Raw genomic sequence first — 128,132 nt, 5'->3', positions numbered from 1 at the left:
ATCATTCAATTTCTTCAACATATCATCTTTGCATTGTAATTGAAGAATCATATCATCCTGCTTCTTTATTCTCTCCCCTCCCCCCCCCCCCCCCCCCCCGGATCAGTTACTAGAGCTTTCAACTGATCATTTTCCCTATTAAAGTACTGTAACCCTCTCATCATCTTCAGCTGATCAATTCTCATATCTTCCTGGAATAACCGATCAGCCTTAATCTGAGTAGCTTGTAAATGTACTAGGTTCATAAGATGAAGCATTTGATGTTGAGCCAGCAAGTTGTCAAATCCAGGAGGAAAAGGAGTCAAAGGACCCTGTGTAAGTATAGTTTTTAAACTCATTTTCGCGACTCACATTCTGGTTGGATTTGTAAAATGCAACTTTAAAGAAACGCAGATTCCCGGAGATTTGCGAGTTGAATCTATCTTAAATTTTAGTTGAACCTTCATAACACATAGGTATCTATTTCCACCAATCAAAATCTCTATCAAGGGTCGAGAAGGTAGGTTTTTAACCTGATCAGTTTATGTAGAATCTTAGTGAGGAAAATCGGTTATCTAAACGGGTTGCATGTAGGTCTTGAGGTGTTGCATGGACGATCCAAGACTGGAGTAATGCTCGTGAAGCAAAAATGAACACGGTATATCTGGAGTAATGCGGGTTAGGAGCAGCTAGATTTCTAGACGCGAACAGCAAGGGTGAGGGTATAACTTTTACCTTTTAAAGTATTGATAAAGTTAGATTTTGATAGATTGGTTTAAATAGTGTTATTGAGTATATTTTAGATTATTAAAATATGGTTAATGATTATTTTAACTATAATTAGTTTATGAATGGGCGCTAAACACAAAAGTATAAAAGTGAATAACTAATATAAATTCACGACAACAGCGTGTTAAAAACTTATAATCAAGACTTGGACGATTTCGTATGCATATATGTTATAAAAATATATAAATCCATATGATGACCACCATTAATATTAAAAATAAATATATTTTTAGAGATTGTTAACTTTTATTTATAATATGGAAACAAAATTATTATATTAAGTATATTAATATAATATATTTCGGTATAAATAATAACAACTGTTATATTTTATTTTGTTTAAAATGGGTATATATTTCTATCAGATGTCAAACACATGTTTAAATGGCGGCCAATGAGCTAGTGGTGGAGCAGTAAGGAAGAGACTTGGTGTTTCATGTGACTCAGGTTTGATTCTTACCCCCGGCATTTAGTTCCAGAGGCACCAGGATGATGATGAGAGACTAGACGAGTTGGTGGCCTTCACTAATTGGATCCTTGAAGTAAACGGGTTTTATCTCACCGTCCTATCATGCATTCGAGCGAGCATTCACGGGCGTTGGCCTCGGGTAAGGGTTTTTCACGGATCGAAAGACAAGTGTATCCACATGAAACACCAAGTCTTTTCCTTACCACGGCCAATGATTTTTAGTTATGTGCATTCTTTGATACCTTATGAGTGCCATAACTCATAGATTGACCTTTCGCAGATCTTCTACTACGGGTATTTATGCATATACGTAGCAGATATGCGACCATCAGGGTAATAAAATAGTCTATTGTAATTTCATTAGCTTACAAAACCTTGAGATTGACCTTTGCTGTTATACGAGATATGTTGTTAGCTTAGAATCTTAAGAGTTTGCCGTACATATTCTTATTGTAGATATTCTGACCATAAAGTTGTCTTCCTTGTTGTTTGACACCTTTTGGTCAAACATATATTATTGTGTCTGCATACTTCAGATTGTGATATGATAAATAAAACCTTTCTATCCATTTCCTTGTTAATCTTATAGGCAACAAGACAATATGCAAATGCTAGTTGCATTTGGAGGCTAAGCCATAAAGCAAAGATATACAACATATTAACATATTATCCAAAAACATACAACAGTTTTGCAATGATGTAACATGTACACATCAAGTCAAACACTTCTCTCATTTCCTACATTCAAATCTATGAATTCAAAATGTTAAAACACCCAAATAAAAAAATAAGAAGAAAAGAAAATATCCTATTAACAAAAGATAATGTTTCTGTATTTTTAAAGAAAAATGAAGCAATCCAAAGCAATGTGAGGATTATCAAGATCTCTGTAGTAGCAGACCCTGAATAACTCAATGTAGACAACACCTCACCAACTTCATACCCAAATCTCTCTTTCTTCTTCAAATAAACCGGTCTTTCTTTACTAATCACATTACGGTTTGGACTCGGTGGCCTCACATTCGCCTTTCCAATACGATCACTCTCGTTGTGTGTGTTCATTGAGAACACCATTGGCTGCCTTTGATAGTTACTTGTATTCCCACTGAATCTTCTACTAGGAGACGGTGATCTCATGGTGTTAATTCTCCCATTCACAACGCCATACGGCAATCTTTCTTTTTCTTTCTCACTCTAAAGCTTTTCTGCCGTGTAAGCATTGGAGAGCTTGCACGTGCCCGTTTATGTGTGCTTCCGGGACTCAATTGCTTCACCGCCACTCGGTTTTCTTAACGGGATCTAAACCAATTATTTGAGGATTCTCCATAGCACATGATTGTAAAAAATCATTAGAAAATGTTCTGTCCACTTTGGAAAATGCTATTGAGGAGGAACAAGAAGACACTGATGACAATGAAGAAGAGCCACAACTACTGCTTTGGGTAGAACCTAAGGAAGCCGATGTTGTTGTTGTTGTTGAAGGCGGAGATTGTACGGTTTTCCGTTTTCTTGGTGGCGATGGTGCCGGATACGACGGGGTAGATAATGGTGATTGGGAGATTACAAGCTTGTCTTGGACATTAGGGTTAGATTTGGGTGGTGGTCTTGGTTTGCATGTGCTAATGCAACAACCCATTTGGGGAAAAATTATGAGTGTAGCAAATTGGATACTCAAGTTATGAGGGTTTGGGTTTATAGACAAAGGGATTGAGAAAAGGTTAAGGTAGCTTTTGCTTTTGTTAGTTGTTGGTCGGGTATTTGAATTTCGTTGCCGCGAGAGCGGTTGTGTCATGTATAACGTTGTCCAACGGTTACGTTTGTAAAGGGGAAATTAATGATGGAATGGTTACTTTTTTCTTCCATTATCGTTTACATGGTGGGCTGGTGGAACACATGTAAAGTTATAACCTTTAATAAGTTATATATCAATTGGTTTATTAAAGCATGTACAATAAATGTCTAATATAATTCAGTATGGATTAATATATACACAAAACGCCCTACTTGCGTTGCGCGCATATAATGTATATATGTGTGAATCCTCGGGTGGGTAAAAATGAAATTGCACTAATTTTGACGTTATTTTACTAATCTCGTGAAAATAATGTTAAAAGTGGTGGAATGTTAATCAGGCATCATGTGGTGGCGTTGATAGCTGAAAGACAAGGGTACATGCACCAATTGACCGGTGTGCCGATGGTTTAAGTGTTATGTGCCTTATGTCCAAGACTTGATGCAAAACTACTATCGAGCCGGGGGTCTCACCGGAAGCAGCCTCTCTATTCCTACGGGGTAGAGGTAAGACTGTCTTTATTTTTACCCTCCTCAGACCCTACCATAGCTTTGCTATTGGTGAGATATACTGAGTATGATGATGATAATGATGATGATTAATATATACACAAAGGCTGAAAATAAAAAGTACAATAATTATGCATATAAATAATTGCTAAAAATAAAACACACGGTAGGAAGAATTAGGGTGAGCATGCAAACCAAATTATCAGATCAGGTGTGTACGGAAAAATAATTTGAGGTGTATGTAAATCCTGGTGAACCCTAGCGTAAATGGTCCTAATCTTTAATTTAAAAATCTAAGTTTTTACTTTCAGTAAAAGTCTCTGTAACCTATTCAACAACTAGTTAGTATCTTTAAATCTGTTCAACGGCTGATAGACGCGACTAACCGATTGAAGACGACTACGGACACACGGGGCTATCATTAATGAAAATAATCATGTAAACTCTACTCCTTTAAGTGTTTTAGTGAACTTAAGACCCTCGTATTTTGACCTATACATGATCGGGGTGTGATATTATCTGGCTACATGCTTGTGTTTCCTAGGAATAATCGGCTTGTCAGCAAAGTAGTTGTACCTTGGGAGTTTCGGTAGCTTTTATAAATATAATGAAACAAAGCAATTTTTCTAATAAATAAATTAAGTAAGTTATTTTTAAAATAAAACTAATTAAAAATTATAAAAAAAACAAATATAAGTAGAATTAGTTATATTAATATAACATTAAAAGAAACAAACAAGAAGCTAGCACGCCATTGACTATGTGTTTTAGATGCTAACACGTCGTTGACTATGTGTTTGGATACCTAACTCATCTTTGACCATGTGTTAGGAAGTCTAACGCATCTTTCACCGGCGTGTTTGTAAAACACGCCGTAAAAAATGTGTTATACTTCCTAACGCATAGTTAAAGATGAGTTAGAATGAGGCATTTTTGAAATTCTAAAATCTGAGGGACAAAAGTGAAATCTCTTTTCAAAGTAGGTCTATCTTAAGAATTTTCCCTTTAATATTTCCCTTGAGTAAAAAGCAAATTACGTTCTTTAGGTTTAAGGTCACTTGCAGATGTTGTCCTTTAATTTCAACTAGTGTATTACCTATGCGGGTTGCATGGAACCCGTATATTTTAAACACGGGTGTACAAATACATCATAACAACAATCACTTTGACACAACAAAAAAAATAGTTTATCTAAATATCAAAAGAACCTGGTCGGTATCAGTTCGGCTCATTACGGTATCGATGTGGAACTGACACTTGGTATATAGCTTACCATATAAAAAACACTCTATTATAGTATTACGAACAATGGGGGTGAGCATTTGACAAAACCCGACCTGATCCGCCTATTACCCGACCCGAGACCGATGACCGAATATACTAGACCTGAAAACCGATTACTGGCCCTCAAATAACACATCGATTAACCGATGAAGTCGGTTCGGTTGCCGGGTATGCAGAGATGAACCGATTAACCGATTCACCAACACACATCACTGTGATTCAACATCCAATCTTCATATTCTCAATCCCTTTTATAGTACTTCACTATTTTTGCAGGTAATTTCTTTATTACTTTACATGTTTGTGTATAAATGAATTGATTGAAGCCAATTAACTTTGACGGAACCCATGACGAATCAGAAGTATTGATATGGTTGATTGTATTGTAGAACAAACGCAACATTTATTGATCGATTTGATTATGCTTATCGTCTGATCTGATATTAGGTAATGTGAATTATGGAACAGATGCTTCATATATATCTACTTCTTTATTATATATCGGGTTTCGGTTATTACTTGTTTTTCAAAGGAGATAACCCGAGACCGACCCGATAACCGAATTTGGAGAAATCCAGGACCGATCATATCTGCTGTACATTAGGGTCGGGTCAGTTTAGTCCTTTTTCGGTCCGGTTATACAGTTAATTTCGAGTTGGACCGAAATCTGCACGCCCCTAATGAACACAACTCCGTTGTCAACCAAACTTATATACTTTATTGCCACTACACCTCCGTTTTAATAGCATGACATAGATTAAAAGAAACATATCGTAACGGCATACTAAAAAATTTAAATACTTACTATGTTAACCTTTAAAAATGAATCAATAAATAAAATCTATAAATATTAACAAAAATGAAAACAAATGTTACAAGGCAACTTAAAATTTTGAAATCTTTGAGGGACTGAACTATAAAGTGAACAAAGTTTAAAAAAAAATAGACAGAATTACAGAAATTGTCCTTTATCTTTCACCCAAATTTCACTTGTTGTCCCTAATCTTCAAAATTGATCTTTTTTGTCCTTTACGTTTCAAAATCCTTCAGTGTTTGTCCTTTTCGCCTAACTCAGTTAAAAATTTTCGTTAAGTCAGGTCATGTGCCTTGCACATGAGGGCAAATTGATCATTTTACCTATTAAATTAAAAAATATTTTAATAAATAAAAAAACAATAAAAAAAATATATATATATATTTAATTCTTTCTCTCTCCGTCTTCTTCTTCTTCCTCCTTCTCCTCCTCCTCCACTACCAATCTTCGGCAGCCACCACAGCCACCGTCTTCTCCGATAAAGATCAAACCTCTCTCTCTCGCTCACCCAGACACACACACATCCCCCACGACCATCACCATGAATCAACCACCACAAACAAGCACCTCCGGAAATGCAACTACCACAACCACCGCCGGACCTACCACCACCAACCCTAACATCGCCACCACCTGACCCGTCGCCACCACCTGATCCATCGCCACCGACCCGTCGGGTCACCACCACCTGACCCGTTGCCACCTGACCCGTGGTGGAGGTTTTCAGGTTTTTAGCGGGACTGGCGGCGGCGAAGCTAGTGGAGCACGCAGCGGGACTGGCGACAGTGTCAAAAAAGATCCTGAGGGTTTCTCATGTGGCAAGTGATAGGGCAGAGAGGATTTTGTGTTTGGTTTGTAGGTTTTCAGGAAGTTATGGTGTGCTCCAAGAGATGGAGGTGGGTGTTGTTTCAAAGCTTTGTTTGATGATTCAGATTGATTATAGTGATAGAACAAAGGAGAGAGTGAAGCAGATGGTGATGGGTCAGGTGGTGACGGGTCGGTGGCGACGGGTCAGGTGGTGGCGATGTTAGTGTTGGTGGTGGCAGGTCTGGCAGTGGTTGTGGTAGTTGCAGTTCCGGTGTGTGTCTGTGTGTCTGTGTGAGAGAGAGAGAGAGGGGCTTGATCTTTTTCGGAGAAGACGGTGGTGGTGGTGGCTGCCGGAGATTGGTAGTGAAGGAGGAGGAGGAGAATGAGGAGAGAGAAAGAATTAAATATATATTTTTTGTTTTTTTTAGGCTTAGCACCAAGGAGGTTATTCAAACACCAGGAGGGCCTATACGAGTCGTATAGGGTCTATACGACTCGTATAGGTGTAGTGTGAAGTCATTTTCGGTAAGGAGTGTCAGCTTTCATTTATTTGTATCGTATAGCCCCTATACGAGCCGTATAGGTCTATGCGGCTCGTATAGGGTCTCTATGAGTCGTATAGTTTTTTTTAGATTTTTTTAATATTCCAAAATATTAAAAATAACATCTGAGTTGTTTACAAAATAGAACACGTAATTTAAAAGTAAATATTTTTCTATATACATAAAAACATACAAACAACATGAGCCAAACAAGTTTTGGTATTATCTTACAAAGTAACACACAAATCTTACATGGTTTGAGCAAGAAAAACTGATACCTGGCATGTACGAGTCGTATACCATCTATACGGCTCGTATAAACCATAAAATAATTATAAATATCTGGTAAAAGTACAGGTGACATGCTGCCTATATGAGTCGTATAGACCCTATACAGCTCGTATAGGTCTATACGAACAAGAATATCTATACGACTCGTATAGGGTCTATACGGCTCGTATAGACTGCAAAAAACTGCCACACTGTCACCTCCATACGCATGTTAATAAGTTATGCCTATATGACTCGTATAGGCCCTATACGAGCCGTATAGCCTTATTCACACACCATGGGGATGGTGTTTGTATATAACAACCCTTTTTTATTGTTTTCTTTATTATTTAAAACTTTTTTTTAATTTAATAGGTAAAATGACCAATTTGCCCTTATGTGCAAGGCACATGACTGGACTTAACAAAGATTTTTAACTGAGTTAGACGAAAAGGACATACGCTGAAGGATTTTGAAACGTAAAGGGCAAAAAAAGATCAATTTTGAAAATTATGGACAACGAGTGAAATTTGGGTGAAAGATAAAGGACAATTTCTATAATTTTGTCAAAAAATATTAGGGATCAATCTAAAATAGTTTAAAACTTTAGGGGTTAACTTAAAACAATTCAAAACTAAAAAGGCTAAAATTGCCAAATTCTTTATTTTACTGTAGCAAGGCTTCTTGCTTTAATATATAGTATAATAAGTAGGCTAGATGTTCTAGAAGTATATATTTTGTCATACTTTACGTCATTTTCTAGGTTAACTTTTTTATGAATTAAGAAAATAAAATTAAAACCAGACGATTTAAAATTGAAATAAAATGACTAAATCCCTTAGTGTAACGTGACAATTTATATCTCTAAGGACGTGTAATAAACTTTTTGAAGTTAAAAGACATGATCTGTAAGTGACCCTAAATATGATGGACGTAATATGTAATTCGACATGTAAACCACATAAAGAAGTGCATAAGATTGTAAATTTGACATGTGACTGAAGAAACACTAACCGGACCCCGGGCAGATTACGGGTAACCTGGGGGTTAGATAGCTGTTTCCCACGAGGGGTTAGACCCAGAAAAGATGGTTCTTCTGATAACCTGCAAAACAGACACCGTGAGCTTGTCACTGAGAAGGGGGGGGGTTCCTCCTTGTGACCACCCTCCGGCGTGAGAATCAGACTAGATAGCTCTTTAAATATAAATGTATATTAAGAGATTGCTAGAGCAGATATCAGGTATAATATGATAAGATATGATGAGATAATGTGATAAGATGATCATACCATTTGTGGTATTTATAGCCGGATGTAGGTTTCCAAGGAGGTGTGGCCTGCTGAATAGTATTCCTGTTCCACCAACAGTGGCCTACGCACGTGCCATGCTGGTAGTTGGTGAGTAGGCAGCGGCTGATAGTGACCAGGCCTGCTGTGTACTATTCCTTTTTCACCAACTACAGGCTAGGCACGTGGTATGTCAGGAGTTGGGGAGTAGGTAGCGGCTAATAGTGACATATAGTACAAGAGCATGCTGCTCGCCATACTGTTGTCAATGAGCTGTCGTATCTTTGGACAGATCTTTTGCCCATACCTCGTCAGGTACAGTAAAAGATCCTCAGTATCGTACGTACTGGCTCATTTGGGCGGGAGTATTCCCCCTCCCGCCTTTGTGCGGGAATGTTCCCGGCTTGCTCATTCCTTCTTCAGGTGACTGCTGAATTATTATGAGAGTTAAGCCTTGTGCGTGTAGCCATGCTGCGCGGGTGGCCTTCCCTGATGGCCGGTATCCGTAACTGCGGGAACAGGCGGAGTACCTGGAAACCATTGGGAGGCGTTTCCTGCGGGGACAGCTTGCGTACCGCACGTGAGGACGTCACGTCTCTGAGCGTGGTGGGTCCTGCTGATCCAGTTGGTTTCTACGCAGACGTTCCTTTAGTTTAGTCTTGCGGGTTCAACCGCGCAGACGTCCGTTTAAGGAGTCTTGCGGGTTGAACTGCGCAGACGTCCTTTTTCAAGGTGAGTGTGGGTCCAACTGGGCTCTGCTGGGACCTACCTCTTCAAGTCCCCCCAGTCCAATGTTCTTCTCATGAATGTTTAATAAAGTGAGGTGAACTTTTGGACTTAAGCAAAGGGTTTTTGAAAAGGGTTTAGTTTTAAGGTTTTCCATGGGGATTCTTCCCACGGAAGTCCTAATGTCACGCAGAATTTCCCACTGTTCTGCTTGATCTTTGGGTATGATGCGGGTAGGTCTGTAACCTCCTCGCAAGTCAGGAGCGTTGAGTACCTCTTGTGTAGATTCTCCATGAGGTTTTGGTAGTTTTGAACATAGTGATCAATTATGTTAAAACCACCAATTCCAACTTGAAGTTTCAAACAATCTAGTTCTCGACGTTCCCGCTATGCGGGGATGTTATTCCCGTGTGCGCAAGCATGGCCCAGAAGATCCTTCTTGGTTTCATTTCCCTGCGGAGTGCTAGGTATGTGAAGGGTTTCGCCTTGACACTGTACCCGCAACCGTCTTATAGTTACTTTACTCACAAGGTATTCCTGGCGTCAATTCCCTGCAGGTGCTAGGTATGTGAAGGGTTTTGCCTTAACACTGTACCCGCACCCGTCTTATAGTTACTTGGTTGCCGAGGTATTCCTGGCGTCAATTCCCTGCAGGTGCTAGGTATGTGAAGGGTTTTGCCTTAACACTGTACCCGCACCCGTCTTATAGTTACTTGGTTGCCGAGGTATTTTTGGCTTCAATTCCCTGCGGGTGCTAAGTATGTGAAGGGTTTTGCCTTGACACTGTACCCGCACCCGTCTTATAGTTACTTGGTTGCCGAGGTATTTTTGGCTTCAATTCCCTGCGGGTGCTAAGTATGTGAAGGGTTTTGCCTTGACACTGTACCCGCACCCGTCTTATAGTTACTTGGTTGCCAAGGTAAGGGGTATATTCCCGCTTACTTTTGAATCTTTTTGAATTTTTTTTTTTTTGAAATTTGAAGAGTTGGTGAAAGGATAAGAACAGTCCAAACCTCTGAAACGTCGTGCGACGGTTTCTTCTGACTGTGTCAGGACGTGCAGGAAGTTATGGTGACGTGACAGTACATGGTCATTCCAGGCGCTTTTTCAGGCGCGTGGGCACGATTTTTCGGGCGCGTGGCCGCGAAATTAATGGTACGCGTCCTTTCAACAGCTGTTGCCAGCTTGCTTTTCGCCACGTGTCATAGTTTCATTGCACCTTTGATTTCTCTCTCTTCCGCATTAAATTCATCGCATTAATTGCGATTAGTATATAAAGGGGGAGAGGGTTCTTTGTAATCCACACTTTCACTCTTCTTCATCTTCAAAACGATTTCCGGCGAATACTCATCTTTTTAGTCGAGCATTCCCTTGAAATCGTTTTCTTCTTTCTGCAAGATGTCTTCTCGTGATCTCGAGTCTACAGCCGATGACAAGAGTACTGCTGGCGAGTGCCAGTGTGCTCTGCCTGTCGATCTGTATCAGTACGTCGTCAGGAAGTTCATGCTCGAGTCTCTCGAGCCTGAGTTTCCTGAACCCCACCAGACGGTGTACGATGCCCCCAGAGGCAAGATCGGGGTATATGCTGCATTCTTTGTTTATGGGAATCTTAGGTTCCCATTGACAAAGTTTTTTTACCGTGTCCTTGAGAGGCACGGTGTGCACCTGACCGAGGTGCATCCGATGGCGATTGCCAAGGTTCGCCACTTCGAGTGGGTGTGCCGGATTCTGGGCATTGAGCCCTATGTTGACCGCCTGATGACCTTCTACTCCTGGAGGTGCATCCAGGGGTGGTACACGTTGATAACCCGGATTAAGGGTTTGAAGATTTGCGCAACCGAGCGCAGTCTTCGCTCGTGGAAGCGGGAGTTCTTCTACATCTCCGCTCGCGCCATCCCCCTTGCCATGAAATTCAAGAATGGGCAAGCACTTCCCAGCCTTCACGCCTCCAACTACCAGGAGGCGGAATGGTTTGCGAAGATATCCCGAGTCCAATCTCCGGTTTACCGGTTTGCGGAGTCCGGGATGGTGATGCTGGGGATGAGCCGGGTGTGGAAGGCTGCGGATGCGTAAAAGATCCCAATCGTCCTTGAATACGGTTCGAACTCTGTTCCTTACGGTATGCTCTGTTTCCCTTTGTTAATTTAGAATTTCTTCTAATCTTCTTTCCTGTTTATTTCAGAGGGGAACGACTTGCAGTCGCTCATGTACCCGCGGGAGGCTGACGGTCCCGCTCGGATGGGTACTCGCGCTCTAGACGAGAACGAGTTGCCCATCCTAGAACAAACGGCGGATCGGTTCGTGGAGGTCTACCCGTTAGGCCACGAGATCCTTAGCGCCAGGCGGCCAGGTAAGGCGCTATTCGACCCTCGACCCCTCAATGTTGAAACCTCTGCTGGAATTCCTCTAATCGTATGTTCTGATGAGGAATCCGCAGATGGTCCTCCGTTGGTGCGGAAGAAGAAGGCTGCCGGCGGGAAGGGGAAGGAGAAGGTGGCCTCCACTGCCGATCCGGCGCCTCGGTCTGATTCGGAGACCAAGAGCGAAGAGGTGGCGGGGAATCCCGGTGGTGATAAGACCACCGCTCCGGAGGCTGCGACTGTCACCTCCGGAGAGCCCAAGAAGACGACGGTGAGCGGCGCAAAGAGGCCGGCTCCATCGGGTTCGTCCCCGCCTCTCCGTACCTTTAGGCTCAAGAAAACCCGTAAGTACAAACTTCCTTTATCTTTAACTTCATAGCTTTATCATTAACACTTTTCTTCTTTGTGCAGGCGTGGATGTTGACGCATTCCAGGGTGGAGCGCAGAGCACCCCGCCCATGACGGTAAGCTTGGTCAGCCTACCTGAGGCGACGACCCAGGCGCCTACGCCTGTTTCCGCTGGTTCAGTTGCTCACTCCTTTGAGCCGACTGTTCCAGCTGTGATGACGTCACCGCCGGCTGTGAGTGCTATTTTTACCGCATCTTTCACCGAGCCGGCGGTTACTTTTGCTGCGGATTCCGCGGCGGCGACCGCGGCGGCTTCTACCATGCCTCCGTCATCGGCAACGACGTCCGAACCTTCAGGTATGCATGGGGCTTATCGCCAACCTCTGCCTCCTTCCCATCTGCCTGACCTCTTGGATGGATTTCCGTTGGGTTCAGGTGATGGGTTTGGCGGCTATCGGCCTGTTATTGACCATACAGGTGCGTAGGGTTCTTTTGGCCCATTTTATATATATTTTTTCTTTATCATCTTTTCCTAACTGCTTTATGTTTTTTGCAGTGTCGGATTCCAATGAAGTGTATGTTCCACGATGGAACATTCGCCGAGGAACAACCCTTCGCACCCCTGTGGAGTGCGTGGAATGGGCTCGTCACGCTGCTCCCAGTGGTGCGTTGGGGGAAGCCATGGCTAGCTACCAGGAGGGTAGGCTAACCATTGAGCTTCGGGTTCTCCTGGCCCGGATGCAGCCGCGCGTCGAGCTGCTTTGTCGTGAAAACGACAAGTTAAAAGCAGCTCGCCTTAAAGAAGTGGCTCAGGCGCGGGCTGTCCGGGAGGAGAACCAAAGGCTTTCCGCAGTAGCTGCGGAAAAGGAGAAGGCCTTCAAGGCCCTCGAGGTTGAAGTTCAGGCTCGACGCGAGGCCCGTTCCAAGGCTGCCCAAGCTGTTAATGAACAGCTTCGGCTGGCTAAGGAAACTGCAAGGAACGCAACCGAGAGGGCCACCAAGGCTGAAGCTGTTGCTGAGCCTCTACGCGTGGAGAATGAAGAGCTTAAAGCCAAATTAGAGGCTCTCCAGCAGGCTCATGATGCTTTGGCGATGGAAGACGCCAAAAAGCTCCAGGAGATCTTGGACCAGAGGGGGGTGCTTGACCATACTGAGCGGAAGCTAAAGGGCGTCGAAGAGGCTGCGGCTAAAGAAGTGTTGCTTGCCAACCTCAACAAGAGTGAAGCCGAACGCGCCCGTAACGAAGCTCAAGCTGCCCTCCAAGAAGCTCTGGTTGCCAAGGAATGGCTTCTTCGAGAAGCGTTGTCTCAGGTATGTTTTTCATGTCTTTACGCTTTTCTTTGTAAATAGAAAAGGTTTTGACACTTGTATATTTCCTTGTAGGTTGTGCATCGGGTCTTCTCAGAGACCTCTTATGACGATGCTATGAGCGCAGCCCTCAACGCTTCTCACGAGGATGGGGAAAAGGCCGGCTTCCTGCTTGGTCTAGGGTTCGTTGAGAAAGGCATCCCGCCTTCCAACTTCCCTTTGTACAATGTTGATACTGAAGCTGTTTACGACCAAGCAGTGAATCAGTACGCCGCCTTCCCGCATCCGGTGGTGGAGAAGGTGAACCAAGTTGCTGCTGCTGATGATGGGCTAGCTATCCTTAAAGCTTTCCTTGAACTGCCACGCTCTTCTGACGGTGCTGGTCCAAGTGGAAGTGGCCCTGAAGCCTGATCCTGAAGATCCCTTCTCACTGCTAGGATAGATTTAGCTTGTATAGATTTATTTTCTTGTAGGCGGGTAGTTACCCGGCCATTCTTGTAATGAATAATTGTGAAATATAAATCTTTGTGCGGGTAAGACCGCTACTTTCTCTGGATTCCTTGCTTTATAAACGTTATATGACTTGCATACTTTAGTTTAAATTAGCAATTTTCCAAGTGTAGAATAAGTTAACCTTTGAACGTGGTAGATAATAGGTGTGAAGTTTTGCTTCCTCTTTCGTGATTGTGCGGGTAGGACCGTCACTTGCACTTAGTAGGATGGCTAAACTTTACCTACATCTGACCTGCGTGTAGGTTTTCCTCATCTTTTTTGAGGATAAGTTAACCTTTGAACGTGGTAGATAATAGGTGTGAAGTTTTGCTTCCTCTTTCGTGATTGTGCGGGTAGGACCGTCACTTGCACTTAGTAGGATGGCTAAACTTTACCTACATCTGACCTGCGTGTAGGTTTTCCTCATCTTTTTTGAGGATAAGTTAACCTTTGAACGTGGTAGATAATAGGTGTGAAGTTTTGCTTCCTCTTTCGTGATTGTGCGGGTAGGACCGTCACTTGCACTTAGTAGGATGGCTAAACTTTACCTACATCTGACCTGCGTGTAGGTTTTCCTCATCTTTTTTGAGGATAAGTTAACCTTTGAACGTGGTAGATAATAGGTGTGAAGTTTTGCTTCCTCTTTCGTGATTGTGCGGGTAGGACCGTCACTTGCACTTAGTAGGATGGCTAAACTTTACCTATATCTGACCTGCGTGTAGGTTTTCCTCATCCTTTTGTTTGAAATTCTGTTTTGAATAACCGTTCGACGCGCGGTTGTCAATAGGTTAGTGTTCAGTTTCCTCTCATGATTCATGCGGATAGACCGGCACTTTCATTTAGTAGGATGACTGAACTTTTCCCCTTCAACTGACATGCGTGAAGGTTTGCCGTTTTTTGGGTTTATGCGGGTTTTGCCGCCTTCCCCACGCAACGACTCACACTTATGTATGCGGTGAAAACCGGCATCAGCGTTAAAAGTATAAATGTAAAATCATCAGCGTCGATGTTCTAAGGAGAATCATTTCCATTAGAAGTGGCTCTGGGCCTTTTCTTTACAAATTTGGAATTGATTTACATGCAAACTGTGTAATTGAGCTCCCTTCCATGTTGTTGGGATGGGAGTGCCATCGAGCCGATACGCACCTGGTTCGGGATCTCGTTCTTTACGCAGCATGTAGTCCACATTGAAGCTGGAATTTTATTCGTGTTTTCCCCAGCTGGGGTTCTACACGCATCAGCCTGCTCAGCGTTCATTGCGCCACGAGGTGCGCGAGCGTCCCATCTTTGACAAATGCTTCGACCATGTCCTTTACGTCTATGCATTCTTCGGTGTTGTGGCCTTTTGTCCTGTGAAAGTCACAGTATTTGCTCCGATCAGCATTGTGACGATGTCGGATTATTTGAGGCTTTGGCCATGGGAGCTCCTCAGTAGCGAATATCTCGGTGACGCTTTTGGTGAGCGGCGTCCATCTGGAGTTCTTGTTTGACTGTACGTTATCCCTTCCGCCTAACCGATGCTGCAAGCCGGATGAGGTGTCAAAGTTTACCCTTGACTGCCAAATGCCTAGCTTCCGCTTTTTGTTTAATCGGGCGGTAAGGACGTTGTCTTCTCTTGTTTTCTGGGTGTAGAGGTTTGTGCTCTGTGGGAGATCTCTACCCAGTTGCTTCTCCGTTTCCGCAAAGCGTTTAGCTGCTGTCATGATGGCATCCCATGTGGATGGCATGCCATCTTTACCCGTTAAGGTGCGGATGAGCTCTGGGTCGTTCGCGCCCTGAATAAAGGCAGCGCGAACAAGATCTTCGCTAATGTTACCCAGACTTAGCTTCTTCGAATTGAAGCGAGTTATGAAGTCTAGCAAAGATTCATCTTTTTCTCGAATGCACTTGAGGATTGTCCATTGCTCCTAGGTATACTTTCGTTGTTGGCTGAAGTGTTGGCTAAACTTCTGTTGGAAGTCAGCCCAGTCGTAGATGTGGTTGACCGGTAGACGATCGAACCACGCTCTAGCAGCCCCGACAAGCGTCATTTGGAACATGTAACACCACGTGGGTTCCGTCCAACTACTGACGGTTGCCCCCGCTATGAATCTGTTCAAATGATCATCTGGGTCGGATATACCATCATATGTGCCTATGCTGGACATTTGTTTGGCACTTTTTGGGGCAATTGCTTCTGCAATGTCCCTTGCAAATTTGGACGTTCCTGCATTTGCAACATCTGGTCTGAATGTTTTGGAGAAGTCACGTGGACTTCCACCTGTGTTTTTTGGTTTGAAGGCTTCTCCAAAATGCCTTCTCGGTTGGGAGTCCGTTTCCTTACGCTTCCCTTTTGCCCTATGGCGAGGGTTCGCGTCGGAGTCGGACTCCTCCGAGTCATTGTCCAAGTATTCTTCGAATTCGTCAGCCTGTTGGACGGAACGCAAGCGTTCGTCCAACTCAGCTTGGAATTCCTTCTGACGTGCCTCCGCCCATGCCTTGACTTCATCGAGTGTTTGGCGGGGGAGTCTTGTTCGTTTTTTTAACTGGGTATCGGTGATTCCCAGTGAGCGATTATTTACTGCACTTGCCCCAGCTTGGGTAACTGGGGTAGTGTTCGTAAAATTTACTTCACTTGCCCCGGCTTGGGTAACCGGGGTAGTGTTTGTAAAAACTGTGTAGCCGGTATTCCCCCCAGTAGCTGGGGTTGTGGTTACCGGAGTTTCTTTAACCATCTTTCCAGAAGTTTGAAAAAACTGGAGAAAAATGAAGTTCTAGCTTTTATGCACGGATGGCGCCAATGAAGAAACACTAACCGGACCCCGGGCAGATTACGGGTAACCTGGGGGTTAGATAGCTGTTTCCCACGAGGGGTTAGACCCAGAAAAGATGGTTCTTCTGATAACCTTCAAAACAGACACCGTGAGCTTGTCACTGAGAAGGGGGGGTTCCTCCTTGTGACCACCCTCCGGCGTGAGAATCAGACTAGATTGCTCTTTAAATATAAATGTATATTAAGAGATTGCTAGAGCAGATATCAGGTATAATATGATAAGATATGATGAGATAATGTGATAAGATGATCATACCATTTGTGGTATTTATAGCCGGAGGTAGGTTTCCAAGGAGGTGTGGCCTGCTGAATAGTATTCCTGTTCCACCAACAGTGGCCTACGCACGTGCCATGCTGGTAGTTGGTGAGTAGGCAGCGGCTGATAGTGACCAGGCCTGCTGTGTACTATTCCTTTTTCACCAACTACAGGCTAGGCACGTGGTATGTCAGGAGTTGGGGAGTAGGTAGCGGCTAATAGTGACATATAGTACAAGAGCATGCTGCTCGCCATACTGTTGTCAATGAGCTGTCGTATCTTTGGACAGATCTTTTGCCCATACCTCGTCAGGTACAGTAAAAGATCCTCAGTATCGTACGGACTGGCTCATTTGGGCGGGAGTATTCCCCCTCCCGCCTTTGTGCGGGAATGTTCCCGGCTTGCTCATTCCTTCTTCAGGTGACTGCTGAATTATTATGAGAGTTAAGCCTTGTGCGTGTAGCCATGCTGCGCGGGTGGCCTTCCCTGATGGCCGGTATCCGTAACTGCGGGAACAGGCGGAGTACCTGGAAACCATTGGGAGGCGTTTCCTGCGGGGACAGCTTGCGTACCGCACATGAGGACGTCACGTCTCTGAGCGTGGTGGGTCCTGCTGATCCAGTTGGTTTCTACGCAGACGTTCCTTTAGTTTAGTCTTGCGGGTTCAACCGCGCAGACGTCCGTTTAAGGAGTCTTGCGGGTTGAACTGCGCAGACGTCCCTTTTCAAGGTGAGTGTGGGTCCAACTGGGCTCTGCTGGGACCTACCTCTTCAGTGACATTTATACTTTTGTAAATTAAGGGGTCATCACAAGTTGCTAGGAGTCTAGGACCGATCCAAGATACAAATTTAATGAAAAGGAAGTTGGGATATGTGTGATAGTTAAGGAAGTGTTGTTTTAATTTTTGTATGCTCAAGTTTAATGTAATATATAAACACATTAAAGCCACAAAGGTTTCCCGGCATGTGCAACATGCATGCTGTCAACATGTATGTTAGTGAATGAACATGCCCGCATAGATATTGTTTCAAGTATGGCTAATGTGATGAGTAATTTTTTATACTAGTAAGAGACAGATGTAGTAATTGGACAGAATCTTACACCTAAATGGGATCATATATCACTGATTCTGTGTATTATAAAACTATATTTAAAGGTCTATAATTCTCTTGATTTTAGCTACTAAAACCGCTGGGACCAGGATTGAATTCAACCTCTTGAAGAAATAATGGGTATGAAGCAACCGTTCATACATACAAAGTTAGAGAGACCGCAATTCATAAAGCAGGGTTCCATACTTAGGAATGATCCATGAGTGCAGGTGACACCACACCCCACGGTTTCTTGACCACATACAGTGAAGCATTGCATTACTTGTCGAGTCCTTTCACCACCTCCAGTTCTATCGTCTGCTGGTGATGCTGGTATATGTTGTTGCCTCACAGCTGGTGGTGGTGGTTGTTGTTGTGCCACCACGTATAAAATACCACCACAGTTGGTATGGTTCATTTTGCACATGATCACTAGTGACATTATCCTAAGTAGCATCAGCAGGCAATATTTTATTAATGAAAAGGATCTGCTTGGGGACATTGGTAATGAAAAGGTATATTGTAATGTTTAACCTTAGCCAAAGTGAAGTGAAAATGTTACTTAATGTTAAATGTCTGGCTAAAGTGATGATTTGTATATAATTAACAAGTAGCTAGGAGGATTCCATGGAAGCATGCATAAGGAATGAAACAGTAGGTGGTGTTCTTGATTAGTTATCATTCTGATGGTGTGAACAAGGAAACTGAACAAACAAGCTAACTTTGGATACAAATAAAACGATGTATTTGCTGTTAATATAAATAGTTTCGATTGGGTTTGTGTTCTAAAAAGTGATGGTTTCATTACTTTCATAATGAACCAAACAATATTTAAAACAGAATTGAGATTAACGAGATACGGTCGTGCATTTGAAACTATGATTCGTGCGAAAATTTTGGAAGGAGTTGGATAGAATTAGTCCAACATAAAAGGTTGGACAAATCGTGAAATTGTTTATAAGGAGAACCACGCTTTAGTTATTGTTTTACTATAGAACAGTACTAGTAGTGATCCTATATATGGGACTCGAATTCGTGCATGTGTTTGGCGTGGGTGATGGGCAATAGGGGTGTTCATCATTCAGTTAGAAACCGATTAGACTGAATACTGAACTGAAATCGTATAACCAATTCAGTTTTAATTTTGTTTTCGTTTCAACAAAGTGTCAACTCGGTTTTAGTGGTTACACAATTACACTCTGGTTTGAACATTGTGTCTTTTGTTTTGGTTTTAAACACCTAGTTTCACCCTTTTGGTGCATGCATATAATTCACAGGCCATAGCAAGTTGCATATAAGATTATAAGCATATACAAAATGTAGCTAACATGAATGAGATAATGATGCTCAAGGTTTTCTGTTTAAAACTATGAATGCTGCAAAAATTAGAAGTTGGATAGAACTATCCCAAAATAGGAGGTGTGATAAACATTAAAGTAGTTTATAAGGATGACCGCTTCTTACTAATTGTTATCCTAGAAAGAGACACTAGTGGCGATTGTAAGGGTGCAAAGTACCCTAACTCAGTAGTCACACACCCTAATTCGTACTCACAATCATTTGCGTGTGGGAGTTGGGCAATGGTATAATGTGACATTTTGATTGCTCGCTTTGCTCATCACCGCAAGCCTTTTGAGAGTCATCTTTAGAAGGTCAGCTAGGATTACTAGCGATGATGTCATGGTTTATGTTGACGACATCATCAGCAACAACTGGTTACCTCTTCCCACTATTCAGTTATGCCTAAGGATGTACTACTGATGATGTTATGGTTGCTACTGATGACGTCATCGATAGCTACTATATATGAACCTATTTTCACCGCTCAGTTGCAACTAAGCAATCCCTATCGCTCCAGGTTGCACAGCTCCATTCCCACTACTACTCGGTAACCACCACTCGGTTGCAATAGAGGCGTTACCTAAAGAGTTTCCACCAATTAGCTAATATAGAAACATGGCAACTAGGTATTTAAGATATTCACAACAATTACCGTAAGCTCATTATTTTGCAATGGTGTATTTCAAGATGTTTTGGTTAATGACTTTAAAATGTCATAACTTGTTGGGGGCAGCCATGTGTAGCTAGAGCTAGGGCTGTTCAAAACGTAAGACCCGACTCTTTTATCTAATACCCTATCCGGACCCGTTACCCTTTTAGGAAGATATGTGGACCCGAGACCCTACTCTCTAAACAATAAAAGAGTCGGGTATAAATAAGGGTTTCAAGGGTGCAACCCTTTACCCTTGTAATGCAGTAATCACATCTCCTTTTCTGCATTTACCAAGTTGCATATCTTATATATGACTTTAATATACGAATCCTAGAACAATTATACTTTCAGTTAATAACATAGTAAAGTCTAACTTCGAAAGGTTATCAACCATTTAAACCGATGCAAATAATATTCACATTCACAAATTACATGTAAAGAACATTTAAGTGAATTCTCATATAGAATGACTATCATTACAGAACTCTCAAATTATTTAAGAACTTGAAATAACCGTTAATAACTAATGTTTTTATAAAAGTTATTGTATGTTAATGTTATTTGAGTATAGTTTTATCATTTTTTATATCTACATTTACGATTATAATTATGAAAGTTAGTTTTTACACATATTTAAATTTTTATTTACATATATGTAATTTTTTTATTACATAAATTTTACACATATATAAACTTGTGATTATATATGTCGAACCGAGCAATTTGATTGAGAGTTTCAAAAGACATCTCCACTGCCGTTCCACCCACGGTACCAATCAACTTCAGGTCTGAGCCTCTCTTAAACGGTGGGCACCGCAGGGTAGATACCCACTCCTCAATCTCCCTATCATATAATACCGTGCTCTCTCCATCGTAACACTGGAGAGCAGCTTCCCAACCTAATGCTTCAAACTTGTCGAACACACCAAATGCTTCAAGACCTGAGTCGGTCACTTCCTTCTTACACATAAAACCTTCCAACCTGTCTCTTATACTGCTCATTTTATCCTTAAATAACTCCGGCTGCCATTCTAAAGCATAACTTGATAATACCCCACCCCTCCAGTCGGGTTTTGGGATTTCTACTTGCACATGCTCTTGCTCTTCTCGCAACCGTTGTCTTTTGGCTTGGGCGGCCCGACCACTTGTAGATGCCGCCTTTCCCTTTCCCTTGTCCGAACTTCTTCCCATCTATACACACAAACCACCAAAACAAACCAAGTCAATTCAATATCCCCTCCCCACACTTGCTTGTTACCATAGTCGTTGATAAACAATTCATTATATAATTAACCAATATCACTTCATTTCAAAAACACTTAATTTTTTAACTTTTCCATAAAAAATCACCAATTTCAAGCATTTATCTCTTATCCACGACTACAACATATAACCATTACATCTTACAAGCAAGTGGGTTTACACAAATCAACACTACCTTCACAATTATTGCAATGTCTATAACAAATTGACAAATACATACCTTGGTTGATGTTTTAGGATGATAAACAAGTAATCTTTCACAAGCAAACAAAAAACCCCCAAAAATCTTTGAAATTTTCGGGATCCAAATCCTCATAAACGGGATAAGACTTGAGAATGAGATGGAATAAAGTTTGTATTGTTAAATCTCACAAAAATTCACTCACAATCGGGTTAAGAAACTTGGATTTTGGTTGCTAATTGGAATAAAGAGATGGTGAAATTAGGGTTTTAGAGAGGAGTGTGTGAAGAAGGAGAGGGTGGTTGGTAAGTTTTGTGGCTAGGAATTGTTGTAAATAATTTAAACTCACCTTTTCTTTACCTAAAAACCCGTCAAACAGCTGCAGTGGAAGGTGCACCGTGGGCCACGGTGTGAACCATGGTCCACGGTTGACTGAAGTCAACTAAAAAAAACCGCTGGACCGTGGGCCACGGTTGGAACCGTGGTCCACGGTGATGTTGAACCAAAACGAACAGAGTGTACCGTACCGTGGCCAAAACCTTGACCGTGACCTACGGTGACTAGACTGTGGGCCACGGTGCGTACCGTGGTCCACGGTGGACCCTAATTTTTTTTTTACTAAACAAAACGAAACTAAATATTATATAATGTTTAAACAAAATGAAAACTAAAAATTACCGTACCCCCCATGGAAAACCCGAATTGTCCTCAACACGGTAGAGAAATTCCTAAGAACTTCCCCACACTTGATTTGAACACACTCACACGAGAAAGGTAATTTTAAAAATAAATTTTTAACAAAAGCTATTTACACTATACAACATACCTGGGCCTTTCTTTTACGAAATGGGGTTATCCGGTGAGCTTAGAAGGAAACTCACCTTATCTTTATCAATCATCTTCAAATCTTTACCTTCCAAATAAGGTTTGAGGCGATGTCCGTTCACAACTTGCTTAACTTGACTTTGCATGTCTTCAATCTCCACATCACCAAACCTCCTGACTCTTATGATCACATACGGGCCCATCCATTTGCTTTTAAGCTTCCCGGGAAACAGTTTGAGTCTTGAATTATAAAGCCACACTTTTTTCCCAACCTTAAATGTTCGTTTCCGTATCTTGGCATCATGCACCCTCTTCAATTTCTCCTTGTAATTCGATGCACACTCATATGCCTCATCCCGGATTTCTTCCAATTCGTTCAATTTCAACTTCCTTAACTCACCAGCTTCCTTGTAATCCAAATTAACGTTTTTAATTGCCCATAATGCTCGGTGAGCCAACTTCATTGGCAAATGACAACCCTTCCCATACACCAACCGATAAGGAGTGGTACCAATCGGTGTCTTGTAAGCCGTGCGATAGGCCCACATGCATCCTCCAACTTTATCGACCAATCTTTTCTATCCACCCGCACCGTCTTCATTAAAATTTCTTTGATTTGTCGATTCGAAACTTCAACTTGGCCACTTGTTTGAGGATGGTAAGGCGTTGCAATTTGGTGATTCACACCATAACGCTTCAACAATTTACCAAATGCAAAATTCTTGAAGTGTGATCCACCATCGCTTATGATAACCCGGGGAATCCCAAGTCTTAAGAAGATGTTGGATTGAACAAACTTGCACACCACGGAATGATCATTAGTTCTTGTTGCAACCGCTTCTACCCACTTTGACACATAATCAACCGCAACAAGAATATAGAGATACCCACACGAGTTTGGAAATGGGCCCATAAAGTCTATGCCCCATACATCAAAAATGTCAACAACCAAGATAGGTTGTAGAGGCATTTCATTTCTCTTTGATATACCCCCCATTCTTTGACAATTTAAACAATGCCTAGCATATTCATTGGCATCTTTAAAAATTGTTGGCCAATAAAACCCACACATAAGTACCTTGTACCCCGTTTTAGAACCACTAAAATGGCCACCACATGTCGATGAATGGGCATGTTTCAAAATCTCTTGTACTTCATTCTCGGGTACACATCTTCTCACTGCTTGGTCTGCTCCAATCTTGAAGAGATCTGGTTCATCCCAAATGTATTGCTTAACTTGGGCTGCGAATTGTTGCCTTCTCTTCTTTGACCAAAATTCCGGAATCGCCCCCGTGGCCAAATAGTTAACGTAATGAGCATACCACGGTGCGGTTGAAACAATAATCAACTGTTCATCCGGAAATTTCTCGTTTATCTCATTCGGATCATCAACACCCTCAAGGGTAATTCATGACAAATGATCCGCAACTACATTCTCACAACCCTTCTTGTCACGAATTTCGAGATCGAACTCTTGTAATAATAACACCCATCAAATCAAATGTGGCTTCGCATCTTTCTTTTCCATCAAATAACGCACCGCACTATGATCCGAGTACACCACAACTTTACTTCCCAAAATATACGAGCAAAACTTATCTAAGGCATACACCACCGCAAGCAATTCCTTTTCGGTGGTGGTGTAATTCAATTGTACCTCGAATAAAGTTTTGCTAGCATAATAGATCACCACCGGATTTTTGTCCACTCTTTGACCCAAAACCGCTCCCACCGTGCTATCACTAGCATCACACATAATCTCGAACGGCTTTGACCAATCCGGTGATTGTAAGATTGGTGCTTGTACTAACTTTTCCTTCAAACTGTCAAACGCTTGCAAACACTCATTAGTAAACTCAAAGGGGACATCCTTCAATAAAAGATTACATAAAGGTTTTGAAATTGCACTAAAACCTTTAATAAATTTCCTATAGAACCCGGCAGGTCCCAAAAACGATCTCACCCCTTTGACATTTTTCGGGGGTGGCAACGATGAAATTACTCTTATTTTTGCTTGATCAACTTCCATCCCCTTACTTGAAACCACATGACCCAACACAATACCTTCTTGTACCATGAAATGACTTTTCTCCCAACTTAATACCAATTTTGTCTCAACACAACGTTTTAAAACTTTTTCTAAATAATTGAGACAAGACTCAAAAGTTGAACCAAAAATAGAAAAGTCATCCATGAAAACCTCAAGTGAATCCCCGACCATGTCTGAAAATATGCTCATCATACATCTTTGAAAAGTAGCCGGGGCATTACACAATCCAAATGGCATCCGTCTAAAAGCAAAGGTGCCATATGGACAAGTAAAAGTGGTTTTGTGTTGGTCATCAGGATGAATTGCAATTTGATTATAACCCAAATACCCATCCAAAAAACAATAATATTTTTGACCCGAAAGTTTTTCAATTATTTGATCAATGAATGGTAATGGAAAATGGTCTTTTGAGGTGGCAGTATTTAATTTTCTATAATCAATGCACACTCGCCACCCGGTTACCGGTCGGGTGGCGATTTGGTCACCTTTATCATCTTTTATTACCTGGATGCCGGCTTTCTTGGGCACTACGTGTGTCGGGCTCACCCATGAGCTGTCTGAAATTGGATAAATAATCTCTGCATCCAACCACTTGATTACCTCTTTTTTCACCATTTTCCGCAAATTCGGGTTCAATTTCCTTTGAGTCTCCCTTGTTGGTTTAGCCTCCTCATCTGTAATTATTTTATGCATAACAATAGAATGACTAATACCTTTTAAATCTGCTAGCGTCCATCCAATAGCTGTTTTATGTGCTTCCAACACCTTCACTAATGCCCTCTCTTGCTCTTGCTCCAAATTCGAAGCAATGATAGCCGGGAGGGTTTCATTCTCCCCTAAAAACACATATTTCAAGTGACTCTGGAGCTCCTTCAATTCCACTTTTGGTGGACACTCCAAAGATGGTTTGATATCTGAATTGATTTCCTTTGGCAAACTCTCCCATTGTTGTGTCCATGGTGGTCTTCCCTCTTGTAGAGCTAGCGCATTCTGTTTTTGTTCCGCCATCCGCAAGGCACAAACGTTTACCTGTTCAGAATCATCACAAAGACAAGCCTCTACACAATCCTCATCATATTCATGAGGATTGCAATGATCCACCACATCTGCCAAAAAAACATTCTTCACCACTCAAAGAATTAGCAACATTAGTAAAAACATTTAAACGCATTTTCCGGTTGCCAAAAGCCATGTCAACGGTACCATATCTACAATCAATGATTGCATGGACCGTGTTCAAAAATGGTCGACCCAAGATAACATTTTGTTGTTGACTTGAGTCACCCGATGAATAATCCAACACCAAAAAATCCACAGGATAATAAAAATCCTCTACTTTCACAATTACATCCCTTACGATTCCACGGGGAAGTTTATGAGATAAATCGGCCAATACAACCGTGGTCTCCACACGTTTCAAAGGACCAAAGTCGTATTGGTCATATAAACCCCTCGGGAGAATACTCACTCCGGCCCCAAGATCCAATAATGCCCTAGACATTTGGAAATCACCCACTTGAATGTTAATTAAGGGTGTTCCCGGATCTTGAAGCTTAGAAGGGAGGTCTCATTTTAAAACCACACTTACCCGCTCGGTTAAGTCTACCCGCTTAGGCACTTTTTGTTGCCTCTTTTAAGTGCATAATTCTTTTAAAAAATTTGCATAAACGGGTACTTGTTTTATTGCTTCAAGTAAAGGAAGATTGACTTTAACCTGTTTGAATACCTCCCACATCTCCTCCTTTTGAGGACCCCGTTTTAAAATCACGTTTTTCTTACCCGGATCGATCAAAGTTGAAGGATATGGAATTGGAACCTCTCCCACTTCCTTGCTTTTATCGTTTAAAAATTCATTTTGACCCGAATCTTTGTTTGAAAACGTGGATAGTTTAGGGGGTTGAATGGGTGAAGCTTGTTCATCTTCACTTTCTACCCCTGTCACATCCTCTACCACACCTTCAACTAATTCTGGTGTGGTATTGATTTTAAATTCCTTACCACTTCTTAAAACACTTACCTGGTTAATCAGCACATTGTGAGAAGTAGTGTGAGTAGGGTTCACCTTGGTGTCACTTGGGAGTTGACCTTTGTTCTTCTTCAAGTTAGATACCTCGGTTGCAAGTTGGCCCATTTGAGTTGTCAATGATTGGATGGCTTTGTCACGAATTTCATCCTTTTGTATAGTAGCTTCATCCAACTGATTCCTCTTTTGCATCTCTTGTTGCATCATCTTTAGCAAGTCCATCACTTCATTCCCACTCGATGAACTTTGGCCCGAAGACCCACCTTGATTACCACCCGTTCCTTGGAATTGACTTTGATTTCCTTGGTTGAAGTATTGTTGATGAGGGATAAAGGTGGTTTGAGAAATCCCTTGGAAATTCGGATTGAGATGAGTTGCTTGATTTTCAGAACGGAAATTTGGATGATTTCTCAACCCGGGGTGGTAAGTGTTTGAGTTCATGTTGAAATTCTGATTACCACCCCCTTGACCTTGAAGTGCATTCACCTCTTCAACTTGTACTTGCCCTACCGTACACACATCAGCCACATGACCCAACTCATTACAATTGGTACAAACATCAATTCTTTGATTAGTAGTTTGTACCCTCACATCTTCCACGGCATGAACTTGCGGTCTTCCAATTGCCGGTCTTGCTCTTCTTGCAGTTTGAGCCTTTCTCTTCAATGTGACCGAAATTTGTTCCAAAAATGCCCAATCGTCTTGTTCATAATTGGTACCGAACGTACCGTTTGTGATTGACATCAAATCCCTTTCATCTTCCGCATTCAACCCTTCATGAAAAGAATTCAGCAACTCCCAAAGAGCTATACCATGATGAGGACAATTCTTGATCATCATGTTGAAGCTCTCGAATGCTTCATGAAACATTTCACCCAATGGTTGTTGGAAAGACCTCAAACTTCGTCTCGCATCATTAGTCTTTTGGGCCGTGTAAAACTCTTCTAAGAACCTTTGTTGCATCTCGGCCCTAGTATAAATTGATGCGGATGGCAATGTGTAAAACCATCTCTTCGCCTTATCCTCCAACGAAAATTGAAATAAAACCAATTTCACCTCATCCGGTGTAAAACCTTGACCCACAATCGTGTTGCAAATAGAGTCATATGCCTCCAAATGAAAATAAGGTTCTTCCGTTGCAAGACCCTTGTACTTTGGTAAACTTTGGAGTGCATTAGTTCTCACCTCAAACGTTCTTCCATTATGGTTTTGAGGAATAACCACCGGAGATGGGTTGTTGATGATGACCGGTCAAAAATGAGCTTCAATTCCCCTAACCATTTCCCTTGAATGCCTTCTTGATACCCCTAATGGTACTCTTAGTTGACCCATTTGTCGGTAAACGGGCCTTTGTTGCATATTTTGTTGAACTTGCGGTTGGGGATTTGATTGTTGAAATTGAGGTTGTTGATAATGCGGTTTTTGTGGAACTTGTTGCAATAGTTGTGGTTGTTGTATTTGATTGACATTCGGACCACCCCATTGTTGCACTTTTTGCGGTTGAAATTCAGATCCATACCCAAACTGCCTTTGAATCCTTAACTGATTCCCATCAACCCCACTTGCATATCCTTCTTCATACTCTTCATACCCTTCATTGCCATCACCATACCATGGCCCACCAAAAAATGCGGGCCCGATCTTTGACCCGGTGAAGTATGAATTATAGGTGGGTCTTGGGTAAATGTGTATGGTTGTTGATAACGTGGATTTTGTTGAGATTGGAAAGATGATTGTTGTGGTGAGTTTGATTATTGTCCTTGAATAGGCATGAAATTTGTCAAAGGTGGGAGGTTAGCTGGTGGCTGAAAGCTAAACGCAACTGAAGTAGGTTCACTTGTGGAATTGGTGGTGGTAATGGGTACAGTAGATGGTGGGTTTGGTGAATTAATGGGTGGTGACATCGGCGGTACGGTTTGCTCCAAAGCCATGATTGTGGTGTCAGTTGTTCGACTTTTTGTACTTGGCGACCCAATAACCTTGTTTTCCCTTTGCAGAATCCTGTTCTGACGAAAGGTTCTCTCGATTTCAGGAACACACGCTAACGGTGATGAAGACCGAGAGCATCTTGTATGCATATACCTGTAAGTACCTGCACACTAGCACAACCCGCGTAAAACTGACAATAACAATTTAAATAAAAACTACAAAAAAATTTGACGTGAGGTCGAAGGCTCGCGCAAAAATTTAAATAAAAACTACAAAAAAATTTAAATAAAAACTACAATAACGCACGTTGCGCACTACTACCCGGCAACTGCGCCAAAATTTGACGTGAAGTCGAAGGCTCGCGCAAAAATAAATCAAATACAACTAATTAGATAGTGGTAAATGGGTGTCGTACACGAAGAGTTTGTGAAATATGTGTTACCAAGTAGTTTTATAGATTAACTAAATTTAAACTAAATGAATGAAATAAACTATCAAAGTTTTGGTTGTTTTGTTTGATTAACGAAAATTAACTAAAACACTTAACACTGTTTTTCAATCAAAGATGAGAGGATATGCTCTCCCTCGGTTTCAAGTTTCAATGAATGTTAATGTAAACGTTTAATCTGAGACGAACTATAAAAACATAATTCATGAATATGCAAATGATTGTGGTAATTGAGGACTAAGTACTTGGATTAACAAATTCAAGGTTATCACTCAATAACCAATTAGATTATCCAACCCCGAATTCCACCTGATTAATCCCGATTGTCTATAGCACCGAGAACTGACGGTTTAGAACACGAATTAAACAAACTAACAACTTATCAATCAATACATAAACATCATAATTATGAAATCAATAATATTAAACTACCATCTCAGCAATTGCATAAACATTCAATCAACAAACAATATGAAACCTTACAATCCGAGGGAAAACACAAAGGAGATTAGCCAAGCAATGTTTGAGAAATCATCATCACATTAGTTATCATCCACATACGAATGCAAAGCATAAAATAATGTTTTCCAATCACCAACAATAATTCTCCAGCCTCCCCAATTGTATTTCAATGTTTCTTGATGAAAAGATAATGAAAAGATTAGCCAAAACAGCCAATTAAACCCAAAAGACACCTGCTGTTACGACATGGACCGTGGTCCACGGTTTGGACCTTGGGCCACGGTCTCCTCCACGGTTCCCATACAACCCACGGTACAGTGGGTTCTGCCAGATTTGTGTCAGGTGGACCATGGTCCACGGTCTGCACCGTGAGCCACGGTGGAGCTGCTTCAAATTTTCTTGTTTTCTTTATAATTTTCTTATTCTAGCTCTATTTTCTTCACCGTCTTCACCTATGATCTTGTTGTTTCGTCCCTTAGCTTTTCAAACCTGCAATCACACAATATAATGTAGTATTCCAAATCCTTGAAATTAAACATAAACGCACGCAATTTAATAAGAATTACTACACTTAAGGGTGGCTCTATAATCCACCCGTCAATCCGCCCTGAAACCACAGGGACACAAACAATAATTTTCTCTTTTTATTTTTCTTAATAGTTGGGAAATTTCTTATGAATCATATATGAAATACAAACATCTCCTAAACATTAGATTAATCGCGAATCTGATCTATATATATATATATATATATATCTAAAAACTAGTAAACGGGTCAAAAGTTTGAAAAAGGGTCGAACCCTTGAAACCCTTTTACCCTTTAAGGTGAAATTTAAATACCTTTTACTCGACCCATATTTTCTATTCGGGTCTAATTAAGGGTTTTATGAGTCAGGTAACTAGGTTTCAAGGGTTCGACCCTTATCTTGCTCACCCCTAGCTAGAGCATCGTTGGGTGTCAGCGTTGAGGAACTTAACCAAAAATCGTCCAAGTAGGGGACTGTTGAATATTGTGGACCTGTTCGGTTAAGTCAGCGTGTCTGACCGAGTTGTGACCCGTGAGAGTTACACCTTGGGTAACGAAAATAAAACCCGCTTAAACTAGTTAACCGGTATTGATAATTATTAACGAGTTTATGATGTTCGTTTATTGATAAAGAACATGGGGTGGGCTAAAAGGATGAGACGGGCTTTTATGGACTTGGGGCCCGGTTAAACTAACTAGTATATTATTAACTAGTTAGTTAGGGTAAACAAATAAAGAGATTAAGCAAAACCCTAGCCACTAAGTCTCTCCCTCTTGCCTCACACCCACCGCCGACTAACCACTCCACCGGAGAGCCACCGCCGCTGCCCGTTGTTCGTCGTGCCGCCGCCACTGACCACCGTCATTGTCACTACCTTTGTGCACCGCCACCGTCGGGTCTCGTTTAATACAGTCACCTAGCGAAGTTTGTTATCCCTTGGTGTCTCAACCGGTTATTTATAACCCGAGGTAAAATTAAATATCGTCAGTGTTGATTTATGTTTAATTTGGTCGTTTCGATTTATACTCGTATTGTTTGTAACAGAATCTTATGAGATTCCACTAAAGTGATGATTACTCGTTTTATTAATTCCATTGCGTTGATAATAATTAATGTGATTAATAATTACGTAACTTTTATTAAAATCCGGGTTTAATTGTTAAACCGTTGACTGATCACCACTGAAACCCAACAAATATGTGGCAAATTTTATAGTTGTTTTTTATGATAGCAAAATTCATAGCAAATAACTATTTTTGTAGTAGTGTTGTTAAATACGGTTTAATGTTGAATTCTTTTTATAAATTAGAATTCATGTTCCTAAAAGTTGGTTGAATTTCGGAATGTCTTACAAAATAGTAAACAACTTTCAAAAGTGTTTCAATTAAGTTACTTATGAATATTTTTCCCAAATCGGATCACTAAATCTTCAAATCGAGTATCGCCGATTTTCTTGTGCGTCAAGAAAGAAATAGAGGATAAGATGTGGGGTCGGAATGTGCAATATATGTGGTTAAATTTAAAATTTTGAAAAAAAATGTTAATTATATTAAAATTTAAAAATTAATTATATTAAAATTTAAAAATAAAAAATAAAATCCACGTCGTCACTCAGTGTCAACTTAAAAAAAAGATAAAAAGATTTTCTATGTGAAACAAAAAAGAAAAGGGCTAAAAAAACAAGTTAAAACCTTTAATTTAATAAAATATAAAAGTTGAGTGACTTAATTCGAACATTTTTTAAAAATTGAAACACTTTTTAAACTTGGTTCCCCGTTAAATTTGTAGGTTAAATATTATGGATGTATGGACGAATGATGTTAACGCAAATTATTAGGTATCCTGGGTTCGTTAACCAATGATTGATGGTACGCGGAGATGGTTTGATGATACTAACAAACTTTCATAACACTAAATTGTAATGATCTTGACTAGCTAGTATTATAAATGTAAGTCCCACCATAAAAGTACATTGCCTTGGTTATTATCCTATCATATTTGCATCACCTAAAAATTGATAACTTCGAACAAACGGCTAATATTGAAAGCTTCTTTGGTCCTTTCTCTCCATAAGTATCCAAGTTACATGAACTTCTTCTACTCGCAAGCAACTCACCGTAAGTATCCACGGTATCAAACTGCTTCATGCACACCCCTACTTTGTCCCATAACACCTTCATGACTACTACTAAAAAAAATGATGACGGTGTCCACTGCTCCATAAAGCAATCCAATCAAAAACACCACCAAGATGAATACTTTGATTACTCGCCGAGGGGACAATGGCTTCGTGCGGCTGTTTTAGGAGCCACTGACGGGTTGGTTTTTCTTGCATGTTTAATGATGGGCATTGGAGGTGCGAAAGATGTTAAAGCCAAGTTTCTTCTGGGCTTGTGTAATCTAGTTGCGGGTACAATTAGCATAACAATACGAGAATATGTTTCGGTGTACTCTCAACTAGATATAGAGTTGGCTCAATCGAAGAGGGATAAGACAATGGCAAGAAACCGAGAGAAACAACAGCTCCCAAATCCAATGCGCGCAGCTATAGCAGCATCTGTTGCTTTTTCATTAGGAGCAATTGCTCCTTTACTTGTTGGTTCATTCGTATCGGAGCAGAAGGTGAAGTTGGGCACACTGGTTGGGACGGTGGCCATTGCGCTAGTTGTTTTCGGATGGATTTGGTCTGTTATTGGTGGCTCTCCTGTGTGGAAGTCCTGTTTAAGGGTTTTGTTTGGAGGATTGGTAGCTTTGGCTATCACTTATGGACAATCAATATTAATTGGCTCAGGTGGAGTTTAACGTATTAATTGTAACGGGATACTTATTTACTCATCACAATGTATGCCGTATCTTTATACTTGTAATAATATAGTATTGTTGGTCGTTTTGGCATCCACAAGTGTGTGAAACTTGACTACAGGCTGCGACTAAATTCGTAAGTCCCATTAATCTAAATAAAACGATTTTAATATTCGAAGGTCGTTTGTAGAAGCATAATAACTTTACAAATACCATAAACTCATGAAACAAGTTAAGAATTAAACTATAAAACGAGTCGCTATATGTATGTTGAAGACTTAGACAACAACCATATATTTTAGATTTATATGTACCTTGAAGAAAACAATACTTTGGACAAGAAGTATATATGCATCTTGTATATAATAGTTTTATGTCGTATAACTTGATTATTAAGATTGTTAATTACTCCACTTATACTTACTCCGGAGATTACCTTCAAAAAAGCCCAACACATAAAATGACATCCCAGTCAGGGGAAGGCTTATTAGGGCTCCACTCTTCACCACCTATAAATAGAAAACGATGCTCTCCGTTTCCACCATGTTGTTGCCCCATCTCTCTGGCGAAACTTGGGTTTAATCAAAGGGGTGGCTGAAGTCGCGAAAAAATAATTTAAGGGTGTCCGGACTCAATATCTATAAAAATTTTCGGACAAAGCGTCAAAATGTACACTACTAAGCGAAAAAGCGTGGGTGCCCGGGGACACCCTAGATCCTACATAACCTTCGCCACTACCGGAGAGACCACCAAGATGGGGGTGTATGACGGATGTTCTGAGCTGAAATTGTCTCTCCCGCTAACCCACATCAAGCATATATTTTCCATGCTTCTTATCATTCACAGATCGACGGAGAAGACAAGCGTGGCTTCGCTCGTGTTCAAAACCGAAGAACATTTATCTCGGCCCGACCCGGGATGAATTCATGTCTCTTCACTTACTTAGAAACGTGACACATATGTTAGGTGAATTCTTGTTTGTATTGAGGTATTAACCTTGCAGATCGATAACTTGTATAAAGAATCGAATTTTGTTACTGTTTAGAAATAATTATAAGCATTTTTATATTTGTGAACTTTTTTTTTTCAAACGACACCTTTCATTACTGTTTAGAAAAACGTAGAAAAAAAATTACACCAATCATGCCAAGAAATATTAATTAAAGTAGAGCGGTTCTTGATCAAAAGATAACCCAAAGGCGTTCAAAGTTTTACTTAAGTTCACTGATTTGTTTTCAAAGATAACTTCATCTCTTGATTTCCAAATACACTAACAAGTCATGAGTATAACCCGTGAAACGTCTTTTAAGGTGAACAGTTATTTTCGTTCAGGGTGTCCTTGAGTATTTTTAAAAGTAATTTAGAAAAAAACCCGGGCATACCGGGTGATTGGGGTTGTCCCTGAATTTTTTGAAATTGCAATAAAGTAGGGTTCAAACCCAAGTCGTCATCTTTCACATACGCAGTTCCCTCATCAAGAGGTGGTCGTGATGATGCCTTAAGAAGCTTTGAACTATCAACTATTGGCAAGAGGAATATAAACCGGTTTTTTTTTGTTATCATTTACAATAAGATTTATCCTTAATCTTGTGGCCTTGAAGGAAGAGTATATCTCGCTTCAAAGTTATTGTTAATATGCTCTTGTCAAAATGTTTGTGTTGAAGAATCATAGAAACTGGATTTGGCTTCTTATTTTCTTGTGTTTACGTCCAATTAACCGTACAATAATGTAGCTGTTACCTTTCTCCTGTATTTGTGTTTCTGTGCACCAGACGGGTAAAACACTAGTTTAAGTTTACTATTGTTTATATACCTACTTTATTTCTTCCGGTTAACGCATTATGTATATATTAAATTTTCTTTTTTTGAAAAGAATTTTGGAAATGGAGAATATAATTTTGTAATACACCCAATCATTAAAGCAATAATCTCTCTTGCGGCTCTTGCCAACAACTTTCTTATAGAATTATAATTTATAAATGAATAAAGAACGGGTTTCAATAATTTTAAAATTTTAAATAAACAAAAGTTGTTTGTGAGAATCTAAGGCCCAATTAGTCATGTGGGAGTTGAATTATTATTATTATTATTATTATTATTATTTGAAATATAATATATTACTAACTATTATTATTAAAACTTACTTTCTAATAATATTAAGTGTTTTCTGTACATAATTTCCTTTTCATGGTATCGACTATAATCATTCCATATTTGTGCTAAAAATTATAATGGAAGTAATCTTTTCATATTTACTTGTAACCGGTGTTCAAAGAAATCCAAATCCATATCCAGATTATCCAAAACTCTGAATCCAAACTATTTGAAGATTAGGATAAACAAAATTTTGGATATCTGGATCTCGGATATTCAAATTTTCATATTCGAATAGTGATTTTAAAAATTTTCGGATATTCGGATATCCGAATTATTTTTTTATTATTAAATAATAAATTTTATTTATAGATTTCAGGTACCTTTTTTATATTTTAGATAATCTTTTGAATATTTCAGATAATTTTCGGATATTTTGAATAATTTTTGAACATTTTTGATAATTTTTCAAATATTTTGGTTATTTTTTCAGAAATCCAAAATATTTTTATAAAAAAATAATTCTTTAATTTTTTATAGTTAATTTTTTTCGGATGCTAGATATATGTTTGGATATCAAAATCCGAATTTAAAACTTTGGATATCCGAAAAAGATATCCTAAATTTCAGAAACGGATTCGTATAGTGATCAACTATCATAATTTCGGATATCCGAAATTTAGGTATCCGAATTTTCAGATATTCGAATTTAAACACCACCAGGTCCAGTTATACCACCTGTTCTCATTACCGTAACTGATTTAAAATGGGTGCAACTAATAGTTTTTTAATATTATTTAATCTAGTTCTAATTATCCTTTAATTTACTTCGTTCAATAAATCGACTGGGAATTTGAACACAAGTATAAATGTGACACGTTTTTTGTTGACTATATTAAGGCCTACTCGAATTGCCATCAAGCAATAGCTGAACGATTCAATTCCATGTTAACTATATTAACAATAGACAAAATAGCAAAAGACGTCCTTTATGTTTGATCATTTTTTCAATAGTCGTTCTTTACTGAAAGAAATGGTAGAAAACATACTCGATGTTTCAAATCCCTTTCACGTTAAGTCCTTTAACACTAACCCAGTTAAATATTTCCGTCAAATTTGGTCAAGGCACATGAGGGTATTTTTGTAAATTCATACATTTTTTAATAATTAAAATAAAAGAATAAAGATCTTTTAAAATAAAAATAAGTTCTCTCTCTCTCTTTTCATCTCCTCTCTCTCTCTCTCTCTCTCTCTCTCTCTCCATAAAACCTGCACCACAGACCACACCACCACCGGACCACCGCAATCCAATTAAAATGAAACCACCACCGCAGAAAAAAAAACCTTTCGAACCAAACCACCGCAGCAAAACCCTGACACCACCACCGTTCTCGTATTTCCCCTGTCAATTTTCAGGCGATTTTGGCTAAAAAATAATCAGACCTTCCTGTTTGCGACTTTCATTAGCTTCGATTAGGGTAAATATAAAAGGTTGAACCTTCCACCGCCACACCAACCATACACCGGCAATCACCACCACCGTATCTAGTGGTCACAACCGTTGAATCATCTTTACTCTCTCTCTCTCTCTACATTCCGACCAAAAACCTCTTCAGATTCAGCCATCTGAATATCATGATTAAAATCAATCGGATCTAAGGTAATGAACCGTCGATCTCGAAATATGATATAACTCAAATATAATTTGATTTCGTTGATGAAACTCTAATTAAGCTTGTACAAACACCCGTAATTTACTGAGATTTGAATGGATTGGATTTTTCAAATCTGAGATTATCCCTAATCAATTGAATTGGTCTTTAAGCGGTGGTTTGCGGTGGTCCGGTGGTGGTGTGGTCTGTTGTAACACCCCGGCTTAAGCGGAAACGCCCGAGTGTGACGTACAGATTGCTCAAACACACGTGGCACTATTAAGTGACCATAATAACATTAATTCATTTAATAAGCCAAGTAACACAAGTTCGAAAGTAACAATACAAGTTCAAACCAAAACATAATCATTTCAATAGTTCTTTTATTGAAATACCCTAAGTAATCTAAGTGTCTTCAATACTTCAACATCTAATCACGGTACCTGTAACATATGTATAAAATATGGTCAGCTATAAATATAGCTGGTGAGTTTCCACAGTTTAAATACGTACATAAAAACCATACAATTCATAGACATGTGATAAACGAGCAAGTAAGTCCTTTCTAGTTGGTACAACCAACGTACTTGGATAATCGCGCAAGTAAGGTCCTTTCCAATTGGTAACAACCAACATACTTGGATAATGAGGCCATTTTCCACTCGATACAAACGGACCAGAGTGCAAAGGGGGGCGTATGATCATACTTAATGAGGCTTCCCAATCATGCAAGTAATATTCGTGCAAGTAATACAGGTAACATACAAGTCCATATACAAATTGTAGTTTTGTAATAAAAGAACAATGCTTGAATTTTTATAAGGATACATATGCTACCCCAAAACATTAAAACATTAAAAAAGGGTGGTGAAAAACTCACCTTAGTAGTTGTGGTGAAAAAGGAATAAGAATAACTTGAAGGCGTCAAAGGAAACCGAAGCGGTCAATCCGTACGAACTATAAATAAGAATAAACACGAATTTTAACGGCTATTCTAACGGGATTCTAAAGTTGATTAATTGCACGAGTAATTTTTAGAATTTAGTTATTATTTTATAATTTTATTACGAATCTTATGGCTCTTACATTATTATATTATTATTTATGTTTTAACGACGACTTGGTTATTAGTATAATTTAAGCACTTTAATGGCGAGAAAACAAAGTTTATATGTTCGAAAAGCTTGAACTATTGTTTACAAGTCGAAAATATAATTGTTGCTTTAACAAAACGATTTTTAGAGAATTAAAGTTTACTTTGTGATTATTACACGATTTTTAATATCGACTTATGAAAACAAGAAACTTGATTTTTATATGTAAAATGGTGAGATATATTTTATAGTTAATTTACATAATTTTTATTTAATTTAAAAAGGTTTTTATAAATTTATTATGATTTTTAAATGATTAAAATCGTTAATTGATTAAACTGAATTAATTAATAATAATAAAAAGAAAAAGCATATGTCTGACCCGGGTTTCGAACCCGGGTCTCGGTGATACGGGTTTATAGCGTTAACCAACTGGTCTGTGTCTTCTATTCGTTAAGGTTATGGTTTCTATTCTTTAAATATAGTAACAGTTTAAATGATTTTGATAATAATGTTGATAATAGTTATTGGATCAAAACAAAAACGCATGACCCGGGTTTCGAACCCGGGTCTCATGGTTATGATGTACAGGTTTAACCAGTTGGACTACAAGATCAATTCATCTTGGGTATAAGAAAAAAAATATATATATATATATATAGTATTTCAGATTCATCTTCTTCATCATAAGAACATGAACCCTAATATTTCAATTGAGGAATCTGTTTCATGTTCGTTTCAATTAGTTTAGGGGTTTTGTTTATTGGTGTAACGATATTAAAAAGCATATATCAATTACCTTTAGATCTTAAGATTTGGCCGAAACCCAGTTGCCGGAAAAGAATTTTATAAGAATTCCCAATTAGAGATTACTCAGTGTATTAGAGGGGGATTGAGAGGAATGAGCGAGTTGTAATGAAGCTTGGGCATCTATTTATACTCCGGGGTGGAGCGTATACGCGATATTTGCATTAATGGTGAATCCGTGATTTCCGGCGACGATTACGGGGTGTTTTACGGCAAGGAATCACAATTAATTAGTTGGTTATTGCTTAATATTTACGGAGAATCATTTTTATAAAAACAAATTCGAGTTAAAAACGCGTTTAAGGGTGTAACGGCTTCCTCCGGCGCCGGATTCCGGCCACCGGAGGTTCGCCGGAAAATCGGGACAGGGGGGACGGGAGGGGCTGGGTAAGGTTTATTATTTTAATATAATTTGAATTAAAAATATTACACTATTAGTCCCTGAAGTTTAAAGAACCTTTAAATGATAATATAAATATCTTTTAAGTTAAATAAAGTTTTCAAGTTTACATTTTAACCCAAACTTTATAATTAAATTATAAAGTTTTCGGTTTTGGATTATTTACGCGTTTTACTCGCGCGGTTCGATTAACGTTAAGGTTCGGAAATTTATAAACAACGAACAACGAATAATGGACATTAAATGTCGGGAATCACTTTATTAAAATACATTTAATACATCGAAACGACCCAACGGGTCGGGTTTACAAATACAAATCCGAATCGAAAATTGATGAATGTCACATCTGTGGTACAGGTGCGATGGTGAGAGAGAGAGAGAGAGAGAGTGTGTGTGTGTGTGGAAAGAGAGAGGAGATGAAAGTGAGAGAACTTATTTTTATTTTAAAATATCTTTATTCTTTTATTTTAATTATTAAAAAATATATGAATTTATAAAAATACCCTCATGTGTCTTGCACATGACAAAATTTGACGGAAATATTTAACTGGGTTAGTGTTAAAGGATTTAACGTGAAAGAGATTTGAAACATCGAACATGTTTTCTGCCATTTCTTTCGCTAAAGGACGACTATTGAAAAACGATCAAACATAAAGGATGTCTTTTGCTATTTTGTCTTAATAATATAACCGGGTAGTAAGAGACAAGACATGATGCGATAAAATTACAAACTGACTGAAAAAACGATCGTAAATTCAAATACAAGGCTACAAAAGAACATAGAAATAACCGCGTGAAACAAAACAAAAAGAAACTTCAGAAAGAGTAAGACCGACGGAAGATGAACAGTACTTTCACAAATATTTTTAAAGCTTTACAACTACGTCACAACCACAACTAATGGCTGCACCTCAAAAGTCAGACCCATAATAAAATAGAAAATTAAGTTTGGTGTCAAGTAGTGTCGGAAGGCGAACATTATTTTGGTTGAGGGGTCTTTTGGTTTATGAAGAAAGTGCCAAGGATTTAACTCAAGTAGTAGTAGTAGTATTAGGGGCACCACCTTTATCTATTTGAAACACTTCATTTTGAGTTAAAAACTTTATGATTGAAATCGCATGTGGATTTTTTTTTTTTTTGTTAAGGGGCTGTTTGGTAGTCTTTTAATGTTCATTAAGAAGCTACCAAAACAAAAGGAGGTTACCTCTTAATGGTTCATAACCTCTTAATGGTTAAGAGGTAGCCTTCAGACTTAAGGCTACCTCTTAACCATTAAGAGGTTATGAACCATTAAGAGGTAACCTCCTTTTGTTTTGGTAGCTTCTTAATGGTTCAGACTTAAGGCTACCTCCATTCAGACTTAAGGCTACCTCTTAACCATTAAGAGGTTATGAACCATTAAGAGGCTACCAAACAGCCCCTAAGAACTATCCCAATAGGCCAACCCTTAAGTGAACCTTCCTAAGACGGGATGTCAACCGTTCATATTGATTTTTGCGTTACAAGTATGACTCACCCAATAACACCATCAAGGAGGAAACTCACCACTGTGAGAAAATCTCTTGAGTCAAATTTCAAACCTGTTATCTTAAGGATCCCAAGCCTTAACCATTACCCACATATAGTTTAATCCTGATCGAGAACAAAACATGGCGCTATTTATTGTTTTCGGTACCAAAACAACCAACATCGATTTCATGAACATCATTATGTTTGTCGGAAAAAATAGAAAGGAGACAAAAATGAGAAATGTGAGAAGAATTTATGCCTTAAAAACCCCTAAAAAATCAAGAAAAAAAATCATAACTCAAAATAAAAATAAAATTAAAAAAAAGGAATATCTAAAAATGTCCCACCCCCTGTCTTTCTCGGTAAAAAAAGCACGCACACACCAATGATGAAAATAAAATAAAAACAAAATGATGAATAAAAAAACACAAAATATAACACAATGCTGAACAAAATATTACATAATCTTACTATACTATTAAATCAATACAGAGTTTTCACATGGCATTCAACTAGCATGTCCACATAGGCTTCCAACTCATTAATTTTCCATTTATATAATTTCCACATGTTAATTTGAACATTAATTTTAAACATTAACTCCTAAGTTGAAAAAAGTTTCAAAATAAATTATTATAATCATCATTTATTGAGTTATAAAGACAATTAATTGTTTTATTGTTATTTTTTAAATTTTGAGACTTTGTTATTTTTAATTTTTTTTTTTGGATTTTGAAAAATTATTTATGAACGTTTGGACGGGATGTATAAATGTTTAGATTGAAATGGTGGTTTAAGTAACGAGTTTGGATTATATTGTTGCTTTATTAAACGCATGGTTTAATAAAATAATAATTATATCTTGTTGTATATTCATATTTTTAGCATTTTTTTATGTTGTGTTCTTAAATGTTTTATACTTTTAATAAAAATAGTTTTTATAACACACAACTTATTTTACAACATCTGTATGTTTACACTTCATAGTTTACAACATATGACTTCAGTAGATGATGAAGTTTTAATTAATACTAGGATAAAACACGTGTGATACACGGATGGTTAAAAAAATAAAACAAAAAAGTTAACTTTAATAATATACATAATAACATATCTTGTGAGTCTATATCAATTAAGAAAAAGATAAGGTTAATATCAATTCATCATAGTTGAGTTGATAAGATACAAACATTTTAAAAGCAAGGTAGTGAGTTCAATTCCCACCAATAAAATATTTTCATTTTATCATTTTGAAGTGGAAATTGTAAAAATATAAACTTTTGTAAATTATAATTTTAGAAATTGTTGATGTGGCATCATATGTGAATAGCTTAGTTAAAGGCCATATGGATATGTATTGCTTTAATATAGTAGTTAGATGCATTTTTTTGTTTCATGATATAAATTAGAAATGTGTGGCATAACTTATAATTATGTTTTAAATTGTTACTTTTCTCTATTTGTCTTTGTATATAGGATTCTTTTAATTAAAACAACAATATGATACCTTATAATAATAATAATAGATTATTTGACGTCTACAATTCATTAAAATGCATATAACACACAAACACACACACACATATATGTGTGTGTGTGTGAAGTTTTATATATTTTCCATTCGTGTGTAACACGGGATCTAACATAGTGTTGGTAATATAACACAATATTGAGAAAAAAATGTATAATGTCACAGGAAAAAAACAAAATCAATGAGATAAATAAACAAAAAACACATAATAAATAAATATGCACCGTGTTTTTCCCTCAACATTGTTTTTATTATTATTATTATTAAATTTTTTGAATGAGGAAGATAGTAGAAGCGTTTTAGTTTTTTTTATTTATATTTTAAGTTAGTGATTTTTTTTTATTTTTTAAATATTTTTAAGGTATTTTTTAAGTCACAAATCATTCTTAATTTTATTCTCTTTTATAGAATAATTTAACCATATGTTTATCAACTATTCAAGTGAAAGCACTTAGAGCATCCATAATAAGGGATTTTTGAGAAAAAAGTGGTGATGTGGATGAGTAAGGGTATGATGTGAAGTACAAATGGTAATGCAAGATTCTTGGTGAAGAATGCACCAAGAATGCATATGTGAGTTGAGTGGGAGAAAGTGAGAATAGATGAGAGAGAAGATATTTTGTAGGTCCTAGTGTCATTTTTACACCCAAAAATAGCTAAAAAAATACCGTCAATTAGAGAAGGTCTTAATGTCATCATGTAAATCATTTAAGACAACCTTTAAAATATAGAAATATAATTGTCAACAAACATATTTACTTTGTGAATACGTAGCAAAATTTGTAAGATAACTTAATCTTCAAATGTAGAGCTAATTTAAAGGCTCAGATGATTTTGGTTGAAAGGAAAAAATTATACACATGTATACATTACTATGATAATCATTTAAAACATCGGGCTATTTTTACATACACATACTCTCACACATAGATTTCTTTATAACATTATCAATCGTAATTCATATGTAATTTTAAAGTTTGTATGTGTCGAAGCACGAAATGAATCTGACCTGATCCATGACGATGTTTCCACGGTTTTTCGAGATGAACGAACCACATCTTGATCTTCTTCATCGGCTGCTTGAGACCTGCAATGGTTTCCGGGGGTGTGGAGGTGACTGCTAAGAAATCTGAAAGATCTCTTGTTTACAGACACAAAAAAGTGGTGGTGGCTCTTATTGAGCATGACCCCTTAATAAGGAGGTGGAGACCTCCTTATATAGAGAGTCTCATGGCCACCATCATGGTACCTTAATGGGCCTAGCCCAGTTAGGGTTACCTCCACAAAACCCCCTCAGCCCAATAACATTGTATTAGTCCATATAATAAAATAAGCCAAACATAATAAATTTAGGGTCGTAAAACCGGGTTTAGTACCATACCCCTACAAGCCCCCCCAAGTCCAGCGTTGCTCCTGGGCGCACAAGCGTCTAGGTGGAGCGCTGGACTTTATGAGGTGTGTTAGGTCATAGGGCGGTTTTTTTTTCCCTTTTCTTTGGCCTTGTCTTTATTGTCTTTGAGTTTTGGGAGGTTTTCCTCATGATGGTGACATGTTGCGGTCCTTATGATAATGATGGAGACCTGTCATAAATAAGATATAGCACGCATCATAGTGGCGCGAGGCCTGATAAAAGATGGAGCGCGCATCTCGATAATAATGTAACATAACTTGCGCGCGAGGCAGCTTACGAGTTATGAGAATAATAAAGCCTGCGTGTGAGGCGACTTACGAGCTATAAGAATAATGAAGCCTGCGCGCATGGCGGCATACGAGCTATAATAATAACAAAGCTGGCGCGCGAGGCGACTCATGAGCTATAATAATAGTGGAGCCTGCGCGAGTTGCGGCTTACGAGCTATAATAATAATGAAGTTTGCGCTTGAGGCGACTTACGAGCTATAAGAATAATGAAGCCTGCGCGCATGGCGGCTTACGAGCTATAAAAATAATAAAGCTGGCGCGCGAGGCGACTTATGAGCTATAATAATAGTGGAGCCTGCGCGAGTTGCGGCTTACGAGCTATAATAATAATGAAGCTTGCGCGTGAGGCGACTTACGAGCTATAAGAATAATGAAGCCTGCGCGCATGGCGGCTTACGAGCTATAAGAATAATAAAGCTGGCGCGCGAGGCGACTTATGAGCTATAATAATAATGAAGCCTGCGCGAGTTGCGGCTTACGAGCTATAATAATAATGAAGCTTGCGCGTGAGGCGACTTACGAGCTATAAGAATAATGAAGCCTGCGCGCATGGCGGCTTACGAGCTGTATGAATAATAAAGCTTGCGCGCGAGGCGTCTTACGAGCTATAAGAATAATAACAGCCTGCGCGCGAGGCGTCTTATGAGCTGTATGAATAATAGAAGCTTGCGCGCGGGGCGTCTTATGAGCTACTTTATGTCCCGCGCCACGCGCAGATGTTGCATGCGCGTGCGCGTAGACTTTGGTTTTGTGTTATGCGCCACGCGCAGATGTTGCATGTGCGTGCGCGTAGGCTTTATGTCCCGCGCCGCGCGCAGATGTTGCATGCGCGTGCGCGTAGACTGTGATATGTGTGAGCATGTGATGCGTAAGCATGTGTAATATGCGTGAGCATATGTGATGCGTGAGCATATGTGGTGCATGAGCATGTGGTATGAGGATTCCCAACCTTTAAGTATGGCGCGTGTCCATATGGGATATTATGAGGATTCCCAACCTTTAAGTTTGGCGCGTAGCCATATGGGATATTATGAGGATTCCCAACCTTGAAGTTTGGCGCGTAGCCATATGGGATATTATGAGGATTCCCGACCTTGAAGTTTGGCGCGTAGCCATATGGGATATTATGAGGATTCCCGACCTTGAAGTTTGGCGCGTGGCCATATGGGATATTATGAGGATTCCCAACCTTGAAGTTTGGCGCGTTGCCATATGGGATATTATGAGGATTCCCAACCTTGAAGTTTGGCGCGTAGCCATATGGGGTATTATGAGGATTCCCAACCTTGAAGTTTGGTGCGTAGCCATATGGGGTATTATGAGGATTCCCAACCTTGAAGTTTGGCGCGTAGCCATATGGGGTATTATGAGGATTCCCAACCTTGAAGTTTGGCGCGTAGCCATATGGGGTATTATGAGGATTCCCAACCTTGAAGTTTGGCGCGTAGCCATATGGGATATTATGAGGATTCCCAACCTTGAAATTTGGTGCGTAGCCCTATGGGATATTATGCGCGTAGCCCTATGGGATATTATGAGGATTCCCAACCTTGAAGTTTGGCGCGTAGCCATATGGGATATTATGAGGATTCCCAACCTTGAAGTTTGGCGCGTAGCCATATGGGGTATTATGAGGATTCCCAACCTTGAAGTTTGGCGCGTAGTCATATGGGATATTATGAGGATTCCCAACCTTGAAGTTTGGCGCGTAGCCCTATGGGATATTATGAGGATTCCCAACCTTGAAGTTTGGCGCGTAGCCCTATGGGATATTATGAGGATTCCCAACCTTGAAGTTTGGCGCGTAGCCATATGGGATATTATGAGGATTCCCAACCTTGAAGTTTGGCGCGTAGCCATATGGGGTATTATGAGGATTCCCAACCTTGAAGTTTGGCGCGTAGCCATATGGGATATTATGAGGATTCCCAACCTTGAAGTTTGGTGCGTAGCCCTATGGGATATTATGAGGATTCCCAACCTTGAAGTTTGGCGCGTAGCCATATGGGATATTATGAGGATTCCCAACCTTGAAGTTTTGCGTGAGGCCTGATGCGCGCATGCACGGCGATGGAGTGGTGACTCGCGAGTGCGCGTGCATGGCGGAGGTCTCTTGCGCAAAACCCACATGGTGGTTTCCGCGGCGGCATATGCACGGCTGCGGAATGAGAGTCCGCGGGCGCGCGTACATGGCGGCGGAAGTCTGGTAATTTTTGGATCTGCAATTTAAGAGTTAGACCTGCAATTTTAAACCTAAAATACAGGTCTGTAATCTAGATCTAGATCTGTAAATCAGATCTGGATAGATCTGAAGCTCGGAGCAGATTTAAAACCATCACAGATCCGGAGACTTGATCATTCGAGTCCGGCAGTTTCTTTTCGCACAGATCTGGAAGCCTCTTTTAGATCTATGGATCTTTTTGAGCTTTAATAGAACAAGCCTTGAAGCCTTTTTCTGTAAACTTCCAGATCTGGGTTTTTCCTGGGAGAGATCTGACAGCCGAGATGAAGATCGAAGGGTAGTTCGTTGCCGTCCCACGGATGGCGCCAATGTCGAAGCACGAAATGAATCTGACCTGATCCATGACGATGTTTCCACGGTTTTTCGAGATGAACGAACCACATATTGATCTTCTTCATTGGCTGCTTGAGACCTGCAATGGTTTCCGGGGGTGTGGAGGTGACTGCTAAGAAATCTGAAAGATCTCTTGTTTACAGACACAAAAAAGTGGTGGTGGCTCTTATTGAGTATGACCCCTTAATAAGGAGGTGGAGACCTCCTTATATAGAGAGTCTCATGGCCACCATCATGGTACCTTAATGGGCCTAGCCCAGTTAGGGTTACCTCCACAAAACCCCCTCAGCCCAATAACATTGTATTAGTCCATATAATAAAATAAGCCAAACATAATAAATTTAGGGTCGTAAAACCGGGTTTAGTACCATACCCCTACAGTATGAAAGAACAATAAATAGATAGATAGAGAACAAAACCTGGTAGATATAAACAGGGTCGGCTTTGGGTCTGTGCAAGCTAGGCAGTCGTACAATACCTATAGCCAAAAAGGGCCCATTTTTTTTAAACATTAGACTAGTTCATTAGTTCAAATATGAGATGACCCAAATAGTTTTAAACAAATAAGACAGCAAGGGTTACCATAAAAGTTTATTTGAATATTTCTTTAATTAAGCAATTTTGATCATTTCTTTAATTAAGCAACTTTGATTAAGCAACTTCGATTATTTTATAATTCAACACAAGGAAATATATAAACAGTAAAGGGAATTAAAAAAAAGTTATTACAAAAATATATGTATAAATATATGTTGATGAAAAGTATATATCACTGAAAAAACTAATAGAGAAAGATATATAAACCAACACAAGGTAATAAGAATGGTGTATTAGTAAAGAAAGAATTGACATCCATTCTAAATTGTTGGATGGCACAATGTCCCAAGAAAGCCTTAAACGATTGGCATCGGCCACTGTTGAGAACAAGATGTTAGAGAGTACGGATTATAGCTACTTGATGGAGACCTTTGCTCACAAAAATGTTAGACAAGCCTTAAGATTCGTATAAGCAAGTAACTGTCTAAAATATATCATTTTGCTACAAAATCATCGCTTATTATGATTTTTATATATATTTAAGTTAACTTCTTTTAGGCCCGTTTTTATAACTCGAAACATACGTGCAAAAGTGCAAACGATGGGGGCTAAAATGACAAGAGATTGAAAGGTGGAGGAATGAGTTAATAAATAATAAATAATATTAATATTTAATAACATAAAGACGAAAATAGGAGTTTAATAAATAAGAATAAAATACAAAATAATAATAAGCAAAAGAAAAGAGTGGATTGTTGATGACAGCGGGCAGAGGGTAGAAGAGAATCATAAAGCCTGGATCACATTCACGATTGCTAATCACTAATCAAACCACACAATGAGCTTCCGATTGCCCACTTGTAAGTCTCTCTGATTGCTTAATTCTATTTCACTTTCACCTTCTGCTGCTATTTGATTATTCAGTCTTTAACCCACAATTGAATTGGGTTCAGCATTTGACTAGATCTAAATCAATTACGCAGATTTAATCTTAATCTTGTTATTTCCTCATCTGGGGTTTATTCTTTTGTGGGTTAATTTTGTTGGTACTCAATGTATGTGATATAATGATTGTTTTCTTATGGCTTTAGGCATGTGAAGTATACCCAATGTCAAGAACTCTTGCAGCCATAGTGGGAGGTGCTGCAGGAGCCATGGGCTTAATCGTGTTTGTCGTTTTCGTTACCTGGTGCTTCCTTTGTAATCACAGAAGCGTTGCTAGAACGTCGGAAACCGACTCCTCTGATCCGTCTCAAGGTAAGTTTTAACATCGTATATCGATTAACTTCAAGCTACTTTAAAAGCTGCTTCAGGCAACGTGACTAAACATGAGAAGGAGTTACTTACCCGAGTTTAACGGGTCATGCATAGTAATGTTATGACTTCAAGATCAGCGAATGTGGTATTTAAAAGATTGATCTTTGCAATTCAAAACGGTGTAGCGGTGCAGCTTGTTGCGCGCTAGCCTTCTGTTTCAATGTAAAAAAAAAGATAATAAATGATGAAATCGATACCTGAAATAGATGAAATGGAGATATGATATCATTAACTGATTGTAATATGATTATTTTGATCATCGTATCTAGTTGGAAGACCGCAGGCGGTTCAACTAGTTATTCAAGAAACCAGGCAGTTTGAGATTGATGAATTATCTTTAGCTACAAAGAACTTTAGTGACAAAAGTTTGATCGGTGAAGGAAAGTTCGGAGAGGTGTACAAGGGTTTGCTTCATGATGGTATGCTTGTAGCAATAAAACGACGGTTCGCTCCACCTACCGAAGAGTTTGTAAATGAGGTAATTATATATTATATTAATGTTTTAATATGAGTTTTAAAGTTAAAGCGTTACTGTTACATTGAAATGTATAACTCATAAAACAGGTGAGGTATCTGGCGTCTATTCAGCACAGGAATATTGTGACTCTGTTAGGTTACTGTCAAGCAAGTGGTCAACAGATTCTTGTATACGAGTATGTACCAAACGGAAGTGTTTCGATCCACTTGTATGGTAATTATCTGTCGGCTAACCGTTTATGTTAACTACTTTATTAATGTTCTTGCGTTTTAATGTATGATATTTCATGATTTGAACATTTAGGGGCTGGTCATGTTACTAAAGAAAAACTTGAATTCAAGCATAGACTTTCGATAGCTCTTGGTGCAGCTAAAGGTGATCCTCTGCAAAATCAGTGAGCATTTTTGGCTTTCCTGGTATTAGTTCGTCTTTTTAAGATAAACATAAAAATGCAACTTTTTGTGAGTTGCTTGTGAAAAATCTGAGCTGCTTTATTATTATTATTATTAAACAGATTTAGAAAGAAAATGCTTTTTTCGCATGTAACTCCCCTTCGCATTCTCTAATGTTCAGGTTTGGCTCACCTTCACTCATTAAGCCCGCGTTTGGCTCACAAGGATTTCAAGACCGCAAACGTTCTTGTAGATGAGAACTTTATAGCAAAAGTTGCTGATGCAGGCTTGCGAAATTTCTTGAACCGAGTTGACTCAGCGGGCCCGTCTTCTCAAGCCAGGATTGATGAGATATTCCTTGCTCCAGAGTTGTACTCTTTTCATTAGGCTTGTAAACGAACATGAACGGAGAATGTTCGTGTCCGTTTGTTAAACTTTAAGCGGAACAAACAATCGAACATGAACAGTTAAATGAATGGTGTTTTCTTGTTCATGTTTGTTTGTTAAGAAATGAACATTTTTGTGTTCGTTTGTTAACAATATAAACGAACGGTTCGCAAGTAAACGAACAAACATAACTGAGCTAAAACTAGTTGAAAGTAATGTGAAGAACAATGTGTTGGGTCTAAAAAGTTATTAAAGCCAAAAAAGATAACTGTAAAATAACATAAATGAACATAACTTAAACGAACAAATGTAAGTGAATGTTCACGAACATAACTGAACTAACGAGACATGTGTTCATGCTCATTCGTTTAACTAAATGAAAAAAAAATTTTGTACATGTCTGATCGTTTATTAAGTAAACGAACTTCCCGCCGAACTGTTCACTGAACGCTCTGTTCGTTTACAGGCCCACTTTTCTTGCTTTTCCTTATTCTTTTTCACACTTTTTTTGGGAATATTATTCTGAACGTTTATTGGTTACAGGGTACGAGAGTTTAAACGCTTCTCTGAAAAAAGTGACATTTACAGCTTCGGTGTGTTCCTGCTCGAGCTGGTAAGCGGGCAAGAAGCAGTGGAATTACTATCTCCAAACTCCACCCAAAATCTTGTTGAATGGGTATATATCTTTTTGTTCTAGATTGTTCTAGATCTTTCAAGATTGTTCTATAAACCTATTTTTTTTTATTGAAGGTTCAAAACCATCAAGAAGCAGGAACTATTTCTAGCATCATTGATGCACGAATCGGCAACAGCTTCACAACCGAAGGTATGGAAGAATACATCCACTTGATAATTCGGTGTGTGGAAGTGTCTAGTGAGAGAAGGCCCGCGATGAGTTATGTGGTAACCGAGCTAGACCGAATACTCGCAAAGGAAATGAGTTTGACAACAATTATGGGCGAAGGAACCCCGGTTGTGACCCTTGGAAGCCAACTCTTTCGGGCTGGAAAATAAATATAATTGGGATTTATTTATTTATTTCTATCTCCAATTTGGTGTGTGTGCTTTGTGAAATAATTCTTTTTTTGAAGGAGATTCAGCTGTTTGATAAGTGTATAAAGAACAGCTGGTTGTTTTTATTTGTTTTCTTTCTCAATTGTCATTGATTTTTGTTTATTGATTGTGAATATATGAAGAAGGTTGAGATTGGTGTGTGATCATTGTAAATAATATTATCATTGTTTATTATTAACTCCTTATTATTTAACTGCTGGTGGCTGGATAATGTCCAAATAAAGTTAGTATCATCATTGAATCTCTATTTGATATTCATCAGTAGCTTGATTGGTAACAACTTATGTCAGCAGTAAGTTGATCATCTGGTCATCAGTAGCCGTAACTTTGTCGGTGTCCGTCACTTGATATCAACATTAAGGGTTTGAAGTTGTTTTCCATAGGTACAAACTCATTAACACAATAAATAACCTAGTTTTGTATTATAAGTTCTTTGTTATTTCCAACAAATGTATATATATTCTTTCACTTGGTGTTTTGGATTGTTCATGTGGTGAGTTCAATATTTAATGCAAATCTACATGTGAGTTCATTGTTTAATGCAAATCTACATGTGATTTCATTGTTTAATTCCAACAACGATATATTTTATTGGGTGAGTTCATTGTTTAATGCAAATCAGGTCAACAGTAAGGACACCAGAAATAAAGTAACAAAGAAAATGGATTGCAGGTTAATAATAACATAACATGAAAGGAAAACTGGACATTCTTCTCCTGCTAATTAATGTAAGTTTCTGTTTGGTTGCTATAAAATTTTGTATCCTTTACAAACACAGGTGTTTACTGAAATGTGCAAATTATGTGACTGATATAAAAATTTGAAAGAAAAACACACACTTAAAGTTTGTGTTGGTGTACGTGTACGCGTACGAGAGTCTGGTACTTTTTATGAAATAATATTAAATGATAGTTTTTCTAAAGAAGGTTTCGAAGCAAACTTTTAGTTTAGTACGGTGCACCTAATGCTATTTAGATTCAACACTTTAACTCTCGTGCATATTGCTCGACTAGTCTTCACAAAACCGATTAGGTATTCTTCAACACTCTGCAATTTCACTGATCCTTGGTATAGGTTTCATGTTTTGTGACTAGGTTTTGGTTCTTGAAATATTTGGTTGTATTTACCTAGTGAGTGATTTAAACGGTTTCTTTGTGTATAAGTACTAGGACTGGCAATTTAGATACAATACATGAATACACGACACGAACCTACATGACTTTAACAAGTATCAGGTATGGTCTTAATAGGTTTCGTGTACTAAACAAGTAGACACGAATCAACCTTTTAATTTTCGTGTCTAAACAGGTAAAATACATGTTTACCTGTTAATTACCCATTAATACCTGATTAGATTTATATTATAAATAAAAATGTATAATAATATGATATGTTATATACCCTATAGTTAACCGTAAATTTTCATACCAAACAATTGAACACGACACACATCATTTCGATCCAACATTAACCAGACGACGCACAAACCCTTCTCCAATCCTCCCTCTTCGGTAGTTTCCCTCCACATCTCCGGTAATCACAACCTTCGAATCTCCCGTCTATCTCTCCACATCCTTGATTCTCTGGAAGTCCGACCTCCTCGCTGTTGCAATGGCGCCATCGGCCACCAAACAGCCGAACCCGTCTCAGATTCTCCGGCAGGTTCGTGTTTTATCGTGTATGCCTGGTATTAACAGGTTCGTGTTCCGGTTGGGATACAGGTACACGATAATTTTTCGTGTCGTGTAAAGGTATACACGATTGCCAGCCCTATTTAATAAGTACTTACTTTTATAACTACATGTCAATTTAGTTAAACCCTTACTAAATTCGGTTCAGTTCGGTTTTCGGTTACAAATTACAGCCAACCAAAATCTCAAACCGAATTTTGTAATAGCATCCATCCACCCTAGAGGTGCACACAGAAACCGGTTAACCGGTTTCTAACCGAAATGCTAACCGGTTAGCAACCGGTCCAATGCAAGCCGGTTACTAACCGATCCTAACCGCCGGTTAGTAACCGGTTTATATTATTGATTTCAAAACCGGTTAACCGATTTTTTTATTATTATTTTATTAAAAACCGGTTTTTAACCGGTTATTACCCGACCGGTTAACCGATTTTTTTTTAATTAATTTATCAAAATCGGTTAGTACCCGACCTGACTAACCGGTCTAACTGGTTATTTCCTGCCAAGAAAAACGGTTAGGAATTAACAGGTTATAGGTTAACCGATATGTGCACCTCTAATCCACCCGTACAAAATGATTTAAGGCCCGAGCCCATAAACTTTTTTAGCCCCGTCCGGATGATTAAATATCAGCATTTTTATATTTCACCCACCAGTAACCTATTGAAGCGGGCTCTGATTTTCTGACCGGCCTCTGACCCAAGCCCGAGCTTCGACCGGTTAGTCTCACCGATTCTCTGTTTCAACCTCTAAGTTTGATCATAATTTTCTTAACCCTAGTTTTGTTTGCTGCTGCCTATAATATAACCTTATGAATTTGGGATTTGTGAGTTCATCAATTTTACAGATGATCAATTAGCATCAATTCAATATTTTTAGGCTTTTAAGTGTTTGATTTTTAGGTCTAAACCATTATGTCACTTCCTTCTAGGGCTGTGTGGTTTCGAGCTCGAGCTCAAAATTAAACAAGGCAACTTAGCTAGGCTCGAGCTCGATTTTGAAGTTAAGCCAGCTTAAGATCAAGCCAACGAGCCGAGCCATGTCTCGAGCCAAGCCAAAGTCGATTTTGGCTCGGTTACAAAAATGAGCTAACTCAGCTTAGGTTGTTTCAAATCAAGTTCTTTTAGTTAGTTTTATTCGAGCTTTAATCTAGCAAGCCACAAGCTTTTTGAACAGCCCCACTTCCTTCCATATCATAACAATTGGCATAAGAACGATGCTGTCAGAACCTGACCCGGCAGCAAACAGCGTTTCTTACTGGTGCACCGATCGACTGGATTTAAGAATTAGATGACATCATGAATAATTTGTTAATTGTTAATTTATTTACAAGTTTGGCGTAGATTTGCAATTTACTTATGTTTGGGTGTAATGTATAAATATATTTAAGTGAAATATGGAGCCTCAAGTAGTAAATGAACCCGTGAATGAGATTTTGAGGAGACATAAAGGAATTTGAAAAACTAGTTTACCCCTAACTTGATGCCCTGTCTCGGTCCGACATGCTGGTTGAGATAGCATTGATACATTGGCAATTCGTGTCTTAACGGGTTTAACAGGTTAGAGATGGTGCGCTTAACATAAGTATCAAACATTAATACGACTTGTTTAACTACTTTATATGCCATGACTATAAGACAATTTTAAGTTTCATGTACCAATAAGGGAAAATGATAGAGTAGAGCCTACTAATTTCAGTTATTTAAGAAAATAAAAAATTCACATATCGCTATTTTAGGATTAACAGGTCTTATCGTGTCTTAAGCAGGTACCCAATTGCCAGCCCTAGATACAAAACCGATATTGTTATATATTGAAATTGCGAAATCGTTTCGAATTGTACCATATTTTGTATTTTTGTTACCGACGCACAAAGAAAATATTTTGTTGCGGATGAACAAGATATTGAGGAATTGTCCATACGTAAAATCATAATTATTGATACGGGCGTTTTCCACATAAAAGGGGAATCTTTTGTTTGGTTTCAGGAAATATGTTTTTCCACATTGTCCTGGAACGAAACATGCAGCTTCACCCTCGCCATTTTGGTCGGGATCTTCGCGAAAAGCTTGTTGCAAAGCTCATGAAAGACGTAGAGGGTACTTGCAGGTTTCAGTTTCTATACTCCACAACTGTTTTGGTGGTAAATTTAACCTAACGTATGTCTAATTTCATTTTATTTTTATTCACAGTGGGCGACACGGGTTTGTTGTTGCCATAACAGGCATAGAGAATGTAGGAAAAGGGCTTATTCGCGATGGCACGGGTTTCGTCACTTTTCCCGTCAAGTATCAGTGTGTTGTCTTTCGGCCTTTTAAAGGAGAGATATTAGAAGCTGTGGTCTCCATGGTTAATAAGGTTGTTATATACTTTATGCAGAATGTTTTCTTTCTATAAAAATACATTTTTGGCTCAATAAAGTAATTATTTGCTAAATTTTGCAGATGGGTTTCTTTGCTGAAGCCGGGCCTGTTCAAATTTTTGTGTCAAACCATGTGAGTTAATCCTTTATTTATTTAGTAATTACATAAAGAAGATGTGTATTGATCATGAGACTTTTATGACATCATAATTCTTTTTTTTCCTTTCAGTTGATACCCGATGACATGGAGTTTCAGTCGGGTGATATGCCTAATTACACAACTTCAGATGGATCTGTATGAATCAATATTGCAAATGTTATAACTTCTGGTTGTAATCGGCGTATCGGTGATGCATATTTGAATTTGATTTTGTCGTGTTTTTGTGTTTTTTTTTTCAGGTGAAAATCCAAAAGGATAGTGAGGTTCGGTTGAAAATCATTGGGACTCGAGTCGACGCCACTGAAATTGTATGGCATAAGTTATTTCAAAAATACAATTATTAAAATATATGTAACTGTGGAGGTTGAATTGTGTAAACTAGTCAAGCCGCTTGTTAGCTACTCGAGATTGGCTCGCTAAAAGGTCGAATTGAGCCGAGCTTAAATGGGCTTGAGCCTAAATATAAGCTCGCTTAATAAACAAACCTGAGTCAAAGCTTACTTATCGAGCTCGAGTAGGCTTAAACGAGCTCGAGTACAAAACACGTTTTCTTTGTATTTTTAATATTTATATGCGTTCATTGTTTTACAAATGATATATATATTTTGTCCCATTTTAAACATATTGAATTTATATAATGTGGTTGTTGCTTTGCAGTTTTGCATTGGTACCATTAAAGATGATTTCTTGGGTGTGATTAGTGATCCGGGTACAACTTCTTGATGCGCGGGACTTCTCAAGCGTGGTAGACTTGGTACAACTTCATAATGCATGTGATGCTTGTTATTTCAATAGGCATTCAGAAAATGAAATCATGCATGTACTGCTATTTAAACCTTGTTGCACTAACATTTGTGGGTTTTATCTATTGTAGTAGTATAAGATGCACTTTTGAATTGTGGACTCTTAACCTGTTTTGGAATGTAGCCCAAAAGTTTGTTTGATTTATTTATTATGAGGCAACTCGTAAAACTGGGTTTTCATGAAACTATCCATAAACCGATCCATGCAGCCCAAGTTTCACAGAAAAGAATGAAAATGTGTTAGTTTTTGTGAAAATGTGTTACCGACTAAACGTAACAGCACCACCCCTCATGCACAATACACTTATTAAGCACGAGGTACCACACGACACCATCAAGCATAAACCGGGAGGTTTTAACAATAGCGGGGTCCATAGTCCTCAATGCTCAGGTTGTCACGCACAACACATATAACATGAAGCACAAACAACTGATGGCGCTCCCAAACATCAATTAAAGGCAAAGAAATCAGGGTTTTATATTTAAAACCCCTAAATAGAAAACGCCAAAGCTCAACCAGGAAAAATAAAATACATAAAATCCGTTTTGTAACTCTATATTATTACCATCTTAAAAATCAGGGATTTAAAAACCCAAGTCAAAGATAGAGATCATATGACACCTAACAACACAAAATCAAACAAAAACCAGCAATAACACGAACTAAATGGAACCCGGTTCACCGCCACCTAAAGTTCCGTTCATAGAAAACTTTGTATCAGCTTCTACTTTTTATAACCAACTATAAGATTCTGAATAACAGTAAAAGCATTTCATTTTCTTTTACAAAAGTAGCAAAATTTACATTAGTATTACTATGAGCAATCATATTTAAATAATTTTGTCTTTTTCTAACGTGTCGTTCAATAGGACATTGCTTGTGCCACATATTGCTTGTGCGTTGAAGTCTAGTATTTCAGAAAATGTCACTTATGTTGGGTCAAGTTAGCGTTTCTCATCCTCAGAATTCAAGATCGTGTTCGAGGATTTAAATACCTCAATCGAGCCGAAATAAAAAGGCCCATAACCTTAATGAGTAATTAAATATATAAACTAATTTTTTTAAACAACGCTTAATGTTATAACAATAGACATACTAGAGTATATTATTAAAATCAAACGCTGTAATAATTAACGATTAACAGATGATTCGTGAAGCTCTTCTAGCATTGGAAAAAAAACACATAGCTTGGTCATTGGTGATTGGCTTGGTCAACTGCGGAGTAACCATGTGGTCAGCGACGAACCAACAACGATGGTCGACCGAGTTGGTCGTTGTTCAGGTTTTGTTCACCATTCGCAAAGAAGGAAGGAACCAAGGAGGAATTTCAATCGGTCGATACTTCTTTCATTTTGCGTTGGGTTTTTATTTTATTTTGTAGTTTTTAGTTTTAGTTTGGGTCCAATAATTTAAACATGATTAAATGAATTATGAGTAAAAATATTTTTTGATCCAATAACTATAACATGGTAAAGATCAAATCATATTTTATAAGTTTTATATTTTTAAATATATATATAAAAAATATTAAAAAAATTGACCCTCAAAAATTACATACCCCAAACGACTGTCCAACCGGCACTACCTTCCAACCAATCCGGTCTAAAATTTTGGTTAATATGTTTGCATCACTATCACTATAAAATAATAATAATAATAATAATAATAATAATAATAATAATAATATATCATTATTCCAAAGTTAAATAAATCCAAATATAAACTAAAAAATCCATAACATTACATTTTCCTCATTTGTTGACTCTCTACTTGTTTAGATCTTCGGATAAACTACACGTACACTTAACCTTATCCACACTTATACTTATTCAAAGTAGGTGGCAAAACAAAACAAGATTAAATTAAAAAGAGACTTGACATTAATTTACACCATGCGTATCGTCAGCTTTACTCCACTATCATTAACTCATTTCCTTATTGGAACTAATCAACTTCCACAACAATCGTCTTCAGCTTGCAGCTGATAGCCACCGGAGCCGATGAATCTCTTGCTCAGTACACTCATCCTCCTGTGGATTTGTGCCGCGGAGTGCAAGTACATGGTGTATGACACAGCTCAAACAATCAAAGCTCACAAGCTCAATGTGCATCTGGTACCTCACTCTCATGATGACGTAGGCTGGCTCAAGACCGTCGATCAGTACTACGCCGGTGCTAATAACTCAATTCGAGTATGATTTTACTTCTCTATGCGCACATGCATTTATTTGATTATTATTATTATTAGTTCATTATCAACTGTTGTTTGATTTAATTGAAATTAAACAGGGAGCGTGTGTTCAGAACGTGCTGGATTCGGTGATTTCAGCTTTGCTTGATGATAAGAATCGCAAATTCATATATGTTGAAATTGTAATAATAAGTTTCTAATTTTGTGTATTCCTTGTAATTAGGTTTATTAGTTATTTAGTTTGATTAGATAAATTGGATTTTAATAATCTCGTCTTTTTTAGTTCGCCGATGATAATCACATCTAAGAAATAGATGCCACACTAATTGTTTTTATTGGACCTTCGTTAAGACAAACTTAACTACGTTAAGTCTTTTCCGAATTTCAGACTGTGGTTTTAGGGCTTTTGATTGGAAGGAGATACAAGTCGATTGACGTAAAACTTATCTCAAAACGATGCTCCAGACGGCTTGGTTTTTGTTAATTGGAAGTTTAAACACCTGAATTGGAGCACTGTTTCGAGGCAGGTTTTACGTCAATCAACTTGTATCATCCTTACGATCAAAAGACCTAAAGCGTCAGTTTGGAATTCGGGGAAAAAAAACTTAACGGAATTACGTTTGTTTAACGGGGTCCAGTGAGAAAAAATAAGGCCAAATGTGGGACTGGTGGCAAGAATTTTTTTGAGGTGGGATTATTATCAGTCAACTGTAAAAGGATAAGGATTATCAAAATCCAATTTGTCGTTTGATAATTGATTAATTTCCCCCTTTTTCGTTCAATTTAGGCGTTTTTCCAGCGATGGTGGAATCAGCAGAGTGAAGTACTTAAAACTAAGGTCAAGGAGCTTGTTAATAACGGTCAACTTGAGTTCATGTGTGTTGATTGATTTTGATCTTTTTATTTTGTTAGATTAAACACTGTATAAATGTACTTGTTCTTAACCCTAATTTGTCGCACTATTAAGAAATGGGGGAATGTGCATGCACGATGAGGCAACACCGCATTATATAGATTTGATCGACCAGACGACTTTGGGACACATGTTTATCGACCGGGAGTTTGGTCAAAAACCTAGAGTTGGTTGGCAGATTGATCCTTTTGGTCACTCTGCTGTCCAGGCTTACTTGTTAGGTGCTGAGGTAGACAGTTTATTATCTTTCTGAGATATAACATAATGAACAGTTTAAGCGATGTTTGGTTCATGTACTATACCTGCAATATGCTGCAGGTGGGATTTGATTCTCTGTACTTTGCTCGAATGGATTATCAAGACAGGGAAAAGAGGAAAAATGAAAAGACTCTTGAGTTTGTATGGCGGGGTTCTAAGTCTCTCGGTTCATCTTCACAGGTGATGTTTTGTTTTATAGCTTCTTGTTAATGTTTAAGTGGTTAGTTAATGTTTTTATCTGGTGACTTGCAGTTATTTACTGGTATATTTCCCAGACATTATGATCCCCCTGATGGCTTCACATTTGAGATAAATGATGTATCTGAACCTATTCAGGTAATTGACATAGAACACAATTACCTTGTCTGATCTTTGATTCCTTTGTGGCTATGTTTGATTGTTTTTTTCTTGGTTTGATTATTTGTTCTGTTTTGAAGGATGATCATCTCCTTTTTGACTACAATGTTCAAGAACGGGTCAATGATTTTGTAGCTGCTGCTGTTGCTCAAGTATGCAACTGTATCTCTGTTACATGCATGGGAATGTTTTTGTAGTTTTAAGTAGTTATATTCTTAATTAAGTTTCATATTTGGTGAAGGCTAATGTAACAAGGACAAACCATATAATGTGGGCAATGGGAACCGATTTTCGGTATCAATATGCAGTTTCATGGTTCAGGCAGATAGACAAATTTATACATTATGTTAACCTGGTATTGCTCTTTATATTTGTATGTGGTTTATTTATTTACATAGAAACTAATAAGTTAGTTGTTATTGTGAAGGATGGGCGTGTGAATGCACTATATTCTACGCCGTCCATTTACACAGATGCAAAATATGCAGCTGATGAAACATGGCCTCTGAAAACTGACGACTTCTTTCCGTGAGTACAATGCTAACCTTCCATGCCAAACAAATTGACACACTGTACTTCATCTTATGTTCTAAAATAACAAAATGGAAACTTATAGATATGCAGATAAAGTAAACACCTATTGGACTGGATACTTTACTAGCAGGCCAACTTTTAAAGGTTATGTCAGGACAATGAGTGCTTACTATGTGGTAAGTTGTACTTATTATACAAACTATTTTTATAATAAAAGCATGTTCTGGACTTCTGTTAAGATCTCACACTATGCTGCAAATTCAGGCTGCAAGACAGTTAGAATTTTACAAGGGCAGGAATGGTTCTGGACCAAATACAAATGCCCTAGGGGATGCTCTTGCAATTGCTCAACATCATGATGCAGTTAGTGGTACCCAAAGGCAGCATGTGGCTGCTGACTATGCACTGCGTATCGCAAAGGGCTATGCTGAGGTGGAGCTGATTGATATTGTTAAATTTTAGTTTAAATAATCAAGAGACACGTGTGTTGATTATTCTAGTACTACATACATGCAGGCTGAGAAAGTTGTTGCTTCTTCTTTGGCGTTCTTAACATCATTAAAATCAAGTGGAAACCATGAAAATGAAAAATCAGTTGGCACGTTTCAGCAGGTTGAATCTGGATAATATTTATGTGATTTTGACTACATATTTGGTCAGTGGCTAATTGGTATAGTTTGATATATCAGTGTCCTCTACTTAACATAAGTTATTGTCCTCCATCAGAAGCTGTTTTGAGTGATGGAAAGAGTTTGGTAAGCATAATCTTCATCTCTTTTTTATTAATTTCTTTTTTTTTTTCTGATGTCTAGATGACTATCATAGTAAACTCTCTTATCTTTATAGGTGATAGCTGTCTACAACCCTTTAGGATGGAAGAGAGAAGAAGTGGTCCGAATTCCAGTGCGTGCTGAACTTGACCTTGACTTTGACTTTAATTTCTATTGTCTCTGTTTGATGTAATGCGAGTTGCTGCAGGTTTCTTCTCATGATTTAATCGTTTCGGATTCAAGTGGAAAAGAAATTGAATCACAGCTTCTTCCAATTTTCAATGCATCATTAAAAACAAGGGATTATCATGTTAAAGCATATCTTGGTAAATCTCCAACTACTACACCCCAATATTGGCTTGGATTTACAGCATCTGTACCGCCTCTCGGTTTCAACACCTACATTATCTCAAGTGCCAAACACACAGGTCAACTCACTGACCCTGTTGTTACAATTGTGTCAATGTTACAAATAAAGGTTCACAACAGTTGAGATGATATTAATATGACATGTGTAATAATGATTAGCAGATACAAGTTCAGCAATGTCAACAGTGTGGACTTCAGATAGTACTAATGATAAAACTGTAATTGTTGGTGGAGGAAACTTGAAGCTGCATTATGCTACAGATGAGGGAAAGCTTACACATTATATCAATAACAGAAACTTGGTAGTTAGCTTATGTTAAGTTGTAGCAGCTGTGTGATATATGATTTTATCAAACATAATATTAATATTTCTTTCTCGGCACATGATTCAAGGTTGAAGAATCCATTGTACACTCATATAGCTACTATTCTGGGCATAATAGCACAAATCAGGTACATTGATTCTGTTCTTTTTTTTTTCTTTCCATTCTTGTATGATAAATTACATGAATGGTCCTTGTGGTATATCCGGATTTTACTTTTGGTCCACAATTATGAGAAAGTGCACTATCAGTCCCAACTTAGACATAAACGTAACACAAATGGTCCCTGACATGTATGGGCAATTAACTTATTCTGTTAGGTGGTCTAAAATTACCAAAATACCCTTTACTATGTTAATTTGTGCATAAGTTGAGTTCTGTGATGTGGCGTGCTTTCCCATACTTGAGGACCAAAAGTGATATCTGAACATACCACAGGGACCATTCGTGTAGTTTTTTCTCTTTTATTCATCCTCTGAAGTTGATTCTGATTTTTGAAGGCCTCTGGAGCTTATATCTTCCGTCCTAGTGGCACATTTCCAATAAAATCTGAAGGGCAGGTAAGCAATTATCCTTTTCTAGTCCTATATTTGATTTTGAGGTAATTAGCATAAGGACCCATTACATGTTCTATTACAGAAAGCTTTTGCTGTGCTAAAAGGTCCATTAATGGATGAGGTGCATCAACAGCTCAACTCCTGGATATATCAGGTCACTCGTGTATACAAAGAGAAGGAACATGCTGAAGTTGAGTTTACTGTAAGTTTTCAGTGGCTTGATTATATTGTCACGGTGATAGTTTTCTGGTAACACGCGCATACTATCTAATTTCATATTCTATAATTTGGTAACTAGATTGGACCTATACCTATAGATGATGGTGTCGGGAAAGAAATAACAACTCAGATCACAACTTCCTTAAAGACAAACAAAACATTCTATACTGATTCCAATGGGAGAGACTTCATCAAAAGGGTATATAGATAGATAGATATATAGCTATATTTGTATCTTAATATTCCTCTCTATGTTTGCAGCCTGATATTAGTCACTGTTTTGTAGGTTCTTAATTACAGAACCGACTGGGACCTGCAAGTTAACGAACCAGTTGCTGGAAATTATTACCCAGTATGTGCTCATATAGTAACTTAAAAGTTTGACTTCCTTCTAATGGTTTGACTTCTTGTTTTCTTCATGGTTGCTTAGATAAACCTTGGAGCTTATGTTAAGGATGAAAATTTGGAACTTTCGGTGTTAGTGGATCGTGCGGTAGGTGGCTCGAGTTTAGTAGATGGTCAGATAGAACTAATGCTTCATAGGTACGATTTTCAGTCACTGATGTGGCACCTCCAAATATAATAAACATTTATAATAAGCACATACTTTTAATTTGTTTTTATAGGAGGCTGTTATTCGATGATGTAAAAGGCGTTGGCGAGGTGCTAAATGAGACGATATGTGTCCTTGATGATTGCAAGGGATTGGTGGTAAGCACGCTGCTTCATTGTAATATTTGTTAACTTAGCAAAGTAAAAAAGAAAAAAGAAAAAAAGAACGATCTATTATTCATGTTTGGTGTTATGTTAGGTCCAAGGCAAGTATTATATTAGAATTGATCCCGTGGGAGATGGTGCCAAGTGGCGTCGCACGTTTGGTCAAGAAATTTATTCTCCACTCCTTTTAGCATTTGCAGAACAGGTAATATGATCTATTATTTTATATCTCTATATGTGTATTCATGTGTCCTTTTTATATATTTATATGTTGCAGGATGGAAATGATTGGAAAAACTCTCATGTATCATCCTTCTCAATGATTGATGCATCATATAACTTACCGAACAACACAGCAATTATAACTCTACATGTATACATTGATCATATTGTAAACCTGTGTTGTTAGTTGAGGCCATTCATTGATCATATTGTTTTTTAATATTTGATCACTGCAGGAGCTTGAAAGTGGAACCGTACTCCTTCGATTGGCTCATCTTTACGAGGTTTTTGTTCAACTTCAACATGTTTATAATAATTTGTCATGTGACATTTAGTATGATACTTAAAAGGGTTTTTGTTGTATGGTTTGAAAGGTAGGGGAGGACAAAGATTATTCTGTAATGACGAGTGTGGAGCTGAAGAAGCTGTTTCCAAATCGAAAGGTATTTTATTTAACTGCTCGTTATGGGATTGTCCGATTATATACTGAGATTGTTATATTGATTTGTGTTAAATTTTTGTTCCAGACAAGGAAGGTGAGAGAAATGAATCTATCTGGTAATCAAGAAAGAGGTGAGATGGATAAGAAGAGGTTAAAGTGGAAAGTGAAAGATTCATCAGAAGGGAAGATTGCGAGGGGAGGTGGTGTTGATCCTGAAAAGCTAGTGGTGGAACTTGGACCCATGGAAATCCGGACGTTCTTCATTGACATTGATAATCTCATAATGTTTGGTTCTGAATGATGTATATTTGACCATGTTATGGTCATGTAGGGTGAACTTTACCACGCTATGGTCATGGAGGATGCATTTGACGATGTGTTTTTAATCGTTCATCCTTTTGGTTTACTTTGTGGTGTTGTGATGGAAAATGAGCCCGGGTTTGGTGACACTAAGGAGTTAATGAAATGAGTCACGTTGCGATAACCGAAAGGGTAACCGATTTCCTTTCTTTTTAAGGCCAGATGTGTGTTGGATATGATGCTTGTTAAGCTTTTAGACCGCCTTCCTTTTAGTTTTACCTCAACTGCCTGCATATGACCAAAGGGAAAATAAAGGAGCGGTTGGGGTCAAGCTCCAAAGAACAAGAGTTCCTTCGAGACAAAAGACATCTTACGCTTGATTCTTGCTAATCTAAAAAAACAACTATAAATGAAAAGGCAAACTTGATCATGGAATAAAACTGAGTTAATTGTGCTTCCCATTTGAATTGGCTTCAGTCTTGTAGCGGGATAGGTATCCGTTTGACGTGGATGAGTTGGTTATGGTCAAGGGTACGAGTAGTCAGACTGCATCAATTACCATTTTCACAAGTGGACGCTACTGCAGTAAAAAATGCACATGATGCTGCAACCGTCAGCCCAATGGCCAAGTGCATCAACTGTTTTAACCAAATGCCTTGCACGAGCATGTTCACTATTTGAAATCGATTTTTTTAACTACAAAATACACCCTTTAATTCTACTTCTAAAATCCACCTGGTGTCTGCTTTGTGGGAGTTAAAATCCACACCAATTTGGTGGGATGAACACCAGGCACCAGTAGGCCATCAGCAAATTGATTCTATATCTTTGGGGTTCAAAATGTAGCCAACAGAAAGGTCTTTCTAACTTCAAATTTATGCCTCAAGATACAGAATTGCGTCCAAGATTGATCTTTTACGCAGATGTGGACAGTTTGGTAAAACACAGAAAACAATGAATGAAATGCCAAATTATGTTTTCTTCAGTCCTGAGATCTTGTAGAGGCAGATGGAAGAAGGGTACAAACCAGACCAAGTGCAGTTCTTCAAATTGTAAATGCGAAAGTTTTACAGTCTCTTAAATATCAAGTGAGCGGAGTTGGGACATATATGATAGTCAGGAATTCAAGCAGATAACCAAGAAACAAAAATGCCTGAATTAGCATCAAAGAAAATTCTTGCTTTTATTCTTGTTTTTATCATTTACATCTCAAGGTTTAGAACCAACATGCACTCAGTGCAATGTATAAATAATTTTGCATATTCAAACATTACATGCCCAATTCAAGTGTCAAACCAATAATATAAACACCACTTACACATACCCAGGCACTCTCACAAGAAGCACACAAACAAACCCCAATAATTAACCGATCGCAAAAATCCCTAGCCAAAGCACTCTTCCAACACACAACAGCAGCAAAGGGCAGCCAGACTGCAAAACAAACAGTTCAAAGGGGTGTCAATTCGGATCTTATCGTGTATAACAGGTTAGAAACGACGCACTTAACACACATAATATGTATATGTCATGGCTATAAGACAATTTTGAAGCTTCATATACCAATAAGAAGAAATGGACTCTAGCTACTGATATCAACTATTTAATAAAATAAAAGAATCCCATAGCGCACTTTTTTTATTTTTTGATTAGCAGGTCCTATCGTGTTGCCCAATTTAAATAATAGAGTAAACTGCGTTTTCGTCCCTATGGTTTGTCCAAATTTGCGTTTTTAGTCCAATAGTTTCAAATTTGCGATCTCCGTCCATGTGGTTTCATTCACTTGCAATTAAACCCGAATTCACTAATCCCGTCAAGTCTGGTCGTTAAACCCATCAGCGTGCCCTTCACGTGAGGGGCAGTTTTGTCCTTTTTTCCCCGATTCTAATTCGCAAGCCCCCTCGCGTGAGGGGGCATGGGTTTTATTTTGGGAAAAGAAAAGGACAAAACTGCCCTCACGTGAAGGGCATGCTGATGGGTTTAACAATAAGTCTTAACAGGATTAGTGAATTCGAGTTTAATTACAACGAAAATCGCAAATTTGAAACTATTGGACTAAAAACGCAGATTTAGACAAACCAAACCACATGGCGAAAACCGCAGTTCAGTTCACTCTGAATAATGTTTTGCAAATTGTGTAGAGTGGAGTACATACCAGCCCTTAAGGAAAGAAGAGCAGCCATCCTGATCATGATGATGATCATGATCACAGTGGTACACTTGGTAAGGTGGCTGGGGCGGTGGTGGCGGATAATTTGGAGCAAAATATCCTTGATAAGGAGGCGGGTGTGGCGGATACGAATATCCGCCTTGTCCTGATGGATCTGGGTATTGGTAACCCGATGGAGGGTACTGATGACCAGGAGGTGGTGGTGCAGATGGGTAGCCTGATGGCGGAGGGTATGCAGACCCGTATCCTTTGTTTAAGAAGCCAAATTAATAATAATAATAATGAAAGCGTAATAAGGTTGTAAGGAAGTGAGGAATGAATTAATTAATTAATAATACCTGGTGGTGGGTAGTCCTGGTAGCTCATTTCTTTCTCGATCAGAGTCGATGACGATGACGATGACGATGACGATGACGATGGATGTTTGTTTTCCTCGGAAATAAATATAATAATATATTTTACTCGCCATAAACCTAGGAACCGTCTACAGTCTACTTGGATAAAAATAGCATTCCGGTCGGGTGAAATTATTTTAAGATAAGCTATAGCTTTAAACAACCGTCTAGGGGTGTTCTTCAGGTTAGTTTTTCGGATTTTGAGTTTTTCGGATCAGGTTTTTCAGGTTTCAAAATTTTAAATCCAGACCCGAAAACCCAAATCTCTCACGGTTTTTTCGGGTTCGGATTTTTTCGGATTGGGTTAATCGGGTTTTGAGTATCCTAGGAAAAAAAACTACAGTACATTACTAAATTTAAATGTTACACGTTCTTCTTTACAGGTAATGTAAATAAACCAATAACAAAACAAAAAAAAAACCAATAAAACATCCTAAAAAGAGTAAAATTTAACAAAGTTCAACCAAACAAACAAGACCGAAATAATCATCTTCAGTATGCCGTGACTAGGGTGTTGGATTATAGTTGTCTTTTGTAATAAATTTAAACATTAATAAACAATAAACAATCGATTCATAATTGGTGGAATGACAACAATCTATTCAGACTAAATTCTGATAACATAAGCGGCTAATGCTTAGCCTGTAATACCTAAAAATATATATGGTTTTAAAACTAAGAGTTTATTCGGGTTTTTCGGGTTGACCCAAAACCTAGAACTCGGACCCAAGAATCAACCCGAATTACCTTGGTTCGGGTTCGGGTTAGCCTCTTCTTGGGTTTGGGTTTCTCGGGTCGGGTTAGTTCGGGTTCGGGTATGGATTTTCTCGGGTTGGATTTCGGGTTTCAGATAAAAGTGACAACCCTACGCGCATTGCGTGGCAAAATCGATTGGTTGGTGTATGGGTCGGCAAAACCCAAGCGCTAAAACCCAGACATTGGTAAAATCTGCTCGTTGGTAAAAACCCAAACGTTGCGACGGTAAAACCCATACGTTGTCATTCCCAAACATTGAGATGGTGAATCGAAGTGAATTATATTGGTTTTGGTTACGTTCATTACAGTTCCGGAACTAAAACAAAATAAAACAAAAAAAATAGATAAAAATTGAGGTGGACAATGGAGTAGCCTTAGTTGGTGAAACTCAGATGTTGGTAAGCTCGAGCTTTGTCGGTCCCGAGCAGTGGCAGCCTAACCATTTTGGTGGCCTAAAGCAGAAGAAAATTTTGAGGCCTTTAACAAGAATTAAAGAGATTAAATAATAGAATTTATAATTTATATTTTAAAATTTACGGAGGGATTATCGTGTTTCACGTATGAAGCTATAATACTTTGTATTTTCAATTAGAAAAATAATGAAACTAAGTATATAATACAGATTCAAGTTTAGGAAAAAATGGAAACAAAATAAATTAGACATGGCATAAAGAATCTACAAAATAAAAATATCACTTAGGTGAGTGAAGTGGGAGTAGAACCTGAGTGGGAAAGCTTAATTTTGGTAGTTAAAAACATGTAGCTAACCACTAGAGCAGCATGTAATTAGGATTGTTCAAAAAGCTCGAGGCTCGAAACTCGGACTCGTGGCTCGCTCGATAAAAGCTCGAATAAAACTAGCTATAAAAAGTTGATTTGAAACATCCGGAGCTGATTTAGATCTTTTTTGTAATCGAGCCAAAATCGACCTAGGCTCGGCTCGAGGCATGGTTCAGCTCGTTGGCTCTATCTTAAGCTCGTTTAACTTCAAAATCGAGCTAGAGCCTAGCTAAGTTGCCTCGTTTAATTTTGAGCCCGAGTTCAAAACCACTCTGGCTCGACTCGGGCTCGGCTCGTGAACAGCCCTACATGTAATGGTATGTCATTTATCGTATTACACATTATTAATAGTTGTTTCTCTCTACAGAAAAATAGTTAGTTTTAAATGGAGGCCTTATGTTTTTAGGGGTCTCAAGCCCTAACTTGGCCTAACAATACTGTTGGGCCGACCCTGGTCCCGAGCATCGAGGTGGGCGACTTCGATGGTCTTCGTTACGAAAAAAATATAAAAAGTAAGGTGGTCCAATGGGTGGCCTCGGTCGGTAAAACTCAGACATTGGTAAACCTAAGCGTTGTTGGTCCCAAACGGTGAGTCTACGCCAGTTCGGACGGTCTCCGTTAAATTGGTTACAATACCATAACTAAAGATAAAAAATTAGCGTGGCCCAATAATAGGCTGTCACTTGGCCCAATAGAAGGCATGCGACGAAGAATCAACCATGGCTTTTACTATATACAGATAATTATGCTTCACTTTTATGAATTTCATGTTCAATTTGACAACAGATTTAACTTTTTCATAGAACTTTTAATTTTTTAAATATATAAAACTCTTTTTTTAACGATTAGCCAATAAAAAACGACGAAATAACAAGAAGCTATCTCGCCTAAATACATCACCAAAGTTTACGTATAAAACACCTTACAAATAAATGAAGCCCATGCCCACCTATACAATGTTTGCATATTTTCAATATCAAATCTCCGCCACTTCTCCCATGAAATACATGTATTCTTCGACCTATTACATCGGTTCACTGGTTTTCGCTCGAACATCACCGCATTTCTAGCATTCCAAATACACCATACCGTCACCATACCGTCATTAGACAAACAAGATGAAAAATCTTCGCTTTTCGTTTAGAGAAATGGCAATATTTATATAATTCTAATACATCACGAGCGGAAAAGGCATATATCGTCGCACCTTGCACCAATTGACTATTCTATTCCAAATGGCCTGGGCAAAGCTACATGAAAATAGAGATGTTATGCGACATATGTAAAACTCTAATTGGTTTCTCTCATGAATAGTAAAACATGTAAAACAACCATTTGATTTTTAATATATATATATATATATAGCTTATGCATTTTCATGAATACTTACATAACAACCAATCTATAACCACACAAAATCACATACCTCCATCAAACAAGAACACATATAATAAGACGAAACAAAATCTCTCTATATATATCTTATAAGTTTAATCCAGACTGAAAGACAACATATGGATCATTACCATCATATTACATACCACCTTCTACGAAAACTAACCAAGACGAATAATCATTCGACCAATAAAAATTCAATATGCTCAACGACTCGGATATCATCTTTCAATTTTACCTGCAATCCTGCATCCACACAACCTCTAATAATTAAATTAAAAATTGTATCTTAAATCTTAAAAAACAATATTGTAGCTAAACTAGATGATAAAATATACCTTAGATATGAGCCATGTGGGCATTTGCTAGTGAACCGGGGGTGAGAGGCGGGGAGGGTGCTTGCATGGTGTGAGGCGGCTCGGGAACATGTAACGAACTTATGGCTCTTTGATGGGCGGAAGGTATGGAGAAGCTTCGAGAAACAAGCAATGGAGGAGTTGGAAGAGGAGATGCAGCACTTGATGTCAAAATAGGTCTTTTATTTGGTGGTTGTGAAGAGCTTTCTTGATTTTTAAAAAACAAAGGCGGCGGCGTAGGTCCGATCAAACCGCCAGGTTTCGATAAGGTTGATGAGGTACCGCCAGTGGAACCCGGAGGGCGCGGAAGTTCATGAAGCTCGCTTATCTTAGGTGAAGTTAAAGTAGGTGGCGACACACTACGCGCAGCTACATTTTGACCTGTGGAAGATGACATCATCTTACCTGAAAACGACTTGCTTGGTGTTAATGGGCCAGAGTAAGCTTGTCTTTTTGCTGCTTTTTGATGTTGGGCGAATGGGAAGCGTTCGGTCAATGGGGCGGGTAGCTGAATAGAAGAACCGGTGGCCTTTTCAGTTGGCCGGGCGGGTTTTGAAGCAGATGTTGATGTGTTGTCAGTACCGGTATCTTTGTCATGTTTTTCAGCTGGTAATGGGTGTTGCAAGGCGGGCGTTGGAGGTGTTTTTGAATTTGACGTTTTCATGTCAACAGGAGGAGGCAGGACATAAGAGTAATATTTCCGGGCAGGTTGTAAATCTTTAGGCGGTTTTCCGGATGAGTCGGTCTTCTCTGGGTATAACGGAGCGGAATAGCTGCTCACTCGCCCTTGATACTTATTAACATTTACCTGCATAATTAAGAAAAATATTTAATTTGAAAAAAAAATAAATTGTAATTGTGATTTTTGAACGGTGAAATCGGTGTTGCTTACCTCAGATTCTGCTAAATTTGGAACTTGAGGATATGTAGCGTCCACTCGGTCCAACTGTCAAACAGAAGGCATTAGAAGCAAGTTTAGTGTGCGGTAACAGAAACAAAACTGTATCTTAGCGGCTGACAATTTATCAGACGCTGTTAACATCTCTATATTGGTTCTGATATAATGAGGGATTATTATTATTGCATTTTAACTTTCAGTTAATGTAAGTTAGAAGATGACATAAGGCAAACTGCACAGAAAGGTACTAAACTTCTTGCAATTTTCCGTTGATTTAGTCTAAGCAAAAAAGACAAAAATGAGAATTTCATGAATAACAAAAGAGAGAATTGTTCATAAACAATAAGTTAAAAGCATAATCATAAGGTGTCAGACAGAATAGAAAGACCTGGATCAATTTGCTAATCAAACCAGAGAGCGAGCTTTTGTAAGTATTAATTTCTCTTTATCTACAAGTGCCTAATTCTTATTTACTTTCTAGTTGAGGGATAATTTAGGTTTTTAATCCAAAAGAATTGTAAATTTAGAAGAGTTACGGATTTCTATCCTCTTGGATATTCACATATTACTTGCAATATTGAAGATTGAGATTTTTATTACTTGCATAATGATGTTCTGTGATTGACAAAGTATCAAACTGTTGATTAGAATCTGAAACCTGTAATCGCTTGATTGTTCTAATGTGCAACTAAGGCCAGACATGTTTCAGAGACAGATAACGCCTGCAACTAAACTATTCTTGAAACAAAAAATAATAACAATTAAAGAAACGAAAAATTACCTCCATTTGATCTGATGACGTGGCAGGGCCCTGTTTCTTCTGTCTGTAGTCAAAAGTCAGTTCTCCATCATCAGTGCTTTCATAACTACCTACACCATCACCCTCCTCCCCAGCCGCCCCATCGCTGAGCTGGCAATCAATCCGATGCTTCTCTGCAACACTTCTTACATGAGGGTCAACTTCTTCAAGAACTTTGACTCCCTTGCGAAAGAAATTTAACTGCTTCCAATGAATAGAAAACAAAACAAAACCATGATCAAGTTCTGGTAGGGTCACAGATACGGAGATATAAACTGATAATAATAATAACAATAAGAAGAAAAAGAAGAAATGGACACCTGTGCAGCATGATGACGAGCAGCCTGTGCTAAAAGACTACGACATTGTCCCTCTTTGAGTGATTTTACACGAAACACACATAATCTAGCCACATCGTTATATTCATCTTGAGCTTCTTGTAGCTTCTGCATAACAGAACTTTCAACTTTTCCACTTTTCAACTTTCCTTTATCTTTTTGTTGTGCCATCATGTATTCATATGCTTCCCTGGAAATTATATAAAATTTCAGCAAATCTTAACTTCAAAGTCAAAGTTTGGAATGGGAGTATGAGACAGAAGAAAATTCTACCTTTTCTCATCACATTGAAGTTTCATCTCCTGCACCAGTAATAGAGCAATAAGTTAAAAGCATGTTCCTCAAAATCGAAATTGTGTGAAAGCAAATACCATTTCCATATAGAGTTCGGTTCAAATAGGAAAATTGATTTTACTAAGAAGGCTAGAAAGGGGGCATTTTTGACCCTAAATCTTAAAAGTCCACTTTAAAATTTACAATCATATTCCTTTCAACCCACCAAATCGACCTTCATCCCCAAACCAGAAACCCTCAGTATTCCAATCACTGTAGACGAAATCCACCGCCACCACTGTCGTTCGTTCTACTTATACGGCATCTCACGCGCTACAGATCTGCCGTATTCACCGCCACCACCGTCCTACAAACTCGTCGGAAAAACGCGAAAACACCGCTCCATTGCCGCCTCTCCCCACCGGCGTCGCCGTAGTCACGCAACCACTGCTCACCGCTGTGCTTGATCGTCCAAGTTAAACCACCGCCATCGCTTTCTGTTCTCGCCACAGACAACCATTTAAAATGAAAGATGCCAGATCATTTTTTTTTCTCATTGTTGTAAAAACACTATGGTTGTGGTGGTAAAACATAATTGTGCAAAAGAAATTATTTGGTAAAACACAGTTTGTAAAGCACAATGAAGAAAAAACACTGCATCAAAAGCACTATGGACCATCATACCCACAGCACCCTTTTGTTTTAAGGAATTCCCCTCATTTAATATTGGTCATCGGCCATCCATTGCAGAATTGAGTGGCTAGATTATTTCCTAGCCTTCCTATCGAAAATCAACTTACTATTTTTACCCCACCCATCATGACTATAACTAATTAACTAATAATCACTCACTGATCAATAACAATAAAAATTATTTCCATATGAATACAATAATATCTAACTTGGGGTACAATAGATAATAATTCATGCTCATATAATATTATGCAAATTTGAAGAAAAAGCTAAAGATATTAAAAATACGTGAAGTAATTAACATTTATAGTTGATGAGAATTGATGGATTAATACAGTTGACTAACCTCCACCTTCCGCAGCTCACTTAGAAGAGACTCGGTTGGGTTTGTAACCGTGACAACTACATAAGAACGCTGTCATACCAAGAGACTGAGTCACTACTCATTAAAACAATAATTAATGCATCAACAACATGAAAAAAAACAAAAAATAAAAAACAAAAACCTTACATATGTATCAGCAATTTTCTGAAGTTCTGATTGCATATTTCCCAAAGCTGATAAAACCTTTACTGCATAGACAATAGATGTCAAAAGTGATGCAAATCACGTGCATTTAGTGAGTTAAACTATTGAACACAAATAACTTTCTCTGGATTTGTCGTTATAATGATATATTCAAATCCTTATTCTAAAAATTTCATATGTTCATATTTAAACTAGCTAAATAAATCAGGTGGTCACGTGATATACAATACAAAATGCAATTTTTATTTACCACTTTCATCGTCAGCATCCACTGTAGTTTTATCCAGCAAACACGTCCCCATCTCATTCAGTGACTCCGCAAATTCTAACACGTAAATGTTATATAAGAATTATTGATTTGCATATTAATGGGGGAAAAAAAAGAACACAAGCTAACCAATAGTTAAGACATTCACATGCAAAAACTTAGCGGTTAAAGAATCTGTTAACATGATATAAAATTATGTAGCAAACAGAATTCAAAGGTCAGAAACATAAAAGCGCGAGCTGAACCAGAAGTTGATGTTAGCGATAAGGTATTAGAATTTCTTTAAATGTTTTACATTCAAGTATTTCACCAAAATAGGGATTATAATCAATAACTATCACCAAAAGCTTATAAAAATAAAAAATAAAAAAAATGCAGATGGTCGTTATTTCTCGGTATTTCACGCTATTTGGTCACTGCAGACCACTTAGTGCTAACCTGCCACTACGCTACGCTATTCGCTAAACGTAACAACCCGTTCAATGACCCTTAAACTGGCTGTACTTAAAATTAACACAACTTAGACACTTACCATATATGCTATTTGCCGTAGCCGCAGCTGCAGATAATAACGCATCGTAGCAGTTTCTCATATCTTGCATATCCTGCCAAAAAAAAAATCACTACCACTACGCGTTTATGACGATGAAATGAGATGATATGAAACACTAGTTAAAGCAAATGTCAAATCCATAATCTGATTCTCTTAGCAACATTGCTTCAATTACTAATTAATTAAACCAATTCACCTTTTCCGGTCAACATAAAGTAACATTACAGAAGTCAGAATTAGGGTTTGCTAATCCATATACAATCATTAATTAGTATTAATTGACACCCAAAGTAATATAATAAAACGAAACAATTCGAAACCCTAATCAATTAAAAAAAAAAGAACAACCTTAGTAGCGTGAGCAAGTTCTTCTAAATGAGTTGCAGAGGGTTGAAGATGATCTCTCTTGTTGTCCTTGACATCGCTTCTGGAGATGCTTAATTTGCGGCCAAGTTTGCCCAGTGAAGACTTCATGGTTAATTAGAAGATAGATAGAGAAATAAACAGAGGCTAATTCATGTGATTAATAATTAATAATAGCAGCAAAATCATTCATTCGATAAGACGAATTGGATCGGAAGATAGATAGCGTTGAAGTTGAAGGTTGCCGTGGTGGACAGTTTTGTAACCTCACACTCGCATACTTTGACCATCTTTTTCACTTTTTTCTAATCACTTTATTCTTCTTTTTTCTATTATTGTAACAAAATCAAAATATTACTTTACTTCTATTTCTATTACACACGAAACTAGGGATGTGTCACGGTTCAGAACCGCAAGAATTGAATAATTGTAAAATAGAGCCGGAACCTGTAAAGTCGGTTCTGGGTAGAATCGTTTCGGTTATTTATTTATCAAATGGGTTGTGCAAGCTTTGTAAATTGTAAAACAAGTTTATATAAGTTTATGTCTTCTTTCATGGTAAAGCTAATTTAGATTGCAACATGAATATCGGTTTTATTTTTTATTAAAGCCTAATTGTTGAAGTTGAATAAATTGTTAGAGGTGATAGGTTAAAGAAAGGTCATATAATTTTATATTAAATTACCTTGAAAGCTTAAGTCAAAATTTATCTTGGATGTTAGGTATTGAACGCAAAGAAAAAAGATTTGAGTTAAAAAATGATTGAATGGATTCTGTTAATAAGTTACCATATAAAAATGGGGATTGGTAAATTTAGTTAAGATGTTTTTAATATCCCGGTTCTTTGGTTCCACGTCTAGAATCGTCGGTTTTGCTAGGAACCGTTTAATGCAAATTCTGAGAGCCGAGAACCGTTAGGTAACACACGTTAGCGCATCTGAGGCACCGGTTCGGTTCCAATTTCTCGGTTCTGGTGGTTCCTAACCGTTTTTCTCACCCGTGCACGAAACTGTTTTTCGTTTGTGTTATTATGTTGTTGCCGTGTATCATCAATTAAATGTATGTTTTTACGATGAAATACATTCATAAAGCAATGCTGCGTATTTGAGGCATTTGTTGCGTATATGATTGCTAAATTTTTGTAACAGACAATTTACTTCCATCTAAAATTCTTTTAACCTTGAAGTTGCAATGATTTGAAACCACCACCTTCATTTTAAAAAGGTGGACACCAACCTCACCAATGTATAGAATTTTGTTTAAGCATATTTGTTAGTTATCATAAATAGAATATAGAATGGTTAAACATTGGATGTATTTGAGAAAAATCATGAGACGATAATAGGAAAAATTGTAAGTCTCGGAAGTAATTTTGATGAAGTATATGATATGATTGCTATACGCACTTAGCAGAATTTGGTATCTGAATTAGGTATGTGAGATTAGTGTGAAGATGAAGTGGAAGAAGTTGGACCGAAACATTCGAAAGTTTTTGAAGTACTTAAATCTTAACAATTTGTAAAATTCCATTATGAATAATATTTGGCACGCGAGTCGACAACTATGAATAAAATATTAACATAGTTATATCATGTCCTCATGCTATTACGATTTCATTTATTGACTAGCTACACGTGGTTACCATTCAGTCGTTTGCCCTAAACCACTTGCCATATAATTATACTATTTAATATGGTCTCTAGATTTAGTATGTGAGTTTTTCGGGTATAAAAGTGTGTGTGCGCCCGCGTGTTTGTTTGTGTATGAAAGGTCTCTGTATTGTGCTTCACATTTGTGTTGTAATATTTTGGTTGTGATTATTGGTGTGTTTGATATAGTAAAGGCTCTTTTGTCATACATTTGATTGTCTCGTATCTCTAGTTTTGCATAGTTGCCATTTATTGTTGTTGAGATTGATTAATCGCACATTGTTTTGAGTTTCGGGACCAACAAGTATTATAGATATGTTGTTGATTCATGTTTTGGAAAAGGTTTATTACTCTTTTAATGAAATTTGTGCAGGTACGTTTCTAACTAGAACGATTCTTTCGTGTTTTAGATATGTATTTGATTAAGCATTTCTTTATGTGTAAAATCTGTTTTAAATAAAAATTAAATCATAATTATCAGATGCTGTAGTTGAATATGTCATTTTTAATTTTTCAAATTTCTTATTAACAACTTTCATATTATTCATGGAAATAACTTCTGATTTGAAAATAGGAAAGTGCATAAAAGAGATTAGGAAAGAGATAATTGTGGGTGTAGAGTAGTTCAATATAATCATCTCTCTAAGTTATTAAGTAGTTTGCCATACGCCCATTTCTTGATCTTTAACCGAGAGTTCGTATTCACTATAATTTTCTTTTTAAGTTAGTAGAGATTATTGTTCCAACAGCTCATTAAAAAAGTAGTGGTCTAATCTTCTCATCTCACTAATCATGTTATTTAACTCTTCCGATTCCTGTGAATTTTTTTCCTGAACCCGTCACCAATAACTAATGCTACTGATATCACAGGGTTTTTTTTCATCTTCATAACAAGTTGTATGATGCATTATTATTATGAACCATGTATATGCAATGAGGTCTCCCCTTTTATATGATGACAAAAATTAACATGTAGCAAAATGTTAAGAATAATGGTCGTGTGAACATGTTACATAATCTATAATTCTTCATTTGTCAAACAATGTGAGCATTCTTGGGATAGCTCCTCATGATTCGTGAATCATGCTCAGAGTCGGCCCCAAGCATGGTGAGCCAGACTTCCGGGCTAGGCATTGTTTTTCCGGGACACTAAATTTATATGTGTGTATATGTCACACCCCGTTAAGCGATTTGCGGAAGCGTAAAACGAAAATGTAACAGACACCTCTGATATCAACCACATTGTTTATAAATAACAATACAAACTAGTTTACAATATTTTACATCGATCTAACTTTGTTTACAACTAGGTGATACAAACTAAATCCAGCCTTTTAAGCGGCTTTACTTCCTATCAGCACACTTGTATCAATTCACCCAGCATTGATTGCAAGTCAAACATGTAGCACATTGACTTTCTAACCCAATCCAGTACCTGAAAAACATGTTAAAACGGGTCAACTATAAATAGTTGGTGAGTTTCACGGGTTTCAAGAATTCAGTTGTGCGTACAACAATCAAAGTTTGTAAATACGCAAGTATGTATGTATGTACGTTCACAAGTACGTTTGTTTGTATGTTTATGAAGTAATTATGCTAAGCTACAGTGAAGCCTTGACTGTATATGCTGCGTGCATCCATTTTCCACTCTCAATCAACCACTGTGGCTCCCCTTCCGCCCACAACATGCCCCGGTAGCTATGTCTAACACTACATAGCATGTTTGTATAAGTATGGTCAGGTGTAAACGGCGCTATGTGACATGGCAACCAGGCCGATTCCGTTTGGGTTTGTCAAACCAATAGTACTATTCACAAGCCACCGGCTCGAAGTTAATCACTGTGTTCGTGGGGACTTTCGTGTGTTAGCACTTAGATAATTCCCATCATCAAACAATTCATAATATATAGATATGTATCAACATGTTTTTCACCCCAAAAGTTCGTAAAAACAGTTTAAAGTGGGGTCATGAAACTCATGGTTTAATAGGGATTCAGTACAGCGTCAGCCTGTAGTTCGTTTGACTCGTATCACTAACCCCTATAATCAATAGTATAATAATATTAATATTTTAATATTATTATAATCATTATACTAAACTGGGCTGTATAACTAATCTGGGTATAGCTGGTACGCCCAGAAAGTGTTAGTAGGCTTAGATTGTGATGTTGTTCGATGTCTAATAGTTAAAAACGAACTTGGCTCAGTTTCCCCGTTTTCCCAACTGGGCCACGTTGTTCGTTTATGTGTTCAGAAAATAGTTATGGGGATGTAAGCTTGGGTAAATGTGTTGGTCGATAAAATGATTAAGTTACAAAGAAATATCACACATTGAGGTTCTGAATTCACTACGGGGCTCGTTTCCGTTTATTCAGTTTGATTTGGAGAAAACGCGCGCAATTTATCCAAATTGCCCGGCTTTCTCATAAAAAGTTCGTTTTTACTTAACCAATCCAAAAATATGATTTTTTATCACTCTTGGTGTTCTGATATTCCAACAGGTTCGTTAATCACGAACGTGTCGGTTTTTATCAGAATTGAATTTGTTTAATCTTTAAATTAGCATAATTAATTATTCGTTAATACTTAAATTATGAAAATTTAGCCACTTATTAATTAAAATATTTAGATTTTTATAAAAATATTTCTGGATTTATTACTGAATTATTAATTTATAAAAATTCATTTTATCTGCTATATTTAGCTTGAAAATCGTCCGTTTATACCAAACGATTTCCAAAAATTCCACCAAAATTTCTGAGTGATCAGATTATGTCCTAAAACAACCTGGAAAAATCCCAAACTCTAACAATCTTGCCAAATATCATTTCCGAGCCAAAATCGACTATGAAAATTCAAACAACCGCAAATGCACCAAACCTACTTAGGATTTTCCAAATGCTGCCAAATTTCATATGTGATCAAAATATACCAATTTGAGTTCCCCAAAAAAATTTATAATTTTTGAAGCATTTTAACTATTTTTCCCAAATAAACGCCCCAATTCGGTAATAAATTCGCCAAATAGTCTCGGATGGTTGAAAAATTACCAAATTTGAACAGGGACTCAATGATATGGTCCCTGATGTCCCTACAAAATTTAATGACCTAAAAATATGCACATCACAATCGAATCCTAAACATCCCGTAAACGAGTGATTCGGTATTACCTTAGCGGTTTTAGTACGTTTTCGCCTTTCTAATCAAGTTTTCAGGCTCTTGTGCTTCTATGAAAGCTAGATACAGGTCCTATACCAGAAACCAAGCAAGTTTTATCAACACAACAGCCCCTTAACTTAAGGTTTCGGCTAGGGTATAAAAATGAACTTTTGAACCGTAAAAACGCCGTTTAAACCCTCTAATCCGTGTTTATGGCAAAAAAAAACTATCAAACCAGGTTTCTAACCATGTGTATGATCAAAACATGTTTATGGACCATTTTTAGGATTTTTACATGGTTAGGAATGATTTTTGGCAATTAAACAATGTTTATATGATATTAAACATAATTAAATTAAGTTAAAAATGATATATTGATTAAAATACCTAGGTTTTTTTGAAGGAATATGGTAGAATTATTTTCAGCTGCTATGGGGTTGGAACTTATGTTAAAATGACGTTCAACAAGTCTTGATCAAGAAGATATACAAAATTTGGGGTGGACTCCCCCCTAGCGACCGGAAATAATACTTGGACCCATTTTGGGCCCATTCGGCCCAATAATCTGGATCTACAAGCTCAAACGCGAAAACCCAAGTCCAAATTTATTTGGGGTTCGGTTTTTGGTGTGAAAAATATATCGGATGCGTCAAATAGTGCGAAAACGAGTGTTTTTCGGCTATTTTTGTGTAAATTTATAAAAGCATACTACACGTTTGTAAAAATCAAAAATATTTTCCCGGATCGCTTAAAACATTTCAAATAAGTGTTTGGTAACTCTTTTTCGGCTTAACGGATGATACAATGCTTGGTTTGTAACTATCTTTCGCGTTTAAATCTATAGCGGGTAGTTAAACGAGCATGTTTTCGTTTAACTGATTTGCTATCTTACTAAGGCCATAATACTGATATATTAACTTATAATAATCGTATTTCACTTATAGATGCCCCCCCGAGGTATCTGGGTCATAACCAGACCCGTTTGATTATCCGTTAGTTCGATACGCAATAAGCGGTTAATCGCTTATTCGGTTTGTTAATATTGAGGTGTATCCGGTTTTATCACGAATGTCACAATATATGTAGGGAGATTTCAAATGCGAACCCCTTTGAGTTTTAAGAACTCGAACGAACTCAATGTAACGATTTTTTTTTACACATGCATAATATATGTAGGTTACATACACGTAAAAAAATTACATAATTTTTTACGCACCGAGTCGACTTTTTACACATGCGTAATGGACGTAAAAGTTAGTGTAACCACTTATATCTTTATTCTCTCTCCTACTTTGACTGAACTTTTTATTGGTTGGACCCAAATAAAAATGATTGATCCATTAACCTAAATAATAATAATAATAATAATAATTTAGAAAAAAAGAAACAAACAACGAGTCATAAACCTCCGTCGATCACCACCACCACCACTGACCATTGTACCTTTTGAAGTATTAGCTACCAATTGAAACAAACAACTAGTTTTTTTTGTACCAAAACGTCCAATTGTTTATGTACCCTTGTATTCGCCACCGTGATCACACTTGAGGAAAACTGATGTGATCTAAAATATATATATATAAATATATAAATATTCCCTACGTTTTGGATGCTTTTGAGCCAAGTTTTTATTGAATATTATTAATATTTGGTTCACATGCAAGTTTAATGGTTTCTAGAGACTATGAGCTAAAATGAAACATTTTTTTAATAAACTTGAAACCAACGAATGAATAAGTCATGCATAATTTTTGTATTTAGCTCTTTTAGTTTACTAGTAAGAAAGTGGGTACTTAAATCATGATTTTGAATTTCAGGTTATGGTGCATTAAAGATACATAATGGAAGCTTTATGTTGGACGCCCCACATTCTCGTAAACGTCGTTTTGTGCGCCTATTAAAGTGGTCATACGAAACTATTAATGAAAATTACTTTGAGAATTAAATAAATATGAAAGTAAACATGAGGGGGCTATTGTGAAAAATTGATATTAATTCACTTTTTGAAGAATATGACCTTGTGACTATGGAGGCCCATGGAGTCACGTGAATAGCCTAAAAAAAGATTGTTGAAGTCGGCTTGGAAGACCCTACAGTGGGTAATATAAAAAGACGAAAGGCAGCCGCCATCTGAAAAGGTTAATATAATTTTCTAGGAATTTCGGAACCTCCAAGGTGGGAATTGAGGTCTACAGTGGCAGAAATATTCATTACATTATTATTTGTTTTTGAAGGCCATTGCAAAGTTGGAAGGAACCAGAAGTTTGTTACTTAAAGACAGTCAGCGAAATATCATATTTCTGGTTTGATTTAATACCAGTTATTATGAACTTAGTTATTGAACTTATATATTTTATTTTCTTGAGCATGATTATTGGCTAAAACTCTTTTAGTTGCCTAGGCTTTGAATGAATATTTGTTGAGTTTGGTTTGCTTGTCGGTTTTATTGGTTATTGGTGTTGGACTAATATTATTCTAATAGACTTTTTGATGTTTTTAAGATGAATATGCATACTTATTATTAAATTAATTTTATTTAATAGTTCCATATGTGTCTTTGTGAAAGTCTTTCATGTGTAGACGCATATTAGGTTACCTACTGTGTGTTCGTAACTAGTTTATGGTTTATAGTCGACATAATCCATAGGAACTATTATTTGAGGGTTTAGAGATTTTAAGTGTTCTACCTATCTTGAGACTGAGAGGTAATAGATAGTTGGGGTTGTCTTATTCATTAGGCGGTTTGGGTATAGATTACACGAGAGTGGATTTCCCCCTTATTGTCTTTTGATTTTTGCTATCCTAAGGTGGTGTTTGTTTTTTGTCAGAAGATCTTCCTGACCTCTTATGTCTGCGCCGCGCAGACCACGCGCAGACCTTTAGGCTTGAAGACTGTTTGATTTTTAGAAGACAATTCATTAAAAAAGGTCTGCGTGCCCTCTTTTTCACGCAGACATGGACCACCCACTTCTCAAATCTTGTAACATCTTCTCCATTCTTTCATCCCCTTCATTCCATCAGGTCTTTCAAACCCTAGCCCTCTTTCATTCCATCCCATCACCCACTGCCTCCCCACCTCCGGTGAGCCGCCGCCACCTGCCCCCTCCACCTTTGGTGCGCCGCCGTCACCTGCCCCTCCACCTCCGGTGCGTCGCCGCCACCTGCCCCCTCCATCTCCGGCCATCTCCAGCCGCTGCCGCCGCTCACCTCCGCCCCCTGCCTCCGTTAGCCTCTCTCTTTCCAGCAAACCGTCGTCGGACTCTCTCTTTCCAGCAAACCGTCGTCGGACTCTCTCTTCTCCTCTTTGGTTTGTTAAGGTTTTATATTTTGTTACAATCTTGATTAAAGTGATCTTCTTTAGATTACAATCTTGATTCTTGATTTTCTCTTGATTAATTTTCAATTACTTGGTTAATAATGGCTCGAGTCATAAGTGACATTAGTGTATTAAAGTGAAACCCATGACGATTGATTCTTGATTCTTGATTTTTGATCCGTTTCATTTTAGTTTTACTTTTTGATCCATTTTGTTTATGTTTAGGTTTGATTTGTGCATTGGAAATATGTTTGTGTTTATGCTTGAGTTATGCCTTGAAAATTGTTTGTGTTTAGGTTTTGTTTGTACCTTGAAAAATTGTTTATGTTTAGGTTTGATTGTTGTTAATTGGTTTGTTCAATTAGGTTATTAGGCTTTTGTTAATTGAATTCTTGTTAATTGATTTGTTCAATTAGGTTCTTATTAGGTTTTTAGTTGAAAACAATTTGTAAATATTGATTTGTTGAATTCTTGTTAGTTTTTAGTTCAATTATAATTTTGCATAATTGTTCGATTATAATTAGTTTTTAGTTAAAAACACTTTGTAGAAAGTTCAGGTCTAACGAAGATCTTGTTGCTTGTAACTTGGAATTGATTTATATGTTTTAATAGAAATGTTGTTGAATGCTTTTTGTCTATGAAGATCTTTAGATATTGAATGTTTTGGGTTTCTTTTTGTCATATACATTAACGTGTTTATTGTTTGTTAGTTTGTTATATTAATGTAATATTACGCTTTGTTAGGCGGTTACTAAAGTTCGGGTTGCAAGAATAAAGATCGATTCGGGCTTCAAAAATAAAGACGTCGGTTTGGGTTGCAAGTATGACTACGTCAGTTCGGGTTGCAAGTACGAAGACGTCGGTTTGGGTTGTAATAGTGAAGACATCGGTTCGGGAAGTTATTGCATATTACTTGAAACGTATGTTATTTTTAAACATATATACATTTGTTGTTGTACTTTGAAACTTCTTTTGTATACTTGAAACATGTTTTGTATATTATTTGTATTGGAGTTTCTGGAAATTATTTGGTTCTATAACACTGGAATATTGGTTCTTGGAAAAAATTGTTTAGTTAAATTTCTGTTTATTTTAGAAGTTTGCAGACGTTAAAAAACAAACAGTCTTTTTCTTGCAGACTGCAGAGGTTTGGTCCACCTCTTCTGCTACAGATGTCTGCAGATGTGGTCCGCAGACTGCAGACATTTTACCTCTTAAAAAACAAACAGCACCTAAGTCTTTTTAAGCATCTTTAGGTTACTCCTTACGTCCCTTACACTCCCAGATGTATTGTGATTAGTGAGACTGAGAGGTGATCTAGTCGTTAGAGTACTTTAATATTGTTGGAGAGACTGAGAGGTAATCCAACCAATCGGTTTGCGTCATACGGCCCTTAGGTATTCCTTGTAGGTGACACCCAGAGAATGATTAGGGATCCACTAGGATGTCTAGGGCGTCGTATCTTTAGATCCCGGTTCCATCACAGTTTCCATAGCCGATAAGCATCCAAGATTCACAAATAGGATTTCAAGCCTAGGTAATGTCTTTCTCATTAGTGGTTTTCATCCAAGTCTTAGAATTTTAAGTTTAATTTATTAGTTCACTTTAGCTTAAATAATTAGTTTAATTAATTATTAGTTTAAAAATAAAATAAATAAAAAAATCCAAAAATAATCATTTTATTAATTATTAATATTAGCTTATAGAATCTAGTTTCGTTAATTTAATTAGTGTCTCTAGGGTTCGATATTCCCGGACTTTCCATAGCTATTCTACACCCGATAGGTTCACTTGCCTGTTGCTAGTGGTTTGGTTTATGGTATTCTAGGTTTTTATTACTCGTTGTACTAGGTTGATTTATTGCAATATTTTTATACCACTTTTAGGCACATCAAAAACTTTGATCACATGACCTACGATGTTTTTCTCAGTTCGTTGGGTGAGCTCGACACCAATCTCATGGCCTCTGATTTGCACCTAATTCATCAGGACCTTAAGAGACACAAACAACTGATGAAAAAATATGTTTTTATTAACAATGGTAAAGTTAAATAATAAAGCATAGTGACAAAATACTTTACCCAGTTTGATGGAAAGGTTAATATGTTGCTAGAGGATTTATTACCTAATTCTATATAGCCATTTGGAAATTTGCCATCGCTAACTAGTTTTTTTTATTACAACTGATGATATGAATGATAAAATGAATAAGAGAAAACGAGATTATGATGAATAAAATAAAAAAACTTATTGTTCTATATATACTAGTTTCAGTGGAATCTTGTTTTGTAATAATCTGTATCATGTCAAATTATTGGTGGAATCCTGTATCATGTCAAATCATTAACGTAATCTCATATCATGTAGAATAATTGTTTGAATCTTGTATGGTGTCAAATAATATTTTGGCAAGTATATCGATGAGAATCCTGAATGACATGCGACATGTGCGCCTATATGACTCATCAAATAATATGGTGTCAACTTCATGTCTGATAACTCTCTAGACTCATTACGTACAAGAAAACTATACGAGTTATATAAGAGCATTCAGAACTCATTCGTTATCCCTTTCCCCATCTTTAAAATATATAAATAAACATCTAAAAGTTCACTACATCCCATTCACTATTGTTTTTACCCAACCAAAAAAAAAGGAAAAAGAACGCTACACTAACTTTCTATATATGAAAAATTGCTAATCGTTCTTTATCAAATTATTGTGAGAATATAAAAAAGAGAAAACAAAAAAAATGCGCATGCGTAAGTAGGATAAATATAAAAATATGAAATGAGATGTTGAGTTTTTAGAGAATGATATATATATATATATATATATATATATATATATATATATATATATATATATATATATTTGGAGAAATACGAGTTAAATTAAAGAGTTAAAAATAGTGGACGTGGATGAAATGTTAATGCCCTAACATTATAGAGTTAGTCATCTTGTTAAGTTGGAACTTGGAAGTGGTGTTCCTCTAAACCCCATATGTATTATTGCACATTTGCAATTCTATTCTTAGGGTGAGAGGAGCTATCCTTAAGTACCCTAATTCCCATTAATAATTGACTATTATGTAATTACATTATAAACTACCATAAAATCCCAAAATCAAAGACAACAACACTCCTCTTAAGTACCTCAAAATTTTTTTTATTTTAATTTAAAAAAATAAGGAAAAATAGGAAAACATGAATAAAAAAAATACATTGATTGCCAGGTTTTTACACGAAAGACTAAACATCAAAAATATGAAAATAAATCATCTATTCATATATACTAAATAAAGAATGAAACAAATTGGGCTTTGGCTTAAATAAAAACTACACAGCTATTGGGCTTTACACAACTTTGGTTTTTAAATGACTATTCAGCTTTTACACAACTTTGGTTTTTATATAAAAAAGCGCTCTAGAATTGTTTGTGAGTATTTTTATTTATTCTTTTACATCTTTTTAACCTCTTCAAACCATTTTGACCAACCCAACGGCTATAAGCCGTTGAGTAGTATGACGTAATTTGGCTACTCGATTTCGGTAAAAAAGGCAGGTGACAATGTTGACGAATTCGGGTAACTACCCAATGTTAGTACCCGAAGACGCTCCTCTCACCGGTTGGGCGAAAGGAGAAAAGTGAAAAAAGGAATTGGAAAGGGTGAGGCCCAACTCAAGACTGTAGCCTAGATTCGTCTGTGACTGTGTGAGATACCTCTGCCTTTCCTCATTGGGTGCTGACATGCCTCAGGTTGACCACTATTTTTAAGAAACCTGTTATCTTAGTCAAACTCAAGCATGTGCTTCCTAAATACTGCTTTTTCCTTTTCCCTAAACCACTATTAGTTTAATGCATTATTTTAAGGCTGAGGGGTGTGGGGGGCGCGAGAGGGGGCGCGAGTGGGGGCGCCAGCCAATAATATTGTGACGTGTGGCAGAGAGAGAAAGTTGATAAGATGGGTGTTGGTAGTGGTGCTCGCGCCCGGGACATAGTGTGGAGGGGCGCGAGAGGGGGCGCGAGCGGTTTTTTTTATTATTTTTTAAATGTAGTAAAAAAACGTATTATTAAAAAAACGCAAAAATTATTTAAAAAAACACACATTTTTTTGAAAATTCATATAATAAAAAAAACATACTAAAAATTAAACAAACAATAATATTTAATAATAAAACTAATCTAATACAAGATCCTCTGGTCGCCTCGCCCACAAATGTTCAACCAACTCATGTCGAAGATCCCCGTGTATCTCACGGCTCAAGTATGAGGGTCGCCCAGCAACACCAAAAAAAGCATGCCAAAACCAAAGATCCTGTGACACCGCCGCCTCAAGTATGAGGGTCGGCCCTTCATGATCACCACGGTGGAACTGACCTCGCCAGGCCGTTGGACACATAGCCCATCCAACATGCGTACAATCGATGCTACCTAGCATCCCAGGAAAACCATGTTTTTCTGCGTGCACCTCATATATGCGTTGGATGTCATACGTTGTAGGTTTACGCAGATATCTCCGAGCGTAAGTCGATATGACTCCTACGTACAATATATATTAAAAAATGTAATAAATATTTAATAAAAAGTAAAAATAATGTTTTTTACCTTGGCAGAAAAAATGAAGGGATTCACGTGCAACCCTTTTCGACATCTGTAAATACTCATCCAAAGCGTCCGACGAGATGCCGTACGCTAGTTGACGGATAGCAGCCGTGCATTTTTGAAGAGGGGTAAAACCGGGAAGACCCCTAGCATCCTCCCTTTGTTGGAAAAAGGGATACCGTGCCTCTAAATCACTCGCTATACGCGTGAACAATTGCCTGCTCATTCGAAAACGAGTTCGAAAATCCGACTCCGCGTATACCGGTTGAGGGCTAAAATAATGCCTCATCAAAGTATCGTTAGCACCCGATCGATCACGATCACGAGGTGGTGCTCTAACCCTCGGGAGTCGGGGTTGATGGGCTTGATTTTGCAAGAGATTTACCACGGCTGCGGTCAAAACTCCCCCTACATGAAGAAGCAAATCATCCTCTTCGGAGGAGTCGGAATCAGACGAGTACGACGACATTATTTTTTAAAAAAAAATGGGACGTTGGGTTGTTTGGAGATTGAAGTTGTGTTTGATATGGTAAAAATGGGTTGATTTAGGGGTATTATATAGGATTTTGTAAAGGTTTTTTTAAAAAAGTTTGAAAGAAATGGGTAATATATAGGAAGTGTTGTATAAAGAAATGGGTAAGTTTGGTGTTTTTTGAAGTTGTGTTAAAGTGTTGTATAAAATGGGTAATATATTGGAGTAGAAAATTTTTTTTTTTTTTTAAATTAAGAGCCAACGGCTCATTTAAGCTTTCAAACGGCTCTTTTCACCATTCCCCATGCCCCTCACGCTCAACCTGTCCCGCGAACCACCTGGCGCCTGCCTCTTTTTCCGCGCTCGCGCCCCTCTCGCGCCCCTCTCGCGCCTCGGTGGTGTGGTGCTCGCGCCCCGAGGCGCGAGCGGCTGTCCTCTTGCGCCCTTTCTCACGCTCCACACCCCTCAGCCTAAATAAAGGTACTATTGAGTCCATTGCTAGACATTGATATATATATATATATAACGTTATATAGAATTAATTAATTTTCCTGTTTTTAATTTCAACATGTAGAAACTGTATTGATAGAATTACATAAATTGTTATTTATATTTGCACCAAAATTTAATGGTTGTTCTTTATTTTTAGTATTTGATCAAATTTGTACTTTATGTTTTCAAATGCTACATAATTTGTTTTTTAGGCCTAACCCAGTTAGGTTTTTTCGTTAATTTGGTCATAAACCTTGAGATGAGGACAAATTGGTTACAAAACAATATAACTATATATATATATATATATATAGCGGATGGTTCATGCGAGATGTACGAGAAATAAATAATAACCATTGAGTATGTTTGATCTATGGTATAGAATCAACATAACAATATTTTAATTTTTAGCTTCTACGTTTTGAGATAAGTTTTACATCAATCGACTCGTATTTTCATTCCGATCAAAAGCTCTAAAATATCAGTTTGAAATTTGGAAAAAACTTAACGTCGTTAAGTTTTTTTAATGGGGGTCCAATGAAAACAAATTGTGTGAAAGTTGGGACAGTTGACAGCTATTTTCTAAGTTGAGATTATTATCGGCCAACTACATTAATTGGGATTATTAAAATCCAATTTGGCATATTATTTATGTAATTAACCTTGTTGAAATTGATAAATTTGACGGTTAACTGGCAGTCAACTGATGAAAGGACACAAAAAAGCCCGATAGAAAAGCACAAGGGCATATGTAACTCAATTTAAGAATTGGACCTGCATTGCGACCCCAACCTATATAGTAGAAGAGCACAAATCATAATTTTCTCATACAAAAATAATCTAAAAAAGGTCCATGTCTATTTGTTTATTTAATGCAAATATAACTTATACAAAAAGATTGTACTTGCTTCCTTTTAAAATAGATTTTTTTTAGAACGACGACTTTGTTTTAGTGTTCAGGTTATCGTACTCTTAAGCTCGAAGAGCTTTATTGTCCCACTCTAGCCAAACTATGTTGTTTTAACTGTTTCCACGCTGGCTCCAGAGTTTGGCTTGGGCGTTCCCTCGGGAAATCATACATTCGGCTGCGACTTGACAATCGTTGTGCGTAACACACGGTGGAACAAAAACCCGGAAGAGCCAAGGATCCAAACTGGCAACCTCACAATGCCTAGCTCAAATCCTTCATTACCAATATCTGCCTAAAATAACACGAGTAAAAATCAAACTTTGGTATTCACTGAAGAACCCGAGTCTTCTTTTATCATCAGACCACAAGCAGGGGAATCCTTTGAAAATAGATAATCAAGTAATAAGATTTTTATTTTGTAAAGAAATAATAATACGGAGTATATAATAAAAAATGGACAAGAGTGTGATCAGATACATAGGATATAGGAAGAGAGGTAGGGGGCATGAAGAATCTTATTCTGGACTTGTAAATTATTATTTTAAATAAAAAATAAAACAAGAATGCTTAGCAACACCCCCATCAATGCCAATGGTATCGTTTGTTTTTAACAACGTTGGAATTAGCACTAACCACATCAAGACAAAGCACAACACTTGTATTTTTAAGTTTTGTTTTTGGTAGTTTCAATAGAACATGCAACTTTCTTGGACTTACTATATCCTCAGTTTCTAGAATTTACAACGCACATTGTTAGATGCTCGAAAGTCCATAACTCGAATGACCGATTCAAATCATAAAAAAAACATAGAATACAACACATTAAAAAATATTGCTTATTTTAAATTGACGGCAATTGCTTACTGTTTTATTTTAATTGAAGTGTGTTAATTACTTTCACCGAGTTATAAACTCTCAACATTTAAGTTTATTATCTAAACAATCTTCAAAAGCGTTGTGAACACCAGGGCCGTCTTAAAGCATGTGCGGCTAGGCAATCGTGCAAGGCCCATCGAGGTTTTAGGCCCACAAGTTTTTAATTTCTTTGAATATATCATATATTAGTTTTTAATCTCTTTTAATATATTTCGAGACCCATTTTTATAGCTCGTGCAAGGCCCACGATGGCCATCGTGCTCTTAGAGGCGGCCCTAGTGAACACATCATCACCATTTCTACGCCAAACCATCACAGCAAAGCTTATCAACCATTTGGACGCCAGTGCAATGGTGAGATGAGGGGAATGAGGCGGCGGGGTCGTATTGTTTTCAACCAATCCCATTGACCCATCTAATTTTGAGTATTAAGATAAATATTAAATAATAACTGCGTTATCAGTTAATGGTTTGGTTAGTGGAGATGACTTGCCCTTTCATTTAATATGGCTACTAGGTAGAGATGGGCAAAAAAACCGGTTGGTGAACCGGTTCAACGGTTTAAACCGAAAACCGGTTTTTACAAAAACCGGTTATTTAAAAACCGGTTTGACCGGTTTAGTAACCGCCGGTTCGTATATCGGTTACAAGTTCTAGAGAAAAAACCGGTTACTGAACCGGTTATGGAAAAAACCGGTTAATTTTAAAACCGGTTATTATGAAAAAAAACCGGTTTTTAACCGGTTATTTAAAAAAAAAACCGGTTTCTAAACCGGTCCTAACCGGTTAGACCGGTCCGAGTTTTGCACCAAAAAAACCGGTTAATAAACCGGTCCGGTTATTTAAAAACCGGTTTTTTTCCAGGCCAAGAAAAACCGGTCCGGTTATTAACCGAACCGGTTTTTTTAAAAAAACCGATTTGTGCACCTCTACTACTAGGGTTTAAAAGCTAAAAAGCTATATATGTTAAAAGAAACAAAGGCATGTCTTCTTTAAACAGCATCCTTAGCTCAATTCAATTCATGGCCTTCAAATTGTCAAAAGTTAAAAATACAAAGAATTTAAGGTGAGCAGTAAAAGTTAGGTGGCAATCCAACAACTTCCTAATTAACTCTTGATTCCTCTTCGTCTTCGTCTTCATCTTTCCGGCTACTCAGATCCTCATTAAAAGTGATCTCACTCAATGAATCATCGTCGATAACGACCGGACTAATACATTCTTCATCTATCTGAATATTGTCAGCTTTAAAATGAGATTTCTTGAGTCTTTTAGCCGGACCCTTATGTTGGTTTTTGACGTGTTTGGACTTCATGTGAATGCTGCAAACCACCCATTCTTCAATCTTCAAAAATACGAGAACAAAATTATTAAAAAAAAAAAAGAAAACAACACATAAAATATTAACTATAAATATGTTAAATTGCCACTAAGCTAGTGGTGAAGTGGCAAAAAAGAAACTTCGTGTTTCATATGATCCAGATTCGATTCATGCCTACAGCATTTAGTTTGATGAGAGACTAGATGATTAAGTGGCTTTCCCTAAGTGTTCACGGGCGTGAGGGTTTTTCCTGGATCGAAAAACAAGCGTATCCAGTGCGGTGAATTTAGCCACTAGTCCATTTGAAAGATTTGTTTGCCGTTCAAATATATATATATATATATATATTAGTTAGAATTTACAGTAATTATCTTTTATATATAGATTAAATATATTAGTTAAAACTTATCATAATTATTATATATTTTTATTTAATATAGGAGATAAATGTTATAGTAAACCCTAGCTAATATATTATTATTACGTTTATCAAAATAGAAGTAATTAATTGAAAAAAGTGTACCTTGATTGGTAATGGATATAGAAGGCTGAACTGGTGCAAGATCCATGGAGTTTTAGAAGCAGATCGACGGTGGTCATTAAACTGGTGGAACACAAATGATTTCTTGAAACCAATAGGATGGTTGCATCCAGTAGCCAAAATGAGCTTGTGGGTGTTACCATTTTTAATAATGGGCTTCCAATAACCAGCCAGATTTGAACCATGAGTATTATTATTATTACTACTTGGTTTATAAAAAAAGTATCGTTTCTCCTTAGGGTCACCTGAAAACATACAAAAAAACGTTAACCGGAGCATATTATTTAAAGAAAGTTATGGGCTGTTTGGTAGCCTCTTAATGACCATTAAGAGGTTATTTCTTAATGGTTCATAGTTTTTTAATGGTTAAGAGATGGCATTTAAGTCTGAAATCTGAATGGTTAATATTTTAACCATTCAGCCTTAAGGTTTGGTAAGAGGCTACCTCTCAATGGTCATTAAGAGACTACCTTACGAGATAGCCTTAAGTCTGAACGGTTAAAATAACTCTTAACCATTCAGATTTAAAGCTATCTCTTAACCGTTAAAGATTATAAACCATTAAGAGATAGTCTCTTAAGAAGCTACAAAACAGCCCCGGAAAAGTTACCAGGGAGACGTGAAGGATGGTGGAGGAAGAAATGATCGGAGTGGAGGATGGCAGTGGCCGGCAACGGGAGGGAGAAGACCTTAGGACGGAGGTAATGGATGATGATCTCTTCGTCGGTTGGACAAAACCGGTAGCCGATGGGCATGTTATGGGTTTTGGCCGGCGGTGACGGTGAGTGTGTGGTCAGGGTCTGCATAGTTGACTTGGGTTGTAAGGAGAGTACAAGTGTTGGATGGGATTTGTATTTATTAGAAAGTTATGTTGAGTGTTTGAATTATTATTACTTTATTTATTTATTTATTTACTACCAATTTGACTAAAAGTCTTGTCTTGTTACTTGTTTCCTGGACAAGGAAGTAATGTGCAAAAGTACAAAACTGAAAATGGGAAAGTTTGGGTTTATTTTATATTATTTTAAAATCAATATTTGTTTATGGAACTGTAGAAGTATATCTTTGCTCTCATCTTTTTATAAAAGACTTTTCATGCATAATAATATGATTTCACTATCGCACATTCAAAAACACAAACATAAACTACTAATTGCAAGTTAATAGTGATTTTTTTTTTCTCCGTGTATTTTTGAAGTTGTGAATGGATTGTGATGTTTTTAGGGGTGTTTGGGCGAGCTTTTAAAACTTTTTTATTTGTTTGTTGAAAAGTAAAAGGTATTTGGCAAAGCTTTTTTAAAAGTTTCAAATTAGAACCTTTCAAAGTAACTTTTGCTTTTCAAAAAACAAATTAGCAATTTTAAAAACTCAGCCAAATGGGTCGGGTTTTGGTTGGGTTTAGCTATTCCCAAACCCATACCCGGTTATAAAAGTCCATCCCAAACTCGTCCCAAACCCGTCAGGTTTTAATCGGGTAATTACCCATCGGGTTTCAGTTTCCTATCGGGTTTTGAAAAAATACCCGTCGGGTATACCCGGCTCAAAACCTATCGGGTTTCTTTCGGGGTTTTGATAAAATATAACTAATCGATTACAAAGATGGTTACCATAAAGGTAAAATATCAAAATAATTGACATAAACAAGTTATATATTTAGAATATAGTATATATATATATAATATAATAAGCTATATCGGGTACATCGGGTATGTAATCGGGTAAATGGGTCTATGTTATCGGGTAATCGGGTCGGGTAATCGGGTGTATTAGAAATCCCAAACCCGCGAAAAATTTCAAAAGTAATTCCCAAACCCGTCCGAAACCCTAACGGGTCAGGTATTACCCGTCCCATTTATGTTGGATTTTCCCATCGGGTTTGGGTTTAATTGCCATCCCTAATCCAAACACCCCTTAGTACGTGTTCATGATACAATTAGGTTGTTCACTATGGAGGGGGCTTTAAAGCCCCTCCACAGTGCCACATCACCGTCACATAGGCACTGAGGGCTTTGAAGCCATTCTTCATAACACCCTGTTGTGATTTAAAGCTCATTTACCATCCATTATATATATATATACACATACATATATGTATGTGCGTGTATAAGAGGGAGAGAGAGAAAAACACATGGCCCCACCATAATTCCCTGTACCGTCGGTTTTCACCACACCGCCCCACTCTTACCGACCCTCTGCAGTGTTCCCCCCTTTACCGCCCCTAAATCGCCCTGGAACACACCCATAACTTGTCGTCTTAGAGCATCTTTAATGCCCCTATCTGATATATGTTTGGATTTACAAACACTTCTTACAAATCACTCCTATTGGAGTGGTACAAGTTTCTTTCAAAAGTTTGCTACATTAATTTTATATTAAATTAAATAAAGTAAACATTAAATTGTTAATTTATTTTTTTGGAAATTCACAAAATAGTCTTTTTTAGAGAGAGAAGTTCCAAAATAGCCCTTTTTTCATGAGAATTTTCTAAAATTTGAACTTGAGCGACAGATTGGGAAAAGATAATTATTATGAGGGAGTAGGCCAGAGATTTAAAGAAAGGTGGGGAGCAGACCAAATTAGGGAAAATATTGAAGGTAAACTCCAAATTATTTTGAAATATTGAAAGAAAAGTTCAAATTTTTTCTAACTTTTCTTCTCAAAATACAGTCTCACAAGACTGTCTTTTTATGTTTCTACCTGACCCGTACATATTTTCAAATTTTAGGAAAAAGAGATTTTTAAAATTCGTCTTGAGAGACGCATTTTGGAGTCATTTGTTATTATGAGATGAGATTCTTGTGTTTCCTGTAAGGCCCCCCGACCCGGGAACCCTACTTTCTCATTGGTTGGATTTACTCATTCACATAATTCGTAAAATCAGAGTTAATTAAAACATTTTGCGGAAATAAAAGTCATTCATTCATTCATAACATAACCATCCTGTCTTAAAATAACACAACGTAAGTCTTAAACATAACACATAAAACATAAAACGACACGGGTGCCTTTTTCATGGCGATGCTAGTCTTCATCTTATTGCCACGTGTCCTCATCAAGCAACTTGTCCCATTCTACTTGCCTGCGTGCATACTAAAAGTCAGCTACGCTGAGTGAGTTATAGTTAATTAACGTACATTACATTCACTTACTTACCAATACCGTCCGAAGTTACGTATTAATACTTACTCGTTCGTCTATCATTCAATCATACATACGCACATACATACATACATTCATACTTTCATACTTTTTACTAACAACATACCTCGAATACTATAAAGATCCGGTCCTCACATACCTTGGATATTATAAGGGTCCAGTGCCCTACATACCTCGGAATTATAAGGATCCGGTGTCCTTCGTACCTTTGGTCTCCTCAGAGTCCAGTCCCTACTTACCTTGGATATTATAAGGGTCCAGTGCCCTACATACCTCGGTTATTATTAGGGCCCGGTGCCCTCTAACATACCATACCATTCTAACTTCATTTCATTTCCTTTTAATTCCTTCAATCATAACTAATATAACATTACGTGCATACTAATTAATCAATCCATAACGTTCACATTCATACACAAACATATATCTAATATACACTTACCATTTAAGTTAAGTGTATAAATCTAAACACATCGTAGTATGCACACAGCCCCGAAAACATAACACATAAAAGGGGCTAGAACTCACCTGGATCCTGTTACGTTCACCGTTTATAGTAATGCCCTTCCTGAGTTGTGCGCGGCTAACTGCTTAACATATATATTCATTAATTAACCACGTACTAACATAATTAATTAGATTTGTATTTATTAATCAAGCGTACTTGATAGGCTAGGCTCGTTTGTTTGGGCTAACAAATCTAACGAAATAACTTTATTTAACGACGGTCTTTATTTTGCGTTCATTTCCTCCCATTATTATATATATATATATATATATATATATATATATATATTTCTCTTCTTAATTAATACATGTTCCTTTCCTTTAATGTATTATTGTGTATGTGTATATATATACGTACATTTCTTTTAATTATATATATATACAAATATATTCCTTTTCTTTAATTGATTATTTATCTTAAAATATAGCGGGTTATACGGAGATAACGAAGTTGGTTGGTTTGGTTTATTTTGGGGTTATACGGAGATAACGAAGTTGGTTGGTTTGGTTTATTTTGTTGGATTCGAGACTCGAACCCGGGACCTCCCAGTCCCCATCCCACATCTCTACCACTAAGCTACCATAACCAGGTGTTATAGGATTCTTTCACTTTATTTATATAGTCATTTAGCTGTATTCGTCCCTTTCCTTTTCCCCTTTTCTTTTCTTTCTCTCTTTCTTTTTCTTTGTCTTTCTTCTTTCTTCTTTACGAGAATTATTATTATTATGATTATTATTATTATTGTATTATTATTATTAAACTACCACTATTGACGTTATTATTATTATTATCCTGTTATTAATATTTCTATCGTTATTATTATCATCCTCGACCAAGATCTAGCTCGTTTTGAATAAAGTTCCTTAACGATTTTTAGTGCCCGGTTTAGCTAGATCTTGAATCCCTTATACAAACCGAACCTAAATGAACAAGCTTTTCGTTATAAAACGTACCTTAGACAAACCGGTTTGAATCGGTTTCTCGTATACGGTCGGATCTTGGTGTATTTCTTGCTTACTACGATGCTCTAACACCAACGACTTCTTTCTTTCTCGGATTTGAATCCGAAATGAAGAGAGTATTTGTGTGTGCTTTAGAGTGTGTTGGTAAAAATGGAAAGATATGGAACTGTGAGATCTAGGGTTTTAGGAAAGGTTTAATGGTACTTATACTTACCTCATGGACCTTAGGCCAATTATTCACTAAGTCCAAGTTTTATTTTTAAGTCCATATCCATTAAGCCTACCATTTTTCATTTTAATTTATTAATTATTATTATACGTCGATTGAATAACAAACTTTATTTAAATATTTCTTTATCTATTATTTCAAAAAGTCGGACGTTACATTTCCCTTCCTTATGCGTCCAGGTTGTATAATTCTTCATATATATATATATATATATATCAAATCATCCGATCATCTTTTTAAATATGCCTGATCAAATCATCAAATCATTCGATCAATTTATGAATGTCCCTCGAAAACAATTTATACCAGATTTGAAATCGGGCACCGACACATGAAGCAAACAAGCCAACGATTCCCACGGATTCAGACTCAGTGAGTCACCACAAACATAACCTTTTTCCCTCTCCATTTGTTTAACAAATCCACCCCATTAAACCCACATCCATCATCATCCAATTAAAATTATAAAAAAAGAAAACTTACTATGTTTAAAGTATTTCAAGAAGAGACGTTAAATTTAAAATTAGTTGGGCCGAATGATTAAAAAATTAACTTCTTGTTAACTTTGTTATCTTGGCTAGGTTTTTTTTAGCCGAGGCTTGTGGCTATATATTCTATCTTTGGCTGATAAAAAAAATATAAAAGAAATAATCAATTATGAAAATATCATATTTTTTATGCACCTATGTTTTCTTTCACACACTCATATATTTTTTACTGGTGTCATGCTTGAAAGTATTTAATGAATCAATATTACTCAAATAGCAAATATTGTATAAATCATTTTCGAGGGACATTCATAAATTAATCGGATGATTTGATATATATATCTATACTATATTAAAACAGATATAGGATGGACAAAAAAGTCATTTTACTAAAAACTCTTAAAATTTACAACTCCTCAAGCTTAATGTACAACCTATTGTAACATAAAGTAAACACAAACCCTAAGGCTGAGGGGTGTGGGGCTTCAACGGGGGCGCTAGAGCCCCTCCGCTCGCGCCCCCAGGCGCGACCACCACACCACCAGGCGCTATCGGGGGCGCTAGCGGGGCGCGAGCACGAAAAACAAAGCAGGCGTGATGGGGTTAGCGGCTGCGGAGGGCATAAAGTGGCCTTGGGAAGGGACAAAGAGCCGTTGGTAGTGTTTCAAAGAGCCGTTGGCTCTTATTTAATTAAAAAAAAAACGTTTTTCCCTATATAATACCCTATTTCATCCCATTTTTATACCACAACTTCAAACCTTCACCCAAAATCAATTCATCTTCTCAACTTTTTTTAAAAAAAATGTCGTGGTACTAGTCTGATTCCGACTCCTCCAAAGAGGATGATTTGCTTCTTCATGTAGGGGGAGTTTTGACCGCAACCGTGGTCGATCTCTTGCAAAATCAAGCCCATCAACCTTGAGTCCCGAGGGTTAGAGCACCACCTCGTGATCGTGATCGATCGGGTGCTAACGATACTTTGATTAGGCATTATTTTAGCCCTCAACCGGTATACGAGGAGTCGGATTTTCGAACTCGTTTCCGAATGAGCAGACAATTGTTCATGCGTATAGCAAGTGATTTAGAGGCACGGTATCCCTTTTTTCAACAAAGGGAGGATGCTAGGGGTCTCCCCGGTTTTACCCCTCTTCAAAAATGCACGGCTGCTATCCGTCAATTAGCGTACGGCATCTCGTCGGACGCTTTGGATGAGTATTTACAGATGTCGAAAAGGGTTGCACGTGAATCCCTTCATTTTTTCTGCCAATGTAAAAAACATTAATTTTACTTTTTATTAAATATTTATTACATTTTGTAATATATATTATATGTTTATAGATTATTTTATATACGTAGGAGTCATATCGATTTACGCTCGGAGATATCTGCGTAAACCTACAATGTATGACATCCAACGCATATATGAGGTGCACGCAGAAAAACATGGTTTTCCTGAGATGCTAGGTAGCATCGATTGTATGCATGTTGGATGGGCTATGTGTCCAACGGCCTGGCGAGGTCAGTTCCACCGTGGTGATCATGAAGGGCCGACCCTTATACTTGAGGCGGCAGTGTCACAGGATCTTTGGTTTTGGCATGCTTTTTTTGGTGTTGCTGGGTCAAATAACAACCTTAATGTTATCGATCAGTCACATTTGATCTACGACCTTATCGACGGGGTTGAACCACCTCAATCTTTTGTTGCAAATGGAGAACTCTTCAAGTACGGGTACTATCTGGTCGATGGTATTTACAACGAATGGGCTTCGTTAGTTCAAGCTTTTACAGATCCAATCGCCGACAAACGGAAGTATTTTACGAAGAAGCAAGAGTCTGCTAGAAAAGATATTGAAAGAGCTTTTGGAGCTCTGAAAAAACAATATTATGTCCTGGCGAACCCGATACGTTATTGGACTCGGGAGAGGATAACGGACGTCGTCTACACGTGTCTGATCCTACACAACATGACGTTAGAAGACGAGGGCAAAGCTATCTGCCAAAACTACCAAGGTGACATTCCGCCACAACCGTCCACAATCAGTGATCAACAAAGACTTCATAACATAGCAAATATCAAGAGCCGTGAGATACACGGGGATCTTCGACATGAGTTGGTTGAACATTTGTGGGCGAGTCGACCCGATGATCTTGTATTAGATTAGTGTTATTATTAAGTATTATTGTTTGTTTAATTTTTAGTATGTTTTTTTTTGTAATTTGAATTTTAAAAAAATGTGTGTTTTTTTAATAATTTATAAGTTTTTTTAATAATACGTTGTTTGAATATATTTATAAAAAAATAAAAAAAAAATTCGTTGGAGCCCCTCCACACCAGGGCCAGGGGCTCCAACGGGGGCTCCAACACCCCCCTTTTCCAGTTTCTCTCTCTGCCACACGTTATAATATTATTGGCTGGAGCCCTCACTAAAGCCCCCATTAGAGCCCCCACACCCCTCAGCCTAAATATGGCTGGGGCGCGGGTATCTGACATTACATCCGGGGGAGAGATTCAAAATTGGAAATTGCTATTACGCGCCCACCAGTCCCCACAAAACCAAACGAGAGGGAGAGAGAGAGAGATCTGTAACACAAATGAATTCAAATTCAAAACCATCTCTGAAACATCCACGATTTCTCTTTCAAGTGCCTATCTACCCCCTTCCTGATTTTAATGAAAACCCTAAGTTATTGATCTTCAGAAGCTGATCCTCCAAGGTGGAGATTACTCCGTTCAGAAGCCCTTTGTCACCATGGACCGTGATGAGCCCTGCCGGAAAAGAATACTCCCTTCATAAACCTAATCACCTTTGCTACCCAGGTTCAGTTAGATCTTTTCTCTTTAAGGTTGTTGTTGGCTAGCACCGTTATTGATTTTGTGTTCCTGCTAGCGATTTTAGTTTCTTGGGGTTTGATTATAGATTTTGTTAAATTCCATTCCAGGTATGAAAATGGAATAACGAGGTTGGGGTTGTGGCTCACTCACAGGTACGATCTATTACGTTGTTTTCTGGAATTTTAGATTCGGTGTGCTCTCTGTTCATTGATAGATGTAAACGGTTGTGTGACTTCTTCTGTTTCATCCTTCACGTATCTCTTTTGCTTGAATCATCGTCTTCATCTTCTTTCAATCTGGATTAAGTCTACAAACATCAAGTCATCGTCTTCCATTTATTGTTATTGTTATTATTATTATTATTATTATTATTCACTTTTTAATGACAATTCTTCTGATGAAGGGCCTTTTTTTTATAGCCAAAAATGTAAAAAAAAAAAAAAAATCCTACTCTCAATTAAAAATGGCAATCTATATGCTCCAGCTGGGTTTGTTTAAACATGATTTTGGTGGTGCTATCATTGAACTTGTGTTCACATGAACTATCCACCCTGATTCAGTATTATTTAAAAGTATAATCATGATTCATATTTATAAGAAGGATATTATTTTGGTTTAAGTTGTAAAATGTTTTATTTTTTTGGTTTAGCTTGGATGAGTTTAATAGCAGCCGAGATGAAATTGAAGACGTGGGTTCCAACTCAGAACTAGGATCGGAAACCGGAGATTCACATAGTTCGGATCAAGATTTAAATTTGGAGGTTCAGGAAACGTGCTTGTCAAGAGAGTTAGTAGGGGTTCAAATGGCTGGATTTGAAAATCAGTGAAGAGATATTATTGTTGGAGTTTATGTGTTGGCAAATCAAAGTTTATGTTTGGCTGTTGAGTGTTTGATTTGTTGACCAACATAGACTGTAAAAGTACACCCATTTTGGTGAAATAGAAGAGTTACTAGGATTCTGGGAAGTTCATAGTGGATGTTTGAAAAAAAAGGCAATAAAATAGGTTAGTTAATTTTAGAGCACTGTACAAAAAGTTAACTTTATCAAAAAGCTACCAGAGTTCTAGGATTTGACTAGGTATCTGATTATGTTCACAATTTTGTTAAGTTTTCAATTTGAATCATGATAACAATGTTGTTAACTATCTAAAATAAATCACAATGACTTGTAACCATGATTAAAATATGTGTTTCCCTGCTACGTTAGTTATAAACTTATAATTCAGCAAGTTTCATGTATTCTTTTTGTTGGTTAATTTTTCGTAGGATTCCCTAGACAAACGAAGGATTCTCTGTGACAATAAATTCCGTTCCATATAAATTAAAAGATCTGTTTGAAGCCAACTTTTTTGATGGTTCATTTCATTCTATGTTCTTGATGTTCATATACATCATTATTGAGTAGTTGATGCTATTTGAAGTTATATAGTTTCTATGGATTGATATTCATATTCAATTAAATACTATGTTTAAAAGGACTCCAAAACTGAGAAATATTGTATAATTGTGAATATTGTATGAACTTGAAAGAGGGGTGTTGGAAATTAACTAACATATTGAGAACATATTTTAAACATATTTCTATTTGAGATATAGAATATTTAACAAATTTTTGACAAGTTTGGGAAGTGACCATGCTAGAGGTGTGTTATTTATCTTAGAAAGAGATTGCGCGTAAAAAGGAAATTACTATCTGTACAAAAATTTGATTTATAGTTGTTAGATGTAACAATATCTTATTTCATTCGTTGTTGGGCTTATGATATATTACATGGTACAACTACTCTCGGTTTGTAAAACAAGTAGGGGTAATCAGTTCACGGTTCTGAACCACCAGAAGTGGAACCGAAACCAAACTGCTATGTCCGAGCCGCATTAATGTATTTTCGGTCCGGTTCGGTTCTTAGATTTGGGTGAAGACAGTTCCTGGTTCGGTTTCAGTTAAAACTGATGGTGCTAGTTAAAAAAACAAAACTGTAAATTGTATATAAAACCCTATTTATATAGTGGGTTTTCCAACTACCTAATTATATACAATCCTCTGACAATATCATAAGCGATAGTCATCTTCCACTGCACTAAATTTGTTTTAAGATATAGTTGTATTCTGTAATATTTTGAGGCATTCTAATTTGTTCTATTTTTTGAATTGTCTATAATATGCTGATATGAAATGTTTTATTTTATGAATCGTCCATTCTTTGCTGCACCTTCTAATAGTTCATATTTAGGATTTAATTGAAAACTGTTTTCGGGCTAGAACTGTTTAATCCGGTTCCGAAAGGAACCGGAAACATTAAAATACGGTTCGGTTTTCGGGCTAGAACCGTTTAATCCGGTTCCGGTACATTAAAATACGGTTCGGTTCCGGTTCGTATATTTAACATTTAATAGTTCCGGTTCCGATCTGGTTTAGTTTGGTTAGTTTCGTAAATCTAAACATTTGCATAGCCCTAAAAACCATATCATATTAGGAGATAAACTAATAGAACATGAGTACCGCACTATCAATTCTCACTGAATTGTCACCCGCCGCCGCATCGCGCGGGTTTTTACTAGTATATATATATATATATATAGGATTAGGTTCATTTCAGAAGTGTTTCTTATTGCGAGAAGAGATTCTAATCAATCACATAATTTTTTTTTATTTTATGATTATTTATATGCAAGGGTATATTAGTGAAATATAAAATATTTTATTTTGTAACTCATGCTCATTAATGGTTTAATAATTAATGATAAGTTACTAGTAAATGGTAAGTTACAAACTATTATTATCATTTTTTATTTCATATAAAATTTGAACCATTGGAATCTATTTGATCTAAAATCATTTTATTCTATAAATGGCTAATTATTATTGTTACTATTATTATTATAATCATCATTTGAGCTAATGTAATATGGATGTAGCTACGTAATTTTATGTAAACACACTTTAAAATGTTATGTAGTTATAATTAGTGTAGCGTAGATATATCTAATGTAATGTAGGCACACTTTTAATATTGTGTAGTCATAATTAATGTAGTGTAGACATATCTAATGTAGTGTAGACAAAACTAATTTTGTATAAGTAAAACTAACATAGTGTAGGCAAAACTAATGTTGGGTTGACATATCTAATTTATTGTAGACAAAGCAAATGTTATGTAGGTACATTTTCAAATGGTTATGTAGTCATAATAACTAGTGTAGTGTAGGCATATCTAATGTAGTGTAGGTAAAAAAAATGTAGTGTATGAACACTTTCGAATGTTGTGTAGTTATAACTAATGTAGTATCTAATATAGCGTAGGTAAAACTAATGCTGTGTAGGAATTAGTTTGTTTATATGATAATGTGTTGGCAAAACAAATAAAAATAGGCTTACTTCAATACATTGTATGTACTATATAAACAAATCCGTAATATACAATGTAATGTTGCAAAATTTATATGTTTTATGAGCAAACCCTAAAAACAAATAAACAACTTACACAACCATAAAAAAAGATCATAATTTTAATAAAAAAAATAAAATAGTATTAACCTGTAATAAGCATTAAACAGACATAAAAAAGTAACTACTTAAAGCATTAAAATCTTGTTTAATGAGTCATACATCACAAAAGACGTATCTAACATTTTTATTAAATTATATGTAATAAATATATGTTTTTAATTACGAATTTGCCATTTATAATATAGACCATTGATTAAACATAATAAATGGTTCAGATTCATTTCTCGCACTTCTCGTTATAATATCACTTCTCGTATGATCCTTCCCCTATATATATATATATGAAGAAGATGAAGAATTATACAATCTGGACGCACAAGGAAGGAAACACAAGAATCTCGACTCCTATGACTTCAAAATGCGTCTCTCAAGACGAATTTTAAAAATTTCTTTTTTCTAGAATTTGAAAATATGTACAGGGCAGGTAGGAAACATAAAAAAACAGTCTCGAGAGACTGTATTTTAAGAAGAAAAGTTTAGAAAAAATTTGAACTTTTCCTTCAATATTTCAAAATAATTTGAACTTTACCTTCAATATTTTCCCTAATTTGGCCTGCTCCCTACCTTTCTTTAAATCTTTGGCCTGCTCCCTCATAATAATTATCTTTTTCCAATGTGTCTCTCAAGTTCAAATTCTAGAAATTTTTCAGGAAAAAATGACTATTTTGGGACTTCTCTCTCTAAAAAAGTATTTAAAAAAAAAAATCGTTAGAGAAAAAAGAAAGAAACAAGGGGCGTTTTTCTAGTCAAACCTGAAATCTATTAGATTTGTTTTTTAAAGAATGTGTCATGTTTTATACATCAAATGGCCAAAAATTGTAATAAGATAGTGGTATTTTGGAAGAGTGGAATTTTTTGATATCTTTTACATTAATTACATTAGAAATGATCTAATATAAATATTAATTAGTTTAATATATTTGTTTGTTTTTTATGCTTAACTAATCCTACATTTATTTTCTTTATCTTTTCATTCAAACCAACTTTTTTGTTTAATTTAAAAAGTAGGGTTTTGATCAAATACAAATAAAATTATTATGCTAAATGTGAGAATCAAGTAGAGTAATTATATACACAAGTAGAGTAATTATGTAATTACTCTATGATGTAATTACATAATTACTCTACTTGATTCTCGTATTTAGCATGTTAATTTCATTTGTATATTAATTTTCTCTTTAAAAAGTATATAATTCAATAAAGTTATTAATCAAACTAATTACACTATCAACTTCTTATTGATTTTAGCATGTTTTTAAATTTTATTTTAGTTACTATTTTGGCTTCTTTCTGTTTTTTTATTAAAGTATGTTTTTATTTTTTATTTTATTTCAGGTGTGTTTTTTTAAAATGTTGTACGTTTTAAGTTTAATTTTAAATTAAATATGCTATTTTCTAACTATTTTATGTGTTTTTTTATTATCTAATTTATTTAATATATACAAAATATAAAATAATGAATTATAAATGATATGAATTGATATGGATTAAATAAAGGGAAAAGTAGGTGATGTAATGACAGTTTGAAAGAACTAACAACTATCGGAGGAGAAACAAATGTTTTTCTAAGTTTGTTTAAAACCTGACGTGACATGCTAAGTTAACGGTTTAAATTAGAGCAGGTGTTTTGCATTGGTGATGCTCTTAGATGACTAACATAGATTACAGAAGTGTTGCATATAATTCATACACAATGGCTAAGTTGGATGGTAAGCCCTGAACATGAATCAAGGCATAGCATAATGCATCCGTGTTGAAGTAAGATCAGAGAAAATCAGTTATACGAACTCAGAAAATTCAAAGAGAATAAATGAAACAAGAGATCGAAGTGAGCAACAGAAGTTTGCCAGGAATTTATTAAGACCATTGAGTAAAGAATATCATAACTCCAGTATGAGTATCCGAAATGTCAACCAAGATAAATGGTTAAACAAATTCGATAGACTTAATCCAAGGAACAATCTAGTTAACATTAATAAATGCTTAGAAGTTAGAACACATAAAGTAAGGAAAATAGTTAAACACAACTGGTCACTGTGTTTAGTAATTAATAATTGCTTATGATATTCTAACTATTGATTGACTGCATTATTTAAAGATGTAAAGTTAACAACAAATCAAGAATTTCAATCTTTAAACTGACAGAGTCAAACGCCAATAAGATAAGACTAAAAGTCAAATGTTTAGTCATAAATCTGAAAATAGAAATACTCACACCTAGAAAGCAAATCTCGAGGATGAGATTTTTCTAAATGTGGGGAGGATGTAACAACCCGAAATTTTGTGCCAAATTTGACAACTTTTAAAAGTTAAAGGAGCCAAGGATATAATCCCGAACAAAGAAAAGGCATAAAAATGCGTAAAGATAAAGTTCAGACCTTCGTTTTGATGTTTTATAAGTTGAGGGACCAAACTGTTATTCTGCCAACTTAAGTCCAGGGCCTCGTCTGTAATTTTTCAAACTTTAGATAAGACGAACCATCTCATTATTATAGGTCTGCCTAATCCATAACTTAGACATTAGGTTTCCTTTTGAGACGGGGTGTCTCATCCGCCTACAATTTGTGACGGCCCTATTATACGGACCGTCTCATTATTAGACGGTCCGTCTCGTCAGCTGAGTCAGCAAAAACGTGTCAAACCCGACCCTAACGTGTCATATCGTGTCTTTTGACTCATCACATGAACTTGTTCTATGAATGCAACCTCTATTTCGTTCTTAACACTCACACTTCAATAAGAACCAATATCAAACACTTTTAAGCGAGAGGTTTTTAAGCAAGAGCAAGTGAAGTAAGGCGATTCTGATCCTAATGTATTAAAATACTACAATTATTTTTATTTTTTTAAGTTTGGGCGAAAAATATTGTGAAATTCTCGCTGACATGGCGAGGTAAGTGAGAAATTATAACTTTTTCTCGCTAAGCAGGAGAGAAATGGACCTTTGAAAGCCTAGCATTGGTTTAATAAATTTGTAAAACCGAGTTTTCAATGTTCATATTTGTAAATCCAGATGTTCTGATCCGTAATGCCCCGTAAATTTGCTGGATTTTAGAAACTATGGGCAATTGGGCAGTACACTTAATTAACAAATTTAGGTGCAGATGCTGGTCAAGCTATGTTCATAGCAAAGCATTTAGATTTTAGAGTAGTATACTAATATATTTTTTTTTAATTTTTGAAATCATGTATTCTCTGGAGTGGGCTCATAGTCTGGACTCAGGTCTAGGTAGGTTGGGCCAATTTCATATGCAGTACAGAACTAGTTTATATAGGGTTAGGGACCGTAACTTTTATTTATATATGTAAAGATATATTTTGATTTTTCGACTGGCCTTTGAGATTTTTAAACTTACTAAGAAAAGATGAAAAGATCAATGCATATATGATGCATTTTAAAAACGTAGTGAAAACTAAAGGGTTAATTAAATTGTGTATTTTCTTTTATGTGACACAACTTGACCCGAACCAAAAATTCTGACGTCAATTTAAGAGTTGTACGAGTAATAGAAAAACGACCCCCGTGTCACTCGAAATCAGATGCAATTTGCGCACTGCTAGACACTTAACAATGACAGCTAGATTAATAAAACCTTTGTGGTTTTAAAAGGCATTTGAATGCTATTAATTAGATATCCACGTGGCTCGCTTCGACACAAAGATATTGTTAAGCAGAATTGGCAAGAACGGGTTTAGGGAAGTTTATATAAAACTTCTTTCTCTATCGTTTATCAGTTCAACAATATGTCGAAACTAAGTAAGTAGAAATTGGAATACTAGTATTACATAAACCTTTGATAAGAATTAAGAAACTAAGTATATATTATTTTCCACAAACAGCAGGATCTTTCTTAGATGCTCCAAAACTCAAGGCAAACATGTTGTAAACGCACACGCTGTCATGTTTGGATTCAAGAGAAAACTCATTAGTAGTGGCCGTTAAACCAGGTATGTTGCACGACGGTGAAGTGCCTTTAATCAGTGCGGCCCTGCACTTATTCAAAGCCGCAGCATCTCTAGCACAAAAAATCCCATCCACAGAAGGCACACGCATATCCAATCTATAAACTCCATACCGGTTTGTGGTCCTGTTAACCGAAAACGATATTTGCTCGTCTGTTTTTGGTGAAACCGCATCGAATTTGCAGTCTATCTTAACTTCAGCTCCTGCAATCAAACAGTACTAGTATACATATTTAGTATTTTTTTTAATTTGTTAAAGAATAAAAAGTTACAAAAAGAAGATGTATATATAAAGATGAACCTGATAATAAGAATGTGTGGTTGGAACAAGTATTACAATTCACCTTACCCATCACACTAATATGAGGAACAATGGGCCTTGAAGCTTCAAGTTGCATAAACATGGAAAACGATGAAAATAAGACGAAAATAGTCGCAGGTGCCATTGCGGAATGCAAGCAAAGAGATCAGAGATGATGGATATTAATGTTATCTGTATGGGTTTTGTATAAATAGTGAGGGTGGATAAAAAGGAGGGAAGGATGTGAAGTCAAGAATGAGATTGGGAATTCAAGTAGAAACAAAAAAACATGTGATGTGTTTTGGTTGGATTTGTCTGGTTTTTAGTTATTAAAATCCTTAATTAAGGTTAGTTAATAGAACCCTTAATCATGCTTAGTGCAAACAAAAACATGTGTCGGCGAATAATGTTCCAAGGACGTTTAATTATTTTTTTTTATATTGGTTTTATCAATCCCAACTATTTTCTTTTGAACACTGCCGGTCCCAACTAATTAATCGGCTACTGATGGTCTCAAATTTTAACGTATTTGCTACTAATGGTCCGTGAGGAATCCTAACGCCATTAGTTTCAGGTCGTCGGAAAAACGTTTTTGGCTGGAAAAGTCAAATTTGTTGCCGGAAAACACCACCTGAACACCGCAACCACCACCAATTGACTCACCGTCAACAAACTACCACCACTTGAACATCATCAACCGATCCCGACGATGGTTCTAGAGTTTCTGGCGACCTCAATAATTGGGGCTTTCAATAGAAAAAGGTTCTAAAAGGTCCGATACAGAGTTACCAAGATGTTTGGGATGAAAATGTTGAGTTTTCGGGGGAAAAATTGGGTTTTTCGGCCAAATCGTTTTTCCGGCGACCTGAAACTAACGACGTTAGGATTCTGTTAGTCGCGGACAGTTTGGAACAAATACATTAAAAGTTAGGACCGCCAACAGCCAATTCGTTAGTAGGGACCGTAATGACCAAAAGACGATAATTAGGATTAATAAAAACCAATATACCTATATTCTTTTTTAACAATGTTGGGACCATCCAAAATACCCTTCTGGGCCTTTCTTAGACGAGATGTCAATCGCCCATACTAATTTTAATTTAACGTTTTAGGTCTGGTTTACTCAAGAACATCATCACCCCTACACCATTGGACTAGAAGCTAACCGCTTAAGAACATTTAATAACTATAGAGTTATCATGGGAATCCAGTGAAACTGGAAATGAAGATACTGTGTATTTAATGATAGGTTTGAATGTCATCACGAGGAACTTGGGAGAAAGTGGCTCAAAGGCTCTTGGGCCTCACTAACCGGCCCATTTTCATATATTGTTTAAAAAAACAGTTTGGTTACCTTTCAATTGATAACGCCCATGTGTAAGACTGATTGCTTTATAATATTTAAGTTAAACATGTATACTTGTAACCCCTAATTGAACCGATACCGACCAAGTTACCATTGTGTTACCACTGCAAAGCCCTGGTTTAAAGCAGCTACAGAGAGAGGGATTGGATCCTTTTGGGTTTCCGGTGAGATTACCGGCTTATACGTCAGGGCACCTTCGCGAATCAAGTTTGAGCCCCCGCAATGCGCGGGTTCTCCAACTTGTTTATTGAATAACGCAAACCACCTATTTTAGCTCTAAAGTTATATATAATAAACTAATTATTAATAGACAAAAAAAAATCTAAGCTCAAATTCATTATTTTACGCCTTTTTTTTATTTCCAATCTAAAATTTTAAAGCCCAGATAGAAAACCGAAAAAACGAAAAATTAGAAAAACCAACATCAAACAGTTTTTGAAAAGCTCAAGCACCAATTTTTTTGTTTTGTTATATAATAGTGCACACTATAAAATGTTCTAATTACATAACATATGGTGGTGATAATCAGGCACGGATAGGGGCAAGGCTTCCCTATGTTCAGGGTGGCCCCGCCCACTTCCGTTCATTTGCTCAATAGTGTAAATTTACTCGATTTCATCTGAAAATTTAAACATCCCACCCTAAGTTTTTATTCAAGGTTCGCCGCTGTGCATAGATAAAACACATGTTAGAGAAATAACCTGTAACATCCTAAAAATTTTAATAATGAATAAAGGAAGTTATGTTTAGTGATTTCGCGTAATTAATTAATATCGGGTAGGGAGCGGGTCTTGGACGTGGATTAATTGAGATGGGTTAAATGAGAATGGGATTTCAGGGATATAAATACCCCCAAAATCCCAAAATATCTTCATTTTCACCAAACTCCCTAACACCCCAAAACACACACACACCACACGCATACCGCCGCCGGCCGGCCGAGCCAAGGGAAGAGTCGGGCAGGTCCGAGAGAGAGCGATTAGTGTACTAGCAAGTAAACGAGATCCAAACAAGCCCAAAAAGGTATGATTCTTGATCTTTGAAGTTTAAAGATCCAAGCTTTTTTAGTGTATAAGCGACCGAAAATGGTCGGGAAGCGTAGTGGGTGATATTGAACCATAGCAAGGGTGTTAAAATCGCTCAAAATGCTGGAAAGAAACCGAACAGCGGCTGTCTGGGCAACTTCGCCTGCATCTGGGCAACTTCGCCTTCAAAGCGATGAACTTCGCCTGCAAGCTAAGTTCGCCTGATGAACTTCGCCTGCAAGCTAAGTTCGCCTGATGACAACTTCGCCTGAGGCCAAGTTCGCCTGATGACAACTTCGCCTAAAGCCAAGTTCGCCTGATGACAACTTCGCCTAAAGCTAAGTTCGCCTAAGGTTTAACTTCGCCTAAAGCTAAGTTCGCCTAAGGTTTAACTTCGCCTAAAGCTAAGTTCGCCTAAGGTTTAACTTCGCCTAAAGCCAAGTTCGATTAGGAAGTAAACTAAAAATCTAATGAAAAATGTGTTAAGACAGTTAATGGAAATAAAATTTTTCCAAGCTGACCTGGCAGCTCGACCCCAGCCAGAGGCTCTGCCCCTTGGACCCTGCTAGGGGCTGCCGCCCCTAGACCCCGCTGCCAGGGGCGCTGCCCCCGGACCCCCGTTCGTTGTGGGTCATATAAAGATAGACATACATTATGAGAAGTGATAGTTAATTGATACGTATACTTGTTATACAGTCAGCCGTGCACAACTGAAGAAAGGAATTACGATTAACGGTGAACGTAACCGTGTTCAGGTGAGTTTCTAGCCCCATTCCTTGTTATGTTTTCGGGGCTGTGTGCATACTTGATGTGTTGTTAATACATTTATCCTAAGTGATAAGTGTATGCCCTATGTGATATATGTGTTATGTAAGAATGATTGCTTGATGGTACGTGAACGATCTTCGGATATTGCACGTACTGTCAGGTTGTAATGCTATGTATAAGGTAAGTATAATATGAATGCTTATGCGTATGAACGTGATAGAGATAATAAAAGAAGGAAATAATGATGTATGGTCGTATGGTTACGAAAAGGGGTACCGAGCCCTAATAATACTCGAGGTATGATGTATGGTTGTATGGTTACGAAAAGGGTACCGAGCCCTAATAATACTCGAGGTATGATGTATGGTTGTATGGTTACGAAAAGGGTACCGAGCCCTAAAAATACTCGGGGTATAATGTATGGAACGAAGAGGGAATCGAACCCTACTAATATTCGAAAACTAGGGACCAGACCCTTATAATATCTGTGATGTTAGGGACCAGACCCTTATAATATCTGTGATGTTAGGGAATCGAACCCTTCTAATATTCGAAACTAGGGACCAGACCCTTATAATATCTGTGATGGTAGGGACCAAACCCTTATAATATCTGTGATGTTAGGGAATCGAACCCTTCTAATATTCAAAAACTAGGGACCAGACCCTTATAATATCTGTGATGGTAGGGACCAAACCCTTATAATATCTGTGATGTTAGGGAATCGAACCCTTCTAATATTCAAAAACTAGGGACCAGACCCTTATAATATCTGTGAGGTTATAGGGCGAAAGGCTCTTTAAAACGTATGATTATGTATGTAAAGAAAGTATGAAGGTAAAAATGAAAGTAAAAGCACTTAAGTGTGTATGAAAGGAAGTTAAGAGGTTAAGTATGAAGTGTAAAGAATGTATTGTATGATTATGTGATTAACTAGAACACACTCAGCGTAGCTGACTTTTAGTATGCACGCAGGTGAGTAGGATGAGACAGCTGGCTTGAGCGGGGACACATGGCAGAAGAATAAGAGCCTGGCATCTGAAGACTTACGATGTTTTAATTTTAATGTTTTAATGTGAAAGACAAAGGACGTTTTGAGACAAGTTATGAAATATTGTAATGTTTTATGAAAGTTTTATATTCCGCGTAAATGTTTTAATTAACTCTGATATTTAGAACTGTGTTTATGAGTAAATCCAACACGAAAGTAGGGTTACCGGTAACGGGGCCTTACATAACCAGGAAACCTAGACATGACGACATTACCCTTCCTTCCCATTTTAAAAACAGGAGATGCGTCGTTATATTATTGTGCATAATCATTTTTGTACATTTTATAAATCAATATATGTGTGTGTTTTCTTAGGGCATTCACATTCTATACACCATCTTTAACCGCATAATTTAACTAAAATTCACATAACTTATCTTTCATTCTATAAAAACCTCCCACTTTATTATGTTTATCATTTTTATACACTAATAGTAATTCGATGGATGATGAATAATAGCTTTTCATATATAAAAAGTTAACTTTAACATTTTTATTTTTTAAATTTAGGGTTTATGATAGAGAAATGATGGATGAAATTTAGTGTGATTTATGAATACACTTAACCATACTTTATTATTAGTGGGTTTTCTAGCATTTTAAGAAACAAATAATGTATTGTTCCATCTTCTAATACTTTTATAAGTGTGTGTAGTTAAAAGAATTATTAGAAATATAATATTAATATTATTAGCTAGTTGTTGAGGAAAATACAAGGAGAAGGTCGGAGAAGACAACCACTTCCTTCCTTGGGGAAATCCAATACATGGGCGGGCTTCATATATTCTCCCTTTTGTCGTCCTGTTTAAAACATATATTTTTTTAATACTATAACATTTTATAATAATTATCTTTTTTCAAAAAAAAAAAAGCTTTTATTTAGACCATTTAAATTTCTAGAATAGAAAGTAAGAGTTTAACCATGTGACACTAACATTTAGCTGGTAAAAAAAAATATTCAAAACATTAGGGATAGTGCTCAATTACTTTTTATGAGTAGCATTTGAGCGTTAAATCACCACCCTTTCACTCTCCAGTCTCCACTCCTTCACTCAGCCAACGATGCACCCTTTGTTGACCTGTTCTACGCTTAACCTTTTTCTTTTAATACAAACCAGGCAACAAAACCCATCGCGTTGTGTCGGTGTAGTGAATTCGGCCGTTATCTATTAGTTTCGTAACAGTAGCGACAATAAACCCAAAGAATAAACGCCCAAAATAGTATGTGTACTCGTATAACTTATGATAAAAAAACATATTTAAAACGATGTGTAGACTGTTGGTAAAACCCGCACGGCGCAACTACGAGTCGACACAAATTCGATTGATATCGGGTTACGGGGCTGGAACTCAACCAAAAAAATATGTGTTGAAGAAACACTAAGTGACCCAGGGCAGATTACGGATAATCTGGGGGTTAAGTAATGTTTCCCACGAGGATGAGGTCCAGTAAAGAAGGTTGTTCTTCAGGTGACCTGCAAAACAGACACCGTAAGCTCGTCACTGAGAAGGGGGGGGGGGGTTCCTCCTTGTGACCACCCTCCGGCGTGAAAATCAGACTAGATTGCTCTGAATATAAGTGTAAATTAAGAGATTGCTATATAAGATAAGATAATGAGATATCAGATGATATCCTTACCATTCCAAGGTGTTGGAGTATTTATAGCCGAAGGTAGGTTTCCTAGAAGGTACAGCCGGCTGAATAGTATTCCTGTTCTACCAACAGTGGGCTACGCACAAGCCATGCTGGTTGGTGGATAGGCTGCGGCCGACAGTGACAAGGTCGGCTGTATACTGTTCCTTTACTGCCGGCTATGCACTGTTCCACCAACTGTAGACTGCGCACGTCCCATAGTAAGGGTTGGTGAGTAGGCAGCGGCTAATAGTGACAAACAGTACTAGAGGGTGCTCCTCCTCGTACTGTTGTCGGTGAGCTGTCACCCTGTGATTGGTTCATGGGCTGCTCTGGTCAGATCGTCTGTTTTGCCCATACCTTGGTAGGTATAGTACAAAAGATCTTCCAGAAGCATACGGACTGGCTCATTTGGGCGGGAGTATTCCCGCCTTGCTCATTCATTCAGGTGACTACTGAAGTAGCAATAGTGCCTTGTGCGTGTAGCCTTGTTATCAATGCGGGTAGCCTTCCCTGATGGCTTGTATCCGCAACTTGCGGGAACAAGCGGGGTACTTCATTGGGAGGCTTTCCCTGCGGGTACAGCTGGCGTGCTGCGCGTAAGGTCTTCTCTGAGCATGGCGGGTCCTGCGGAAGCAGTTGGTCGTTGCGCAGACGTCCCTGTTCAAGGTGAGTCTTGCGGGTCCAACTGAGCTCTGCTGGGACCTACCTCTTCAAGTCCCCCAGTCCAATGTTCTTCTCATGAATTATTAATAAGTGAGGTGAACTTTTGGACTAGCAAGGGGTTTTGAAAAGGGTTTTTAGTTTTAAGGTTTTCCGTGGGGATTCTTCCCGCGGTTTTCCTAATGTCACGTAGAAATTCCCGACTTTTCTGCTTGATCTTTGGGTATGAAGCGGGTAGGTCTGTAACCTCCTCGCAAGTCAGGAGCGTTGAGTCCCACTTGTGTGGATTCTCCATGGGGTTTTGGTAGTTTTCAACATAGTGATCAATTATGTTAAAACCACCAATTCCATCTTGGAGTTTCAAACAATATAGTTCTCGACGTTCCCGCCATGCGGGGATGTTATTCCCGTTTCCGCAAGCATGGCCCAGAAGATCCTTCTTGGTTTGAATTCCCTGCAGAGTGCTAAGTATGTGAAGGGTTTTGCCTTGACACTGTACCCGCACTCGTCTTACGGTTACTTTACTTCCAAGGTATTCCTGGCGTCAATTCCCTGCGGGTGCTAAGTATGTGAAGGGTTTTCCCTTAACACTTTACTCGCACCTGTCTTATAGTTACTTGGTTGCCAAGGTAAGGGGTATTTTCCCGCTTTTGAATCTTTTTTAAAATTTTGAAATTCGAAGAGTTGGTGAAAGGATAAGAACAGTCCAAACTATTGAAACGTCGTCCGACGGTTTCTTCTGACAGTGTCAGGACGTGCAGGAAGTTATGGCGACGTGACAGTATATGGTCATTCCAGGCGCTTTTTCAGGCGCGTGGGCGCGAATTTTCGGGCGCGTGGCCGTGAAATTACTGTCACGCGTCCTTTCAACAGCTGTTGCCAGCTTGCTTTTTGCCACGTGTCATAGTTTCATTGCACCTGCGATTTCTCTCTCTTCCGCATTAAATTCATCGCATTAATTGCGATTAGTATATAAGGGGGAGAGGGTCCTTTATAATCCACACTTTCACTTTTCTCTTCATCTTCAAAACGATTTCCGGCGAATACTCACCTTTTCAGTCGAGCATTCTCTTGAAATCGTTCTCTTTTTCACACCTGCAAGATGTCTTCTGTTCATGATCTTGAGGCTACAGCCCAGGAGGCTGGGGTGTACGTCGAACACCCGTCATCCACGTCCGACAAGGATGACAAGAGTACTGCTGGCGAGTGCCAGTGTGCTCTGTCTGTCGATCTATATCAGTACATCGTCAGGAAGTTCATGCTCGAGTCTCTCGAGCCTGAGTTTCCTGAGCCTCATCAGACGGTGTATGATGCCCCCAGAGGCAAGATCGGGGTATATGCCGCATTCTTTGTCTATGGGAATCTTAGGTTCCCATTGACAAAGTTTGTGTACCGTGTCCTGGAGAGGCACGGTGTGCACCTGACCGAGGTGCACCCGATGGCGATCGCGAAGATTCTCCACTTCGAGTGGGTGTGCCGGATTCTGGGCGTTGAGCCCTTCGTCGACCGCCTGATGACCTTCTACTCTTGGAGGTGCATCCAAGGTGGTATACTCTGATAACCCGGATTAAGGGTTTGAAGATTTGCGCAACCGAGCGCAGTCTTCGTTCGTGGAAGCGGGAGTTCTTTTTTATCTCCGCTCGCGCCATCCCTCTTGCCATGAAGTTCAAGAATGGGCAAGCACTCCCCAGCCTTCACGCCTCCAACTACCAGGAGGCGGAATGGTTCTCAAAGATATCCCGAGTCCAATCTCCGGTTTACCGCTTTGCGGAGTCCGGGATGGTGATGCTCGGGATGAGCCGGGTGTGGAAGGATGCGGATGCGCAAAAGATCCCGATCGTCCTTGAATACGGTTTGAATTCTTTCCCTTACGGTACGGTCTGTCTTCTTTATTTATATATGTTTGTCTTCTAACTGTTTTTCTTTTATTTCAGAGGGGAACGACTTGCAGTCGCTCCTGTATCCGCGGGAGGCTGATAGTCCCGCTCGGATGGGTACTCGTGCTCTAGATGAGAGCGAGTTGCCCATCCTTGCACAGACGGCGGATCGGTTCGTGGAGGTCTACCCGCCAGGCCACGAGATCCTGAGCGCCAGGCGGCCAGGTAAGGCGTTATTCAACCCTCGACCCCTCAATGTTGAAACCTCTGCTGGAATTCCTCTAATCTTGTGTTCTGATGAGGAATCCGCAGATGGTCCTTCGTTGGTGCGGAAGAAGAAGGCTGCCGGCGGGAAGGGGAAGGCGAAGGTGGCCTCTACTGCCGATCCGGTGCCTCGGTCTGATTCAGAGACTGAGAGCGAGGAGGTGGCGGGGAACCCCGGTGGTGATAAGACCACTGCTCCGGAGGCTGCGACGACTGTCACCTCCGGAGAGCCAGGATGACAACGGTGAGCGGCGTAAAGAGGCCGGCTCCATCGGGTTCATCCCCGCCTGTCCGCACTTTCAGGCTCGAGAAAACCCGTAAGTACAAACTTTATTTTTAACTTCATATCATTCCATCATTAATACTTATCTTCTTTGTGCAGGCGTGAATGCTACCGCATTCCAGGGTGAAGCGGGGGGGAGTACCTCCGGACCCATGACGGCAGGCTTGGTCAGCCTACCTGAGGCGACGACCCAGGCGGCTGCGCCTGTTTCCGCTGGTTCAGTTGCTCACTCCGTTGAGCCAATTGTTCCAGCTGTGACATCACCGCCGACTGTCAGTGCCATATTTACCGCATCTTTCACTGAGCCGACGGTTACTTTTTCTGCGGACTCCGCAGCGGCGACCGCGGCGGCCTTCACCATGCCTCCTCCGTCATCGGCAACGACGGCCGATCCTTCAGGTATGCATGGGGCTTCTCGCCAACCTCTGCCTCCTTCCCATCTACCTGATCTCTTGGACGGATTTCCCTTGGGTTCAGGTGATGGGTTTGGCGGCTATCGGCCTGTTGTTGACCCTACAGGTGCGTAGGGTTCTTTTGGCCTATTTTTTATTATAATTTTTTTTATCATCTTTTCCTAACTGCTTTTTGTTTTTTGCAGTGTCGGATTCCAATGAAGTGTATGTTCCACGATGGAACATTCGCCGAGGAACAACCCTTCGCACACCTGTGGAGTGCGTGGAGTGGGCTCGTCACGCAGCTCCCAGTGGTGCGTTGGGGGAAGCCATGGCTAGCTACCAGGAGGGTAGGCTAACCAATGAGCTTCGGGTTCTCCTGGCCCGGATGCAGCCGCGCGTCGAGCTGCTTTGTCGTGAAAACGACAAGTTAAAAGCAGCTCGTATTCAAGAATTAGCTCAGGCGCGGGCTATCCGGGAGGAGAATAGGAGGCTCTCCGCGGCTGCTGCGGAGAAGGAGGGCGTTCAAGGCCCTTGAAGTTGAAGTTCAGGCCCGTCTCGAGGCCCGTTCCAAGGCTGCCCAAGCTGTTAACGAACAGCTTCGGCTGGCTAAGGAAACTGCTCGGAACGCAACTGAAAGGGCCACCAAGGCTGAAGCTGTTGCTGAGCCTCTGCGCCTCGAGAATGAGGAACTTAAAGCTAAACTAGAGGCGCTCCAACAGGCTCATGACGCCTTGGCGATGGAAGACGCGAAGAAGCTCCAAGAGATTCTGGACCAGAGGGGGGTGCTTGACCAGACCGAGCGGAAGCTAAAGGGCGTTGAAGAGGCTGCGGCTAAAGAAGTGTTTCTTGCTAACCTCAACAAAAATGAAGCCGAACGCGCCCGTACCCAAGCTCAAGCTGCCCTCCAGGAAGCTCTGGTTACCAAGGAATGGCTTCTTCGAGAAGCGTTGTCTCAGGTAAGCTTAACTTCATAATGTATTTACGCTTTTCTTTGTAAATAGAAAAGGTTTTGATACTTGTATGTTTTCTTTTTTGTAGATTGTGCATCGGGTCTTCACAGAGACGTCTTATGACGATGCTATGAGCGCAGCCCTCAACGCTTCTCATGAGGATGGGGAAAAGGCCGGCTTCCTGCTTGGTCTAGGGTTTGTTGAGAAAGGCATCCCGCCTTCCAACTTCCCTTTGTATGATGTGGATACTGAAGCGGTTTATGACCAAGCAGTGAATCAGTATGCCGCCTTCCCGCATCCGGCGGTGGAGAAGGTAAATGAAGTCGCTGCTGCTGATGATGGGCTAGCTATCCTTAAAGCTTTCCTTGAACCGCCACGCTCTACTGATGGTGCGGGTCCAAGTGGAAGTGGTCCTGAAGCATGATCCTGAAGATCCCTTTCCACCATTAGCGTAGATTTTTGTTTTTGTATAGTTTCTTTTGTATGTGGGTATGCACCCAGCACCCAGCAATCTTTGTAATATTTGAATTTTGATGGAATAAAGATTGTGTTAATTCCTTGCCTTGTTTGTTTTACGCATGTTTTGATTTAACTTAGCAATTTTTTTAGTACTTAGATAAGTTAACTTTTTAACATGGCAAATTATAAGTTTGTTTCGCTTCCTCTTTCATGATTGTGCGGGTATGACCGTCACGTACACTTAGTAGGATGGCTTAACTTTACTTATATCTGACCTGCGTGGAAGTTTTCCTCATCTTTTCCTTTGAAATTTTCTAAGTATTCAAAATAAGTTAACCTTTGAACGTGGTAGATAATAAGTTGAAGTTTTGCCTCCTTGTTCGTGATTGTGAGGGTAAGACCGTCACTTGCACTTAGTAGGATGGCTAAACTTTGCCTACATCTGACCTGCGTGGAGGTTTTCCTTAAAACTTGAAATTTTTACCGTTTTGTGTTTATGCGGGTTTTGCCGCCTTTCACACGTAACGACTTACTTCTTCCCATATTTATGCGGTGAATACCGGCACATCAGTGTGGGAAGTTCATAAGTATAAAGGTAAGGCTATCAACACATTGTGAAAGGAGAATCATTTCCATTAGAAGTGGCTCTAGGCCTTTTCTTTACAAGTTTGGAATTGATCTACATATAACATTTGCGTAATTGAGCTCCATTCCATGTTCTTGGTATGTGAGTGCCATCGAGCCTTTCGAGCCGGTATGCGCCCTTTCCCAGAACTTCTTTGATAATGTATGGCCCTTCCCAGACCGGGGCCAGTTTTCCTGGGCGTTGTTGGTTCGAAGCCTCGTTGTTACGCAGTATGTAGTCTCCTACATTGAAGTTGCAGAGTTTTACCAGCGTGTTGTAGTACTTTTGCATTTGTCGCTTGTAGTTCTCTTCACGCACTGCGGCTAAGTCTCTGCGTTCCTCGGTTAGCATAAGGTCTAATCGTCTTTCCGCATCATTGTCTTCTGGCTGAATCAAGACCCTTGGTGAGGGTAAACCAATTTCGACCGGGACCATGGCTTCAGTGCCATAAGTGAGACTGAACGGGGTTTCTCCCGTACTGGCATTTTTCAGCGTTCTGTTTGCCCAAAGGACGTGCGGAAGCTCGTCCACCCAGCCGGATCTGTGTTCCAAGAGTCTTTTCTTTATGCCTTCGACGATGCTCTTATTTGCTCTTTCTACCTCACCATTACCCTGCGGGTGCGCCACTGAGGTAAAAGTGTGGGTGATTTGAAGCTCTTCCAGCCACTTTTGTAGCTTCTTGTCAGCAAAGTTGGTGCCGTTATCGCTCACCAAATTCTGTGGAAGTCCAAAACGACAAATAATAAATTCCCAAATAAACTTTTTGATGTTTCGCGGTTGTTTGGGCTAAGGGTTTTGCTTCTATCCACTTGGTGAAGTAGTCGATGGCTACCACTAGGAACTGAACATTTCCTGCTGCTGTAGGAAATGGGCCTGTCACATCGATGGCCCACTTCTGAAATGGCCATGAAGAGGTGACTGGAACAAGTTCATTCTTCGGGCGGTGCGTGTTGGGTGCGTAGAGCTGACAAGACCTGCATTTTCTGATGTATGCCAGCGCATCCGTATGCATCCCCGGCCAAAAGTATCCCGCGTTGTTTTGCTTAGCTACAACAGCGCGTGGACCTGCGTGTACTCCACAGATGCCTTCGTGTACTTCCCTTAGGAGGTAGTCAGCATCTTGGTTGTCCACGCATCTTAAGAGTGGACCAAGAAAGTTACGTCTGTAAAGGATGTCATCGATGAGTTGATAATTCAGTGCTTTACAGCGTAGTTTTCTTGCCTGTGTTTTTGACTCTGGTAGTGTACCTGCCGCAAGGTAATTTATTATTGGTGTCATCCATGTTTCTGTGCCGGTTTGGATGACACAAATTTCCTTGTGCGGGACTGAAGGTGCCTCGAGGAGTTCAATGCGGATGTCCTTTCCCAAGTGGGTGAAGGCTAATGATGCAAGCTTGCTTAACGCATCCGCAGATTTGTTTTCACTACGCTTGACATGTATGACTTTGCAATCGTTAAAGTCGCGCATAAGGGTTTTTGCTTGTGCGAGGTACAGGGCTATTGTGTCGTTCACGGCTGTGTACGTCCCGTTGATTTGGTTGGCTACTAACATGGAATCCACGTGGGCTTCCAAGTGTTTCACTCCCATCTTACGCGCAATTCTCAGCCCGGCCAAGAATGCTTCATACTCGGCTTCGTTATTCGTACTTGGAAAATCCAGTCGAATAGCGTAAGTGTATTCTTGGCCTGCTGGGTTGGTTAGTTTCAGCCCTGCGCCGAACCCTCGTTACTGGCTGCTCCATCAGTGTAGAGTCGCCAGACATCATTGATGTCCTGTGCTGGAGAGGGTTGAGCCTCTTCCTGGCACTCCTTTTCCCGCGATGCAGGCACTTCCGCAATAAAGTCGGCCAAAACCTGGCCTTTTATGGCTGGTCTTGGCTTATACTTTATCGCGTATTCCCCCAACTCAATTGCCCATTTGGCTAGGCGTCCCGATAACTCGGGTTTGCGTAGAACGTTTGCAAATTTGAAGTTGGAGAGAATGGTGATTGGGTGACCCTGGAAATATCGTCTTAACCTGCGTGAAGCGTGTATAAGTGCTAAGACTAATTTTTCGAGGGTAGAGTACCGGGTTTCTACGTCTGTTAGGATACGGCTGACATAATAGATTGGCATCTGGATGCCTTTTCGCTCTACTAGCAGGACTGCCCCGGTTGCTCTATCTGTTGCGGAAAGGTATAGGATTAACTCCTCTCCCGCTTTTGGTGCTGTGAGCGTTGGGAGTTCGATCAAGCGTGACCAAATCTCCAGAAAAGCTGCTTCCGCTTCTGGTGTCCAGCGGAAGTGCGTTTTCTTTAAACAGTTTCTCAACGTTGACACGAAAGGAAACGACTTATCCGCGTGGTTTGCCAAAAAGCGATTAAGTGCCACTAGTCGTCCATTCAGTGTCTGAGCCTGTTTGATGGTAGTAGGTGATTCCATTTTGATAATGGCTTCGACCTTTTCAGGGTTCGCTCTGAAACCATCTTTAGTGACGATGACCCCCAAGAACTTCCCTTCTTCCATTCCAAAGGCACACTTGCTCGGGTTGAGTTTCATGTTTATCTTCCTAAGCGTGTTGAAAGTTTCTTCGATGTCTTTCAACATCGCTTCTGCGTCAGGGATTTTGATGACCAAGTCATCCATGTAGACTTCCAAGTTCCTCCCAATTTGGGCATGAAACTGGTTGTCCATCAGGCGTTGGTATGTGGACCCGGCATTCTTAAGTCCAAATGGCATCATTTGATAACAAAATGTGCCATCGGGCGTCCGAAAAGCGATTTTGTCCTGATCATCGACGGCCATATGGATTTGATGGTACCCCTTATACGCATCCAGGAAGCATTTAAGGCGAAACGGTGCTAACGAATCCACCTTAAGATCAATTTCGGGTAACGGATAACAATCTTTGGGACATGCTTTGTTTAAGTCCTTGAAATCTATGCACATGCGCCATTGTTTGTTATTCTACTAACATGCTTTGTACCATAACGGGATTTGCAACCCATGTTTGATATCTACTAACGCGTACGATGCCCGCGTCAAGGAGTTCCTTAACTTGGGTTCTCCACGCGTTAGTTTGTTCTGGCCCCATTACTCTACGCTTTTGTACGACTGGCGTAACTGCCGGATCGCACTTGAGCTTATGCTCTGCCTTACTTCAGGGTACACCAGTCATGTCAGCTGGTGTCCACGCGAAGATGTCAGCGTTTTTCTGTAATAAGCGTTTGAGTAAGGTGCGTATGGGATCAATAACTGTTGGGCCAATGGAAACGGCCTGGTCAGGGTATTTGCTGTTGAAGGCCCATCTTTCCGGTTCGGTGATGGTTGGTTTAGCCATATTTGGTTTGGGTTTAGATGAGACAGATGCGATGCATACCTGGGGAATGCCGGTGATCATCGCTACACCCCTCAGCTGTTGGCCATCCCATCATGCCGTGGACTGAAGATACCACGGCGTTGAATCTTGCCATCCCGTCTCTTCCGAAGAGAATGTCGTATGTGTGGTGTGGCTTCCTCATCATGACAAAATCCACGTCTTCTGTGCGTGAGTGATTCCCGTCCGTAAGAGTGACGGGGAAAGATAGGATACCCAGGGGGGTGTTTGTGCTGCCGTCGAACCCTTCCATCGAGGCGTAGATCATTTCCAGGCGTTCCTTGTCTTCGTCATCTAGCTTGTCGAAGAACTGCCTGTACATCACCGTTGACGAGGCGCCGTTGTCAGCAAGAGTGCGAGAAGTGATGTAGTGCCCCGGCTGGCTTTTGATGACGATAGGGCCTTCTTTGCTGGGTCCTCCTGGCACTCGCGGGAAGCGCACCTCAGCTTCCTTCCACGCGCATGGTTCTGTCGCTCGCCTTTTTCTTCCTCTGATCTTACCATGAACCATGTTGATGCTGATGTCAACGGGCTTTCGTCCGTTGCCTCTGTACCGGTTATCATTCCTTCCTCCCTTCTTGATTGATGCCACAAGGTGTGCAAGTCTTCCATCCTTGACGAATGTTTCAACAATATCCTTCAAGGATGTACACTCCTCCGTACTATGACCTTTTGTCCCGTGGAAGTCACAGGATTTGCTTTGATCCGCATTAGGTCGCTGCTGGATCATTGGAGCTTTTGGCCATGGTAGTTTTTCGGTGGCAAATATCTCCGTGACGCTTTTGGTGAGTGGCATCCACCGGTGTTTTCGGCTTGAAGGGTGTGTGTTATCTCTTCCGCCAACAAGAGGGTGAGAACTGGATGAGGTGTCAAAGTTTACCCTTGACTGCCAAATACTTAGCTTCCTCTTTTTGTTCTGCCGGGCGATCCGAACATTGTTTTCTCTAGTCCTTTGCGTGTAGAGGTGTGTACTCTGGGGAAGATCCCTTCCCAGTTGCTTCTCCATCTCGGCAAAGCGCTTGGCCGCCGTCATGATGGCATCCCATGTGGATGGCATGCCGTCCGTACCCGTCAATGTGCGGATAAGCTCTGGGTATTCGGCGCTCTGGATGAAAGCGGCGCGAACAAGATCTTCACTTATGTTGCCCAGACTTAGCTTTTTGGAGTTGAAGCGAGTGATGAAGTCTAGTAAAGATTCATCCTCCTCTCTAACGCAGTTGAGGATCATCCACTGTTCTTCAGTATATTTCCTTTGTTGGCTGAAGTGTTGGCTGAACTTGTTCTGAAAGTCCGCCCAATCATAGATGTGGTGGACCGGTAAACGATCGAACCATGCCCTGGCCGCTCCGACCAGAGTCATCTGGAACATATAACACCACGTGGGTTCCGTCCAGTTACTGACGGTTGCCCCCGCAATGAATCTGTTCAAATGGTCGTCTGGGTCGGATAGACCATCATAAGTGCCGATGTTGGACATTTGTTTGGCACTTCTCGGGGCGATTGCTTCCGCAATGTCCCTTGCAAACTTAGACTTCCCTGCATTTGCAGCAGTTGGTCTAAAGGTTTTGGAGAAGTCACGCGGGTTTCTCCCCGCGTTCGTTGGTTTAAAGGTTTCTCCAAAATTCCTTGTCGGTTGGAAGTCTGTTTCCTTACGCTTCCCTTTTGCCTTATGGCGAGGGTTTGCGTCGGTATCGGATTCTTCCCGCTCATCGTCTGAGTACTCGCACTCACTGTTCATGTTGAGATGTTGGTGCCGAATTCGTCAGCCTGTTGAAGTGAACGCAAGCGTTCATCCAACTCAGCTTGGAACTCTTTCTGACGTGCTTCGGCCAACGCCTTAACTTGATCTAGTGTTTGGCGAGGGACCCTCGTCCGTTTCTCCAACTGGGCATCAGTGAACCCAGTGAAATATTGTTTACTGCACTTGTCCCGGCTTGAGTAACCGGGGTAGTGTTCGTAAAATTTGTATAACCGCCGGTGTTCCCAGTTGCTGGGGTTGTGGTCACCGGGGTTTGTTGGTCACTTACTGGCCTTAGGACCGGAGTAACGTTAACCATTTCTTCATAAATTTTGAAAAAACTAAGAATTAGTTCTAGCTTTTATGCACGGATGCCGCCAATGAAGAAACACTAAGTGACCCAGGGCAGATTACGGATAATCTGGGGGTTAAGTAATGTTTCCCACGAGGATGAGGTCCAGTAAAGAAGGTTGTTCTTCAGGTGACCTGCAAAACAGACACCGTAAGCTCATCACTGAGAAGGGGGGGTTCCTCCTTGTGACCACCCTCCGGCGTGAGAATCAGACTAGATTGCTCTGAATATAAGTGTAAATTAAGAGATTGCTAGATAAGATAAGATAATGAGATATCAGATGATATCCTTACCATTCCAAGGTGTTGGAGTATTTATAGCCGAATGTAGGTTTCCTAGAAGGTACAACCGGCTGAATAGTATTCCTGTTCTACCAACAGTGGGCTACGCACAAGCCATGCTGGTTGGTGGATAGGCTGCGGCCGACAGTGACAAGGTCGGCTGTATACTGTTCCTTTACTGCCGGCTATGCACTGTTCCACCAACTGTAGGCTGCGCACATCCCATAGTAAGGGTTGGTGAGTAGGCAGCGGCTAATAGTGACAAACAGTACTAGAGGGTGCTCCTCCTCGTACTGTTGTCGGTGAGCTGTCACCCTGTGATTGGTTCATGGGCTGCTCTGGTCAGATCGTCTGTTTTGCCCATACCTTGGTAGGTATAGCACAAAAGATCTTCCAGAAGCATACGGACTGGCTCATTTGGGCGGGAGTATTCCCGCCTTGCTCATTCATTCAGGTGACTACTGAAGTAGCAATAGTGCCTTGTGCGTGTAGCCTTGCTATCAATGCGGGTAGCCTTCCCTGATGGCTTGTATCCGCAACTTGCGGGAACAAGCGGGGTACTTCATTGGGAGGCTTTCCCTGCGGGTACAGCTGGCGTGCTGCGCGTAAGGTCTTCTCTGAGCATGGTGGGTCCTGCGGAAGCAGTTGGTCGTTGCGCAGACGTCCCTGTTCAAGGTGAGTCTTGCGGGTCCAACTGAGCTCTGCTGGGACCTACCTCTTCATGTGTATTAGGTTGTATCGGGCTATGGCACCGAAACTAAACAAAAAAATAAATTGGTCAACGCCCAAATACAGCAAATTAACATATTAATAAAAAAACAATGCCCTCGCGTTGCCGTGGCGAGTCGATGTGAACTCGGTGGTATTGACGGTACCGGAACTAAATGTTTACATGTATTTTGATGATATTGCTTCATGTCCAGTTATCATCTTATGTTCCCCACACAACCATTCGATAGACAAGCGCCACAAGGGTGTAGGCTGACGCGGCTTGCGGTGCCCATCTTGAACACCAGTACACCACGCCCTTCCCATCGTTGAACTTGTCTCCTTTCTTGGAATGGTACGTCTAGCGAAGAAGAATTCGGTTTCTTTTTTGGTTTTTTCTTTTTTCTATTTTATTTATTATATACTTTGATTTTTCTTTAATAAGTAGTAACTTATGCACATTAATTTTTTGTGAAAGCATCTAAACCTGTTGTATTTAAAAAAAATGTCAACATGTAAATGTAAAATTTATTGAAAAGGAAACTGTAATAAAAATAAAATATCATTTGGTCTTGCAACTTTCTATGTGACTGAATTGGTAATTTTGGTGGAAGACATTTACGCAGATTCCCAACCCATTCCCTACACTATATTCATATATATCATAAAATTACACTAAAAATCACTGTTTTTTCTCTCTCCTTTTTAATTAAATAATATTTTTTATACCTTTATCATTATCTTTTCTCTTTCCTCCACTCACATTCACTTTTAATAAATATTAAAAAATTTAACTTTCTTCTATAATATTTTCCCTCTCCTCTATTCACAACTACTTATAACCATACTATATAATTTACAAATCTCCCTCACATATTTAAAGGAATTGGCTGAGAATGCTCTTAGACTACCAAACAAAGATAAAACCTAGATATTAATTTTTTATTTGTATATTTGTATTTTATTATATTAAGTTTACTTTTATTTTATTAGGTAACTGTTTTAAAGTTATTATTAGTTTTTTTGAGTTAATGGCCATTTTCTTCCCTATTGTTTGTTGTTTTTGCCACTTCAGTTCAAAGTTTAAAATTTTGTCAATTTGGTCCTTATAGTTTTAAACATTAGCCAATTACGTCCCACTGTTTAACGGCATCCAACTATGTCGTTAGTTTAAGGGGTATTTTTGTCTTTCTCTTGTTTATTTTCAGTTAATGGTCATTTTCGTCCATGTGGTTTGATATTTTGCTACTTCAATCCAAAGTTTGAAATTTTGTCAATTTATGTTTAATTTAATTCAGATTTTTTTTGTCTATAACCCCTAAGAGCATAATCCAAGCCCAAATCCATCAAGCATCAACCAAAACAGGTCTACATTTACTTTGTCGACAACAATAATAATACCCCACCCTCGTATTTAGTTTCTAAGCATTTCATAAACTCTCCCTCATGGTGGAATTACTGATAAAACTAATATCGTTTCTTTGGTTAATGCATAATAGTTAGGGTTTAGAGATTAACATATCGTCGCAAACATCCTGGTCGAAATTAACATCAGGAGGTCGAATATCCCGCATTTCTATGGTTGCTCAAGAAATCGATACACTAAATCGCATGTGTGTTCTCAAATCATGGTGTTGTTCTTGATTTCTTCAAATCGACAACAACTCTAAGGTTGAATTCGACGAATTCAAGAACAACACCACGATTTGAAGAATACACATGTGATTTACTGTATCGAATTCTTGAGCAAACATGAAAATGCGGGATATTCGACCTCCTTTTGTTGATTTCGACCTAGATGTTTGCTGAGATATATTAATCTCTAAACCCTAACTATCATGCATTAATCAAAGAAACAATTAAGTTTTTTCGGTATAGTTCGGTTTTAGGGAATTACCATGACCACCTTACCAATGAATTCCACCATGTGGGGGAGTTTTGGAAATGCCTAGAAACTAAATACGAGGGGGGGGATGATTATTGTTGTCGACAGAGTAAATGTAGACCTGTTTTGGTCGATGCTCGATGGTTTTGTTCTTGGATTACGCTCTTAGGGGTTACACACACACACACACAAAACTAAATTAAATTAAACATTAAGTTGACAAAATTTCAAACTTTGGACTGAAGTAGCAAAAGTATCAAACCATAGGGACGAAAATAACCATTAACTAAAAATAAATAGGAGAAAGACAAAAATACCCCTTAAACTAACGGCATAGTTGGATGCCATTAGACGGGAGGACGTAATTGGCTAATGTTTAAAACTATAAAGACCAAATTGACAAAATTTCAAACTTCGGACTGAAGTGGTGAAAATAGCAAACCAAAGAGACGAAAATGACTATTAACTCAAAAAACTAATAATAACTTTAAAACATTTACCTAAGGCAAAAAAATAAAATAAAATAAAAGTAAACTTAATATAATAAAATACAAATATAGAAATAAAAAATTAATATCTAGGTTTTATTTTTGTTTGGTAGTCTAAGTGCGTAAATGTCTTCCACCAAAATTACCAATTCAATCACATACGAAGTTGCAAGACCAAATGATATTTTATTTTTATTACAATTTCCTTTTCAATAAATTTTACATTTAAATGTTGACAATTTTTTTTTAAATACAACGGGTTTAGATGCTTTTACAAAAAATTAATGTGCATAAGTTACTACTTATTAAAGAAAAATCAAAGTATATGATAAATAAAATAGTAAAAAGAAAAAAACAAAAAAGAAACCGAATTCTTCTTCGCTAGACGTACCATTCCAAGAAAGGAGACAAGTTCAGTGATAGGAAGGGCGTGGTGTAATGGTGTTTAAGATGGGTACCGCATGCCACGTCGGCCTACACCCTTGTGGCGCTTGACTATCGAATGATTGTGTGGGGAACATAAGATGATAATTGGGCATGAAACAATATCATCAAAATACATGTAAACATACAAGTTACAAAACAAATGACGAAACAAATACTTACTTATCCGAAAAATTATAAAACTCTATCCGATCATAACTAAGATGTCAAGCTCATGCTTTTTTAACCTCCTATAACATAAAAAATAACAAATGAGGTTCTTGCCACACTTTGGTTTCACCCTTGCGCACATGAAGTGAAGGGATGACTTGGCTTAAAGAGTGTTGTGTGAAGTGTATTGTCGTCTACACAATTGGGGTTTGTTCAAGGACATCACATCTACAAACTGTTAGAAGACTAAGAGCATTCTCAACCTATCCTTCAAAATTTTGTGATAGAGTTTTGTAAATTATAGGATAGGTTTTGAGTGTTTGTGAGTAGAGGAGAGAGAA

The 128,132-nt window shown here is 38.2% G+C and overlaps 6 protein-coding genes and 1 pseudogene across 6 annotated transcripts; 4 read left to right on the top strand and 3 right to left on the bottom strand.

The window, feature by feature from the left end:
• The first annotated feature begins 31,813 nt into the window (after positions 1-31,813).
• On the top strand, positions 31,814-32,437 carry LOC143610221 (vacuolar iron transporter homolog 4 pseudogene; annotated as a pseudogene).
• Positions 32,438-47,161: 14,724 nt separating this feature from the next.
• On the top strand, positions 47,162-50,162 carry LOC143610204 (nodulation receptor kinase-like). The gene is made up of 8 exons (XM_077084745.1): positions 47,162-47,197; positions 47,429-47,594; positions 47,924-48,132; positions 48,219-48,345; positions 48,436-48,507; positions 48,706-48,892; positions 49,455-49,587; positions 49,662-50,162. The coding sequence occupies exons 2-8, from the start codon at positions 47,447-47,449 to the stop codon at positions 49,923-49,925; spliced, it is 1,140 nt and encodes a 379-aa protein (XP_076940860.1). The 5' UTR covers positions 47,162-47,197; positions 47,429-47,446; the 3' UTR covers positions 49,926-50,162.
• Positions 50,163-53,652: 3,490 nt separating this feature from the next.
• On the top strand, positions 53,653-54,991 carry LOC143610209 (DNA-directed RNA polymerase II subunit RPB7). The gene is made up of 6 exons (XM_077084749.1): positions 53,653-53,785; positions 53,869-54,034; positions 54,121-54,171; positions 54,268-54,333; positions 54,438-54,506; positions 54,856-54,991. Exons 1-6 carry the CDS (start codon positions 53,670-53,672, stop codon positions 54,919-54,921), a joined length of 534 nt encoding a protein of 177 aa, XP_076940864.1. The 5' UTR covers positions 53,653-53,669; the 3' UTR covers positions 54,922-54,991.
• A 2,005-nt stretch (positions 54,992-56,996) lies between these two features.
• Positions 56,997-63,264, top strand: LOC143610198 (alpha-mannosidase At3g26720-like). Its single transcript, XM_077084740.1, has 28 exons — positions 56,997-57,194; positions 57,292-57,375; positions 57,981-58,069; positions 58,161-58,335; positions 58,425-58,544; positions 58,617-58,700; positions 58,802-58,873; positions 58,963-59,076; positions 59,149-59,249; positions 59,338-59,431; positions 59,520-59,687; positions 59,772-59,867; positions 59,945-60,010; positions 60,102-60,158; positions 60,234-60,453; positions 60,557-60,696; positions 60,788-60,847; positions 61,218-61,277; positions 61,357-61,476; positions 61,573-61,692; positions 61,780-61,845; positions 61,924-62,036; positions 62,120-62,204; positions 62,305-62,415; positions 62,488-62,583; positions 62,669-62,716; positions 62,807-62,875; positions 62,960-63,264. Exons 1-28 carry the CDS (start codon positions 57,003-57,005, stop codon positions 63,173-63,175), a joined length of 3,036 nt encoding a protein of 1,011 aa, XP_076940855.1. The 5' UTR covers positions 56,997-57,002; the 3' UTR covers positions 63,176-63,264.
• A 5,562-nt stretch (positions 63,265-68,826) lies between these two features.
• On the bottom strand, positions 68,827-73,851 carry LOC143610199 (uncharacterized protein At2g33490-like). The gene is made up of 10 exons (XM_077084741.1): positions 73,726-73,851; positions 73,357-73,429; positions 72,807-72,881; positions 72,539-72,600; positions 72,374-72,442; positions 71,335-71,363; positions 71,044-71,251; positions 70,706-70,924; positions 69,919-69,972; positions 68,827-69,834 (listed from the first exon to the last, which is right to left on the bottom strand). Exons 1-10 carry the CDS (start codon positions 73,849-73,851, stop codon positions 69,010-69,012), a joined length of 1,740 nt encoding a protein of 579 aa, XP_076940856.1. The 3' UTR covers positions 68,827-69,009.
• A 16,404-nt stretch (positions 73,852-90,255) lies between these two features.
• Positions 90,256-91,852, bottom strand: LOC143610215 (NAC domain-containing protein 83-like). The gene is made up of 3 exons (XM_077084754.1): positions 91,690-91,852; positions 91,062-91,324; positions 90,256-90,562 (listed from the first exon to the last, which is right to left on the bottom strand). Exons 1-3 carry the CDS (start codon positions 91,832-91,834, stop codon positions 90,323-90,325), a joined length of 648 nt encoding a protein of 215 aa, XP_076940869.1. The 5' UTR covers positions 91,835-91,852; the 3' UTR covers positions 90,256-90,322.
• A 14,738-nt stretch (positions 91,853-106,590) lies between these two features.
• LOC143610224 (uncharacterized) lies at positions 106,591-107,197 on the bottom strand. The gene is made up of 2 exons (XM_077084760.1): positions 107,032-107,197; positions 106,591-106,934 (listed from the first exon to the last, which is right to left on the bottom strand). The coding sequence occupies exons 1-2, from the start codon at positions 107,174-107,176 to the stop codon at positions 106,591-106,593; spliced, it is 489 nt and encodes a 162-aa protein (XP_076940875.1). The 5' UTR covers positions 107,177-107,197.
• Between the last annotated feature and the right edge of the window lie 20,935 nt (positions 107,198-128,132).

The sequence above is a fragment of the Bidens hawaiensis genome, unplaced genomic scaffold (assembly GCF_021521415.1).
Source record: "Bidens hawaiensis isolate Kalapana, Puna unplaced genomic scaffold, B.hawaiensis_p1.1 tig00024998_1, whole genome shotgun sequence".
Classification (NCBI taxonomy): Eukaryota; Viridiplantae; Streptophyta; class Magnoliopsida; order Asterales; family Asteraceae; genus Bidens; species Bidens hawaiensis.
Note: the sequence above shows the minus strand (reverse complement) of the source record. Positions and strands in the feature narration are given on the sequence as shown.

Excerpts from the sequence above, each read along its gene's own strand:
- LOC143610204 (XM_077084745.1), top strand. The coding sequence starts at position 47,447 with ATGTCAAGAACTCTTGCAGCCATAGTGGGAGGTGCTGCAGGAGCCATG. Across the intron at positions 48,508-48,705 it reads AGCTCTTGGTGCAGCTAAAG|GTTTGGCTCACCTTCACTCA; the intron begins GTGATCCTCTGC and ends TCTAATGTTCAG. Across the intron at positions 49,588-49,661 it reads CCCAAAATCTTGTTGAATGG|GTTCAAAACCATCAAGAAGC; the intron begins GTATATATCTTT and ends TTTTTATTGAAG.
- LOC143610215 (XM_077084754.1), bottom strand. The coding sequence starts at position 91,834 with ATGCCCATCGGCTACCGGTTTTGTCCAACCGACGAAGAGATCATCATC. Across the intron at positions 91,325-91,689 it reads CCATCCTTCACGTCTCCCTG|GTGACCCTAAGGAGAAACGA; the intron begins GTAACTTTTCCG and ends GTATGTTTTCAG. Across the intron at positions 90,563-91,061 it reads TATATCCATTACCAATCAAG|ATTGAAGAATGGGTGGTTTG; the intron begins GTACACTTTTTT and ends GTATTTTTGAAG.
- LOC143610224 (XM_077084760.1), bottom strand. The coding sequence starts at position 107,176 with ATGGCACCTGCGACTATTTTCGTCTTATTTTCATCGTTTTCCATGTTT. Across the intron at positions 106,935-107,031 it reads CCACACATTCTTATTATCAG|GAGCTGAAGTTAAGATAGAC; the intron begins GTTCATCTTTAT and ends GTTTGATTGCAG.
- LOC143610209 (XM_077084749.1), top strand. The coding sequence starts at position 53,670 with ATGTTTTTCCACATTGTCCTGGAACGAAACATGCAGCTTCACCCTCGC. Across the intron at positions 54,172-54,267 it reads AAATTTTTGTGTCAAACCAT|TTGATACCCGATGACATGGA; the intron begins GTGAGTTAATCC and ends TTTTCCTTTCAG. Across the intron at positions 54,334-54,437 it reads ACACAACTTCAGATGGATCT|GTGAAAATCCAAAAGGATAG; the intron begins GTATGAATCAAT and ends TTTTTTTTTCAG.
- LOC143610199 (XM_077084741.1), bottom strand. The coding sequence starts at position 73,851 with ATGAAGTCTTCACTGGGCAAACTTGGCCGCAAATTAAGCATCTCCAGA. Across the intron at positions 71,364-72,373 it reads GTGAGCTGCGGAAGGTGGAG|GAGATGAAACTTCAATGTGA; the intron begins GTTAGTCAACTG and ends TTACTGGTGCAG. Across the intron at positions 69,973-70,705 it reads CGTCATCAGATCAAATGGAG|TTGGACCGAGTGGACGCTAC; the intron begins GTAATTTTTCGT and ends TCTGTTTGACAG.
- LOC143610198 (XM_077084740.1), top strand. The coding sequence starts at position 57,003 with ATGAATCTCTTGCTCAGTACACTCATCCTCCTGTGGATTTGTGCCGCG. Across the intron at positions 60,848-61,217 it reads GGCATAATAGCACAAATCAG|GCCTCTGGAGCTTATATCTT; the intron begins GTACATTGATTC and ends TGATTTTTGAAG. Across the intron at positions 61,477-61,572 it reads ATGCTGAAGTTGAGTTTACT|ATTGGACCTATACCTATAGA; the intron begins GTAAGTTTTCAG and ends TTTGGTAACTAG.